Source organism: Dendrobates tinctorius, unplaced genomic scaffold (assembly GCF_039654945.1).
Source record: "Dendrobates tinctorius isolate UK_male_01 unplaced genomic scaffold, ASM3965494v1 ptg000020l, whole genome shotgun sequence".
In the NCBI taxonomy this organism is placed as follows: domain Eukaryota; kingdom Metazoa; phylum Chordata; class Amphibia; order Anura; family Dendrobatidae; genus Dendrobates; species Dendrobates tinctorius.
In genome coordinates, this window is record NW_027361688.1 from 27106825 (window position 1) to 27238019 (window position 131195).

General features: G+C 46.7%; 1 long non-coding RNA gene across 1 annotated transcript; it reads right to left on the reverse strand.

The window, feature by feature from the left end:
* Window positions 1-14312: 14312 nt before the first annotated feature.
* On the reverse strand, window positions 14313-112508 carry LOC141083569 (uncharacterized). Its single transcript, XR_012230751.1, has 3 exons — window positions 110139-112508; window positions 103845-103925; window positions 14313-14606 (listed from the first exon to the last, which is right to left on the reverse strand). It is a non-coding gene; the product is annotated as an uncharacterized lncRNA (long non-coding RNA).
* Between the last annotated feature and the right edge of the window lie 18687 nt (window positions 112509-131195).

The window sequence follows — 131195 nt, forward strand, 5'->3', positions numbered from 1 at the left end:
CGCTTTTATTTCAGCAGGCAAGCCGTCCCTGCCCTGCAAAAGCATGTGGAGGGAAAAGTTAAACATGCGCTACTAAACGCCGTCAGTAGCAAGGTCCACCTGACCACCGATGAGTGGACCAGTAACCATGGACAGGGGCGATACCTTTCCCTCACTGCCCATTGGGTCAATGTTGTGGAGCTGGGTACAAATCTTGAGAGTGGCGCTGTATGTGTTCTGCCAACCCCAAGGATTGCAGGAATCCAGTCTGTACACATTGACTCCTCCTCATACTCCATTTCCTCTGAATCAGCGCTGCAGGAGCCTGTTACGACCGATATGAGCACAGCCGTGGCTAAACGTCAACAGGCCGTGCTGAAGTTATTTTCTTTGGGGAATCGAAGCCACACAGCTCAGGAGCTCTGGAATGCCATCAAGCAGGAGAGCGACGTGTGGTTTGTGCCAGCGAATCTCCAGCCGGGCTTGGTAGTGTGTGACAATGGCCGAAATCTGGTGGCAGCTCTGGGCCTAGCCAACCTCACTCACATCCCATGTCTGGCACATGTGCTCAACTTGGTCATGCAGAGCTTTCTGAAGGACTATCTGGATCTTGATGCACTCGCATAGTGTGCTCACTTGCGGCGTTCCAGCATGGCAAGATCGCGCATTGCAGCTCTGCAGCACTGATTCCACCTTCCGGAACATTGCATCTTATGTGACCTACCCACCAGGTGGAATTCAACGTTCCATATGTTGGAGCGGTTGTGTGAGCAGCAGGCAGCAGTAATGGAGTACCAGCTGCATCAGGCGCAAACAAATCGCACTGCGCGCCGTTCACACTTCACCACCACTGAGTGGGCCTCTATGAAGGACATCTGCCACGTTTTGCGTGCCTTCGTTGATTACACGCGGATGGCGAGTGCAGATGATGCACTAGTCAGCATGACTGTCCCCCTTATCTGCCTGCTTTAAAAAACACTGCAAGCACTAAGGGAGGAGGTTTTGAAAGAGGTGGAGGATGAGGAGTCACAAATGTCATCTGCTTCTGGACAGTCTGCGCAACGTGGTTCCTCACAAAGGCCTAGGCAGAGGTCACTTTGTGAGGAGGTTGAGGAGGAGTCAATGGAGGAGGATGACATCTCTCCAGAGGAGGGAGGTACACAATGCTCTTGTAGTCAGTATGTAGAGCGAGGGTGGGGTGATGCAGAGCAGGCAGAGATCATGCCTCAAGCAGGGGACAGCGTTTCTTGGCCAGTTGGTAGTCTGCAGCACATGGTTGATTTCATGCTGCAGTGCCTGAGAAACGACCGCCGCATCGCCCACATTCTCAACACGGCTGATTATTGGGTGTACACCCTCCTAGATCCTTGCTACCGGGACAACTTACAAAGCCTCATAACACCGTTGAACCGGGAGCGTAAAATGAGGGAGTACCAAGACACACTGGTGCATTCCATCATGTTCTCCATTCCACCCGAGAGCAGTGCTGCTAGTGCTTTACAAAGCAGCTCTGTGCGTCGAGGCAGTGTAGGAAGCTCTGCACAAAGAGGGAGCAGAGGCAGCGCCTCAGCACAAGGCAAGACCACTATGGCCCAAATGTGGCAAAGTTTTGTGTGCACGCCACAAATGTCTACACCCTCACAGACGGCTCCAGCCAGTAGAAGGCAACGTTTCCGCCAGATGGTGACAGACTACATGTCTTGCCCTGTCAGTGTACTCCCAGACGGCTCTTCCCCCTTCAAGTTTTGGGTCTCAGCTGGATACATGGCCAGAGCTTAGCCAGTATGCATTGGAGGTGCTGGCTTGCCCTGCTGCTAGTGTATTATCAGAACGCGTCTTTAGTGCCGCAGGTGGTGTACTAACAGACCGTCGCACGCGACTATCCTCCGATAACGTTGACCGGCTTACTTTTCTGAAAATGAACAAGGCCTGGATCTCGCCGGAATTTGCCAAGCCTCTTCCAGAATAAATAATTGGTTAGCAACAGTGTCCAGGTCTCCTGTTGTGTTCATGTTTCTACCACCTGAACTGTAATCCCTGGGCTCCAACACCGCCAGTTGTTGCTCAGAAGTGCCATCTGCACAGAAAAAAACACTAGCTCCTGTGTTAGTGGGGTTCAGTAACGCCAGCAGCTCCCCTGCTGTGTGTCCGGCAATGTCCTGCTCCCTCCACATTCAAACTACATCAGATATTAAACTTGCTCCAAGTAGGCCTCAGCCTACACCATGATTGATCCTGGGCTCCAACACCACCAGTTGTTGCTCGGAAGTGCCGTCTGCACAGAGAAAAACACTAGCTCCTGTGTTAGTGGGGTTCAGTAACGTCAGCTGCTCCCCTGCTGTGTGTCCGGCAATATCTCCTGCTCCCTCCACATTCAAACTACATCAGATATTAAACTTGCTCCAAGTAGGCCCCAGCCTACTCCATGATTGATCCTGCGCTCCAACACCGCCAGTTGTTGCTCGGAAGTGCCGTCTGCACAGAGAAAAACACGAGCTTCTGTGTTAGTGGGGTTAAGTAATGCCAACTGCTCCCCTGCTGTGTGTCCGGCAATATCTCCTGCTCCCTCCACATTCAAACTACATCAGATATTAAACTTGCTCCAAGTAGGCCTCAGCCTACTCCATGATTGATCCTGGGCTCCAATAACACCAGTTGTTGCTCAGAAGTGCCGTCTGCACAGAAAAAAACACTAGCTCCTGTGTTAGTGGGGTTCAGTAACGCCAGCTGCTCCCCTGCTGTGTTTCCGGCAATGTCTCCTGCTCCCTCCACATTCAAACTACATCAGATATTAAACTTGCTCCAAGTAGGCCTCAGCCTACACCATGATTGATCCTGGGCTCCAACACTGCCAGTTGTTGCTCGGAAGTGCCGTATGCACAGAGAAAAACACTAGCTCCTGTGTTTTAGTGGGGTTCAGTAACGTCAGCTGCTCCCCTGCTGTGTGTCCGGCAATATCTCCTGCTCCCTCCACATTCATCCCAACATCAGATATTAAACTTGCTCCAATTAGGCCTTAACCTACTTCATGAATGACCCTTGGCTCCAACACCACCAGTTGTTGCTCGGAAGTGCCGTCTGCACAGAAAAAAACACTAGCTCCAGTGTTAGTGTGGTTCAGTTACGTCAGCTGATCCTCTACTGTGTGTCCGGCAATTTCGCCTGCTCTGTCCACATTCACACTACTCCAGATTTTAAACTTGCTCCAATTAGGCCTCTGACTACACTCTGTTTCTACTGTAATCCCTGGGCTCCAACACCACCAGTTGCTGCTCAGAAGTTTCTTTGGCACAGGTACTCCCTCCTACCCAGCCTGGTTCCAGCACGCCAGCTGTTTCCAGGTAGTGTCAACGTCACTTTGCCACCAATACGTTGTCCTATCGTGTTGCGGTCGGGTTAGCCGACTATATGGTGCCTGCAGTTTAGGTGCTTCCTATGTGGGCTGTTGGATCTGGCATTAAAGGCTGGTTCCGTAGTGCCAATAGGACAAGCACCCCCTGTAGGACTGTGGGTTTTGGTAACTGCGGCCGGCTCGTGGCCTTGCAACTTTGTTTTTCATGGGTACCTTCTGCTCCCCATCTGGGTTCCAGTACCGTCAGCTGGTCCTCGGTAGTGCCATTGACTCTTGTTCCTTCTGCTACCCATCCGTGTTCCAGCACCGTCAGCTGGTCCTCGGTAGTTCCATTGCCTCTTGTTCCTTCTGCTGCGCCTCCGGGTTCCAGCACCGTCAGCTGGTTCTCGGCAGTGCCTTTGGCTTAGGTGCCTCCATATCGGTATCCGAGCTCCAGCAACGTCTGCTGGTTCTGGTAGTGCTTTCTAGCACAGGTACCTCCTGCTTAGTCACCGGGTTCCAGTAACATCAGCTGGTCCTCGGTAGTTCCATTGCCTTTTGTTCCTTCTGCTACCCATCTGGGTTCCAGCACCGTCAGCTGGTCCTCGGTAGTTCCATTGCCTCTTGTTCCAGCTGCTGCCCCTCCGGGTTCCAGCACCGTCAGCTGGTTCTCGGCAGTGCCTTTGGCTTAGGTGCCTCCATCTCGGTATCCGAGTTCCAGCAACATCTGTTGGTCCTTGGTAGTGCTTTCTAGCACAGGTACCTCCTGCTTAGTCACCGGGTTCCATTAACGTCAGCTGGTCCTCGGTAGTTCCATTGCCTCTTGTTCCTTCTGCTACCCATCCGGGTTCCAGCACTGTCAGCCATTAAAATCACAAACCGACGTGTTAACGCCATAGAGCACGTGATTATCCCTAGAATTGAGCGCACCCTGTCTTACATTATTACTGAACTGGACAAGCGCGAGAGAAGAGTTTTACAGATTAAAAAAGATCCATTGCCTCTTGTTCCTTTTGCTACCCATCCGGGTTCCAGCACCGTCAGCTGGTCCTCGATAGTTCCATTGCCTTTTGTTCCTTCTGCTACCCATCCGGGTTCCAGCACCGTCAGCTGGTCCTCGGTAGTTCCATTGCCTCTTGTTCCAGCTGCTGCCCCTCCGGGTTCCAGCACCGTCAGCTGTTTCTCGGTAGTGCCATTGGCTTAGGTGCCTCCTTCTCGGTATCCGAGTTCCAGCAACGTCTGCTGGTCCTTGGTAGTGCTTTCTAGCACAGGTGCCTCCTGTTTAGTAACCGGGTTCCAGTACCATCAGCTGGTCCTCGGTAGTGCCATTGGCTCTTGTTCCTTCTGCTACCCATCCGTGTTCCAGTACCATAAGCTGGTACTCGGCAGTTCCTCAGCCTTCTTGTACCTTCTGCTACATTTCCAAGTTCAAACTTTTTGAAATGGTTTTTGGTAATCACTCTGGATCTCCCTGATGATGACCCTGAAGACCACCCCAAAGAATACCAAAAAGATGACCCTGAAGAACATGACCAAGTGGACAGAGAACATGAAGACAACCACCAAGATACAGAACAACAAGAGACAGAAGACCAAGAAGCAGAAGAACAAAAAGCAGAAGAACATTAAGCATAAGACTAAAAATCAGAGCAAAAGATATTATCTAAATTATAAGCAGAAGAAGACTAACCAGTGTATGGGGGTGAGTCCGTTCCTCCTCGTGGTGCCCCTGGAAAATGCCTGCTGCTGCAGGCCAAACTGAACACGGACAAATCCTGTTGTAAATCTTTTGTGACAGGCAGAACGGCTCGGCTGGTGTAATCTTCAAACTTTTATAGATAATAACTACAGGAATGCCTGTCACAAATAAGAATATGATGAAGAAGAAGAATAGGAAGAAGATGAAGAAGTAGAATATGAAGAAGAATAATAGTTGAATAAGACGAATATGAAGAATGTAAAAAAAAAGAATAATAGGAATAAGGTGAAGAAGAAGAAGATGAATAAGGTGAAGAAGAAGTTGATGAAAAACATGCTGCTGCTGCTGAGGATCATGAAGGAGAAAGTTTGAGAGAAGTAAAAAAGAATGTGAAGAGCATGGAAGTAGTGAAACATACATATCTGACAAAATATAAAAAAGGTTAAAATAGTCAATATCTTTGTAACTCCGAACGTCTTAAAAAAAAAAAATTAATTCCTGCTATTCCATTTGTTTGGGCTAAACCTCTATGCCTTTAATGTCTCCTCCACCTCCCCCAATACATTCTACATTATTATTAGTTGTTTTTCTTTATGTAGAATTAACCTACAAGGAAAGAAAGGGTTTTTTTTAATTCCGATATTTCTGTCCCATTGACTTGCATTGGTTTCCGGTATCGGAATTGGCGATATCCGATACTTTTTGGGTATCGGTCCGATCCAATCCGATCCGATATTTCACGATATCGGATGGTATCGCTCAACACTATATAGCGCCATTGATTCCATGGTGCTGTACATGAGAAGGGGTTACATACAAATTACAGATATCACTTACAGTAAACAAACTAACAATCACAGACTGATATAGAGGGGAGAGAGGACCCTGCCCTTGCGGGCTTACATGCTACAGGATGGTGGGGAAGGAGACAGTAGGTTGGGGGGTTGCAGCAGCTCCAGTGATGGTGAGGCAATAGTGGGGTCATTGCAGGTTGTAGGCTTTCTTGAAGAGGTGGGTTTTCAGGTTCTGTCTGAAGGATCCGAGTGTGGTTGATAGCTGGACGTGTTGGGGCAAAGAAATCCAGAGGATAGGGGATATTCGGGAGAAGTCTTGGAGGCGGTTGGGTGAGGAGCGAATAAGTGTTGAGGAGAGAAGGAGGTCTTGGGAGGATCGGAGATTACGTGAGGGAAGGTATCGGGAGATTAGTTCAGAGACATATGGAGGAGACAGGTAATAGATGGCCTTGTAGGTCAGTATTAGTCATTTGAACTGGATATGCTGAGGAAATGGGAGCCAGTGAAATTTGCAGAGGAGAGAAGCGGAGGAGTAGCGAGGAGAGAGATGAATTAGTCGGGCAGCAGAGGTAAGGATGGACTGCAGAGGATAGATAGATAGATAACAGATAGATGATAGATAGATAGATAGATAGATAGATGATAGATAGATAGGTAATAGATAGATGATTGATAGATAGATAGATATATAGATAGATAGATAGATAGATAGATAGATAGATAGATAGATACAAGATAAATAGCTAATAGATAGATGATAGATAATAGATATAGTTAACAGATAGACAGATGATAGATAGATAAATAGACAAAAGAAATACAATGTAGCAGCACTGAAAATACAGTAGTTAATAGTGGGAGTAAGGCTCTTGGACATATATTAAATTTGTCCAATACAATATAGTAAGAGAGAGGAGGCAGCACTCCAAATAACTGTGCAAAATATGGATTTTTATTGGCCGATTTGGACTATGTATAAAAGAGGTTAGTGTGAACTTGGAACTTTGCAACCATCTTTGCATGAAAAGTGCTGCTTTTATTTTTCTATATATCATCGTTAATTTATTTCAGTTCTGCAATACAAAAACTGAACTTCATATATTATATAGAGTCATTACACACAGAGTGATCTATTTCACGTGTTTATTTCTGTTAATGTTGATGATCATGGCTTACAGCCAATGACAACCCAAAAGTCATTATCTCAGTAAATTAGAATACCTTATAACACCAGCTTGAAGAATGATTTTAAAATCTGAAATGTTGGCCTACTGAAATGAATGTTCAGTAAATGCACTCAATACTTGGTCGGGGCTCCTTTTGCATCAATTACTGCATCAATGAGGCGTGTCATGGAGGCGATCAGCCTGTGGCACTGCTGAGGGGTTATGGAAGCCTAGGTTGCTTTGATAGCAGCCTTCAGCTCATCTGCGTTTTTGGGTCTGGTGTCTCTCATCTTCCTCTTGACAATACGCCATAGATTCTCTAAGGTGTTAAGGTCATGCGAGTTTGCTGGCCAATCAAGCACAGTGATACTGTTGTTTGTAAACCAGGTATTGGTGCTTTTGGCAGTGTGGACAGGGGCCAAGTCCTGCTGGAGAATTAAATTTTAATCTACAAAAAGCTTGTCGGCAGAGGGAAGCATGAAGTGCTCTAAAATTTTCCTGGTAGACGGCTGTGCTGACTTTGGTCTTGATAAAACACAGTGGACCTACACCAGCAGATGACATGGCTCCCCAAACCATCAGTGATTGTGGAAACTTCACACTAGACATCCAGCAGCTTGGATTGTGGCCTCTCCACTCCTCCTTGACTCTGGGACCTTGATTTCCATATGAAATGCAAAATTTACTTTCATCTGAAAACAACACCTTGGACCACTGACGACAGTCCTGATCTTTTTCTCCTTGGCCCAGGTAAGACTCTTCTGGCATTGTTGGCATTGTCTATTGGTCAAGAGTGGATTGACACAAGGAATGTGACACTTGTAGCCCATGTCCTGGATATGTCTGGGTGTGGTGGATCTTGAAGCAATGACTCCAGCAGCAGTCCACTCATTGTGAATCTCCCCCAAATTTTTGAATGGCCTTTTCTTAACAATCCTTTCAAGGCTGCGGTTATCCCAGTTGCTTGTGCACCTTTTTCTACCACACGTTTTCCTTCCACTCAACTTTCCATTAATATGCTTGGATACAGCACTCTGTAAACAGCCATCTTCTTTAGCAATAACCTTTTGTGGCTTACCCTCCTTGTGGAGTGTGTCAATAACAGCCTTCTGGACATCTGTCAAGTCCGCAGTCTTCCCCATGATTGTGGAGCCTACTGAAACAGACGAAGAGACCTTTTTAAATGCTTAGGAAGCCTTTGCAGGTGTTTTTTTTGCTAATTATTCTAATCTACTGAGATAATGACTTTTGGGTTTTCATTGGCTGTAAGCCATAATCATCAACATCAACAGAAATAAACACATGAAATAGATCACTCTGTGTGTAATGACTCTATATAATATATGAGTTTCACTTTTTGTATTGAAGAACTGAAATAAATTAACGTTTTGATGATATCCTAATTTTGTGAGAAGCACCTGTAGATGACAGATAAATAGAGTCAAAAGGCAGATATAAGGCTAGTTTCACATTTGCATTTAAGGCCGCAGCGTTGGCCTGCGCATGGCTGCGCCCCCTGCCATGCCTACACCAGTAGCTCTGCCTACGGGCGCATGACGCTGCATGCATCCTGCGTCCTATCTTTAGCACTGGGGACGCAGGCCATGCACAGGTATGCGTTTGGCGGCGCATGCGTCCTTTAGACGCTGCGCCGACCAGCGCCAAACGCAACAGGTTGAAATTTGGTGCGCTCGGCGCAGTGTCAAAAGGACGCATGCGCCGCCAAACGCATACCTGCGCACGACCTGCGTCCCCAGTGCTAAAGATAGGGGACGCAGGATGCATGCAGCGTCATGCACCCGCAGGCGGAGCTACTGGCAGAGACACGGCAGGGGGCGGGGCTTAGCGACGGCCGTGCGCAGGCCGTCGCTATGGCCTTAAACGCAAATGTGAAACTAGCCTAAGATATAACCAAACATTGAATCTTTCACATTTGGACGGCATTATTGCTATATAGAAAATACTTATAAAATGAAAGTACTTAGCGCACAGATTGACCAATTAATGAGAGCCCACCAGCCAGGTTCATGCCTCCCATTAGCCTAAGGTTGCTTTTAATTAGTGCTGTATCTTAGCTGCCCTTTAAATTTGTAGGCTTTTGCAGGCATGTTTGATAAATATTAGGTTTGAGGTCCCATCAAAGAACAGTTGCCTTGTCATTGCTGGTGGGCTCACATGAATTGGCTTCTTTGTATGCTAAGTATCTTCATTTTTATAGTGGATTCTAAATAGTAGTCATAGTCATGCTGTCCAATTTTCATGTATTCAAAGGGCCCAATGCATCAAAAGCTTTTATGCGAAAATTATGGAGTAAAAATGTTTGAAAACTAGCAAAGTTTTGGCGCAATTTGAGGCTGCACTAAAGTTTTGTGATTTTTTTTTTTTTGGCGATCCCATGCTATTTTTGCCCAGCTATTGCAACATGGGCAGAGCTGGGGAGGCATAGAAGTATAGTTACTGCTGTTTGTCAAATGTATTACTAGCGGTGTCTAACACAGGTGGGAACCATCCTGTACTAATATCCCACTTCCTGGGCCCCTTCCAGGTTTATATGTCACCCAACCTGGTATATATGTCCCCTACTCTGGTATATATGTCCTCCATCCTGGGTTCATCATGGTATATGGATCCCCAATCCTTGGTCCCTTCTTTGATATATACTGTATGTTCCCCATCCTGGGCTCCTTTCTGGTAAACATGTTCCTCGTTCTGCCACTGTTCTCTTACCTTCCTCTGGCCCCGCATCACCTGGTGTCTTCTTCTGTAGCTAGCACATTATTACTACTCCATACCTTCTACTTCCATCACAATCTCTGGGGGTCAGCCCTGGTTGGAGAGGGTTAAACATCTGCACTGCCATCACCATCTTCTCCCCCAGGGATCATCTGCAGTGCCGGCTATACTACAGTCGAACACTCCAACTGGTGTCACGAATCACTACAAAAACTTTATCCCTAATCAATACTCCCCTTTTACATGACCGCCTGGGGCCACGGACCGGGTCACCGCCACTGTGACACATCCCTTTAAGATGACCGGCCCGGTACCGAGTATCCCACGGCCTCTGGGGCGCATCAGAACACCAAATCATCACCGGATTTCAACCCTGTAAGATCAGTAGGAATCACCAGTTTGACTCTTGTAAAAGTCATTTTCAAAGCCAAGGAGAAAGTTGCGTTAACTTTACTTCATACAGATGAGAAAATAAAATCACTGTGGACTCCAAATTACACTAGAACAACAAAAAGGAAATCTAGCATCTATAATGCTTTTTTTTGCACTCTTACTTTTAACTCCTTCACAACCTTGGCATTTTCCGTTTTTGCATTTTCATTTTTTTTTCCCTCCCCTTCTTCCCAGAGCCATAACTTTTTTATTTTTCCATCAATATGGCCATGTGAGGGCTTCTTTTTGCGGGACGAGTTGTACTTTTTAGCACCACCATTGATTTTACCATATAGGGTACTGGAGAATGGGAGAAAAATCGAAGTGAGGTGAAATTGCAAAAAAAAAGTGCAATTCCACAATTGATTTTTTGTTTTTACAATGTTCACTAAATACTAAAACTGACCTGCCATTGAGACTCTTCAGGCCATTATACATTTGCAGATACCAAACATGAATAGGTTATTTTTTTATTTACGTGGTGAAAAAAAAATTGTTAAAAAAAGTCACCATTTTCTAAGGCCCGTAGCGTCTCCATTTTTTGGGATCAGGGGCTGGATTAGGGCTGATTTCTTGCGTGTGGAGCTAATGGTTTTATTTATAACATTTTGGAGTAGATACAATGTTTTGATCACCTGTTATTGCATTTTATTGGAGTGTTTCATCGACTAAAAACACTCTGGCGTTTTGATTTTTATTCTTGTTACGTTGTTTACCGATCAGATTAATTTACTTTATGCTTTGATAGATCGGACGATTCTGAATGTAGTGCTACCAAATATATTTGTTTAATTTTTTAAATTTTTTTTGTACTTTTCACTTGCTTCAATAGTCATTGAGCCAGTGTTCATAGCATATCAGCAATGACAAGCACGGAGGTCTTTCGTAAACCCCCGGTTGTCATGTCAACCCATCTGCTCCCCGCGATTATGTGATAGGGCCACCGATGCGTGAGGTTTGTGACGTGCTTTCAGCGCTATTGTGTTAAATGCTGCTGTCAGAGATTGACAGCAGCATTTAACATGTTAACAGCAGTGGGTGGATCACGATTCCACCCGCGGCTGTTAGGCACACATGCCAGCTGATCAAATCAGCTGTCATATGCCGTAAAAGATGCTGGCTCAGTGCTGAAGCCTGCAACCAATGCCGGGACTCAACCTATGACGTATCTATACGTCATAGGTTGGTAAAGGGTTTAAACTCTATCTGACCACAACCTTTTTTGCAGCATCTTTGAATTCCCAAAGTTTCAGCCCAAAAGCCATGCCTGCTAAAGCTTTACCAACCTACCATAGCGACTGATATCCAAATGCCAGCACCTTTGCTAGAAACTCCAAAGTAACCTCCAGATAACTTGCGTCACCTCCTGGGAAAGCTTTCCTGCTAAATTCAACCATATCCGCCAATACTTGTAGAGACTCTTCCAAATTCAATGGCCAACCTAGTTCTTAACTAACATTATGAATTCTACTTGACTAGGGAAGGGCCACAAGTGATCCGAGAGAGAGAAATAATTCACATATAGTAAATGTTTTGTACCACACCAAATATCAAATTGCAACCAAGGGGGACATATCGTTGGTGCAACCTATGTGGCCACGCAGGGGACCAAGAGGAAAAGTGGTCTATTTCCATCTCAAAAACAAGAGGAAATGTGCATTATCATGAGTGGTTGTGGTGCGAAGGGCCCATATACTGTTCTTGCACAGGGGCCTCTTCTGTCAGTGTCCCCCACCGCACACAACTCAATTCGAAGTGGTGCAACAAGGCAAGATCTGGCAACAAATTGGACCACAAAGGATTTTCTACCTGCGTAACTGCACGCCGATCCAAAAACTAATCCTATCCTTCATCACATAAAACCAATTCTTTATTGCTACCAAAACAGAAAACCAATAAAGCAAGATAAGACACTTAGTGAGGACCAATTGACTCCACCATTCACGCCAGGTTGTCCCACACTACTCTGAGCCAAGGTTGGCCTCACAGAACACAGAACCAGCTACATCGTAACCCAATAAGTAGACAAATCAAAATCAACGTTAGATACCTTGGGCAAGTGACACACAGGCCTACGATCGAAAGCATGCAAAAAGGTCTGTCACGCTGTGAAGTCCTCTTAACCCTAATAAAATGTTCCGGTCACAAAATTCCCCTGATCGTCAGAGAAAGACTTCTACAGGAAACTTACCTCTTCGTGCTAAAGTGATAAAAATCCATGGCTTTACAGAATATTTAGAGTGTGAGGATTTACAAATCTGTAGCCTACTTGTTTTTTCACAGGAATTTTTTTTCATTTTTAAATACATGTAGATGGGGTTCTTTTTGAAAAACACATCTACGTGTTCTGTAATTTGCCATGGATCGGTGGTGCCGAATCAGCAATACAAGTCCACAGTGTCTGAATTTGAAGAAGTTCTTCGGTCATAACTTATTGATTGCTGTGATTCCAGCTGCTGGGACGCAATTGGCAAAATAAGGAACTTTTATGCTCGTTACAATGCTCAAGCACCGCTCCATTCATCCCCAATTAGGCTTTTGCACTCCTGCTCCATTCTAACTGATATAATGGCCCCCATTGAGGAAAAAAGTTTTCCGTTGTGCCAATCAGTGCGTGTCCCTGTGGTCAGACCCCTACCGATCAATAAGATATCACCTACCTATGCTAACATGTTTTCACCAGACAACCTCTTTAAAAGGGGTTGTCCAGTGTTCGGACAACCCTTTCTCAATCCCTATGCATCTCCGGTGCTGTTCCAGTGGTGTTGGCACTGACTCTCCCAGGCATTGCATGACAATGTCACACGATCCCTGCAGCCAAAAAGTGCTGGCCTTTTCCTCTCTTCCACCAGACAAATCACATACATCCGGAGGAAGAGAGAGCTGCTGCTCTCTCACCGGAACAACGCCGGTTAGAGAGGTTAGTATACATAAGCCTTTTTATTTTAGAGATATTTTGCATGATTCCTATACTTACTGGTAAAAGCCACGATTCAGCTCGTATTGAGCTCATTCTCCTAGAGAAGAAAAGCCAGATGGATTTGCACATAACTTATTACTCAACATCATTACAAACCACCAGACGCGCATTCTTGTCAACATATCGAAACCTTTTTCGGGCAACTTTGCATCCGCAATTCTCACAATATCAGTTGCATAAAGATAAAACTGATAACATACAAACTACCTGAAAAGTGTTATATACTTTTTGCCCACTAGGGGGAGAGATTGCTACATCATAGTTTACTAGTTACAGCAGTTTCCTTGCCTGGCTAAAAATGAGTCTGCATAATAAAAAGGTCACATAGAAAAAAAGTCATAAAACTTATCCCAAATCACCTAAAGGTATTAATTCTGTTCTGTAACCGTCTATATAAAGGTAACCTTATAAAACGAAAAATGTAGCATAAGCAAAAGCGATAAAATGATAGTCATTGCAAAATTCCTAATATAATGAGCAGACTCCAGGAAAATGAGATATTAAATCTTCCCTAGATTACCATAACAGCTTGAAAATCAAGATGAGAAACAAACAAAAAAAATTAATAAAAATGTCCTGCAAGATGTAATCATCATCTTAAAGGGAATCTGTCACCGGCTTTTTGCTGTATAATCTGAGAACAGCAAATGGCCCTGTGATCCTTCCAAAATGACCAAATGTTAAATAAGACCATAGGGATAGGGTAGAAATGCAAGATTATAATTAGGACCTGTAAATTAGCACTTTTCTAAAATAAAGGGAACAGGGTTTGCACACCTCTACTTTTCAATGCAGTGACCGGTGGTCGGTGGGTTAGCAGTCCGCCAGTAAGTTCTGGCCCCTTATTTGGTACCCTGACAGCATGGAGGATGTCATTATTTCATATCGACATTTCCTGGCACACAATTTTTCTACCAAGGCACTGGATATAATAAAAATCACCCACTAACTGCAGTAACAGAAACATCTAACGATATCTAATGTGGTATGAGCGGTAGAGTCCTTCAACAGCTTGCCAAGGTCTTAGAACTTTCCAGCACAGGGTTATCACAGAAGGCTGTGCCACCCTAGTGTCAATATGTGAGCTTAATTGATGTTTTCCGCCTTCTGAGACTCTCGGGAAATGAATAAAAAAACCTAAAAGATTAAAATATCCTTTTCGTAAAGTGCAAATAGAACATAAAAAGGAAACATTGCATTTGCTGGAACAACGTTGCCTGCTCTTGTTTACTAAGATGTAATGCTTGTCATTAATGGTTGGACATTGAAGTAAAAAATTAGAAATATGAAAGGTTAATACAAGGTTCATTGATAGGAAATTAACCCGCTCTACCGATAGTAAAAGTACTGTGGTTGCAATTTTTTTCTTAAACTTCTTTCGGCTCGGTCTCGAGCCATGGCTACTTGATAGATGAACGCTCTGTAGGAAGATCGATCTTGTGCAAGCCTAGATAGGTCCACCAGGGTCACAGGCCCACAAAGCAGGAGAAGGCTATAAGAAGATAAAAAAGCATTGTCAAGTTAACCTTTCCTCAGTTCGAAATATAATTAAGAAAAATGCAGTTAACAGGAGGACAAGATAAAGTCTGAAAGACCAAGCAAATTTTCAGTGAGAGCTGCTAGTAGGATTGCTAGAGAGGCAAATCAGAACCCCCCTTGACTGAAAAAGACCTTCAGAAAGATTTAGAAGACTCTGGTGTTGTGGTACATTATTCTACTGTTCAGAGATACCTGCACAAATATGGCCTTCATGGAAGAGTCATTAGACGAAAAACTTCCCTGCTTCCTTACTAGTAATGGGCGAGCACTAAAATGCTCGGGTGCTCGTTGCTCGGGTCAAGCAAAGTGGAATACTCGGGTACTCGGACAGAACAACAAACCCCATGTAACTCTATGGGAGATCCGAGAATTTTTACTGTGATCCCCCCCGGGGGTCCTTTTAAGATCTAAAAACATCTGAAAAGGATTGAAACACTGCTCAAATGACACGGGGACATCATTGGGATCGCCCCTGGAAGATTTCCTGACTCCTAGTTCACAGCTTTAAACAATGTTGTCAGAGTTTCATGCCATTTTTACCGGTGAACCAAAAATCATACTAAAACGTATTTTGCTGGGAAATATGTCAAGGTACATCCTTTCCAGGTTAATTACTTGTATATAAGGCAAAATAATTAACCCCAGACCAAAATGTTCCTCCGCCACTTGGACTATGTTCAGACGCAGCGTTTTTGAAGCGTTTTTCAATTTTAACATTGCTTTCAACCAATACAAATGCATTCACTGGGAAATGTCATTGTAACATTTACTAACCCTAGCTAGCCATGTGGTGTGTGACATATAAGCAGACCCATCTTGTTTCATTTATGAAGGAGAGACTCTTAAAGTCACAGAGCCTATTTTTACCAGGGCATCAGGCGGCATTAATGTTCTTAAAGGGCCATTATTAAACAGTGGGTCTCCTAAACTGTTGTAGTCTATGCAGTGAGTGGATGGGCTGACAAGAATTACGACGCACCCCAATACCCCTTTCACGAGATGTCCAGGAGGGCCTCCATAAAATATGCTCCAGTGACTGCAAGGCGTGCCCTGCTACCAAGTCATATGCACCCCAATAAGCCTTGAACCCACATACTGGATGGGCACAGGAAAATCCACTTTACATTATTCATTTTGTACTCCCATTCTGTTTTCTTATGCATTGACAGCAAGGTCTGCCCTCAGAGACATATTTAGAGTTTATGCTGCCCTGGGCACTTTTAGTGCTGCCACCCCCATTGTTGAGTATGACTAAGGCTGGGGTCAGACATGCGATAAACTCGCACGAGTCTCGCATGTTAATACCCGGCAAGGCTGTAAGGGGGTGGTGCTGTTATGGACAATAAGAAACACGCTGCAACTTTAAGAGGCAGCACTCCCTTGTCTGGTGTGATGGAATGATCTGCTGCCCCTGTAAAGGACTGTGTTAATGAACTGCCCGAGGCTGAGGAGGGGAGCAGTTGAGCCTGTGAGAGCGTGAGCTGGAAGCTGCTGCTGAGAGCTGCTGTGCATGGAGCTGTGTAAAAAGGTCGCACAGCCTGAGACTTAGTGGACTTGCGAGATTGAAAAGACTCTTCTGTTGTTGCAAAGGTGGCTGTCCTGTGCCATTTTGAGAAGCCACGAAGAGACCGAGAAAGGGATTTACAGTTTCCAGGAGCACCTCCTGGACCCTGAAGCAAGGTGAAGAAAACGTTTAATGGATCTGCCTGGCAGAGGTGCGCACCACCGTTCAAGACTGTTGGGGGCCCTCGAGACTGGACCTGAGTCCCCAACATCATCATGAGTTTGTTCCCGTTTGTGGACATGTCAGGACATAGTGTAGGCTTCAACAGACACAACACGGCAGCCGTGTGGCCTGTTTAGTAGAGGCCAGGGAGGCTACACTTAGAGCAGCATCATTCTTTGTTTATTGTTTGGTTTTGCTTGTGTGATATATATTGATCCTCTAATAGTTGGAGCACCGTGATATTTAACGGCCCAGCTAAAGAATACAAACTCTTGTAAACTATCTTTTGCCATTGCATACCCCTGTTTGCACCTTCCTTATCCACTTAATTCCTTGCCTTCCAATAATTTTACCCTTTGTTGTTTGCACTTCATCTTGTGTACCATTGTCTCCCTGCACCGTGGTGGCTCCTCGGCCATCGCTTCAAGTGGCGCTGCGAGCAGGGTACTGTCACCAAGATAGAGGCAGCAGACAGAAATGGTGGGAATGCTAATAATAATAATAATCTTTATTTTTATATAGCACTAACATATTCCGCAGCGCTTTACAATTTGCACACATTATCATCACTGTCCCCGATGGGGCTGACAATCTAAATTCCCTATCAGTATGTCTTTGGATAGTGGGAGGAAACCGGAGTACCCGGAGAAAACCCACGCAAACATGCTAATGTTAATGGGGATGCTGTGTGCATTGGTGGAACCCCTTCAAGGACACTCCCTATGGGCACCATATTTACTTTAGTGTGCTACCAAAGTTTGACGGCAATAATATGCCACTGTCCGACTGGGTGTCCCGGCTGCAAAGCACCCTGAAGATTTATAACATCAGCCCAGACCTTGAAGTGGACATCGCTTTAAGTGCCCTAGAGGGAGAAGCCCATATAAACAACTGCCTACAATCAGAACTCACCCGTAGTCCTCTGAAGGAGTTAGTGAAGTTACTGGAAGAGACCTACGGTGAAACTGCTAGCGCAGGACACCTCCGCAACAAATGTTTCTCGAGGCTGCAGCGGGAAGATGAAGGAATTTCTCAATATGCGACAGCACTGCAAGAAGTGATAGCGGAGGTGCAGAGAAAGGAGTCGGATGGACTTGGCAGCATGGGCTCTAAAGACCGGATACTCTGGGAACAATTCATTCTGGGACTGCACAACAAATTCTTGAGGCGAACACTGTCAGAACGGGTGCGGGTTAGATCCGGCTCTCATATTTTGTCAAATCCTGGCAGAAACAGTGGCCCAAAGCAAGGTAGAAAGCTACGCATCTGGGGTGATGCATGTCCAGGGCGCTAATACCTTAGGGGACCCAAACCATCAGGAGGTGCTGGTCCAGGTGGGGCAAGATTAAAACGGTCCCTTGCCAACGTGCAAGAGAAACTGACCCAGATGGAGCGAAGAATGGGAGATCTGTCCACTGAACGTCCCTACTCGGCCGTGCCGGCCCCCTGTCGGCCCAGCAAATCGCCTGCAGTGAGAGAACTACAAGAGGCACGAGGAAAGGCTCGAGGTGCCCCCAGGTGAGGAGGAGGCATCCAATGCTGAGAATGTCGAGGACGGGGGCACCTTGCCAGAGACTGTCGGAAATACTCTCAAGACCAGCGGAAGCCACCGTTAAACTACCAACCCCCGCAGTAGTGCAGCACTCTGCAGGGGAGGCGAGGAGAGAGGCCGCTCCCTATCATAACGAACACTTGATTGCTGGGTGTCCCATCCTGCATGCTGAATTTGAGGGTGTTCCAGTGGACTGCTTGATAGATACCGGGTCACAAGTGACGGCGATCCCCAAAACGCAATTCAAGCAGCATTTTCAGGCCCTGGCCAAGCCAGAAAAAGAGACATTGATGAGGGTGTTTGCTGCCAATCAACAACCGATCACGGTCACAGGGGTCATGTGGATGAATATTCGAATCTGTGGGAAAGAAGTGGGGAGAAAAGGGATCCTGCTAGTCCCTGAGCCCATCAAAGAAGATGTACCTGTAGTTCTGGGATGAGTATCCTACGTGAACTCAATCAGATTATTTTTACCAAACAATGAACCGGTAATTGGAAAATTGGAAGAAGGCTACTACACATCAGCCTACTCAAGAAGCCCTTCAGCGACTGATCCATGTCTGTGAGATGCAGAAGAGTGTGCCATCTTATCAGATGGTAGAGGTCATCGGGGACCAGACTTGCCAAAAACTAGAGTGGCTGGAGCATGATGGAATACGTTCACCCTGGTATTCTAAGGGTGGTGGATGGTGAAGATGAGGAGGAGGAGGACACTAAATAGCCAAAATCAGGAAGCGTATACCCATGTTTGGTTGTGAAGAGGTGCATGGGAATACACCTCCCAAAAAGACACTACATTGTAGTTTATGTTTCGCTGTCATCATTTGGTGGTGTTGAGAAGTCTGGCCCAATCCAGCACTTGTTCATTTTTATAAGAGTCAGCCTGTTTGCATTTTCCGCTGACAGGCAAATGCGCTTATCTGTGATTATTCCACCAGCGGCACTAAAAACTCGCTCAGACAAAACGCTAGCGGCAGGGTAGGCCAGGACCTCCAAGGCGTAGAGAGCCAGTTCATGCCACTTGTCCAGCTTGGATACCCAATAATTAAAAGGCACAGAGGAATCACGGAGGATGTTGGTACGGTCAGCAAGGTACTCCCTCAGCATCTTATAAAACACTCCATTCCTTGTGACATTACCCTGCGCCTCAGGGCCAGAGCGATGGGAGGGTCTGAGAAAACTGTCCCAGAACTTTGCCAGTGTTCCCCTGCCTCTGCTGGATTGCAGTAGTGTCTTTCTCGCCTGTACTTCTGGGCTGTCCAATGAACTGTTATGTCTGCCGCCAGCGTTTTGAAATGGGAATTTTTTTAATAATTCTGCAACAATGACCCTCTGGTATTGCACCATTTTAGTACACCTGTCTGCCTCTGGAACAAGAGAATGAAAGTTCTCCTTGTAGTGTTGGTCTAAAAGTGTCACTACCCAGTAATGACTGTTAATCTATATTTTTACAATACGAAGGTCACGGGAAAGATAGCGCAACATAAAGTCAGCCATGTGTGCCAGACTTGTAACAGGCAAGGCTTCCGTGTCCTCACCAACAGGACAACTGACCAAGGTGTCCTCCTCCTTGTCCTCAGACCATCCACGCTGAACAGACGGTATGACAGTTGTGCTTGTAGTACTATCTATTGCGCATGAAAGTAGCTCCTGTTCTTCCTCCTCTTCCTCACTGTCAACCAATCCACGTTGGGATGATATGAGGCTGGGCTGTGTGTAATCACCCTGTATGGTTCCTTGCTCCATGTACTTGTGCTCCGCCTGCAATGCATCCTCTTTCATTGTAAGCAGAGAGCTTTTCAGAATGCAAATGAGCGGGATGGTGACGCTAATGATGGCGTCATCGCCGCTCACCATCATGGTGGACTCCTCAAAGTTTTGGAGGATGTTACATATGTCTGACATCCATGTCCACTCCTGAGGTCTTATGTGTGGAGTCAAACCTGAATAACGACGGCCTTGTTGATGCTGGTATTCAATAACTGCCCTCTTCTGCTCACAAATCCTTTCCAACATATGCAGTGGAGAGTTCCAACGTGTGGGGACAACACAACAGTCGATCGCTGCTGAAGCATGGCAAGGGCGGCTGAAGCTGTAGCTACAATAACTTTCTAAAACGGGCACACAGGTGGCGTACTTTCACAAGCAGATTCAGCAGCTCCGGGTAGCTTTTTAGAAAATGTTCAACAACGAGGTTAAGTACATGGGCCAGGCATGGTATATGTGTCAGTCCGCCTCGCCTCAGAGCCGCCACCAGGTTCCTACCATTGTCACACACAACCATGCCTGGCTGGAGGTTCAGCGGTGTCAGTCACACATCTGCCCGCTCTTTCAGAGCTGTCAACAACTCTTCAGCATTGTGTGGTTTGTCACCTAATCAAATTAGCTTCAGCATAGCCTGTTGCCGCTTGGCTTTGGCAGTGCTGCAATGTTTCCAGCTTGTAACTGATGTGCTCATTTCGGAGATGGAGTCTGAAGACGAGGAGGTGCAGGAGCTGTACACAGTGGGGGGCTACCCTGACTGACGTAGGGCCCGCAATCTATAGCGTCGGAAGGACGTGTTCCATCCCAAGGTCTGACGGGGTCCAGGCTTCCACTATATTAACCTAGTGTGCCGTCAGCAAGATGTACGATCCCTGGCCACAAGCACTTGTCCACGTGTCCGTGGTTAGATGTACTTTCCCAGTAACTGCATTGTTGAGGGCATGGGTAATGTTGTGGGACAAGTGCTTGTGTAATGCTGGGACGGCACAGCGTGAGAAATAGTGGCAGGTTGGGACCGAGTACCTTGGGACGGTTGCCGCTATCAGGTTGCGGAAAGCTTCCATCTCCACAAGCATAAAAGGCAACATTTCGAGCGCAAGCAGATGAGAAATGTGTGAATTTAGTACTGTGGCTTGTGGGGCGTTGGCTGCAAATTTCCGCCTACATTCCAATGACTGGGGTATGGACAACTGAAGGCTGCGCTGGGACAAGGACGTGGATGTACTCGATGATGGTGCTATTTCACCGTGGGCAATGGCAGGTGCAGGGCATGAGGCATCTTCACATGCACCGTGGACAGGGGATTGGCTTGCACGCACAACAGTGGAAGAAGCAGTGGTATCACCAGCAGACATTGTTCCTGGAGCCTGGGGTTGGGCCCACAAAGTCAGGTGCTTTGCTGCCATGTGCCTGATCATGCTGGTGGTGGTAAGGCTGGTAGTTTTGTTACCCCTGCTGATGCTGGCATGACAGGTGTTGCAAATGACCTGTTTGGGGTTATCGGCAGAATCTTAAAAAATAATCAGACTCGGGAAGACCTAACAGTTGGACTGGCAACTTCCGTCATGTTGGTGTTACGGGGAATGGTTGCCCGCCTTCTGTTTGCAGCCACAACACTGCTTCTTCCTGCCTGAATGGGTGCTATGCTTCCCTCCCCGTGTGCTGCTGTCCTCGCTCTACATGTCCTCTTGCCAGGTTGGGTCATCCACCACCTCATCTTCCACTTCCGCACCCTGGTCTGCCTCCTGACTTTCTGGCTATTGTGTCTCATCATTGTCCACCTCTTGTGATCATGGCTCAAATATTTGGGCATCGCTACATGGAATCTCATCTTGCCCCACTTCAAATGGACCAGGCGAGAGGAACGAATCTATAAATGGAAAACTTAACAGGTCTTCGGAGTGTCTGAGTGTGGGATCAGTTGTTTCTGGGCACTCAGCATTTTGGGAGGAAGGAAGATCAGGGTGAGGAATATGCAGTCCAGATTCACGACTGCTCAGACTATACCGTGTTGAAGACAGGGTGCTGGTGGTGGTGAATAAGTAACTGGAATTATTATCCGCTATCCAACCAACAACCTTTTCACACTGCTTGGGCTTCAATAGTGCTGTCTTGCTGCGGTCCACTAGGACTTCGGACACTAAGGTCCAGCGAGAAGATGTGGGTGTTTTTTGTGGCCCAATTTCAGCTTGCCCACGGCCTCGACCTCGGCATAAACCATCACGTCCACTTCCCCGTCCCTTGCCACGCGCCTTGCCCATTGTAAATGGACTAGAATATTATACATGTTCACTACAAATGGCTGAATTGGGAGCAAACTTGTATGTGATACGTGTGTGGGAAAACCACACTCTAAACTATCTAGACTGTAGTTAAAAAGGTTTTTTTTGCTATCAAATTGGTGTCAATAAGTACGGTAACAGACAGCAAAAACACTAGAATATGTAGGCCTAAAATGGCCAAAATTTTTGCACAGATAGATGAGGCCTGTCATTGAGATATCACACTGCCAAATATGTGGCCTGTTTTTTGTTTAAATTGCAAAATAGTGCTGTATATAACTAGAGTGACAGACAGGAAAACACTGGAATACCGGATTAAAATGGCCAAACTTGGACCATGCAGATATATGAGGCCTGGCACGGAGATACCACACTGCCAAATATGTGGCTTGTATTTTTTAAAATGCAAAATAGTGCTGTATATAACTAGAGTGACAGACAGCAAAAAAATGGAATTTAGGCCTAAAATACCCAAATTTTTAACACACAGATATATGAGACGTGTCACAGATATACCACACTGTAAAATATGTGGCCTGTATGTATTTTTTGGGGGGTTCAGCAAAATGGTGTCAAGAAATTGTGTAAGACACTCAAAAAAATTTCCACTCTACCATACCACATAAAAAATGAAAGATTTCTCTGCGCACTGAAAAGTGATGTTTGGGACCCCTTTAAAATGGCTGGATTTTTATGCTGTGCTAGGAAAAGGATCTGGCTGTATTGTGCATTGTCAAAAAGCACATGCAGAAAAAAAAAGGCTCTAGATTGCTTTACAATAAAATAATCTCTATTAATCTGGCAAAAAATTTTTCCTAGCCAATTAGACCTGGGGCTAGGTATATACGGTCAATATATGTTATAGATAGCAGCAGCACCAGCAGACAGGAAGGGAATGGACCCTCTTGATGTATGCAATAATATGTATATACATACAGTGCCTGCAGGCCTTGTACTGATATGTATAGAGTGATGTACACTACCCTGCCTGCCTAACACTGGAACCTATATACTCCAGAATTAGTCCTTAGAAGGACTGTTGGTTTAGCTGGATTTGAGTCGTTTACGAAGGTAGAACCCACACTGACTAATATATCCCCAAATCTAACCCTATCTCAGCAGCAGCTTTCCCTACACTATCTCAATCTGGAGCTGATTGCGCTGAGCAGGGCGGTGTCCGGTCTCTTATACCTCTGATGATGCCGTGCAGCCAGCCAATCACTGCATGACCACAACAAAGATGGCTGCGGCGTTTCATTGCCTAGCAGACAATCCCTGCATGCTGACTGGGTCTCTAAAGAACGGCAAAAATGCTGGGTGGAGATCCGAGTTCCCGCCGAGTAATCCTGGAAATGGTCGGTGCTCGCCGAGTACACTAAGTACAGTGATACTCGGGCGAGCACGTTCACTCATCACTACTTCCTAACAAAAAAAAATTTGGTTCTAAAATTGTGCTGCTGTAAAGTAAACATGTGGGAAATGTTACTTATTAAGTTTTTTGTGTGTCATATCTCTGTGATTTAAGGGCATAAAACTTCAAAGTTGGAAAATTGTGAAATTTTCAAAATTTTCGCCAAATTTCCACTTTTTCACAAATAAACGCAAGTCATATCAAAGACATTTTACCACTATCATGAAGTACAATATGTCACAAGAAAACAATGTCAGAATCACCGGGATCCATGGAAGCGTTCCAGAGTTATGACCTCATAAAGGGACAATGGTCAGAATTGTAAAAATTGGCCCGGTCATTAACGTGCAAACCACTAAAGGGGGTAAGATACAAAGATTATGACTTACAGTCGGAGCACATCACCGGTAAGTGTGGGAGCAGAAAAACAATATAAATGATCATATTCTTAGAAAAATACACAATGCATGCAGTCTTTTCCATTAGAAGCGAGACATTTGTGATTTACACCGACCTTAACAACACCCCATATATTCTGAGGTGCTAGAATACATTTTAGGTAAATTATACCTGTGGATTAAGTTTAGATCCCTTCTAAGTGCACATATTACATGTGTGGAGCATGTTTTGTATAATGTCTAATTTGTCTTGCCTCAGCTCCCTAAATTCATAGTTTCTAATGTTATAAAAGTTTGTGCGCAATTTTTAGGTAATTTTGCCGATCCTGTAAGTTTGCTCCTTGAGCGCTCGTTCTAGGTATGGCATGTATACTTCAGGTTATGCTTACAGGTAAGAAGATATGAATGATAGGTTAGAATTAGTCATCATGGTCTCTGTACCATTTTTCCAAAGCAGAAACATTTTATGAAGAATTTAATCATCCCGGTAGGGACAGACTGGGACTGAAATTCAGCCCTGGCATCTAAAAGCGCACAATCCCACACTGTCCCCACGAACAAAGCCCTGATAGGGATATCTATTAATAATATTACCCTGGAAGGAGGAAATCAAAATAAAACCCTTACACTCCCCTCTGGTGCCAGTGTTATTCCAGGGGTGTTTTTACTCACGTTCCCGGGGCTCATGTGATTTTGATACATTATACGAGCCATGCGGCAAATCAGTAGTGGCTTCACTCTCCCCATCTTCAGAGTAAGGCCAGGGTCAGACAAGCGAGAAACTCGCACGAGTCTCACATGTCAATACCCGGCAGCAAAGAAATACATGGGGCCGCACGCTCCTGTCCTAGTGCCGGCGGCAGTGCAGGGTGTTGACATGCGAGACTCGTCCGAGTTTCTCACATATCTGACCCCGACCTAATAAGTAGTCAAGAGAAAGTCAGGGCTGTGGCTGGCCGCTCACTTTCTCTCGATTACTCAGAATCGAGCTGCGGATGTGACTTCTTCCAGCAGTGAGAACAGGTCGGTAGACTGGCATTAGTAGTACAATGTCAGGCTGCCTTACTTGTTCTCCCCGTCACTGCTTTGATGTCCGACCTCCTGTCACTGCTGAACACTGCAAGTACCGGTGACAGGAGGAAACTGGAGCTCAGCTCAAAGTGCTGGGCTGCAACAAGATGGCGCCAGCTACATGTACAGTAATGCACTGGGCAGCTCAGGAGACGTGCAATGTTTGCAGCTGCGATAGCACCAAGCATAGAAGTAGAGATGGACGCCTGGGTCCCTTATAGCCCGGGGCTTTAGTATTTGTGGTGTGTAAGTGTCATTCTATGACACACATAAGAGAAAAAATGGCAGACCCCAGTGGATGAGTAAAAAAGAAATAAAAAAATGTTAATGCAATAAATGTTATTATGCTTTGAAAATTATCACAAAAATAAAAATGCTGATACAGAGCCGTACAGCTAAAGCGTTTAACCCCTTCCTGACATATGACGTACTATCCCGTCCATGAGCCCTGGGCCTTAATGCCCATGGACGGGATAGTACGTCATCGCAATCAGCTGCACTCACGGGGGAGCGCAGCTGATCGCGGCCGGTTGTCAGCTGATTATCACAGCTGACACCCGGCACTATGTGCCAGGAGCGGTTACGGACCGCTCCCAGCACATTAACCCCCGGCACACTGCGATCAAACATGATCGGTGTTCCGGTGGCATAAGGGAAGAATCACGCAGGCAGGGGGCACACTGCGTGCTTCCCTGAAACCCTCGGAACAACGTGTTGTTCTCACATTGTTCAGAGGGTCTCCTCCCTGCATGCCCCCGGATCCAAGATGGCCACAGTGGCCTTCCGGATCCTGCAGGGTGCTGGCTTCTCAGTGCTTGCTGAGATCAGGCACTGAGAAGCCGCCTGCAGTGCATGTCAGATCGCTGGTCTGACACAGTGCACTGCAAAATGTCAGATCAGCGATCTGACACTATATAGTAATGTTCCACACTGGGACAATGTAATAAAATAAAAAAAGTGTAAAAATTTTAAAAAAATTCACAACAAATTCTGTTTTTTGGTAAATAGTACACATATTTAATATCGCCGCGTCCGTAACGACCCGCCCTATAAAACTGTCTCACTAGTTAACCCCTTTAAAAAAAAAACAAGGCAAAAACCAATGCTTTATCATCATACCGCCGAACAAAAACTGGAATAACACGCAATCAAAAAGAAGGCTATAAATAAACATGGTACCGCTAAAAATGTCATCTTGTCCCGCAAAATACGAGCTGCCATAGAGCATCAGCAGCGAAAAAGTAAAAAAGTTATAGCTCGCAGAATAAAGCGATGCAAAAATAATTAATTTTAATATAAAATTGTTTTTATTGTATAAAAGCGCCAAGACATAAGAAAATTATATAAATGAGTTATCGCGGTACTGACCCGAAGAATAAAACCGTTTTATCAATTTTACCACACACGGAACGGTGTAAACGTCCCCCCCCAAAAGAAATCCATGAAATGCTGGTTTTTGTTCATTCTGCCTCCCAAAAATCAGAATAAAAAGAGATCAAAAATGTCACGTGCCCGAAAATGGTACCAATAAAAACGCCAACTCTTCCCACAAAAAATAAGACTTCACATGACTCGGTGGGTCACAATATGGAAAAATTATAGCTCTCAAAATGTGGTGATGCAAAAACTATTTTTGCAATAAAAAAGCGTCTTTTAGCTTGTGACAGCTGCCAAACATAAAAACCTGCCATAAACAGTAAATCAAACCCCCCTTTATCACCCCCTTAGTTTGGGAAATATAATAAAATTTAAAAAAAATGTATTTATTTCCGTTTTCCCATTAGGGTTAGGGCTTGGGTTAGGATTAGGGGTGTGTTGGGGTTAGGGTTGGAGTTAGAATTGGGGGGTTTCCACTGTTTGGGCACATCAGGTGCTCTCAAAACGCGACATGATGTCTGATCTCAATTCCAGCCAATTCTGGATTTAAAAATTCAAACGGTGCTACTTCCCTTCCATGCTCTGCCATGCGCCCAAACAGTGGTTTACCCCCACATATGGGGCATCAGCCTACTCAGGACAAATTGGACAAGAACTTTTGGGGTCCAATTTCTCCTGTTACCCTTGAGAAAATAAAAAATTGGGGACTAAAAGATAATGTTTGTGGAGAAAATGTGATTTTTTTATTTTCACCCCAGGCGTTACAAACTTCTGTGAAGTCCTTGAGGGTGCAAAGTGCTCACCAGACATCTAGATAAGTTCCTTTGGGGATCTAGTTTCCAAAATGGGGTCACTTGTGGGAGGTTTCTACTGTTTAGGCATATTAGGGGCTCTCCAAATGCGATATGACACCCGCAGACCATTCCATCAAAGTCTGCATTCCAAAACGTCATTACTTCCTTATCGAGCCCCAACATGTGCCCATACAGTAGTTTTCTCCCACAATGGGGTATCAGCGTACTCAGGACAAATTGGACAACAGCTTTTGGGGTCCAAATTCTCCTGTTATCCTTGGGAAAAAAAATTGGGGACTAAAAGATCATGTTTGTGGAAAAAATATGTTTTTTTATTTTCAAGCCCGGGCATTGTAAACTTCTGTGAAGCACTTGGGGGTTCAAAGTGCTCTCCACACATCTAGATAAGTTACTTGGGGGTCTTGTTTCTAAAATGCGTCACTTGTGGGGGTTTCCACTGTTCAGGCACATCAGGGGCTCTCCAAACGCGACATAGCATCCAATCTCAATTCCAGCCAATTCTGCGTTGAAAAAGTCAAACGGCATTACTTCCCTTCCAAGCTCTGCCATGCGCCCAAACAGTTGTTTACCCCCACATATGGGGTATCAGCGTACTCAGGACAAATTGCACAATAACTTTTGGGGTCCTGTTTCCCTTGGGAAAATAAAAATTGGGGTGAAAAGATCATTTTTGTGGAAAAAATATGATTTTTTAATTTTACGGCTGTACGTTATAAACTTCTGTGAAGCCCTTGGGGGTTTAATTTTCTCACCACACATCTAGATAAGTTCCTTGAGGGGGGTCTAGTTTCTAAAATGGTGTCAATTGTGGGGGGTTTCCACTGTTTAGGCACATCAGTGGCTCTCCAAACGCGACATGGCGTCCAATCTCAATTCCAGCCAAATTTCCATCGAAAAAGTCAAACTGCGCTCCTTCCCTTCTGAGCTCTGCCATACACCCAAACAGTGGTTTACCTGTATATATGGGGTATCAGCGTGCTCATGAGAAATTGCACAATGACTTTTGGGGTCCAATTTCTCCTGTTTCCCTTGGTAAAATAAAAAAAATTGGACCTGAAGTAATTTTTTTGTGAAAAAAAGTTAAATGTTCATTTTTTTTAAACATTCAAAAAATTCCTCTGAAGCACCTGAAGGGTTAATAAACTTCTTGAATGTGGTTTTGAGCACCTTGAGGGGTGCAGTTTTTAGGATGGTGTCACTTTTGGGTATTTTCTATCATATAGACCCCTCAAAGTGACTTCAAATGTGATGTGGTCAGTAAAAATAAAATGGTGTAAAAATGAGAAATCGCTGGTCAAATTTTAACCCTTATACAGTGGGGCAAAAAAGTATTTAGTCAGTCAGCAATAGTGCAAGTTCCACCACTTAAAAAGGTGAGAGGCGTCTGTAATTTACATCATAGGTAGACCTCAACTATGGGAGACAAACTGAGAAAAAAAAATCCAGAAAATCACATTGTCTGTTTTTTTTTCATTTGATTTGCATATTATGGTGGAAAATAAGTATTTGGTCAGAAACAAGCAAACAAGATTTCTGGCTCTCACAGACCTGTAACTTCTTCTTTAAGAGTCTCCTCTTTCCTCCACTCATTACCTGTAGTAATGGCACCTGTTTAAACTTGTTATCAGTATAAAAAGACACCTGTGCACACCCTCAAACAGTCTGACTCCAAACTCCACTATGGTGAAGACCAAAGAGCTGTCAAAGGACACCAGAAACAAAATTGTAGCCCTGCACCAGGCTGGGAAGACTGAATCTGCAATAGCCAACCAGCTTGGAGTGAAGAAATCAACTGTGGGAGCAATAATTAGAAAATGGAAGACATACAAGACCACTGATAATCTCCCTCGATCTGGTGCTCCACGCAAAATCCCACCCCGTGGGGTCAGAATGATCACAAGAACGGTGAGCAAAAATCCCAGAACCACGCGGGGGGACCTAGTGAATGAACTGCAGAGAGCTGGGACCAATGTAACAAGGCCTACCATAAGTAACACACTACGCCACCATGGACTCAGATCCTGCAGTGCCAGACGTGTCCCACTGCTTAAGCCTGTACATGTCCGGGCCCATCTGAAGTTTGCTAGAGAGCATTTGGATGATCCAGAGGAGTTTTGGGAGAATGTCCTATGGTCTGATGAAACCAAACTGGAACTGTTTGGTAGAAACACAACTTGTCGTGTTTGGAGGAAAAAGAATACTGAGTTGCATCCATCAAACACCATACCTACTGTAAAGCATGGTGGTGGAAACATCATGCTTTGGGGCTGTTTCTCTGCAAAGGGGCCAGGACGACTGATCCGGGTACATGAAAGAATGAATGGGGCCATGTATCGTGAGATTTTGAGTGCAAACCTCCTTCCATCAGCAAGGGCATTGCAGATGAAACGTGGCTGGGTCTTTCAACATGACAATGATCCAAAGCACACCGCCAGGGCAACGAAGGAGTGGCTTCGTAAGAAGCATTTCAAGGTCCTGGAGTGGCCTAGCCAGTCTCCAGATCTCAACCCTATAGAAAACCTTTGGAGGGAGTTGAAAGTCCGTGTTGCCAAGCGAAAAGCCAAAAACATCACTGCTCTAGAGGAGATCTGCATGGAGGAATGGGCCAACATACCAACAACAGTGTGTGGCAACCTTGTGAAGACTTACAGAAAACGTTTGACCTCTGTCATTGCCAACAAAGGATATATCACAAACTATTGAGATGAAATTTTGTTTCTGACCAAATACTTATTTTCCACCATAATATGCAAATCAAGTGAAAAAAAACAGACAATGTGATTTTCTGGATTTTTTTTTCTCAGTTTGTCTCCCATAGTTGAGGTCTACCTGTGATGTAAATTACAGACGCCTCTCATCTTTTTAAGTGGTGGAACTTGCACTATTGCTGACTGACTAAATACTTTTTTGCCCCACTGTAACTTCCTAACAAAAAAAATTGGTTCCAAAATTGTTTTGATGTAAAGTAAACATGTGGGAAATGTAACTTATTAAGTTTTTTGTGTGTCATATCTCTGTGATTTAAGGGCATAAAAATTCAAAGTTGGAAAATTGCGGAATTTTCGCCAAATTTCCATTTTTTTTTTACAAATTAACGCAAGTTATATGAATGAAATTTTACCACTATCATGAAGTACAATATGCTACGAGAAAAACATTATCAGAATCACCGGGATCCATGGAAGCGTTCCAGAGTTATTACCTCATAAAGGGACAGTGGTCAGAATTGTAAAAATTGGCCCGGTGTAACAGGCCAGATTAACCCCTCGCCCAAAATATACCGGGGTTAAAGTGGCCTAGGCCAGATTACACCCCGGGTAAATTCTGGCCTAGGCCAAAGTATACCTCGGGGTATAAATTGGCCTAGGCCAGTTTATACCCCTCTGGGCCAGAATATATCACCTCGGGTATATTCTGACCTAGGCCAAACTATGCCCCGGGTATAAATTGGGCTAGGCCAGATTATATCCCTCCGGGTCAGAATATACCCCAGTTGCTGTAGATCAGATTTTTCACACTTTTGAGAACCATCAAAAATGGGGCCCCAGGCAGTGCACGGTGTCCCAGGCAGCACACGGGGCCCCAAGGTAGCAAACAGGGGCAGAGACAGTGAACGGGTTCCCAGGCAGCACACAAGGGGCATAGACAGCACACGGGGCCCCAGGCAGCACAGGGGGCCCCAGGCAGCACACAGGGCCCCAGGTAGAGCACAGGAGCCACAAGCAGCACATGGGGGCCCCAGGCAGCTCACAGGGCCCCCCGCAGCACACAGCCCCAGACAGAGCACAGGGGCCCCAGGCAGTGCACAGGGCTCCAGGCAGCACACAGGGGCAGAGACAGTGAACAGGGTCCCAGGCAGCACACAGGGAGGCAGAGACAGAGTGCAGAGGGGGTAGAGACTGTCTCTGCCCCCCCGTGTGCTGTCTGGGACCCCTGTGCAATGTTTGGGACCCCCTGTGCGCTGCCTGGGGCTCCGTGTGTTGCTTGGGGACCCTGTACTCTGTCTGGGGCTCCGTGTGCTGCCGGTGGCCCCATGTGTTGCCTGGGGCCCTCATGTGCTGCCTGGGTCCCTGTGTGCTGTCTCTGCCCCTTGTGTGCTGCCTGGGGCCCCTGTACTCTGCCTGGGGGCCCTGTTTGCTCCCTGTGGCCCCTGTGCTCTGCCTTGGGCCCCGTGTTCTGCCTGTGGCCCCTATGCTCTGCCTGGGGTTTTGTGTGCTGCCTGGGGCCCTGTGCACTGCCTGGGGCCACGTTTTTGATGGTTCTCAAAAGTGTGAAAAATCTGATCTACAGCAGCTGGGGTATATTCTGAACCGGAGGGGTATAATCTGGCCTAGGCCAATTTATACCCCAGGTGTATTCTGGGCGGGGGGTTAATCTGGCCTGTTAACATGCAAACTACCATGGGGGTAAAGGGGTTAAAGGTAAAGTTCACATGTTGCATATTTGGTGCTAATTGTTCCACAGCGTACCTACCGCTAATTCGGCATGATAACAGTCACAGGACAGAGATATATTATTTTAGTTGGGAGCTTTTTGTCAAGAGAACCTTATAGTTCCCCATGTCTAATGAGGGATAGTATAGAGTATACTCCAAATGATGCACAGTGGCTTGGTCAAAATTACTGTCATTGTGTGAACAATTAAGCAAGCTGAAGACAAAATGATCTCACGGCACATTTCCTTTGCATTTTATGCAAACAAAATTCTATATATTTTCATCTTTTACATTTTAAAAATTGCAAAAAAAGGAAAATTTGCTAATGCTAAAATTTGGGCACCCTTGGGGAGATTTGTGTGCTCAGATAATTTTGCCCAAAGTTTCAGACCGTAATTAGCCTTTTAGATTTATGACTTCTTCACTGTCATTGTTAGGAAAGGCCTGTTGATGGAAATGTCCCAGCTTTATAAAGCCCGGCCTCCTCTAACCTTGTGCCAAATACACAGCTGCCATAGATTCTTCTGAGTAGCTGCCAAGTAGAGACGAGCAAATCTTTCACGGTTTGGTTCGGTTGTGGGGTCATTATATCAAGACGTCTGGACAGAGCAGTATTCATATGGATCACCCCAGTGAGATTATATGAGAAACAGAGTGTGACCTCTGAAATATCGTTATGGACTGAAGGGAAGTCAGCACCGCGGGACTGACAGATATAAAGGCCACATTTATAGGGGTAATCAGGACCAATCAGAAAGTCCTCTGATCCTTCAGTTCTCCAGTTATTCCCTGACTATTGCATTTACTACTTGCCCCTGAGGATGGGCGTATTCCTGTGTAATGCTTTATTCTCATTAGTGATCTAGAGACAAAACTAGTAATATTAAGAAACACATATAAATGGATGCAGCTGCTTGATCTTTAATGGTTACAGGTATGTGACAACATTCGTGTTCCGCTGCTCGTCATGTCACAGTGAGATCACCATTATGACATCATTCGTTTTCCGCTCCTCTGTGATGTCACAATGAGATCACCATTGTGACCTCACGGACTGAGGGGTTATACGGAGTGACACTGCAGGAAGAGGCTTTGTCTGGAAAGACTCACTGTGTGTTACACACTTAGCGATATTCCTCCGGGATAATCTGCTGTTTTGATTTCTTCTGATTGTGACTGAGCTAATAAGATTTGTACAAGGCGCTCCTATCAACATCCGCCGCCAGCATTCCGGGGCTTTGGCCCCTGGAGGTAAGTGTTTTCCCAGATATTTATCCAATATGGGGTTATTGTTAGTAAGTTACATGGTACATTTTTTGGAGGATTCTTCATGTGTCACTTGTAATCCCGGAGCCTTCTCCCATCATGTATTCCCTATTCCAGGCTCAAACAAATTGTAAGCTTGAATGGAGATCCCCTGTAAGCGATAAAGAAGTCACGTGTATCTCTGATCTTCATATGTGTGACTTCATCAATACTTTGGGGGAAAATAATTACAAATTTATGGTAATGTCATGATCCAGGTCGGGGTTTGCTTCTTGCTTTTCTTTCCCCGGCCTGGTCATGGAGGGGTTAACTTTTCCTGCCTCTCTTCCGTTCTTGGGTGGCTATGTATTGGTGCTGTTTTTTTGTAGCCTTTGTCAGTGATAGCTCTGGTCCTTGAATTGAGTTTCTCCAACTTGTTGGGAATTACTATTTTCCTGATCTGTTCAGTCTTAGAGTTCAGGCTCCCATACACATGAGACCAGTGACAGACCAATTCCCCAATATCAGCAGCTCTGCCGACAGTCCAAGTGTTGATCTTTTTGTTCCCAGCTAAATAAGCCGTCGCCAGAGGAATCTACCAGCGGCTTTCTTACATAGAACACAGGTGCGATCGGCAGACTTAGCGCTCCTGTGTATGGAGGAGTCAGGAGAAATATCTGCCGGCTGAACAGATCAGCTGAACCATGGGCCGACAGCTATGTGTTGTGTATGTGTCCCCTTACTCATAGGAATGATCCTAGGTCTGGTTACGTAAATGAGGTGCAAAGTATAATGTCTGTATTAGAAGCTCCAAATATCTGACATCTATTCTTTTCTTCCAATAGAATACTTCATTATGGTTATTCTACATCCTGCCGTCTACTTCTTCCTTGGATTCGTCTCCTGTGTCGTCTGTACCATCATCATCATCTGTGGGTAAGTCTTATACTGATTTGTGGGCTACACGGGAGTCTATAGAAGAAACATCCCATCTTTAGGTCATCACACGATTCAGGAAAGGGAATCATCTAGAGAAGATGTTTAGTGGGTCATAAACTGGCTCTGACCGGTCCGAGCACAATGGACTTTTCTGTATAATTGAAAAAAATGCTGATTGTCATAGATCACAAAAATGACTGCAGATCGGGAGAGACAAAATAGACGACGAAAAATAAATGTCTTCATAACATTCTGCAGAACACAGATAGACTTTACTTTACAATTTGCTACATGACTTCTGTTTTATCATTTTATAGACTTCTGATAGAGAAGAAATGCTGGAGAGAAGATACAGAGAATAGGGCTGATCCTTACGGTACGTACAGCCTCACTAATCTGACATTATCAGCGTCGGACTGGAGTACCTTGGGCCCACCAGAGAAAATCATTCTTGAGGCCCACTATGTAGCTACATAGAAATAAATACAAGACCACCAATTGTGTGGTAAAACACGCTAATATCAGGGTATAATACAAGGTAGTACATGTAGCAGGGTTTAGGGTAGCCCTCTCATAGAATATAATGTAGCCTCCCTCATAGAATATAATGTAGCCTCCCTCATAGAATATAATGTAGCCTCCCTCATAGAATATAATGCAGCCCCCCTCATAGAATATAATGCAGCCCCCTTCATAGAATATAATGCAGCCCAGCTCATAGAATATAATGTTGCACCCCACAAAATATAATGTAACCCCCTCATAAGGTATAATGCAATTCCTACCATAAAATATAATGTAGCACCCTCATAGGGTATACTGCAGCCCTCTCAAATAGAATAATGCGGCCCCCCAGAGTATACTGTAGCCCCCTCATAGGGCATAATGCTGCCCCATCATATAGTATGATGTAGTCCCCTGAGAGAATAATGCAGCCCCACCACAGAATATAATGCAGCCCCCATAGAGTATACTGTAGCCCTCCCAGAATATAATGTAGTTCCCTGACAGAATAATGCAGTCCCCCCACAGAAAACAATGTAGCCCCCACATAAAGAATACAGCCCCCTCAGAGCATAATTCAGCCCCTCTCCACCTCCATCATTGTCCTCATCGCCACCTCCATCATTGCCTTCTCCCGCACCACCCCCATCATTGCCCATTTCACCACCTCTATCTTTGCCTCCTTCCCCACCACCCTATCATTGCCAATCTCCAATACACACATCTCCAATACACACACATAGCACTACTCTCTCTCATACTCACACACAAAGCACCACACCGCATACACACAAACACACACGCATGCACACAGACACACAGCACACTCACCTCTCTGCAAGTTCCCCGCAGCACATCCCAGCAGCCACTTTTTTGCCGGCAGCTTTCTGTCTGAAACAGCTGCATGCTGAATGATGACATCCAGCTGCTTTGTCTCAGACAGGAAGCAGGATGCCGGGATGTGTGCGGGGAACTTGCGGAGAGGTGAGTGTGCTGTGTGTCTGCGTGCGTGTGTGTATGTGGTGCAGTGCGGTGCGATGCTTTGTGTGTGAGTGTGAGAGAGTGGAGCAGTGGTGGTGGGGTTTTACATGCAGGCAGTGTTAACTGCAGCCTGCGGCTAGCGCTGCTTACTATTAAAGTAAAATGGTATTCACTCCTCTCCACGCCCATGGGGGCATGGGTTGACGTGAATATTCATTTCTCTTTAGCAGCAGGGACAGGTTCCTGTCTCCAGCTGCTGCCCCGCAGGCTCAGGGCGGCCCCCTTCACTCAGGGGCCCTAAAGCCGCTGGCTGGGTGCCCCTTGACGAGTGGGGGCCCTAGGCAGCTGCTGGCCAGTATGCCAGCAGGTGTCAGTGCATGAGACCACCGGAGAATCGCAGTCCGCATTTTAAAGCTGAATAATTACTCTAGTCATATTCTGATTAGCTTCTTTCAATACATGAAATCTGTTTCAGAGTACGGTCACACTAGGCGTTTTTTTTCGGCAGCAAAACTTGATCTCTTGGCAGGAAAGAAGCTGCAGAAACAAAATCTGTTTTCCTTGTTTTGTTTCTTGCATTTTGTAGCGTTTTTGATGCTTTTTTGTGTGTTTTTTGCAGCGGTTTTGGCGTGCTCGATTTATCTCTTGTGCATGCTGAAACATATTGAAGCTTTTATTTTATCAATGCTAATGTCAATGTTCTGTGTTACAGATGATCCAGGTGATTATGCTCCTCATGGACTGACGGCCACAAAGACAGATGTCGTCAGAAACACTGATAACTCTTCATCTGGCCCTGGTTATACGGCCATCGATATAGACCCAGATGAGAATGTGATCGTCTCCTCTGATGGTAAGTTCTCAGATTTTCATATGTTTAACAGAAAAAAAACTGCCTAGTTAAAATAAAAAATCTCTAAAAGGAACATGTTGGTGAATAACCCCATACATCAAGGGCAGACATATCATTGATGCAACCACAGGGGCCCAAGAGGTAAGGGGGGCCATTACCACCTACAAAGTAGGTGAAATTTTGCATTATGATGAGCTATTGGACTGTAAAGGGCCTTTATACTATTCTTGCACAGGGGCCCTTTTTGGTTTGTGTCCGCCAGTGTCATACATGAATGATACCCGGAGGATTTGGCCATTCTATTTTTCGTAATTAATAGTACCATTTAGAGATGATAATACCTTTGTCATTTTAATATTTGTAACAAACGTATAGAAGCTTTTATTTTAATGATGCTGATGTCAATGTTCTATGTTTCAGAAGAACAAGAGGATGACAACTCTAACGTCAGTGACGATGCTCCTCATGGACCAATGGCCGAAAAGAGAGATGTGTTTACAAACACCGATAACTCTACATCTGGCCCTGGTTATGTGGTCATCGATATAGATCCAGATGAGAATATGATCATCTCCACTTACAGTAAGTTTTCATGTATTTATGATTTTTTTTAGCAGAAAACATCTGCCTAATATAAATAGTCTCTGAAAGAAGCATGTAGGTGATTCCACCCTATACACAGAGGTAGATCTTGTGGTTTGCTCCCCTATTTTTATACTGTACTGTATCGTCAGCCTTTTTCCTTTGATCACACTCATCTTCATGATGCCCTACGCATGTCCGCCAAACAAAAAAAACTATTTGATTTTCTAATTTTTTTTAAGAGACTATGATACTTTTAGATAGTCTCTTTTCACCCATATTCTAAAAAAAAATAACGGCTGTGTGAGGCCATTATAGCGGGATCTCTTGGCAGTGCAGGATTTATATTGATTACCCCAATGAGCTTATATGTGAAACAGAGTGTGACCACTGATATATGGTAATGGACTTAAAGGGGAAGTCAGCACCACGGGACCTACTGATATAAAGGCCACGCTATCTGTGTAATCAGGACTGATCAGAAAATCCTCTGATCCTTTAGTTCTCCAGTTGTTCCCTGCTTATTGCATTTACTTCTTGCTGCCTGGTGATAGTCATCTTTCAGCATGAATCCTGTCAGCGTCGGACTGGAGCACCTTGGGCCCACCAGAGAAAATTATTCTTGGGGCCCACTATGCAGCTACATAGCAATAAATACAAGACCACCAATATCACGCTAAACACGCTAATATCAGGATATAATGTAAGGTAGTAGATGTCTTAATTATGTAGCAGGGTTTGGGGTAGCTCTCTCATAGAATATAATGTAGCCTCCCTCATAGAATATAAAGTAGCCTCCCACATGGAATATAATGCAGCCCCCCTCATAGAATATAATGCAGCCCCCTCTCATAGAATATAATGCAGTCCACCTCATAGAATATTATGCAGCACCCCACAAAATATAATGCAACCCCCTCATAAGGTATAATGCAGTTCCTACCATAGAATATAATGTAGCCCCCTCATAGGGTATACTGCAGCCCCTCTCATATAGTATAATACAGCACCACCACAAAATATAATACAGCCCCCTCATAGGGCATAATGCTGCCCTCTCATATAGTATGATGTAGTTCCCTGAGAGAATAATGCAGTCCCCCACAGAATTTATATTGTAGCCTCCTCATAAAGAATAATGCAGCCCCCTCACAGAGTATAATGCACCTCCATCATTATTCTCCCCCTCCACCCCCATCATTGCCCATTCCACCACCTCAATCATTGCCTCCTCCCGCACAACGACCATTGTCCTTTCCAGCACTACCATCATTGTCCTTTACACCACAACCATCATTGTTTTCTCCCCCACAACACCCATTATTGACAATTTCAACACCTCCGTCATTGCCTCCCCCCACCACCATCATTGAGTATACTGTATCCCCAGAATATAATGTAGTCCCCTTAGAGAATAATGCAGTCCCCCCACAGAATATAATGTAGCCCCCACATAAAGAATAATACAGCCCCCCTCAGAGTATAGTGCAGCCCCTCTCCACCTCCTTCATTGTTCTCCCCCTCCACTCCCATCATTGTCCTCATCGCCACCTCCATCATTGCCTTATCCTCACCACCCCATCATTGCCCATTTCACCACCTCCATCATTGCCTTCTTCCCACCACCCCCATGATCCTTCCCCACCACCCTATCATTGCCAATCTCCAATACACACACAGCACCACTCTCACTCATACACACACAGCACACCACTCTCTCATACTCAAACACAAAGCACTGCACCGAATTACACACAAACACACACACATGCACGCAGACAGACACACGGCACACTCACCTCTCCACAAGTTCCCCGCAGCACATCCCGACAGCCACTTTCTCACCGGCAGTTTTCTGTCTGAAACAGCCGCACGCTGAATGATGACATCATCCAGCTGCGTTGTCTCACACAGGAAGTGCCAGGCAGAAAGCAGGATGCCAGGATATGTGCGGGGAACTTGCGGAGACGTTAGTGTGCTGTGTGTCTGTCTGCATGCATGTGTGTATGTGGTGCAGTGCGGTGTGATGCTTTATGTGTGTGTGAGAGAGTGGATCGGTGGTGGTGGGGCTTTACATGCGGGCAGTGTTAGCTGCAGCCTGCTGCTAATACTGCCTGCCTGTTAAAGTAAAATGGTATTCACTCCTCTCCACACCCATGGGGGCATGGGGAGACGTGAATATTCATTTCTCTTTATCAGCAGGGACAGGTTCCTATCTCCAGCTGCTACTCCGCAGGCACAAGGCGGTCCCCCTTCACTCAGGGGCACCATAACCACTCGCTGGGGTCCCCTGGAGCAGTGGAGGCCCTAGGCAGCTCCTGGTCAGTATGCCAGCAGGTGTCAGTGCCTGGGCCCACCTGAGAATCCTCCGGTTCTCCGGTGAACCAGTACGGCCCTGAATCTTGTGTAATCAGTGATTTAGAGACAAAACTAGTAGTATTAAGAAACACATAAAAATGGATGAAGCTGCTTTATTATTAGTGGCTAAAGGTATCTCAGGTACATCGTGACATCACCTGTGTGGACATACGATGCTCCCTGCCATGAGGTCACAACTGTGATATCGTTGGGGATCAATATTGTGTAAGAGAAAAAAAGTCACGTGCGTCTCTGATTTCCATATCTGTGATTTCATCAGTACTACGGGAGTAACAATTACAAATTTATTATAATTGGGGATTTTCTTCAACTCTGGACCCATGGCTGAAAAGAGAGTTAAACAACATCTCTAAGTCTGACCCCAGTTATGTAAATATCAGTATCGACCTAGATGAGGATGTGATCATCTCCTCTGACAGTAAGTTCTAGGCTTTTATAACATATATTTAATAGAAAAAAAAACAGTATAATAAAAAAACTCAAAGTAGATAGCTGGTTGTTTGATGCTTCTATTTTCATACTTTACAATTTAGCGGATATAATCTGTCACCAGGTTTCTGCTACCTCATCTGAGAGCAGCCTGATGTAGGCAAAGAGAAGCTGAATCCAACAATTTATAACTTGGATTACTGGGTGCAGCCATTCTCACACAATCAGAGCTTTTAGATTTAGCAATGAAGCAGAGTTGAGAAATCTTCCCCCGCCCACACCAGGCTCCGTCCATAGACAGTGAGCTGCTTATCACAGGAGGGGGCGTTGCCGGGCCAGGAGGCATGTGCTCCTGAGTCCCAGCAATACTAAGCTCCTGGTGCTAAAGCAACCATTAAAGGTAAACAACAGGATAGAGCTTGATAAGGGAGGCATCATTCAAATCTGTGTTTTCACCCCTACAGCAGGCTGTCTCCAGCTTACATAGCAAAAACCTACCGACAGATTACCTTTAATATTGATTATCAAACTCAGAAGCTTTGACTGTAAAAATGTTAATTTCAATGTTACACCTTACAGGAGAAAACTGGGATGAAATAATTATTGGACGCAATGTCGAAAACAAAGATGTCCTCGAAAACAACAAAATTTCTATTTTTGGTCCCGGATATGTAATCATCAATAAGCACCCAAATGAGGATGTGACCATCTCTGACAGTAAGTTCTCAGGCTTTTCTAACATATGCTTAATAGAAAAACAGCAGCCTAATAAAAAATCTCTACAAGGAGATAAATGGTTGTTTGATCCTTCTGTTTCCATACTTCACAATTTAGCGATTTTAAAACCAGTAATATTGATATATTGATATTCTTTAACAAAGAAGCTTTTATTTTAGTAATGCTAATTTGAGTGTTACACCTTACAGGAGAATATTTGGATAAAACAAATATTGAAATGAGGAAGATGCTCATGGACCCACTGCCGAAAACAGAGATGTCCTCGAAAACACCGACATCTCCACGCCTGGACCCCATTATGTAATCGTCACCGTGACGATTTAGACTGTGCTCGTCGCCTCGGACAGTAAGTTCCTTTTTTTCCATGTTGATAAGAAGAATGCTTACTACCATAAATATAATCTGTTCTAATCTGCATAACTTGCATAAACTAAAAATCTGCCATCCTAAGCAATATATTATTGAACTGCAGTTCAAGCAATTTCTTAAAATTTCCTGGCCCTCAATCTCAGAGCGACAGAGTAGAATCAATGTCCATTAATGAACAACTAATTATTTATACACTATCATTTACAAAACAAGAGGGCAGAGGACTTATTCCGCCTCCTCCTCTGACTCCTCCTTTGTCTACTCCTCCGCCTCCTCAAAATTTTGAGAAACATCTTGTCCTGGACAAAGACAGAGAGAAATATAAAGTCGTCATGAAGTTTGTTTTTCAGGAACTTCTGGCCTATGCCAACAAAAACCGAATGTAAGGTTTTAGGCTGCGTGCACACGCTGCGGATTCCGCTGCGTTTCCGCAGCGGTTTTGGCCGCTGCGGACACGCAGCAGTTTTAGCTGCGGTGTACAGTACCATTCATTTGAATGGGAAAAAAAAAACGCTGTGCCGACGCTGCGGAAAAAACCGCGCGGATTTGCTGCGGTTTTGAATCCGCAGAAAGAATTGCATGTCAATTCTTTCTGCGGAAACCGCTGCGGGTTCCTATCTCCACCATTGTGGAGATAGTGAATCCGCAGGACCAAACCGCAGGCAAAACCGCAGATAATCCGCAGGTCTTTGGACCTGCGGATTATCTGCGGTTTTTGCAAAATCCGTGCGGATTAATCCGCAGCGGAATCCGCAGCGTGTGCACGCAGCCTTAGAGCTTTATAAATATATTTTACTAGATTAAGGCCCGATGCTATCGCATCGGGAGGATAGTGACACACCTCTTGCCATGTTAACCCTCAACACACACCTCCTCAACACACACTCCTCTCACCTTTCACCATCTCCACTCACGTCCCCCCCATCTTTCACTCCACATACGACCCTTTCTCTCACTCCGTCTCTCATACTCACGCCGTCATCGCCGCTGCTCCACGATCCCCGACATCTTCTTCCGCCGGCGCTATCCTGGATCCAGACGTTGTCCACGCCGGCGACATGTTCTGGCGTGGACAATGTCGGGATCCAAAATGGTGTCGGCGAAATCTTGTGAGATTTTTCCGACGCCATTTTGGATCCCGACTTCATCCACGTCAGCGACATGTTCTTGCGGCGAAGCCATCTTGAGTATTGCCGGATTTCACGATACTCAGGATGGCGTCGCCACAAGAACATGTTGCTGGCATGGACAACGTCTGGATCCAGGATGGCGCCGGCGGAAGATGTCGGGGATGGTGGAGCAGCGACGATGACTGCGTGAGAATGAGAGACGGAGTGAGAGAAAGGGTCGTATGTGGAGTGAAAGTGAGTGGACGTGAGTGGAGATGGTGAAAGGTGAGAGGAGTGTGGGTTGAGGAGTGGTGTGTTGAGGTTAACATGGCAAGAGGTGTTCTGTGACGTCACCAGTTACAACTGGATGGAAGTTGTTACAACCCGGAAGCTGCTTAGCGCATTATTTTTTATGATCTATGTTATGTATTAGTTTTAACAGGAAATAGGCTAAATAATTAGGAATTGGGCACCAATGGCCTAAATATCGATGCGTTACTTTTTTTTATGCAAGCTATATCAGAAGTCTGTGAGCCAAGAATTGCTGGACTGCAGGAGAAAGGGAGTTGTCATTCTCAAATCACAAATACAATAAAGAATAATATAAATTATCTTTAATAAATCACAATACATAACAATATTGGATGAGTATATGACTACAAATAAAAAACACAAACTACAGTGGGTGGTCATGGCAAGAACAAACAGATGAATATTTAATCACGATCACATTTTATACATAGCAATACTGACTTAAAGTGCAAATGTAAAAAATCAAAAGAGCTGATGGCAGAAGAAAAAGTGCTCTATATCCAATGTACTACCAGATGCCATAAGCAAATACTTGTACTAATAACTAAGCCTTAGTAATACAGAAAACCAATAATAAAAACTCAAGTCAGTACCAAGTACAATTAAGCATGCTATAATTCCAAAACTGCCACTCCACCACTTAACCCTGACACTTGTTTCACCGTCAATCACAGCTTTTTTATGGGGCTATAGGAATGACATACTGATAGGGAATTTAGATTGTGAGCCTTCAGGGACAGCGATGCTAATGTGTGCAAAACTGTAAAGCGCTGCGGAATTTGTTAGCGCTATATAAAAATAAAGATTATTATAAAGATTATTAATGAGGTGCAGTGCTGTATATACCATGAGGGAGGGATTGCTAGTAAGCTGTGGTCTAAACACAGAAGATCCTAAAATAATAGGCAGGGTGCTATTATTCATATAACAGCACTGATAGGATGCAGAACATACCTGAACATAGACATTAAATAATACCCATTATGTATTATATAATACAGTATTATAATCTATAGTTAAAGGATGACAAGTAAATGTCTTCTGTCGCCCCTGTCATTATAATCTGTCTGCTTGTACATGTATTAATCTTTACTGTTTTGCTAATTTTGTGACATTTATATTGCAGGTGAGGCAGAGTACGGTCTCGCTGTGAACCCACAATGAACATGGGATCCAGCTGGAGACAACAACTTTACATCAGCAAAAAGAGGCAGATTCCAGGCTTAGTCTCTGTTCTCCACCACTGGATACGACATTACTGGACTTTCTGCAGCTAGACGCACTCACTGAACAAGTGGGTTTCCTACTGCACAACAAGGCAGATTCCGGGCTCGGTCTCTGTTCTCCACTATTGGATATGACATTACTGGACTTTCCGCAGCTAGACGCACTCACTGAACAAGTGGGTGTGTCCTACTGCACAACAAGGCAGATTCCAGGCTTGGTCTCTGTTCTCCACCACTGGATACGACATTACTGGACTTTCTGCAGCTAGACGCACTCACTGAACAAGTTGGTTTCCTACTGCACAACGAGGCAGATTCCGGGCTCGGTCTCTGTTCTCCACCATTGAATATGACATTACTGGATTTTCCGCAGCTAGACGCACTCACTGAACAAGTGGGTTTCCTACTGCACAACAAGGCAGATTCCGGGCTCGGTCTCTGTTCTCATCAATGAACATCTACAGCTTAAGGGAAGTGCAGACTTTCAACCATGGTGCCCTAGAGGTTTCCTCCACTGGAGGTTTTTCCTCTCCTGAGTGCTGAAGGTCCACTCTTCGTGAATCAAGTGCCCCTCATCATCATTATTATTACACAAAAGCGGGACTAACTCCTAGCCGCGGTCTACGGACCAAACATTGGGCATGGGCAGGGCCTTGGGGGCAGATCCCAAGTGCGCTCAACCATGTGAAATAGCTTACGCTCAGGAACATTGAGGGATAGCGCTATCGGATAGCTCTACCCGTTCATTTCCTTTAGAAATAGAACTATGGGATAGCTCTACCCGTTCACTTTCTTCATGGATAGCGCTATCGGGTAGCTCTAGCCAAACAGTATTAACGATAGAGCTTTTTCATACACAAGGTAGGAGTGGCAAGAGAGGTACACCAGGTATTTATGTTTGCTGTTAGTCTGCACATACGCCAGTCTGGTGCGTGGTTATACCCCTTTGCAAGGTCAGTCTGAAGCATGGTTACACCCTATTGCGTGGTTCATAATCACAGCGCGCACCCAGCTTGAATGTAGTTAATAAAGAAGTCAGTAAAAAATATGTAGCAGTGTATCTGAGCTTCTATGGATCTTTACAATACATCAGAATATATACAATAATATGAGGTGGGAATATTTTATGTAGTAGTTAAACACATGGCAGATTATATTTGTGTTTTCTAACAAACTTATCTAATACAAATTTAATGTTGCTCTTTAATCGTGCCCATCATCTTTGTCCTGTTTTATAATGGAGATGGGACTTCCAGCTTGACCAGGACTTTAACATCAATGTATATGTTACCGTCTTGACGCACATGATGACATAAGAATGTTATGACTTGCATTACCCAAGGTATAGTTTGTTAGGGCTGGCGGAACACACCAAATTATAAAGTAGTAGTAGGTGCGTTCGCAGCCCGGGGTCCTCCGTGCAGAGGTGGTACACTGCTGCTAGAAAATGACAGAAGAATAGAGCGGCGTAAAAACAGTCACACGTGGGTTACATCACCCAATGTGAACAGGAGCGGACTCTGTTAATTCACAGAGCCGCGCAGTCGCTGAACGTGGATGCCGGAGTCTGTTTAACTCACAGAGCCCAGCCAAAGAGCGCACAGCAAGCGGCCACAGAACTCACAGCAAGCGGCCACAGAACTCTACCCCAAGGACACGGGGTTAGAGTCCTTCTAGGCCCACTGAGCGTGTAGTATCGCTGCCACGAGCGCCGCTATAGACGCTGGCTATGGAGTGTGGAGCCCGGGCACTGAGGTGTGCCGAGTCACTGATGACTAATGCCTGACTCAAACTCTGACCTACCTACGCCTAAGCCTGGGCGCTAGCAGGCTAGGCTGCACAACACATGCGTACCAAGGGTAGGGGTTTCATAATGAGTCAGTCACCAGAGACATTCATACGTGCATACACCACTCACTCCTTATAGTCTGAACATACAGTCTATCCTAGCACATGGCCGAGCGGCCATGCGAACCTTTTATAGCCACGAGCGTCTGGGACCTTCCTGGCTTCTCGGATGGGCCAATCAGAACACGAGCAGGACTTGAGCACGTGACCTTCGATCTCCAATGGGAGATCACTCCACGGGCATGCTCAGTGGTCCGACATGAGGACTTAGTCCCTGGAGAATCTCGCTGCTGAGCAGCATGCATTGCCATAGCTGTGCCAGAGGTGGCAGCAGCAAGCAAACCCATGGAGCTGGTCTGGGCAGAGCGCCGGGACCGACGAGTTTGCTGTGCAACCTCCTCTGCGGCTGGAGAGGAATGGGAGACCGCCGGAAGTAAGGCTCGGGATTCCCGCTGTGCAGCGACAGGAACCCGACGCCTAACATAGTTATTGTCTCTGAGGAGGCATGCCACTGGCAATTGGCACTGTAACGGTATGGCTCACAGAGGCCAGACTGAGCTGGATGTTCCAAACCAGGGTGAAATAGACAGACGATGGTTGCAACAAGAGATAGCAAAATAAACTTTTGCCATCTATGGTTCAACAAAATGGTGGAACTCACCATATTGCTCTATTTACAAGGAGAAAATTGAAAAAAAAAAAATCTGTATTCTGGTGAATATGAATTTTTGCAGAATAGGAGTTGAATTGTCTCATCTCTATTAAATAATCTTTAACCTCTCTCTGAAATCTGACATACTATCCTGTTCATGTGCCCTGGGCCTGTCTGACCATGGACGGGATAGTATGTCATCGCCGCGCACACGGGTGGTGTGTGGCTTATCGCGGCTGGGTTTCAACTGATTCTCACAGCTGAGACCCGGCACTAAGTGCCAGGAGGGGTCACAGACCGCTCCCGGCTAGTGATGAACGAGCACTAAAATGCTTGGGTGCTCGTTGCTAGGGTCGAGCAAATTGGAATACTTGGGTACTCAGACAGAACAATGAGCCCAATGTAAGTCTATGGGAGACCGAAGAATTTTTACCGTGATCCCCCCCGGGGGTCCTTTTAAGGTCTACAAACGTCTGAAAATTATGGAAGCACTGCTCAAATGACACGGGGACATCATGGGGATCGCCTCTGGAAGCATTTCTGACTCCTTGTTCACAGTTTTAAACAATGTTGTCAGAGTTTCATGAAATTTTTACCGGCGCACCACATACAAAAACGAAACCAAAACGGATTTTGCTGGGAAAAATGTTAAGGTACATCCTTTCCAGGATAATGACTTGTCTACAAAGCAAAATAATTAACCCCAGACCAAAATGTTCCTCCCCCACTTGGGCTATGTTCAGACACAGGGTTTTTCACCTTTAACATTGCTTTCAACCAAAACAAATGCATCTACTTGGAAATGTCATTGTAACATTTAACAACCCTAGCTGGCCATGTGGTGTGTGACACATAAGCAGACACATGTTGTTTCATTTATGAAGGAGGGACTCTTAAAGTCACAGAGCCTTATTTTAACCGGGGTATCAGGCGGCATTAATCTTCTTAAAGGGCCATTATTAAACAGTGGGTCTCCTTAACTGTTATTGCCTATGCAGTGAGTGGATGGGCTGCCAAGAATTATGACGCACCACAATACCCCTTTCACAAGAGGTACTGGAGGGATTCCAGAAAAAATGTTGCACTGAATACAAGGCCTGGCTTTCCCCAAAGTTACATGCACCGCAATAAGCTTTTCAAGCCACATACTGGATGGTCACCGGAAACTACACTTCATATTATTCATTTCATAATCCCAAACTCTTTTCTTAGGCATTGACTGAAAAGCCTGCCCTGCTACTGTGGCGCCCTGTGTCTTTGCCACCACAAAAGGGTTAAATATGTATTGTTTTGTGTTTTTTAAGCAATGGGAGTTATGCTTTCTCTGCTAGAGACCACAACACACACACATAATTGACCTCACTCCCTTACTTGTCTGAAGCTTAGAGATTTGCAGACATGCCCTAATTGGGAGGGGGAGGGGCCGAGTTGTTGTTTTCAGGGTGAAGAAGGAGGAAGAACATCTTGGAAGCCATGATTAGACATGTGCTCAATCCAGGAGTGAGAGCTAAGAAGCATCAGGGTGTCAGCCCCTAGACCATCCATGCTTTCAGAGCAGGGTGGTAAGCTGAGAGACTGTGTGGGATTATACAACCAACAGCATCTTGTTTTTCCATGGGAAAACTGCAGCAAACTAGGATCAGTAAAGGATAGTGCAAGTGGGAACTTGAGCTGCTCACACACAGGATCCATGCTGCAAGTTGCCAAAGGAGAAATACACAGTGAGTAGAGGCGATACTGCAAGTTCCAAACTCTGGGAAGCCTTGGTCCCAGAAGGAATTAGAATAGCAGGAAGTTACACTGAGTCACAGCAGAGAGGATAACTCCCATTCTCCAGAGAAGACTGTAATCTGGTGAGAGTTGTAATTACTCCTCTGAACTGCACCTGAACTACAGTAAATTATAAAGTGACTTTCCTTGTCTCCTGCCTTATTACTCCGTACCTTCCACTTTCATCACAATCTCTGGGGGTCTGCCCTGGTTGGAGAGGGTTTAACATCTGCACTGCCATCACCATCTACTCCCCCAGGGATCATCTGCAGTGCCGGCTATACTACAGTCGAACACTCCAACTGGCGTCACGAATCACTACATAAACGTTATCCCCATTCCATTCTTCCCCTTTTACAAGACCGTCTGGGGCCACGGACTGGGTCAATGCCACAGTGTCATTTCCCATTGAAGTTAATGGGCCCGGTACAGAGTATCCCACAGCCCCTCGGGCGCGTCACTGCCAAGTCATATGCACCCCAATATGCCTTTTAACCCACATACTGGATGGGCACAGGGAAATCCACTTCACATTTTTCAGTTGGTCATGCCATACTGTTTCCTTATGCATTGACAGCAAGGCCTGCCCTGCTGCCAAGTCATCTGCACCCCAATATGCCTTTGATCCCAGGTACTGGAAGGGCACAGAAAATCCACTTCAAATTATTCATTTTGTACTGCCATACTTTTTTCTTATGCATCGACTGCAAGGCCTGCGCTGCTGCCAAGTCATCTGCAACCCAATAAGCCTTTGAACCCAGGTACTGGATGGCCACAGGAAAAAACACTACACATTATTCATTTTGTACTCCCATTCTGTGTTCTTATGCATTGACTACAAGGCCTGCCCTGCTACCAAGTGATATGTACCCAAATAACCACAATCCCCTCTTGTAAGAAACATGGAGGAGGGCCTCTTAACCAAAAATGTTCCATTAAAAAGGAGCGGGTCTCCTACACTTGTAAAGCCCATATGGGCTGGCAAACATTTCTCCTGTGGGGTACAACTCAACCTTCTTCAGAACCAGTATTTTACACACAGCATACCACCGACCCTTGTAAATAATTCGACACTGGCTGTAGCAGCATGGAACACGTTAACCCTGTTGATCTAGTGGCGGTGGATGATGAGACGTGGAGGAAGGCTTGATTAAAAAATAGGCCCAATTTCCAAGAGCGGGTCTCATAGACTTGTAATGCCCACACACTTAGTGTATGGGCTGTCAAACATTTCCCCTGTGGGGTATACCTCAACCTTTTTCAGAACAAGTATTTTACGTACAGCATACCCACCGACCCTTGTTAATAATTCGACACTGACTGTAGCTGCATGGAACACGTTAACCCTTTTGATCTAGTGGTGGTGGATTATGAGACGTGGAGGAAGGCCTGATTAAAAATAGGCTCAATTTCTAGGAGCGGGTCTCCCAGACTTGGAATGCCCATACCCTTAGTGTATGGGCTGGCAAACATTTCCCCTTGGGGGTGTACATATTTCTTGTATTTTGGAGACGGGCATCATAACACCATTGACAAAAATAGAGTGGCTGGAGCATGACGGAATATGTTCACCCTGGTGTTAATAATAATAATAATAATCTGCCAACATATTCCGCAGCGCTTTACAGTTTAATAACTCCAAACATAAGTCGTAAGTAACAAGGTTAACAATACAATAATTAAATCAAAATAAGGAGACCCTGCTTGTGAGAGCTTACAATCTACAATGATGGTGTTCGAGTGGTGGTGGACGGTGAGGGTGAGGATAAGGAGGAGGACACCAAATAGCCAAAATCAGGAAGCGTATACCCATGTTTGATTGTGAAGAGGTGCATGGGAATACACCTCCCTAAAAAAGACACTACATTGGAGTTTATATTTCACTGTCATCATTTGGTGGTGTTGAGAAGTCAGGCCCAATCCATCCCTTGTTCATTTTTATAAGTCAGCCTGTCTGCATTTTCCGTTGAAAGGCGAATGCGCTTATCTGTGATAATTCCACCAGCGGCACTAAAAACCCGCTCTGACAAAACGCTAGAGGCAGGGCAGGCCAGGACCTCCAAGGCATAGAGAGCCAGTTCATGCCACGTGAAAACACGTTCATGCCACGTAAAATACGTGAGAGCCAGTTCAGCTTAGATACCCAATAATTAAAATGCACAGAGGAATCACGGAGGACGTTGGTACGGTCAGCAAGGTACTCTCTCAGCATCTTAGAAAACATTGCATTCCTTGTGAGATTACCCCGCACCTCAGTGCCAGGGCGATGGGAGGGTCTTAAAAAGCTATCCCAGAACTTTGACAGTGTTCCCTTGCCTCTGCTGGATTGGAGTTGTGTCTCTCTTGCCTGTCCTCCTTGGTTGGCCAACAAACTGTTATCTCTGCTGCCAGCGTTTTGAGATGGGAATTTTTTGAATAATTCTGCAACAATGGCCCTCTGGTACTGCACCATTTTGGTAAACCTGTCTGCCTCTGGAACAAGAGAATAAAAGTGTCACTAGCCAGTAATGACTGTTACCCAATATTATGACAATACGAGGGTCACGGGAAAGGCAGCACAACATAAAGTCAGGAATTCGTACCTGACTGGTAACAGGCAAGCCTTCCGTGTCCTCACCAAGAGGACGATTGATCAAGGTGTCCTCCTCTTCTTCTTCCCTGTCCTCAGGCCATCCATGCTGAACAGACGGTATGACTAGGGATGAGCGACTTTGCCTTTTTTCGGGTCGAGTCGGGTTTCATGAAACCCGACTTTCTCAAAAGTCGGGTCGAACGAAATCGGCCGATTATAGTGAAAAGTCGAAGGCCAACTGAAACACGAAACCCAATGCAAGTCAATGGGGAAGAAAAGTCGGCAGTGAGTGGAGGACAGGAAACACACCTACAGTGCCCATTTTAATGCCAAAAACATCAATTCTTATTACTTAAGCTTGTCAACCTTAATTTACTTTATAATAATAGTTAGGCACTGAAAACTGGGGGTTATTTGGCTAAAGTTGTGGGGGGGTGTGATGAAGGAGCAGCAGCCATCTTAGATATGGGGCCTCATGTCTGAGCTTGGCATCCATTTTGGTCTGAGTTCAAGAATTACATGCAGCTAACTGCTCCTATACCCCCCAGGTGCTGTATGCATAGTGAATAAAGCAGGATTTAGTGTTCCAATGCTAATTAGCAAGGCCGATAAGTATGATAATGAGATAAGGCCCAAAACAGAACTTCAAAGCTTAGGCAAGGAGCCACACCAGCATGAGGCAGGGAAATGCCTGAGGGCTTTAATTAGAATGTACCTGTCAGCCAGACACAGGAATACCCATCCATTGTGTTTACCAGTCTGTTATGAGCTCATTTTCTGCTCCACCAGCTGGGAGTTCTCCTTCCGTTCTCCTTCTGGTGGTGACAGGAGGTAGTGAGGTTGGTTTAATTGGTAATGGTCTGCCACCAGACGAGGAGGATAATGATTGGATCTCTGGAGTATCAGACTGGATATAAGACAGCCGACGCCCTATCCTGGTGCTGGTGATTCAGTCTGCTTCTCAGGTCTTGGACTTCAGCTGTGCTCCAGTCTTCTCAAGTTAACTTTGTTTTTGCTAATGTTCACACTTGCTCTTGTTGGTCAACTCAGTTTTTGTGTGGTCAGCCAGCCCGGCTGGGCTGTGCTGAATTTTCACTCTTATTTATCTGTATTTGCCAATTTGGCTTTTTGTCCTTTGTTAGATTGGCCTCTTTTTTGCTCTGTCTCAGAATATTTCAGAGTGCTGATATAGTGGGAGAAGTCTAGTGACTTCAGGGTTTTGTTATCAGAAGTGTTGGACATTATTTTGGGTAGGGTTTTTTAGCAGATTGCAGACAGTTTCTTTCCTTTCCTGTCCTTTCAAGTTAGTTTGACCCCATCGTTTGCTCAGCCTATTTTTCTGCCTTTGTTTGTGTTTTCATCTTGCTTCACTGTCAATACATATGGGGGGCTGTCTTTCCTTTGGGGTCTGCTCTGGGGAAGTTAGTTTTCCTCTTTTCTTACTTTAGGCTTATTTAGCTCTCCGGTTGTGATGAGGCGTCCAGGACCATCGTAGACAGGCTCCACGACTACTGCTAGTTGTGTGTTAAGATCAGGGATCTGAAATCTGCATAGTTACCAACCTCTCTGGTTTTCTGAGTCTTAGCGTGTGTTGCATTTTTTCTCCTCGGTGACCCATTCATAGCAGAATCACCAGCCATACCGCAGATTCTAGGGTACTCAAAAGCAGGAAAAAATTGTTTAGAAAAAAAAAGGGAGAAATAAATAATTGTAAATTATTTCTTGCCTTGAAGCCTAACTCATTGGGGAGCTCCGTGCAGCAGGTTAAAATTGTCATCTCCTTGCTGCGCGGCGATCCCCAGGATTGGGCTTTTTCTCTGACACCTGAAAATCCTATTCTGACTAATGTGGAGGCATTTTTTCAAGCCTTGGGGTTGTTGTATGATGAACCTAATGCTGTTGATCAAGCTGAGAGAACCCTGTTGGCATTAAACCAGGGTCAGGATCCTGCAGAGTTATATTGTCAAAAATTCCGAAAGTGGGCGGTCCTTACTACATGGAATGATAGTGCACTGGCAGCTCTCTTTCGGAAAGGTTTATCAGAAAACATAAAAGATGTTATGTTGGGATTTCCTGTTCCCTCTAGTCTGGATAATTCTATGTCATTAGCCATTCAAGTTGATCGGCGTTTACGTGAACGTAAAACTACATGGGAGGCACTGCCACCTTTTGAACAAATGTCTGAACCTATGCAATGTGATGGGGTGTTGTCTAGGGCGCAACGTCAGGAGTTTAGAAGGCATAATAAGCTGTGTTTTTTCTGTGGAGACGCCTCTCATACTATTTCTGTCTGCCCTAAATGAGAGAAACGTTTTGCACACACATTTGCTGTGGGCAGTGTACAACCTAAGTTCCTTTGGCAATTACTTTGATCTGCTCCTTGTCCACGTTTTCCACTAAGGCTTTTGTGGATTCAGGAGCAGCTTTGAATCTGATGGATTTGGACTTTGCTAAACGTTGTGGTTTGTCCATGATGCCTCTGCAGACGCCTATTCTTTTGAGGGGTATTGATGCCACTCCTTTGGCAGAGAATAAACCTCAGTTTTGGACCCAGGTGATAATGCAAGTTGCCCCAAACCACCAAGAAAATTGTAAATTTTTGGTGCTGCATAATTTGCATGATACAATTGTTCTGGGTTTCCCCTGGTTGCAAACTCATAACCCAGTTTTGGATTGGAAATCTGTGTCTGTGGTGAGTTGGGGTTGTCAGTGTGTTCTTAGGGACACTCCTGTTTTCTCCACCTCTCCTCAGTCTCATGATATTCCTGATTATCTGGCTGATTTCTCTGATGTATTTAGTGAGAGTAAGTCTGCATCTTTACCTCCTCATAGGAGTTATGACTGTGCAATTGAGTTGATGCCTGGGTGTAAATTTCCCAAGGGTCGGCTTTTCAACTTATCTGTACCCAAACATGATGCTATGCGATCCTATATTAAGGAGTCATTGGAGAAGGGTCGTATTAGGCCATCCTCGTCACCTTTAGGCGCTGTTTTTTTTGTGGCCAAGAAAGATGGTTCATTAAGACCGTGTATCGATTATCGTTCCCTTAACAAGATGACGGTTAAATATCAGTACCCGTTACCTCTGATGTCTGATTTATTCTCCAGAGTTAAAAGTGCCTGCTGGTTTACTAAGCTTGACCTCAGGGGGGGCGTATAATCTTATTCGCATCAAGCACGGGGATGAAGGGAAGACAGCGTTTAATACTCCGGAGGGACATTTTGAGTACCTGGTGATGCCTTTTGGGCTCTCTAATGCCCCTTCTGTCTTCCAGTTCTTTATGAATGATATTTTTCGAGACTTTGTAGATACGTTTTTGATCATCTATCTGGATGATATTTTGATCTTTTCTAGTGATTGGGATTCCCATGTGGAACATGTCCGGACTGTGTTCCGGATTTTGAGGGAGAATTCCCTGTTTGTTAAGGGATCGAAATGCCACTTTGGTGTACAGAGGATTTCATTTTTGGGATTTATCTTGTCTCCATCGACTATTGAAATGGACCCGGCCAAGGTACAGGCAATTTATGATTGGGTTCAGCCTACTTCTTTGAAGGCTCTCCAGAAGTTTTTGGGTTTTGCTAATTTCTATCGTAAACTTATAGGTAATTTTTCTAGTATTGTCAAACCACTGACTGATCTGACCAAGAAGGGAGCTGATGTGCTGAATTGGTCTCCTGAGGCTGTCTCAGCATTTCTGGAGCTTAAGCGGAGATTTACTTCAGCTCCAGTTCTACGGCAACCTGATGTCTCACTTCCATTTCAAGTGGAGGTAGACGCTTCTGAGATTGGTGCAGGAGCTGTTTTGTCCCAAAAAGACCCTGTGACTTCTAAGATGAATCCCTGTGCCTTCTTTTCTCGAAAGTTCTCCCCATCTGAACGCAACTATGACGTGGGGAATCGGGAATTGTTGGCCATGAAATGGGCATTTGAGGAGTGGAGACATTGGTTGGAGGGAGCTAGACATCAATTTGTGGTCCTCACCAATCACAAGAATCTGATTTATCTGGAGTCGGCTAAACGCTTGAATCCTAGACAGGCTAGATGGGCCTTGTTTTTCACGCGTTTTAATTTTGTGGTCTCTTTTCTTCTGGGCACTAAGAATGTTAAGGCAGACGCTCTTTCTATGAGTTTCTTTGCTGATTCTCTTAATGTGACTGAGCCTACTACTATCCTAGGTGAGGGGGTAGTTCTTTCTGCCATTTCGCCTGATTTGAGACGCGCCCTGGAGGAATTTCAGGAGGATAAACCTGAGCGTTGCCCTATGGGAAGATTGTATGTTCCTGACCAGTGGAGAAAGAGAGTGATGTCTGAAGTCCATTGCTCCGCATTGGCTGGTCATCCAGGTATTTTTAGTACCAGAGATTTGGTGAGTCGGTCGTTTTGGTGGCCTGCCTTATCTCGTGATGTCAGGAATTTTGTACAGTCCTGCGGGACTTGTTCTCGGTCTAAACCCTGTTCTCGTTCTAGTGGATTGCTGATGCCCCTCCTGGTGCCCAAGAGGTCATGGACCCATATCTCAATGGATTTTATTTCTGATCTTCCTGTGTCTCAGAGAATGACTGTTATCTGGGTGATTTGTGAAGATGGTCCATCTTGTACCACTCCCAAAGTTGCCATCTTCCGCTGAGTTGGTACCCTTGTTTTTACAACAGGTGGTTCGGTTACACGGGATTCCTGAGAACATTGTGTCCGATAGAGGGGTCCAGTTTGTTTCCAAATTTTGGAAAGCCTTTTGTTCCAATCTGGGAATTCAGTTATCCTTCTCCGCGTTTCATCCCCAGACCAATGGGCAGACTGAGAGAACAAACCAGACCCTGGAGTCTTATTTAAGATGTTTTATATCTGCTGATCAAGATGATTGGGTCTCATTTTTGCCTTTGGCCGAATTTGCGCTGAACAATAGAGCTAGTTCTGCCACTTTGATGTCACCCTTTTTCTGTAATTATGGGTTTCATCCTCGATTCTCTTCAGGACAAGTGGAATCTTCGTTCTGCCCAGGTGTGGACACTGTGGTTGTGAGAATGCAGCAGATATGGGACCAAGTGGTGGATAAGTTGTCACTCTCTCAGGAAAGGCCCAGCGTTTTTCTAACCGGCATAGGAGCGTTGGTCCCCGGTTTAAAGTGGGTGATATGGCTTGGTTGTCGTCTAAGAATATTCCTATGAAGGTTGCATCTCCAAAATTTAAGCAAAGATTTATTGGACCTTATAAGATTTTGGAGATTCTTAATCCTGTTTCTTTTCGATTGGCTCTTCCAGTTACGTTCAAAATCCATACCGTATTTCACAAATCACTGTTGAAGAGGTTTGTTGAGCCAGTAGTTCCTGTGGCGGCACCTCCTGACCCTGTTTTGGTTAAAGGCAATGTGGAATATGAGGTAGAGAAAATATTGGATTCTCGTTTGGTCAGACGGAGACTCCAGTATTTGGTCAAATGGAAGGGTTATGGCCAGGAGGATAATTCTTGGGTCTCTGCCTCAGATATTCATGACAATAAATTGGTTCGTGCTTTTCACCGGGCCATCGTAATCGGCCTGGTGGCGTGGATGAGGGTTCGGTGACCCCTCCTCAAGGGGGGGTACTGTTATGAGCTCATTTTCTGCTCCACCAGCTGGGAGTTCTCCTTCCGTTCTCCCTCTGGTGGTGACAGGAGGTAGTGAGGTTGGTTTAATTGATAATGGTCTGCCACCAGACGAGGAGGATAATGATTGGATCTCTGGAGTATCAGACTGGATATAAGACAGCCGACGCCCTATCCTGGTGCTGGTGATTCAGTCTGCTTCTCAGGTCTTGGACTTCAGCTGTGCTCCAGTCTTCTCAAGTTAACTTTGTTTTTGCTAATGTTCACACTTGCTCTTGTTGGTCAACTCAGTTTTTGTGTGGTCAGCCAGCCCGGCTGGGCTGTGCTGAATTTCCACTCTTATTTATCTGTATTTGCCAATTTGCCTTTTTGTCCTTTATTAGATTGGCCTCTTTTTTGCTCTGTCTCAGAGTATTTCAGAGTGCTGATATAGTGGGAGAAGTCTAGTGACTTCAGGGTTAATTTTGTCATCAGAAGTGTTGGACATTATTTTGGGTAGGGTTTTTTGGCAGATTGCAGACAGTTTCTTTCCTTTCCTGTCCTTTCAAGTTAGTTTGGCCCCATCGTTTGCTCAGCCTATTTTTCTGCCTTTGTTTGTGTTTTCATCTTGCTTCACCGTCAATACATGTGGGGGGCTGTCTTTCCTTTGGGGTCTGCTCTGGGGAAGTTAGTTTTCCTCTTTTCTTACTTTAGGCTTATTTAGCTCTCCGGTTGTGAGGAGGCATCCAGGACCATCGTAGGCACGCTCCACGACTACAGCTAGTTTTGTGTTAAGATCAGGGATCTGCAATCTGCATAGTTACCAACCTCTCTGGTTTTCTGAGACTTAGCGTGTGTTGCTTTTTTTCTCCTCGGTGACACATTCATAACACCAGTCGCTTCGGCTCCATCCTAGGATCATGGATTATGAACTCATCTTTCGAGTTATGGACACATGAAAATATCTGAGTGACCCTGAGGGAATCGCGCATCTGGCAGTGTGACTCCCGAGTCGGTGAGGGCGCTGGTTCCTGAGATATAGAGATTGGCCCTCCACAGTGACCCAATGGGGCCATGTTTGCCCTCCACACGACAGGCAAAACAAACCGCATTCACTGGTACCTCTCATGTTCTGATCCGATCCTGCTGTAGAAAGTTACCCCCTTTCTTAGATATTGTGAATAAGTTCTGCAGAGAGCTAAAGGGTGGAGATTATTAGCCCACCCTCTGACACAGGGGGAGGAACCTAGCATGTTTAAGGACTAGCAGCCCCTGGCAGAGTCATTCACAAAGAAGAACCAGACTGTTGTGAGTTCAATGTCCCCTTCATCACTGAGGCCCGAGGAACTCCCTCTTCTGGTAAGGAGAGGTAGTGAGTCTGATTATCAGACACCTGAGATTAATGATGATGACTGGCTGAGTGGAGTCACAGACTGGATATAAGGCTGCATACGCCCATTCTCCCTGCGGGTGATTTCTCTGTGGTATCCTTGGAGTCCAGTCTGAATTCCTGCTCTGCTAAAGCTAAGTTTTCTTCCTTGCTTTTTGCATTTGTGCTTTGCTTTGTTTTTTCTGGATTTCAGCCATTCCCTGCTGGGGTGAGCTGAACTCCTTAGCTCTGTCTCCTGAAAATACCAGAGTGCTGATTTAGTTTTGAAGCTTAGTTGCTTCAGGGTCTTTTTCCATTTCAGCTTGCTGGCCTATGTTTTTGATAGGGTTTTTTGCCGATTGCAGACAGCAGCTTTCCTTTCCTGTTTAGATTAGATTGGGCCCCAACGTTTGCTCAGCCTATCTTTCTATCTGTGTCAGTGTTTTTTCATCTTGCTTCACCGTCATTATATGTTGGGGGCTGCCTTTTACTTTAGGGGTCTGCTCTGGGGCAGTTTAGATTTCCCTTTCTATCTTTAGGCTATATAGTTCTCCGGCTGTGTTTGAGGGGTCTAGGGCACCGTAGGTACCCCCCACGGCTACTGCTAGTTGTGTTGATAGGTTCAGGGGTCTGCAATCGGATAGTTGCCAGCTCCTCTGGTTTTCTGGACGTAGCTTCTATTTTTGTGTCTGCCTCCTATGGTTACTCAATCATAACAGAATCACCCGCCTGACCGCAGATCCTAGGGTACTCAATAGCAGGAAAGAATTGCAAAAAAAAAAAAAAAGTGTGTATATTTTTTCCTCTATATCTCTGAGGCCGTAGGGGGAATTTTTTTTTCTCTCAATGGAGATAAAGCAATTGTCTGATCATGTGGAGCAGCTCGCTGCGGAAGTGCGGGGAATTTCCGCCTACCTTGCTCATTCACATGCTGCTGAACCAAAGATTCCTACACCTGATGTATTTTGTGGTGATCGGTCTAAATTTTTGAATTTCAAAAATAATTGTAAATTATTTTTTGCCTTGAAGCCTAACTCGTCAGGGAGCTCCGCGCAGCAGGTTAAAATTGTCATCTCTTTGCTGCGTGGCGATCCCCAGGATTGGGCGTTTTCTTTGAAACCAGATGATCCTATTCTGACTAATGTGAACGCATTTTTTCAAGCCTTGGGCTTGTTGTATGATGAACCTAATGCCATTGATCAGGCTGAAAAGACCCTGCTGGCATTGAATCAGGGTCGAGATTCTGCAGAATTGTACTGTCAAAAATTCCGAAAGTGGGCGGTACTTACTACTTGGAATGATAATGCCTTGGCTGCTCTCTTTCGGAAGGGTTTGTCAGAAGCCGTAAAAGATACTATGGTGGGATTTCCTGTTCCCTCTGGTCTTGACGATTCTATGTCATTAGCCATTCAGTTTGATCGGCGTTTGCGCGAACGCAAAACTGCACGAGAGGTGTTGCCACCTGTTGAACAAATGACTGAACCTATGCAATGTGATAGAGTTTTCTCCAGAGAGCAGCGTCAGGAGTTCAGAAGGCGTAATAAGTTGTGCTTTTTCTGTGGAGATGCCTCGCATATTATTTCTGTCTGTCCTAAACGAGAGAAACGCTTTGCACACACGTTTTCTGTTGGTGGTGTTCAACCTAAGTTTATTCTGGCTATTACTCTGATCTGCTCCCTGTCCACATTTTCCGCCAAGGCATTTGTGGATTCGGGAGCAGCTATAAACCTAATGGACTTGGATTTTGCTAAATGTTGTGGATTTCCTATGACACCTCTGCGGACGCCTATCCCTTTGAGGGGGATTGATGCTACTCTTTTGGCTAAAGATAAACCTCAGTTTTGGACCCAGGTGGTGATGCGGGTCGCCCCAGACCATCAGGAAAATTGCAGATTTTTGGTGTTGCATAATCTGCATGATACCATTGTTCTGGGGTTTCCCTGGTTACAAATCCATAATCCAGTTCTGGATTGGAAATCTTTGTCTGTGGTGAGTTGGGGTTGTCGGTATGCCCTTAGTGATGCTCCTGTTTTCTCCACCTCTCCTCAGTCACATGATGTTCCTGACTATTTGGCTGACTTTTATGATGTATTTAGTGAGAATGAGTCTGCGTCTTTGCCTCCTCATAGGAGTTATGACTGTGCTATTGAGCTGAACCCGGGGTGTAAATTCCACAAAGGTCGGCTTTTCAATTTATCTGTACCCGAGCACGAGGCTATGCGATCCTATATTAAGGAGGCATTGGAGAAGGGTCATATTAGACCATCCTCTTCACCCTTAGGTGCTGGGTTTTTTTTTGTAGCCAAAAAGGATGGATCATTAAGACCTTGTATTGATTATCGTGCCCTCAACAAGATTACTGTTAAATATCAGTATCCGTTACCCCTGATTTCGGATCTATTCTCTAGAGTTAAAGGTGCTTGCTGGTTTACCAAGCTTGACCTCAGGGGGGCGTATAATCTTATTCGCATTAAGCATGGGGATGATTGGAAGACAGCGTTTAATACTCCGGAGGGACATTTTGAGTACCTGGTGATGCCTTTTGGGTTCACTATTGCCCCTTCTGTCTTCCAGTGCTTCAAGAACGATATTTTCTGAGATTTTGTGGATAAATTTTTGATTATCTATCTGGATGATATTTTGATCTTCTCCAAGGATTGGGATTCTCATGTGTAACATGTTCGGACTGTGTTCCGGATCTTGAGGGAGAATTCCCTGTATGTCAAGGGATCTAAATGCCTTTTTGGGGTACAGAGGATTTCATTTTTGGGATTTATTTTGTCTCCGTCAACTATTGAAATGGATCCAGTCAAGGTACAGGCCATTTATGATTGGGTTCAGCCCACATCTTTGAAGGCCCTCCAGAAGTTTTTGGGTTTTGCTAATTTTTATCGGAAATTTATAGCAAAATTTTCTAGTATTGCCAAGCCATTGACTGATTTGACTAAGAAGGGTGCTGATGTGTTAAATTGGTCTCCGGAGGCTGTTTCTTCCTTTCAGGAGTTGAAGCGAAGATTCACCTCCGCCCCGGTTTTGCGGCAACCTGATGTCTCACTTCCGTTCCAGGTAGAGGAGGATGCTTCTGAGATTGGTGCAGGAGCTGTTTTGTCCCAAAAGGATCCTGTAACATCTAAAATGAATCCCTGCGCTTTCTTTTCCCGAAAGTTCTCTCCATCTGAACGTAACTACGACGTGGGGAATTGGGAACTGTTGGCCATGAAATGGGCATTTGAGGAGTGGAGACATTGGTTGGAGGGAGCTAAGCATCAAGTCGTGGTCCTCACCGACCACAAGAATTTGATTTATCTAGAGTCGGCTAAGCGCTTGAACCCTAGACAGGCTAGGTGGGCCTTGTTTTTTACACGTTTTGATTTTGTGGTTTCTTTTCTTCCTGGAACTAAGAATGTCAAGGCAGACGCACTCTCTAGGAGTTTATTTGCTGATTCTCCTGTGGTGACCAAACCTGCTACCATCTTAGGCGAAGGGGTAGTTCTTTCTGCCATCTCGCCCGATTTGAGACGTGCTCTGGAAGAATTCCAGAGAGACAAGCCTGAGCGTTGTCCCAGTGGAAAGTTGTATGTTCCTGACCAGTGGAAGAAGAGAGTGATGTCTGAAGTTCATTGCTCTGCTTTGGCTGGTCATCCAGGTATTTTTGGTACTAGAGATCTTGTGAGTCGGTCTTTTTGGTGGCCCTCCTTGTCTCGTGATGTCAGGAATTTTGTGCAGTCTTGTGGGACGTGCTCCCGGTCTAAATCATGCTCCCGCTCTAGCGGGTTGTTGATGCCTTTGCCTGTCCCCAAGAGGCCATGGACCCATATTTCAATGGATTTCATCTCCGATATGCCTGTCTCTCAAAGGATGACTGTTATTTGGGTGATTTGTGATAGGTTCTCTAAGATGGTTCATCTTGTACCACTCCCTAAGTTGCCGTCTTCCTCTGAGTTGGTGCCCCTGTTTTTGCAACAGGTGGTTCGCTTGCACGGGATTCCTGAGAACATTGTGTCTGACAGAGAAGTTCAGTTTGTGTCTAGATTTTGGAGAACTTTCTGTTCCAAGCTGGGAATTCAGTTGTCCTTCTCCTCTGCCTTTCACCCTCAGACCAATGGGCAGACAGAGAGAACAAACCAGACCTTGGAGTCATATTTGAGATGTTTTATTTCCGCTGATCAGGATGATTGGGTTTCATTTTTACCCTTGGCCGAATTTGCTTTAAATAACAGAGCTAGTTCTGCCACTTTGATGTCACCTTTTTTTTGTAACTTTGGGTTTCATCCTCGATTTTCTTCAGGGCCGGTGGAGCCGTCTGCCTGCCCAGGGGTTGACACTGTGGTGGAGAGAATGCACCAGATCTGGGACCAAGTGGTGGATAAGTTATCTCTCTCCCAGGAAAAGGCCCAGCGGTTTTCCAACCGACATAGGACCATTGGTCCCCAGTTTAAGGTTGGTGATTTGGTGTGGTTATCATCAAAAAATATTGCTATGAAGGTGGCTTCTCCTAAGTTTAAGCCTAGATTTATTGGACTTTACAAGATTTTGGAGATTATTAATCCGGTCTCTTTTCGTTTGGCTCTTCCTGTCACATTTAAAATCCATAATGTGTTTCATAAGTCCTTGTTGAAGAGATTTGTTGAACCTGTTGTTCCGGGAGTGGCACCTCCAGACCCTGTATTGGTTGAAGGTAACATTGAATATGAGGTAGAGAAAGTACTGGATTCTCGTCTGGCTAGACGGAGACTCCAGTATTTGGTTAAGTGGAAGGGTTATGGTCAGGAGGATAATTCCTGGGTCTCTGCCTCTGATGTTCATGCTAAAAGATTGGTGCGTGCCTTTCATCAGGCACACCCTGATCGCCCTGGTGGCGTGGTTGAGGGTTCGGTGACCCCTCCTCAAGGGGGAGGTACTGTTGTGAGTTCATTGTCCCCTTCATCACTGAGGCCCGAGGAACTACCTCTTCTGGTAAGGAGAGGTAGTGAGTCTGATTATCAGACACCTGAGATTAATGATGATGACTGGCTGAGTGGAGTCACAGACTGGATATAAGGCTGCATACGCCCATTCTCCCTGCGGGTGATTTCTCTGTGGTATCCTTGGAGTCCAGTCTGAATTCCTGCTCTGCTAAAGCTAAGTTTTCTTCCTTGCTTTTTGCATTTGTGCTTTGCTTTGTTTTTTCTGGATTTCAGCCATTCCCTGCTGGGGTGAGCTGAACTCGTTAGCTCTGTCTCCTGAAAATACCAGAGTGCTGATTTAGTTTTGAAGCTTAGTTGCTTCAGGGTCTTTTTCCATTTCAGCTTGCTGGCCTATGTTTTTGATAGGGTTTTTTGCCGATTGCAGACAGCAGCTTTCCTTTCCTTTCCTGTTTAGATTAGATTGGGCCCCAACATTTGCTCAGCCTATCTTTCTATCTGTGTCAGTGTTTTTTCATCTTGCTTCACCGTCATTATATGTTGGGGGCTGCCTTTTACTTTAGGGGTCTGCTCTGGGGCAGTTTAGATTTCCCTTTCTATCTTTAGGCTATATAGTTCTCCGGCTGTGTTCGAGGGGTCTAGGGCACCGTAGGTACCCCCCACGGCTACTGCTAGTTGTGTTGATAGGTTCAGGGGTCTGCAATCAGATAGTTGCCAGCTCCTCTGGTTTTCTGGACGTAGCTTCTATTTTTGTGTCTGCCTCCTACGGTCACTCAATCATAACACCAGACGATGATGATCTAAGAAGGAACTGGGGACAGACCTGCCAAGGGGGAGCAGCGGCCCATGCTTTGGGGGTCTGTCCGGCAACTAAGATTCTTGTACCTGTGGACTGCAGAGCTCCCTGGCACCCACATGCACCCTACAATACAATCTGGTAAATTGACCTCCAGCTTAATATCTCTAAGTCTTGTACCCTTATTGTTATATTTTTTCCCTGACTGCAAATCTACTGTATATTTCTGTTATTATCTATAAAATTAATCTTGGGCTGATGCTTTTACTCTGATCACGAATCTTAGAATACCCAGCGGGTAACAGGACATCCTCCCCGGCGGCCATTTGCTCTAGGTGCAGTTCTCTTACTGACCTGAGAGACAAAGGGGGCGCCGGAGAGCTGTGCCTGTGTAGTTACGTCACAGTGGTGACGTGGGAGGAACGGGTCCGCGTGTGTGTTCCTCCACAGGGGGTAGGGCTGGCTCCAGATTTTCGTAGGCCCAGGGCCAAAGAGTGTCAATGGGCTCCTTTAACACATGCCACAATTCATGATCCTCTGATACGGCAGAGAAATAGCGGTATAGTACAATGAAAAATACTTCACTTCTTACATCTCATGACTGATATCCATTTTAAATTCTCCATTAGCTCCAAAAACGGACAGTATATTACTCCATACAGTATTATGGCCAACGCATAGTGCGCTATACAGAGTAATGAGGCCCATATATTTCTCCATACAGAATCATTAGTCCCATATAATGTTTGAAACAGTATATGATGAGCTCCACATAATGCTACAGTATATGTTGGTCCCCATGGATGAAGCTCCACTGTGTTATGGGCCCAAATAATGTTCCATATATAATGGGCCCCATTTCTAATGCTCCAGTGCATAATGGGCCCTGTAAATGCTGCTCCAGTGTCTGATGTCCATTTTGGAATGCTCCAGTGTATGGTGGGCCTCATATATCATTCTCTAGAGTATAGTGCTCCCCAAAAATAGCTGTCCCAACATTGAAAACAATTAAAAAAGTATCCTCGCTAGGGAATCCCTGTACTAGTCTGAACTCCTCGTCGTCCCCATCTTCCATCTCACTGCACTCGGACTATTTAGGCAGAGGGCGTACAGACGTGATGTCATCGCGCTCTCTGACCAGAATGTCACTGTCAGGAAACGCTGAAGACGTCACGGCGGTGGAGCAGGGAGAGGTAAGTATTTCAACTTTGCAAGTGCTGTGATCCTGAGCAAGCGGGGGGGGCCCACTCGTTGGCGATGGCACTTGCACAGGGCCCCTCATAGTACGCCGGTGTGTCTGACGGCGGTGTGCACCCCCACTGTCAGAGACACTTGATTGAACTATGAGGGACCTTGTGCCACTGCCGTTGCCAAACAGTGTGCCCACCCACCTGTCCAGGGCAACGGCACTCGCACGGATGCGTGCGCCAGGTGGTCATCCCGGCCCTGTGGGAGGCAGCCCAGTTAGGGAGGTGGAAAAAAGGGCATATGTTGATGTTGGACATTCAGCAGCTGCAAATGGAGTAATTGGAGAAGTCCGCGGAAGAGGAGGATAAAAGCAAGCCATTTTTCTGGCAACCTACGTGTCAGCAGGGGAGGGTGGGACAAAATCCTTTGAAACCCATGCATGGTTCATTTTAATGAAGGTTAGATCATCAACATTTTGGGTCGACAGACGGGTCCTTTTTTCTGTCAGGATTGATCCAGCAGCACTGAAGACTCGTTCAGATAACACACTAGCAGCAGGGCAAGCGAGCTCCTGTAAGGCATATTGTGCCAATACAAGCCAGGTGTCAAGTTTACTGGCCCAATAGTCAAAGGGGAATGACCGGTGAGGGAGAACATCGATATGGGAAAAGTAGTTTGTTGCCACAGTTGACAACTGCTGTCTCCTGTCACTTTTGATCGATGCAGTATTACCAGTCGTGTGAGCGGTACTTGAAAAATCAGTCCACAATATGGTCATGAAACCCGTGTCCAACGCCACTTCGGCTGTGTGCACCACCAACACCTCTTTCATGTTGCCCCCTACGGCTTGTTGGAAAAACATCACCGCCGCTGTGTGCTGGGAATGCCTCAAACAAACGGTTTACCAGAGTTGCTTGTTTGTTAGCCAATATTAGGTCTAGGTTCTCCTGTGGCATGATATTTTGGAATTTGCCTTTATAGCGTGGATCCAGGATGCTGGCCAACCAGTAGTCGTCATCGTTCATCATTTTGGCAATGCGGGGGTCCCTTTTTAGGATCTGCAAGGCATAATCACACATGTGGGCCAATGTTCCAGGTGTCAATGATGCACTGCGAGTGCTGGGTGGAGGAGCACTTTCTGGCAAATCCACATCCCTCCAGTCACGCACAAATCCTGTATCTGACCTTGCCACACCAACATTTTTTCTTGCACCCGGAGATGCATCCTCCTCCCCAAAATAATCATCCCCATCATCATCCTCCTCCTCTTCCTCTTCTTCCTCCACCTCATCCAGGAGACTTCCCTGAGCAGACAATGGCTGACTGTTATCAAGGCTTCCCTCCTCCTGTTCCTCCTCGGCTGCAGATGCCTGCTCCTTAATGTGCGTCAAAGTTTGCATGAGCAGATGCATAAGTGGGATGCTCATGCTTATGATGGCGTCGTCTGCACTTACCAACCGTGTGCATTCCTCAAAACACTGAAGGACTTTACAGAGGTCTTTCAGCTTCGACCACTGCACACCAGACAACTCCATGTCTGCCTGCAAACTGCCTGCCCGTGTATCCTCCCACAAATGAATTAAAGCCTGCCTCTGTTCGCACAGCCTCTGAACCACGTGCGAGCACAGTCTTCGCACCTTATGGAGCAGGGGTGTTAACTCCGGATAATTATTGAGGAAGCACAGCATCACCAGGTTCAAGGTGTGAGCCAGGCAAGGTATGTGTCTGAGATTTGAAAGGGCCATGGCTGCCACAAAATTCTGGCCGTTATCACTAACTACCTGGCCTGCATCAAGATGTAGACTGCCCAGCCATGACTCAGTTTGTCACTGCAAGTAGTCGGCCAGTACCTCCCCGGTGTCTGTTGTCTCTCAAACACATCATCTTCAACACAGCCTGCTGACGCTTACCTCTAGCTGTTCGATAGTGGGACACCTCGTGTGCAACACTGGCAGCTGCGGATGGAGTGCTCGTGCGACTGCACTCTGTGGATGAGCTTTCGCTTCTGGAGGAGGAGGGTCGAACGCCTACAGCCAACTGTTTCCTATACCGTGGGCTAGGCAGCACTGTCCCACCGCCGCTGTCCCCTGTGGACCCTGCATCCACCACATTAACCCAGTGAGCAGTGATGGCCACGTAACGGTCCTGGCAATGCCTACTGGACCATGCATCTGTTGTGAGGTGCACCTTTCCACTCACTGATTGCTTGAGTGCATGGACAATGCGGTCTTTCACATGCACGTGGAGGGCTGGGATGGTTTTTTGCGAAAAGAAGTGCCGACTGGGTAGGTCATAGCGTGGTACTGCGTAGGCCATGAGCTCGCAGAAAGCTTTGCTTTCAACCAACCGGTAGAGCATCATCTCTAACGTGATTAGTTTGGCAATGTGGGCGTTCAAAGCCAGTGTACGCGGATGAGAGGATGAGTACTTTCTTGTCCTACTCAGAGTCTCTGGTAGGGGGAGCTGGACTTGAGAGCTGCATATGGTGGAACTAGCGGTGGACATAGTTGGTGATGGTGGTGTTGCTGATGACCTAGATTCAGTCTTTCATAGCAATAACATTGTGATTCCATGACTGCTTTGCCCTTGCGACGACACCTTGACATTTGCTGCTGGTGGTGTGCTAACCGGTGGGCTTACAGTGGGGGAAGCGATGTAGTATTGCTGACTACCTTCATTCGGAGCAGGTGCCCAAGTGGTACGTGAGGTTTGGTAGTCCGTCCACGCTTGCAAGTGCATGGTGGTTAAATGTCTAAGCATGCAACTGGTATTCAAATTTCTCAGATTTTTCCCTTGGCTAAAGGTCTTTGCGCACTTCTTACAGATAACCTTTGCCTGATCATTAGGATTTTGTTCAAAAAAGTGCCACACTGCAGTCTTCCTACTATGGAAAAAAGTATAGGAGTAACCCCGGCACACTAATAACATGAAAGTAAAGTCTTCTCAACGACAGTCTTTAATTGTTGTGATTTTATTGATTGTGAAAAAAAAGGGTGGTGTTACAATCCAAAAAAGGGTGGTGTTACAATCCAACGTTTCAGCTCTACATCTCGAGCTTTCATCAGGGATATGACTAGATCCTTGGTTTTGAGGTGTGTGTATAAGTGGTATAGGTTTGCCTTTGTAATCCAGCTGCTGGAACGGTACCTATAGTAACCACGATGTGTAGGGTCAGCACGTGACTCCCGTCCTTGTGTCCTAAAACTAGTCAGGTGTGGAGGAGGCCGGAAGACACTGATGAAGGAAGCAGTAAGCCTCCGAAACGCGTAGGATTGGTCCAAATTTCTGTCAATCTTTTTCAAGCCGATCACGTGCTCTGACACGTGACTGTGACGTCACGCAAGGTCCTGTACCTTGCCGGCTCCAAACAGCGTCCTCCGCTTCTCGCCCTTCTGTCAACGGGTGGAGTATCAGCGGTGAACAGGGGGATTGCTACCGGCCGGAGCATCCCCCGTTAGCACTTTGGACATCATTAACGGTAACCCTCTTGCAATATTTACCCAGATCTTTTCGTGATCATTATTATTTTTTCTATCCACGCCGCTTCACTATTGGATTATAAGGAAATCAAGCGGGGGAGTACAATAGGTATGTGCGCTATTTGAATTGAGACTAAAAAAGTTTTGTTTTTTGTTTTTTTTTTTTTTGCCAATTCCAGGTGCATTTATGTGTGCCTAATTTTACATACTAATATGTGGGGGAGCGGTTTGGTTTTTTAGTTTATCTGCTTCCTCCTTATTTTATTGTTCATTTTGTGTTATTTAGTTGCACTACTGATGTGGTTTTTGAGATCATAAAAGGAATTTATCTACACAAATATATATACTTTTATATTGCATGTTTATTTTTGAAGAGAGACAATATTGTGGGTATTACTAGCGCAAATATATATTTTTAAGTAATGTTTCACAGATAGAGCTGCAAGCAAAACACAAATACAAAAACGCTGTGTCTGTTTTAACTTCACAGGAACACAGCGAGACAGACGTGGGATAGGGTCACAGGAGTCACAAAAAGTGACGGAACTGACTCTGTCTAGACCTACCGTTTAAACGTCTGACGCAGTGGCGCTGCTACCGCGAACGCACACTGGGCTGCAACTGCAGTGGCGGCACTGAGCCGCAGGAAAAGCGCTGCAAGTACGCTGGCGCAATGCAGGGCGCAGGCTGCTGCAACAGGAGAGGCTTGAGCGCGCTGGCGCTAGCACTGCTGGTACTGAATCCCACACACTCACACAGACGTATTATCAGAGGGAAGGGGTTTCTTAATGAGTCAGTCACCAGTCCAAGCATCCATCACCATACACACAGCAGCAGTATGAAAATACTAGCGCATGGCATAGCGGCCATGCGCACTTTTTATAGCATACGGGACCTGCTGGAAATCTCCAGAGCCCCGCGCATAACCAATCAAATCAGGAGCAGGACCTGAGCACCTGACTCCTGAATTCCAATGAGAGCTAGTCCTGTGAGCATGCCCAGAAGCAGGGAAAAAGGACTTAGCCTCTGGAGACAAATGTGAGAATCTGGGTTGCTGCATAAGCATAGACTGACCCAGATTCCTAACACATGGTATGTGAAAAGAGCTCCATGGAGTAATCGGTAGTGTGGCGTGCCACATCCTTCAATTTTGGTAGGGGTGAAGGACACAAGGAAAGGTGTTGTTACTGACCAGGAGCCTCCAATGACGACTCAGTGCTTTTATTTTTTGAAACTTCAGAAGAAGAGGCGAGAGAGCTGGAGGCTGTGTCAGCAATGTAAGCCAAAACTTGTTCCTGAAGCTTCGGCTTTAAAAGTGGTTTACCTACTCCCAGAAAAGAGAGCCTTCGAGGCCTTGTGGAGCCAGACGATGACGCAGGCTCAACACCTCCTGCCTTAGGTGCTATTGTGCTTTTGCCACTACCAACAGATGCTACACCACCACCACCATCGGGACCAGCTGGCAACCCCCGCCCACTTCCATGGCGTCTTCCACCATACTTGCTCATTTTTGTGAAAATGTACCCAAAATACCACCAGCTATATGGTACTGTAAAACAAGGTAGAAGGTGTATCTACTATTGGTGAGAATTTGAATCTCACTAGAGATTTGAGGACGCTGAACTATTGTCTCTGGCCCAGTAGAGTTTACACCTCAATGTAACAGACTGAAATTGGAAGGTGTATGACAAGGTGGAGGGTGTCTATAGGATTGGTGAGATTTTGAATCTCACTAAAGATTTGAGGATGCAGAACTATTGTCTCTGGCCCAGTAGAGATTACACCTCAATGTAACAGGCTGAAATTGGATGGTGTATGACAAGGTGGAGAGTGTCTATAGGATTGGTGAGATTTTGGATCTCACTAGGGATTTGAGGACGCTGACAATGATGCTCTCAGTCCAAGTATGGACACAGGCAGCCTAATAAGCAGGACTGCTGCACAGTGCACACACAAAAGGGTGGAAAAATGAACCCTTGGTAACTGTGAAGAAAAGAGGAAGAAAAGTATTTTTGCTTTTAAAAAAGCAGTTTGCACAGCAGTGTGCAAACAGCAATGCAGCTATCAGGGAGCCTTATAAGGCAGCCTAATAACCAACAGAGCTGATGCACAAAAATAGAGCCTCCCCTGTCACTGCACACAAAGTGTTGTGTTGTAAGTGGAAATCACTAACAGCAGAAGCAGTTTTTTGGTTCTTCTTCCCTACCTAACACTCTCCCTACAGAATCAGCAGCAGCAGCTATGCTAAGATCAGCATAAGTAAGATGGCGGTCGGCATTCACGTCCTTTTATAGCCCCTGTGACGCCACACAAAGCCAGTCACTTGCATGACCTTCTCAAAGATGGTGGTGACCGATGCCTATGTCATCGCCTTGCCCACAGTGTGCGTCCTCCATCATTGGCTGAAAAAGGGCGCTGGAAGCATCTTTTGAAACGCGACTTTGGCTCTCTGGTCGCTGACCTCGTGGCCGACCTTACGCTATGGTCGGGTTTCGTTTCATGAAACCCGACTTCAGCGAAAGTCGGCGACTTTTGAATATGACCGACCCGTTTTGCTCAACTCCAGGTATGACAGTTGTGGTTGTAGACCCATCTATAGCGCATGAAAGTAGCTCCTGTTCTTCCTCCTCATTGCCAACCAATCCACGTTAGGATGACATGAGGCTGGGCTGTAATCACCCTGTATAGTTCCTTGATCCATGTCCTCATGCTCCACCTGCAATGCATCCTCCTTGTGAGCAGAGAGCATTTCAGAATGCAGATGAGTGGGATGGTGACACTAATTATGGCGTCATCGCCGCTACCATCTTGGTGCACTCCTCAAAGTTGTGGAGGATGTTACATATGTCTGACATCCATGTCCACTCCTGAGGTCTTATGTGTGGAGTCAAACCTGGAAAACGACGGCCTTGTTGATTATGGTATTCAACAACTGCCCACTTCTGCTCACAAATCCTTTCCAACATATGCAGTGTAGGGTTCCAACGCGTGGGGACATCACACACCAGTCGGTGAGCCTGAATCTGCAATTGCTGCTGAAGCACGGCAAGGGCGGCTGAAGCTGTAGCTGACTTTCTAAAATGGGCACACAAGCGGCATACTTTCACAAGCAGATCCAGCAGCTCTGGGTAGCTTTTTAGAAATCGTTGAACAACAAAGTTAAGCACATGGGCCAGGCTTGGTACCTGTGTCAGTTTGCCTCACCTCAGAGCCGCCACCAGGTTCCTGCCATTGTCACACACAACCATGCCTGGCTGGAGATTCAAAGGTGTCAGCCACACATCTTCCTCCTCTTTCAAAGCTGTCAACAACTCTTCAGCATTGTTTGGTTTGTCACCTAAGCAAATTAGCTTGGCTTTGGCAGTGCTGACAGCTTCTGACTGATGTGCTCATTTCAGAGCTGGAGGCTGAAAACGAGGAGGTGTAAGAGCTGTACACAGTGGAGGCAACCCTGACTGACGTAGGGCCCGCAATCCTTGGCTTCGGGAGAACATGTTCCATCCCAAGGTCTGACTGGTTCCCGGCTTCCACTATGTTATCCCAGTGTGCCGTCAGCGAGATGTACCGTCCCTGGCCACAAGCACTTTTCCATGTGTCAGTGGTTATGTGTACTTTCCCAGTGACTGCATTGTTGTGGAACACGTGCTTGTGTAATGCCGGGACGGCACAGCAGGAGAAATAGTAGCGGCTGGGGACCGAGTACATTGGGATGGCCGCCGCCATCAGGTTGTGGAAAGCTTCCATCTCTACGAGCCTAAAAGGCAACATTTTGAGCGCAAGCAGACAAGACATTTGAGAATTGAGTACTGTGGCCTGTGGGGTGTTGGCTTCGTATTTCCGCTTACGTTCCAATGACTGGGGTATGGACAACTGAAGGCTGCACTGGGACAAGGATGTGGACGTGCTTGATGATGGTGCTATTTAACTGTGGGCAACGGCAGGTGCAGGGCAGTTGGCATCTTCGCATGCAACGTGGACAGGGGATTGGCTTGCACGCACAACAGTGGAAGAAGCTGTGGTGTCACCCACAGACACTATTCTTGCAGCATGGGTTTGGGCCCACAAAGTTGGATGTTTTGCTGCCATTTGCCTGATCATGCTGGTGGTGGATAGGCAGGTAGTTTTGCCACCCCTGCTGATACTGGCATGACAGGTGTTGCAAATGGCCTGTTTGGGGTTATCGTCAGTCTTTAAAAAATAACCAAACTCTGGAAGACCTAACAGTTGGACTGGCAACTTCCGTCAGGTTGGTGGTATGGGGAACGGTTGCACGCCTTCTGTCTGCAGCCACCACACTGCTTTTTCTTGCCTGAAGCGGTGTGTTGCCTACCTCTCCTTGTGTGCTGCTGTCCTCGCTCTGCATGTCCTCCTGCCAGGTTGGGTCTGTAATTATATCATCCACCACCTCATGGACTTCTCCACCCTGGTCCTCCTCCTGACTTTCCGGCAATTGTGTCTCATCGTCCAACTCTTGTGACTGTGGCTGCTCGAATATTTGTGCATCGCTACATGGAATATCATCTTACCCCGCTTCAAGTGGACCGGGCGAGAGGCATGAATCTCCAAATGGAAAAATGAATAGCGCTTCGGAGTGTCTGAGTGTGGGATCAGTTGTCTCTGAGCACTCAGCATGGTGGGAGGAAGGAGGATCAGGGTGAGGAATATGCGGTCCAGATTTATGGCTACTCAGACTTTACCGTGTGGAAGACAGGGTGCTGGTGGTGGTGAATAAGTAACTGGAAGTATTATTCGCTTATCAAACCAACAACCTTTTCACACTGCTCAGGCTTCAATAGTGCTGTTTTGCTGAGGTCCCCTAGGACTTCGGACACTAAGGCCCAGCGAAAAGATGTGGGTGTTTTTGGTGGCCCAATTTCAGCTTGCCCATGGCCTCGGCCTGCACCATCACATCCACTTCCCCGTCCCTTGCCACGCTCCTTGCTCATTGTAAATGGACCAGAATATTATACACGCTCACTACAAATGGCTGATTTGGGAAGCAAATTGTATGTGATACGTGTGCTGGAAAATCACACTTTTACCTATATGGACTGTAGGTAAAAATGTTTTTTGCATTATCAGATTTGTGTCAATAAGTACTTTTGTGAGTTCATTTTCTCCTTCATTATTGATGCCCGAGGAACTCCCTCTTCTAGTAAGGAGAGGTAGTGAGTCTGATTATCAGACACCTGAGATTAATGATGATGACTGGCTGAGTGGAGTCACAGACTGGATATAAGGCTGCATACGCCCATTCTCCCTGCGGGTGATTTCTCTGTGGTATCCTTGGAGTCCAGTTTGAATTCCTGCTCTGCTAAAGCTAAGTTTTCTTCCTTGCTTTTTGCATTTGTGCCTTGCTTTGTTTTTTCTGGATTTCAGCCATTCCCTGCTGGGGTGAGCTGGACTCCTTAGCTCTGTCTCCTGAAAATACCAGAGTGCTGATTTAGTTTTGAAGCTTAGTTGCTTCAGGGTCTTTTTCCATTTCAGCTTGCTGGCTTATGTTTTTGATAGGGTTTTTTGCCGATTGCGGACAGCAGCTTTCCTTTCCTTTCCTGTTTAGATTAGATTGGGCATCAATGTTTGGTCAGCCTATCTTTCTATCTGTGTCAGTGTTTTTTCATCTTGCTTCACCGTCATTATATGTTGGGGGCTGCCTTTTACTTTGGGGTCTGCTCTGGGGCAGTTTAGATTTCCCTTTCTATCTTTAGGCTATATATTTCTCCGGCTGTGTCGAGGGGTCTAGGGCACCGTAGGTACCCCCCACGGCTACTGCTAGTTGTGTTGATAGGTTCAGGGGTCTGCAATCGGATAGTTGCCAGCTCCTCTGGTTTTCTGGACGTAGCTTCTATTTTTGTGTCTGCCTCCTACGGTCACTCAATCATAACAGAATCACCCGCATGACCGCAGATCCTAGGGTACTCAATAGCAGGAAGGAATTGCAAAAAAAAAAAAAAAGTGCGTATATTTTTTCCTCTATATCTCTGAGGCCGTAGGGGGAATTTTTTTTTCTCTCAATGGAGATAAAGCAATTCTCTGATCGTGTGGAGCAGCTCGCTGCGGAAGTGCGGGGAATTTCCGCCTACCTTGCTCATTCACATGCTGCTGAACCAAAGATTCCTACACCTGATGTATTTTGTGGTGATCGGTCTAAATTTTTGAATTTCAAAGATAATTGTAAATTATTTTTTGCCTTGAAGCCTAACTCGTCAGGGAGCTCCGCGCAGCAGGTTAAAATTGTCATCTCTTTGCTGCGTGGCGATCCCCAGGATTGGGCGTTTTCTTTGAAACCAGATGATCCTATTCTGACTAATGTGAACGCATTTTTTCAAGCCTTGGGCTTGTTGTATGACGAACCTAATGCCATTGATCAGGCTGAAAAGACCCTGCTGGCATTGAATCAGGGTCGAGATTCTGCAGAATTGTACTGTCAAAAATTCCGAAAGTGGGCAGTACTTACTACTTGGAATGATAATGCCTTGGCTGCTCTCTTTCGGAAGGGTTTGTCAGAAGCCGTAAAAGATACTATGGTGGGATTTCCTGTTCCCTCTGGTCTTGACGATTCTATGTCATTAGCCATTCAGGTTGATCGGCGTTTGCGCGAACGCAAGACTGCACGAGAGGTGTTGCCACCTGTTGAACAAATGACTGAACCTAGGCAATATGATAGAGTTTTCTCCAGAGAGCAGCGTCAGGAGTTCAGAAGGCGTAATAAGTTGTGTTTTTTCTGTGGAGATGCCTCGCATATTATTTCTGTCTGTCCTAAACGAGAGAAACGCTTTGCACACACGTTTGCTGTTGGTGGTGTTCAACCTAAATTTCTTCTGGCTATTACTCTGATCTGCTCCCTGTCCACATTTTCCGCCAAGGCATTTGTGGATTCGGGAGCAGCTCTAAACCTAATGGACTTGGATTTTGCTAAACGTTGTGGATTTCCTATGACACCTCTACGGACGCCTATCCCTTTGAGGGGGATTGATGCTACTCCTTTGGCTAAAGATAAACCTTAGTTTTGGACCCAGGTGGTAATGCGGGTCGCCCCAGACCATCAGGAAAATTGCAGATTTTTGGTGTTGCATAATCTGAATGATACCATTGTTCTGGGGTTTCCCTGGTTACAAATCCATAATCCAGTTCTGGATTGGAAATCTTTGTCTGTGGTGAGTTGGGGTTGTCGGTGTGCCCTTAGTGATGCTCCTATTTTCTCCACCTCTCCCCAGTCACATGATGTTCCTGACTATTTGGCTGACTTTTATGATGTATTTAGTGAGAATGAGTCTGCATCTTTGCCTCCTCATAGGAGTTATGACTGTGCTATTGAGCTGAACCCGGGGTGTAAATTCCCCAAGGGTCGGCTTTTCAATTTATCTGTACCCGAGTACGAGGCTATGCGATACTATATTAAGGAGGCATTGGAGAAGGGTCATATTAGACCATCCTCTTCACCCTTAGGTGCTGGGTTTTTTTTTATAGCAAAAAAGGATGGATCATTAAGACCTTGTATTGATTATCGTGCCCTCAACAAGATTACTGTCAAATATCAGTATCCGTTACCCCTGATTTCGGATCTATTCTCTAGAGTTAAAGGTGCTTGCTGGTTTACCAAGCTTGACCTCAGGGGGGCGTATAATCTTATTCGCATTAAGCATGGGGATGAATGGAAGACGGCGTTTAATACTCCGGAGGGACATTTTGAGTACCTGGTGATGCCTTTTGGGTTCACTATTGCCCCTTCTGTCTTCCAGTGCTTCATGAACGATATTTTCCGAGATTTTGTGGATAAATTTTTGATTATCTATCTGGATGATATTTTGATCTTCTCCAAGGATTGGGATTCTCATGTGGAACATGTTCGGACTGTGTTCCGGATCTTGAGGGAGAATTCCCTGTATGTCAAGGGATCTAAATGCCTTTTTGGGGTACAGAGGATTTCATTTTTGGGATTTATTTTGTCTCCGTCAACTATTGAAATGGATCCAGCCAAGGTACAGGCCATTTATGATTGGGTTCAGCCCACTTCTTTGAAGGCCCTCCAGAAGTTTTTGGGTTTTGCTAATTTTTATCGGACATTTATAGCAAAATTTTCTAGTATTGCCAAGCCATTGACTGATCTGACTAAGAAGGGTGCTGATGTGTTAAATTGGTCTCCGGAGGCTGTTTCTTCCTTTCAGGAGTTGAAGCGAAGATTCACCTCCGCCCCGGTTTTGCGGCAACCTGATGTCTCACTTCCGTTCCAGGTAGAGGTGGATGCTTCTGAGATTGGTGCAGGAGCTGTTTTGTCCCAAAAGGATCCTGTAACATCTAAAATGAATCCCTGTGCTTTCTTTTCCCGAAAGTTCTCTCCATCTGAACGTAACTATGATGTGGGGAATTGGGAACTGTTGGCCATGAAATGGGCATTTGAGGAGTGGAGACATTGGTTGGAGGGAGCTAAGCATCAAGTCGTGGTCCTCACCGACCACAAGAATTTGATTTATCTAGAGTCGGCTAAGCTCTTGAACCCTAGACAGGCTAGGTGGGCCTTGTTTTTTACACGTTTTGATTTTGCGGTTTCTTTTCTTCCTGGAACTAAGAATGTCAAGGCAGACGCACTCTCTAGGAGATTCTTTGCTGATTCTCCTGTGGTGACGAAACCTGCTACCATCTTAGGCGAAGGGGTAGTTCTTTCTGTCATCTCGCCCGATTTGAGACGTGCTCTGGAAGAGTTCCAGAGAGACAAGCCTGAGCGTTGTCCCAGTGGAAAGTTGTATGTTCCTGACCAGTGGAAGAAGAGAGTGATGTCTGAAGTTCATTGCTCTGATTTGGCTGGTCATCCAGGTATTTTTGGTACTAGAGATCTTGTGAGTCGGTCTTTTTGGTGGCCCTCCTTGTCTCGTTATGTCAGGAATTTTGTGCAGTCCTGTGGGACGTGCTCCCGGTCTAAATCATGCTCCCGCTCTAGTGGGTTGTTGATGCCTTTGCCTGTCCCCAAGAGGCCATGGACCCATATTTCAATGGATTTCATCTCTGATATGCCTGTCACTCAAAGGATGACTGTTATTTGGGTGATTTGTGATAGGTTCTCTAAGATGGTTCATCTTGTACCACTCCCTAAGTTGCTGTCTTCCTCTGAGTTGGTGCCCCTGTTTTTGCAACAGGTGGTTCGCTTGCACGGGATTCCTGAGAACATTGTGTCTGACAGAGGAGTTCAGTTTGTGTCTAGATTTTGGAGAACTTTCTGTTCCAAGCTGGGAATTCAGTTGTCCTTCTCCTCTGCCTTTCACCCTCAGACCAATGGGCAGATAGAGAGAACAAACCAGACCTTGGAGTCATATTTGAGATGTTTTATTTCCGCTGATCAGGATGATTGGGTTTCATTTTTACCCTTGGCCGAATTTGCTTTAAATAACAGAGCTAGTTCTGCCACTTTGATGTCACCTTTTTTTTGTAACTTTGGGTTTCATCCTCGATTTTCTTCAGGGCAGGTGGACCCGTCTGCCTGCCCAGGGGTTGACACTGTGGTGGAGAGAATGCACCAGATCTGGGACCAAGTGGTGGATAAGTTATCTCTCTCCCAGGAAAAGGCCCAGCGGTTTTCCAACCGACATAGGACCATTGGTCCCCAGTTTAAGGTTGGTGATTTGGTGTGGTTATCATCAAAAAATATTGCTATGAAGGTGGCTTCTCCTAAATTTAAGCCTAGATTTATTGGACCTTACAAGATTTTGGAGATTATTAATCCGGTCTCTTTTCGTTTGGCTCTTCCTGTCACATTTAAAATCCATAATGTGTTTCATAAGTCCTTGTTGAAGAGATTTGTTGAACCTGTTGTTCCGGGAGTGGCACCTCCAGACCCTGTATTGGTTGAAGGTAACATTGAATATGAGGTAGAGAAAGTACTGGATTCTCGTCTGGTTAGACGGAGACTCCAGTATTTGGTTAAGTGGAAGGGTTATGGTCAGGAGGATAATTCCTGGGTCTCTGCCTCTGATGTTCATGCTAAAAGACTGGTGCGTGCCTTTCATTAGGCACACCCTGATCGCCCTGGTGGCGTGGTTGAGGCTTCGGTGACCCCTCCTCAAGGGGGAGGTACTGTTGTGAGTTCATTTTCTCCTACATCATTGATGCCCGAGGAACTCCCTCTTCTAGTAAGGAGAGGTAGTGAGTCTGATTATCAGACACCTGAGATTAATGATGATGACTGGCTGAGTGGAGTCACAGACTGGATATAAGGCTGCATACGCCCATTCTCCCTGCGGGTGATTTCTCTGTGGTATCCTTGGAGTCCAGTTTGAATTCCTGCTCTGCTAAAGCTAAGTTTTCTTCCTTGCTTTTTGCATTTGTGCCTTGCTTTGTTTTTTCTGGATTTCGGCCATTCCCTGCTGGGGTGAGCTGAACTCCTTAGCTCTGTCTCCTGAAAATACCAGAGTGCTGATTTAGTTTTGAAGCTTAGTTGCTTCAGGGTCTTTTTCCATTTCAGCTTGCTGGCTTATGTTTTTGATAGGGTTTTTTGCCGATTGCAGACAGCAGCTTTCCTTTCCTTTCCTGTTTAGATTAGATTGGGCCCCAACGTTTGCTCAGCCTATCTTTCTATCTGTGTCAGTGTTTTTTCATCTTGCTTCACCGTCATTATATGTTGGGGGCTGCCTTTTACTTTGGGGTCTGCTCTGGGGCAGTTTAGATTTCCCTTTCTATCTTTAGGCTATATAGTTCTCCGGCTGTGTCGAGGGGTCTAGGGCACCGTAGGTACCCCCCACGGCTACTGCTAGTTGTGTTGATAGGTTCAGGGGTCTGCAATCGGATAGTTGCCAGCTCCTCTGGTTTTCTGGACGTAGCTTCTATTTTTGTGTCTGCCTCCTACGGTCACTCAATCATAACAAAGTACGTTAACAGACAGCAAAAAAATACAATATGTAGGCCTAAAATGGCCAAATTATTGGCACAGATAAATGAGGCCTGTTAGGGAGATACCACAACAACAAATGTGTGGCTTGTATTTTTTTTATTTTTTGACTAAATAGTGCTGTATATAAGTACAGTGACACACAGGACAAAAAAAGGAAAACCAGGCTAAACTGGCCAAAATTTGAGCACGCACAGATATGAGCTGGCACGGAGATACCACACCAACAAATGTGTGGCATGTATTTATTGCATTTTTGGCTAAATAGTGCTGTATATAAGTACAGTGACACACAGGACAAAAATGGAAAACCAGCCTAAACTGGCCAAACTTTGAGCATGCACAGATATAAGCTGGCACGGAGATACTGGAGCACCTGCCAGGGCAGTAGGGTACTCAGTACCGGGCTGGTGTCTTAAAGGGATGTGTCACAGAGGCAGCAGTGACCCAGTCCATGGCCCTGGGCATCCAATAAAAGGGGTTTATTTACAGGGGATGAAATAAAGAGTTTTCGTAATAAGTGTTCGTTACGCCACCCATGGTATCTGATCAGAATTGACCAGCGCTGCAGTGCAGATCCTCTGAGACTGATGATGTGATGCAGCAAAGTTGGAATAGCTCTCCACATGCAGAGCTGTTGTCCCAGGGCAGTTGTAGTAGATGTTAAGGGAGATGATGATGTAGTGTGAGGTAAAGGTTGTAGCAGTGCTGAGTGGGTGAGCGGGAAGAATTCAGAGGACACAACAGAGTGCAGTTTCTTTTACCTTTTATTGTGCTTTTTAGGTACAGTCCAGGGCTCAAGTTGCAATTGGTACAGGAGTTGGTCAGCCTGGAAGCAATTTGGGAATCTCTCTATACAGAAGGGTTGTGAGGTCTCCTTTCTAGCGCTATTCTGAAGTACTTGCAGTTCTAAACTGCACACAAGTTCCTCTTTCTGTCCGTTGCTTAGAACTCCAGTCGCATGACAGGCAGCTGTAGCCTACTTTTCTCTGGCTCACACATGTTGCTGCTGTGTCATCGAGTCTCAGTTGGGAACAGAGCATTTACAGCCTCTATTCCTCCAGTTTCTGCTGTGGGACCTTTAGTATCCACACAACCTCGGACTCCAGCGTCCGGTCTCTGCGCTTGAGCTGGGGATGAGCTCTCCTTTAGCTCCAATCCCTTCAGCTCTCTATTCCTCCATCCTCTCTCTTCCCTGTCCACACTTCAACCCTCTAACTTCCCACCCCTGACCACAGACAGCAGCTCCTCTTCTGTTCTGTTCAGAGCTCCCTCTGCTGGCCAGGAGGGGGAACAGTGTTGTGTGCTGGAACTATATGATAAAGAAATCCTTCCTTACTCCCAGGCATGACATCACTATCCCTTAGAGGGAGGTAAGGTCACTGTGGCAACCGTACTCCTGGGGGCTCCACAATACCACACTGACAAATGTGTGGCCTGTATTTTTTGCTTTTTTGGCTAAACAGTGCTGTATATAAGTACAGTGACAGACAGCAAAAAAAAAAATTGAATTTAGGGCAAAAAAGGACAAACCTTTTAGCAGACGGATGGATGAGGTGTGTCACAGATATACCGCACTGTAAAATATGTGGCTCTATTAAGCTTGGCCTAAAAAATTTTCCAAGCCAATTACACCTGGGGCTAGGTATATACGGTCAATATATGCTATAGGTAGCAGCAGCAGCACCAGCAGACAGGAAGGGAATGGACCCTCTTGATGTATGCAATGATATGTATATACAACACACATACAGTGCCTGCAGGCCTTGCACTGATATGTATAGAGCGACATACTCTACCCTGCCTGCCTAACACTGGAACCTATATACTCCAGAATTAGTCCTTAGAAGGACTGTTGGTTTAGCTGGATTTGAGTTTTTTATGAAGGTAGAACCCACACTGACTAATAAATCCCCAAATCTGACCCTATCTCGGCAGCAGCTCTCCCTACACTTTCTCAATCTGGAGCTGAAAGCGCCGAGCAGAGTGGCGTCTGGTCTCTTATACCCCTGATGATGCTGTGCGGCCAGCCAATCACTGCAAGACCACAACAAAGATGGCTGCGGCGTTTCATTGCCTGGCAGACAATCCCTGCATCGTGATTGGGTCTCTAAAGTCCGCCAAAAAAGCTGGGTGGAGACCTGAGTTCCTGCCGAGTAATTCCGTAAATGCTCGGTGTTCGCCGAGTACACCGAGTACCGTGATACTCGGTTGAGTAACGAGTAGTGGCGAGCACGTTCGCTCATCACTACTTCTGGCACTTTAACCCCAGAAATGCTGCAATCGAACATGATCACAGCATTCTGGGAGAAGGCAGAGGGCTAACAGCCCCTCTGCCTTTGGATCAGAGACCCAGCAGTGTGACGCAGGGTCCCGATCGTTGCCAAGGAGACCTGATGTCGTCATGACGACACCCGGGTCTCCAGAGCTGAGAAACTTCCTGTCATGCGCACCTATAAAACTGTCCCACTACTTAACCCCTTTAGTGAACACCATAAAATAAAAACAAGGCAAAAAACAATGCTTTATCATCATACCTTCTTCTCCACTCACTTCCTCAAGCTCAAGGTGGACAAATCTGAACTCATCATTTTTCCTCCATCTCACAGATCTTCCTTACCAGACCTATCTATAACAGTTAATGACATCATGCTTTCCCCAGTACCGGCAGTCCGCTGCCTCGGAGTAACCCTTGACTCTGCCCTGTCCTTCAAACAGCACATCCAAGCTCTTTCTACCTCCTGTCGCCTCCAGCTCAAAAAAATATTTCCAGAATCCGTCCTTTCCTCAACCCTCAATCTACTAAAATGCTTGTGCATGCCCTCATCATCTCCCGCCTCGACTACTGCAACATCTTTTTCTGTGGTCTCCCTGCTAACACCCTCGCACCTCTCCAGTCCATCCTTAACTCTGCTGCCTGAATAATTCATCTTTCTCCTCGCTACTCCTCCGCTTCTCCCCTCTGCAAATCTCTTCACTGGCTCCCATTCCCTCAGTGTATCCAGTTCAAATCACTAATACTGACCTACAAGCCATCTATAACCTGTCTCCCCCATATGTCTCTGAACTAATCTCCCGATACCTTCCCTCACGTAATCTCCGGTTCTCCCAAGACCTCCTTCTCTCCTCCACACTTATTCGCTCCTCACCCAACCGCCTCCAAGACTTCCCCCGAATTGCCCCTATCCTCTGGAATTCTTTGCCCCAACAAGTCCGACTATCAACCACATTTGGATCCTTCAAAACATCATCTTGTCCCGCAAAAAAAGCTGCCATATAGCTCCATCCCCAGAAAAATAAAAAAGTTATAGCTCTCAGAGTAAAGCGATGCAAAACTAATTATTTTTTCTATAAAATAGGTTTTATTGTATAAAAGCGCCAAAACATAAAAAAAGATATAAATGATGTATCGCTGTAATCGTACTGACCCGAAGAATAAAACTGCCTTATCAATTTTAACACACGCGGAACGGTATAAACTCCCCCCCCCAAAAGAAATTCATGAATTGCTGGATTTTGTTCATTCTGCCTCCCAAAAATCGGAATAAAAAGCGATCAAAAAAGTCATGTGCCCGATAACGGTACCAATAAAAACATCAACTCGTCCCGCAAAATACAAGACCTCACATGACTCTGTAGGCCAAAATATGGAAAAATTATAGCTCTCAAAATATGGTGATGCAAAAACTATTTTTTGCAATAAAAAGCATATTTTAGTGTGTGACAGCTGCCAAACAAAAAAACCCGCTCTAAGGCCTCTTTCACACGTCCTGATATTTCTGGTACCGGAGATGTCAGTGTCCGTGTGTGCAATACTTGCGGCACACGTGTGCCGCATCAGTAGCACAGTTACGGGTGCCAGGGAAGAAGTGTTACAGTAAGCGCTGTTCCTCGACGCCGGGTGCTGAACACGGCTCTCATCATTCTCCCCTGCTCTGCCGGCGATCGGCACAAGCATGGGAGAATGATGAGAGCCGTGTTCATCACCCAGTGCCGGGAACGACGCTTACTGTAACTCTTCTTCCCCGGCGCCAATGCATTTCACATGGATAACATCCATGTGTTATGTGTATGCACGTGTGCTGGATGTTTTGTGGCCCGTGCTGACATTAATAAACTGACATATCAGCGTGTTTTTCCCACGGACACACAACCCATGGAAACACACTGACATGTGCACAGACCCATTCACTTGAATAGACAAATAGCGTTTCGTTCCTTCCGTGTCTCTCCACATGGCTAAGTAGCACTGTACATCTACGTATGGGGTATTGCCACGTTCAATAGAAATTGTGGGACAATCTTTGTTGCCATTTTTACCCACTTCTTGTGTGAAAATGTAAAATTTTTGACTAAAACAAAATTTTGGTGGTGAAAATGTAGTTATTATGTCCTCACTGCCCAATGGTATAAAATTCTGTGACACACCCATGGTGTCAATATGATCACTGCACCCCAGATGAATTCATTGAAAGGTGTAGTTCATAAAATGGGGTCACATTTTGGGGATTCTGTTGTTTTGGCACCTCATGGGCTCTCCCAGTGGGTCATGACACCTGTGCAAACCATAACAGTAAAATCTGGTGCTCCTTCCGTTCTGAACTCTGCCATGTGCCCAAACAGTGGTTTACCCCCACATGTGAGGTATAAGCATACTCACGACAAATTGTAAAATAACGTTTGGGGTCAAATGTCAACTTTACCCTTGGGAAAATAAAAAAATTAGGGGGAAAAAGATCATTTTTGTGGAAAAAAACATGATTTTTTATTTTTACGGCTCTACGTTATAAACTTCTGTGAAGCATTTGGGGATTTAAAGTGCTCACCACTAGAGTTGAGCGACTTTTGTTTTTTTAGGGTCGCGTTTCGTTTCGTGAAACCCGACTTTTCCAAAAGTCGGGTCGAGCAAGATCGTCCGATTATAGGGAAAAGTCGGGGTCGTCCCGAAACACGAAACCCAATGTAAGTCAATGGGGAATAAAAGTCGGCAGTGAGAGGAGGACAGGAAACACACCAACAGTGCCCATTTGAATGCCAAAAGCATCAATTCTTCTTACTTAAGCTTGTCAACCTTAATTAACTTCATAATACAAGTTACGCACTGAAAAATGGGGGTTATTTGGCTACAGTTTTGGGGGGGAGGGCTGGCTCCAGGTTTTCATGTGCCCTGGGCGAAAGAGCGCCCCTTTAACACATACCACAACTCATCATGCTCCGATACGGCAGAGAAATAGCGGTATAGTACAATGAAAAATACTTCACTTTTTACAGCTCATGACGAGGCCCATCTATTTCTCCATACAGAATCATTGGTCCCATATAATGTTTGAAACAGTATATGATGAGCTCCACATAATGCTACAGTATATGTTGGTCCCCATGGATGAAGCTCCACTGTCTTATGGGCCCAAATAATGCTCCAAACATAATGGGCCCCATTTCTAATGCTCTAGTGTATAATGGGCCCTGTAAATGCTGCTCCAGTGTCTGATGTTCACCTTTGGAATGTTCCAGTGTATGGTGGGCCCCATCTATCATTCTCCAGAGTATAGTGCTCCCCAAAAATTGCTGTCCCAACATTGAAAACAATGAAATAAGTCTCCTCGCTAGGGAATCCCTGTACTAGTCTGGACTCCTCGTCGTTCCCATCTTCCATCTCACTGCACAGTATTTCAACCTTGCAAGTGCTGTGATCCTGAGCAAGCAGGGGGGGCCCACTCGTTGGCGACGGCACTGGCACAGGGCCCCTGATAGTACGGTGGTGTGTCTGATGGCGGGTGGGCCGAACCTGCACTTTCATCTGCAGCTTCCTCTTTGTCACCGTGTAAGATGGAACTGTATATGGGAAGGGTAACCTGAGTTTCATCAGGGTCAGATTCAGGCCGTGTAGCGTGCGAGGGGAATGTAGTGGTCTGGGTCAATGTACCAGCAGATTCATCGAGCAGTGGCTGGGCATCAGTGCACTTGTGTCGCCCCCAGGAGTACGGTCGCCACAGTGGCATTACCTTCCTCCTAGGGAGTGTGATGTCATGCTTGGGAGCAACGAAGGATCTCTCTAGCAGGTTAACTGATTGGGCGGCGTTATTCCCATGAGTCATGACCCTCCAAACAGCGTTCATGAAGGCAAAGTGTTTGTTTTACGTGGGCAGTATGGTTGCAAAGCTGAACCTTAAAGGAATGTCCAGAAGGGCACCACCAGGAGTGGAGCCTACGGTTTAATTCGACTCCACCTGGGAAACCTCAACCATGCAAGCTACAGAACAGATGCACACATTGCAAGCTTAATTCCGTTAACGAACGAGACTCCGTCATGCCCCGCGGTCCGAGTCCGGCTTGCTAGAGGGACACGTGAAGCTCTGGCACATGAGATTGGCCAATAACTGGTGTGTCATGCCCTTACATGTCCGTGGCTGCATGTGCGCTACACTGTAAAGGCCAGCGTTTGTCGCTTACAGGTGCAGATAACCCGCTGAACAACGTTAGTGATGGGGATCTGTGATTACAATTATTACCCACGAACGATGATTTCCCAGTAAGTGCAGGTCAACCGCAGTTCCGGAATTAGGCCTAACCGTCATTCCTGAAAAAATGAAAAACTTACGTGTGCAAACCACAGGTGCTGTAGCTTGCTTAACAGCTCGCCAGCCGTTCTCAGGCCCAGTATGGATTACACGTGATTGCACAAAGATGAGAAAGGGTACCGTATCCCCGGGTAACATGTATGGATAGCATAGTGTACACAAAGCTGAACCTTAAAGGAATGTCCAGAAGGGCACCACCAGGAGTGGAGCCTACGGTTTAATTCGACTCCACCTGGGAAACCTCAACCATGCAAGCTACAGAACAGATGCACACATTGCAAGCTTAATTCCGTTAACGAACGAGACTCCGTCATGCCCCGCGGTCCGAGTCCGGCTTGCTAGAGGGACACGTGAGGCTCTGGCACATGAGATTGGCCAATAACTGGTGTGTCATGCCCTTACATGTCCGTGGCTGCATGTGCGCTACACTGTAAAGGCCAGCGTTTGTCGCTTACAGGTGCAGATAACCCGCTGAACAACGTTAGTGATGGGGATCTGTGATTACAATTATTACCCACGAACGATGATTTCCCAGTAAGTGCAGGTCAACCGCAGTTCCGGAATTAGGCCTAACCGTCATTCCTGAAAAAATGAAAAACTTACGTGTGCAAACCACAGGTGCTGTAGCTTGCTTAACAGCTCGCCAGCCGTTCTCAGGCCCAGTATGGATTACACGTGATTGCACAAAGATGAGAAAGGGTACCGTATCCCCGGATAACATGTATGGATAGCATAGTGTACACAAAGCTGAACCTTAAAGGAATGTCCAGAAGGGCACCACCAGGAGTGGAGCCTACGGTTTAATTCGACTCCACCTGGGAAACCTCAACCATGCAAGCTACAGAACAGATGCACACATTGCAAGCTTAATTCCGTTAACGAACGAGACTCCGTCATGCCCCGCGGTCCGAGTCCGGCTTGCTAGAGGGACACGTGAGGCTCTGGCACATGAGATTGGCCAATAACTGGTGTGTCATGCCCTTACATGTCCGTGGCTGCATGTGCGCTACACTGTAAAGGCCAGCGTTTGTCGCTTACAGGTGCAGATAACCCGCTGAACAACGTTAGTGATGGGGATCTGTGATTACAATTATTACCCACGAACGATGATTTCCCAGTAAGTGCAGGTCAACCGCAGTTCCGGAATTAGGCCTAACCGTCATTCCTGAAAAAATGAAAAACTTACGTGTGCAAACCACAGGTGCTGTAGCTTGCTTAACAGCTCGCCAGCCGTTCTCAGGCCCAGTATGGATTACACGTGATTGCACAAAGATGAGAAAGGGTACCGTATCCCCGGATAACATGTATGGATAGCATAGTGTACACAAAGCTGAACCTTAAAGGAATGTCCAGAAGGGCACCACCAGGAGTGGAGCCTACGGTTTAATTCGACTCCACCTGGGAAACCTCAACCATGCAAGCTACAGAACAGATGCACACATTGCAAGCTTAATTCCGTTAACGAACGAGACTCCGTCATGCCCCGCGGTCCGAGTCCGGCTTGCTAGAGGGACACGTGAGGCTCTGGCACATGAGATTGGCCAATAACTGGTGTGTCATGCCCTTACATGTCCGTGGCTGCATGTGCGCTACACTGTAAAGGCCAGCGTTTGTCGTTTACAGGTGCAGATAACCCGCTGAACAACGTTAGTGATGGGGATCTGTGATTACAATTATTACCCACGAACGATGATTTCCCAGTAAGTGCAGGTCAACCGCAGTTCCGGAATTAGGCCTAACCGTCATTCCTGAAAAAATGAAAAACTTACGTGTGCAAACCACAGGTGCTGTAGCTTGCTTAACAGCTCGCCAGCCGTTCTCAGGCCCAGTATGGATTACACGTGATTGCACAAAGATGAGAAAGGGTACCGTATCCCCGGATAACATGTATGGATAGCATAGTGTACACATTCAAAATATATGTCTATACATCAGGAGGCAGGCTCAGACGGTGTTAGGCCCAGTATGGATTGCACGTGATTGCACAAAGGTGAGAAAGGGTTCCGTATCCCCAGATAACATGTATGGATAGCGTACACATTCAAAATATATGTCTATACATCAGGAGGCAGGCTCAGACGGTGTTAGGCCCAGTATGGATTGCACGTGATTGCACAAAGGTGAGAAAGGGTTCCGTATCCCCAGATAACATGTATGGATAGCGTACACATTCAAAATATATGTCTATACATCAGGAGGCAGGCCCAGACGGTGTCAGGCCCAGTATGGATTGCACGTGATTGCACAAAGGTGAGAAAGGGTTCCGTATCCCCAGATAACATGTATGCATAGCGTACACATTCAAAATATATGTCTATACATCAGGAGGCAGGCTCAGACGGTGTCAGGCCCAGTATGGATTGCACGTGATTGCACAAAGGTGAGAAAGGGTTCCGTATCCCCAGATAACATGTATGGATAGCGTACACATTCAAAATATATGTCTATACATCAGGAGGCAGGCTCAGACGGTGTCAGGCCCAGTATGGATTGCACGTGATTGCACAAAGGTGAGAAAGGGTTCCGTATCCCCAGATAACATGTATGGATAGCGTACACATTCAAAATATATGTCTATACATCAGGAGGCAGGCTCAGATGGTGTCAGGCCCAGTATGGATTGCACGTGATTGCACAAAGGTGAGAAAGGGTTCCGTATCCCCAGATAACATGTATGAATAGCGTACACATTCAAAATATATGTCTATACATCAGGAGGCAGGCTCAGACGGTGTTAGGCCCAGTATGGATTGCACGTGATTGCACAAAGGTGAGAAAGGGTACCGTATCCCCAGATAACATGTATGGATAGCGTACACATTCAAAATATATGTCTATACATCAGGAGGCAGGCTCAGACGGTGTTAGGCCCAGTATGGATTTGACGGCCCAGACTACACAGCGGAGGAGCAGGGAGAGGTAAAGATTGCAAATGCTGGGGCCCTGCCCAAGCAAGGGGGGCCCACTCGTGGGCGTCGGTACTGGCACTGGGCCCCTCATAGTACGGCGGTGTGTCTGACGGCGGGTGTGCACCACCACCGTCAGAGACACTTGATTGCACTATGAGGGACCCTGTGCCAGTGCCCGCGCCCAAGAGTCGGCCTACCCACCTGTCCAGGGCAACGGCACTCGCACGGTGTCGTGCGCTAGGTGGTGACCCCGGCCATGGGGGGGGGAGGCAGCACAGTTAGGGAGTTTTAGAAAGTGGCATATGTTGATGTTGGACATTCAGCTGATGCAAAAGGTGAAATAGGTCAAGTCCCAGGAAGAGGTGGACCAAAGCAAGCCATTTTTCTGTCACCCTATGTGTCATCAGGGGAAGGTGGGACAAAATCCTTGGAAACCCATGCGTGGTTCATTTTAATGAAGGTTAGATCATCCACATTTTGGGTTGACAGACGGGTCCTTTTTTCTGTCAGGATTGATCCAGCTGCACTGAAGACTCTTTCCGATAGCACACTTGCAGCTGGGCAAGCGAGCTCCTGTAAGGCATATTGTGCCAATTCAGGCCAGGTGTCCAGTTTAGCGACCCAATAGTCAAAGGGGAATGACCTGTGTGGGAGAACATCGATATGGGAGGAAAAGTAGTTTGTAACCATAGTTGACAACTGCTGTCTCCTGTCACTTTCCATCGATGCAGTATTACCAGTTGTGTGAGCGGTACTTGAAAAATCAGTCCACAACATTGTCATGAAACCCCTGTCTCCAACGCCACTTCTGCTGTGTGCACCACGAACACCTCTGCCAAGCTGACCCCGGCCCGTACGGCTCGTGTGAGAACCATCACCGCTGCTGTGTGCTGGGAATGCCTCAAGCAACCGATTTACCAGAGTTGCTTGTTTATTAGCCAATATTAGGTCAAGGTTCTCCTGTGGCATGATGTTTTGTAATTTGCCTTTATAGCGTGGATCCAGGATGCTGGCCAACCAGTAGTCGTCATCGTTCATCATTTTGGCAATGCGGGGGTCCCTTTTTAGGATCTGCAAGGCATAATCTGACATGTGGGCCAATGTTCCCGGTGTCAATGATGCACTGCGAGTGCTGGTTGGAGGAGCACTTTCTGGCAAATCCACATCCCTCCAGTCACGCACAAACCCTGTACCAGACCTTGCCACGCCAACATTTTCACTTGCCACACGAGATGCATCCTCCTCCCCTAAGTAATCATCCCCATCATCCTCCTCCTCCTCTTCTTCCTCCACCTCGTCCAGGAGAGGTCCCTGAGCAGACAATGGCTGAATGTCATCAAGGATTCCCTCCTCCTCTTCCTCCTCATCAACATTGGCTGCAGAAGTCTGCTCCTTAAGGTGCGTCAAAGTTTGCATGAGCAGACGCATAAGTGGGATGCTCATGCTTAGGATGGCGTCGTCTGCACTTACCAGCCGTGTGCATTCCGCAAAACACTGAAGGACTTTACAGAGGTCTTTCAGCTTCGACCACTGCACACCGGTCAACTCCATGTCTGCTCTCAAAGTGCCTGGCCGTGTATCCTCCCACAAATGCATTATGGCCTGCCTCTGCTCGCACAGCCGCTCCACCATGTGCAGGGTGGAGTTCCACCTTGTTGCAATGTCGATAATGAGGCGGTGGTTGGGAAGGTGGAGCAATCGCTGCAGCTTCTGCATACGAACGGAGTGTACAGGCGACCGGCGGATGTGCACGCACAGTCTTCGCACCTTCTGGAGCAGGGCTGTTAACTCTGGATAATTTTTGAGGAAGCACTGCACCACCAGGTTCAAGTGTGAGCCAAGCAAGGTATGTGGCTGAGTTTTGAAAGAGCTATGGCTGCCACAAAATTACGCCCGTTATCACTAAGTACCTTGCCTGCCTCAAGATGTACACTGCCCAGCCATGACTCAGTTTGTCGCTGAAAGTACTCGGCCAGCACCTCGGCGGTGTGTCTGTCGCCCAAACACATCATCTGCAACACAGTCTGCTGACGCTTTCCACTAGCTGCTCGATAGGGGGACACCTCGTGTGCAACAGTGGCAGCTGCAGATGGAGTGCTCGTACGACTGCGCTCTGTGGACGAGCTTTCGCTTCTGGAGGAGGAGGAGGAGGGTCGAACGCCTACAGCCAACTGTTTCCTATACCGTGGGCTAGGCAGCACTGTCCCACCACCGCTGTCCCCTGTGGACCCTGCATCCACCACATTAACCCAGTGCGCAGTGATGGACACGTAACGGCCCTGGCCATGCCGACTGGACCATGCATCAGTTGTGAGGTGCACCTTTCCGCTCACTGACTGCTTGAGTGCATGGACAATGCGGTCTTTCACATGATGGTGGAGGGCTGGGATGGCTTTGCGAGAGAAGAAGTGGCGACTGGGTAGGTCATAGCATGGTACTGCATAGGCCATGAGTTCGCGGAAAGCTGCGCTTTCCACCAACCGAAAGGGCATCATCTCAAACGAGATTAGTTTGGCAATGTGGGCGTTCAAACCCAGTGTACGCGGATGAGAGACTGAGTACTTTCTTGACCTACTCTTAGTGTCTGGGAGGGTGAGCTGGACTTGAGAGCTGCATATGGTGGAAGTAGCGGTGGACAGGGCGGACTGAGAGAGGGTTGATGATGGTGATGGAGTTGGTGTTCTTTCTGATGGCCTAGAATCAGTCTTTCGTTGATATAACAGTGGGATTCCCTGACTGCTGTGGCCTTGCAACGACACCTCAACATTTGCTGCTGTGCTAACCGGTGGGCTTACAGTGGGGGAAACAATGTAGCATTGCTGACTACCTTCGTTGTGATCAGTTGCACATGTGGCACTTGAGGTTTGGTGTTGTGTCCACGCTTGCAAGTGCATGCTGGTTAAATGTCTAAGCATGCAACTGGTATTCAAATTTTTCAGATTTTTCCCTCGGCTAAAGGTCTTTGCGCACTTCTTACAGATAACCTTGGCCTGATCATGAGGATTTTGTTCAAAAAAGTGCCACACTGCACTCTTCCTACTTTGGCAGACATTTTGCGGCCTAGCACGCTGTGATCTTTTGACCCTCTGGACAAGCTGTCCAGCAACTCTTTTGATTTTTGGAACCTGTCTTTGGAGTGCTCCGGGCCTGCCGGATAACAGCTGTTGCGATGTCGATGTCTGCTGTGGATGCTCCTCATCTGAGCTATTGGAAGCAGCACCCTCTTCCCCCAATGGATGCCAATCTGGGTCAACAACTGGGTCATCCATCACCTCCTCTTCAATGTCATGTGCACCTTCCTCTGTGTCACCGTGTATGGTGGTATAGTGTGCGGGAAGGGGCACCTGAGTCTCATCAGGGTCAGAATCTGGCTCTGTACACTGCGAGGACAATGTAGTGCTCTGAGTGAATGTACCAGCAGAATCATCCATCAGCGGCTGTGCATCAGTGCACTCCATGTCAGATTCATCTTGGCCTGGGTAATTCACCATTTCACTTGATAATCCAGGCATGGTATGTGAAAACAGCTCCATGGAGTAATCAGTAGTATGGCCTGCGTCATCCTTCAATCTTGGTTGGGGTGAAGGACACAAGGAAAGGTGTGGTTCATGAACATGAGCCTCCAATGACGACTCAGTGCTTTTACTTTTTACAACTGAAGAAGAGGAGGCGATAGAGCTGGAGGCTGAGTCAGCAATGTAAGACAAAACTTTTTCCTGATGCTCTGGCTTTAAAAGCGGTTTGCCAACTCCTAGAAAACTAAGCCTTCGAAGCCTTATGGAGCCAGACGATGACGCAGGCTCAACACCTCCTGCATTCGGTCCTATTTTGCTCTTGCCACTACCATCAGATCCACCACCAACACCATCATTACCAGCTGCCAACCCCCGCCCAATTCCACGGCCTCTTCCACCAGCCTTCCTCATTTTTGGTAAAAATGTAGACAAAATCCAACAAACTATATAGTAATGTAAAACAAGGTACAAGGTGTCTATAGGACAGGGGAGATTTTGAATTTCTGCTCACACTAGTGGACACTGGACACTTTTGGATTGTGTGAGGCCCAATGAATATCTGAGCGCTATGTGACAGGCTCGATGGCACAGCTGTGACCAATGTGACTAGAGGATAAGTGAGATTTTGAATTTCAGCAGACACTTGTGGACACTGGACACTTTTGGATTGTGTGAGGCCCAAAGAATATCTGAGCGCTATGTGACAGGCTCGATGGCACAGCTGTGACCAAAGTGACTAGAGGATAAGTGAGATTTTGAATTTCAGCAGACACTTGTGGACACTGGACACTTTTGGATTGCGTGAGGCCCAATGAATATCTGAGCGCTATGTGACAGGCTCGATGGCACAGCTGTGACCAAAGTGACTAGAGGATAAGTGAGATTTTGAATTTCAGCAGACACTTGTGGACACTGGACACTTTTGGATTGTGTGAGGCCCAATGAATATCTGAGCGCTATGTGACAGGCTCGATGGCACAGCTGTGACCAAAGTGACTAGAGGATAAGTGAGATTTTGAATTTCAGCAGACACTTGTGGACACTGGACACTTTTGGATTGTGTCAGGCCCAATGAATATCTGAGCGCTATGTGACAGGCTCGATGGCACAGCTGTGACCAAAGTGACTAGAGGATAAGTGAGATTTTGAATTTCAGCAGACACTTGTGGACACTGGACACTTTTGGATTGTGTGAGGCCCAATGAATATCTGAGCGCTATGTGACAGGCTCGATGGCACAGCTGTGACCAAAGTGACTAGAGGATAAATGAGATTTTGAATTTCAGCAGACACTTGTGGACACTGGACACTTTTGGATTGTGTGAGGCCCAATGAATATCTGAGCGCTATGTGACAGGCTCGATGGCACAGCTGTGACCAAAGTGACTAGAGGATAAGTGAGATTTTGAATTTCAGCAGACACTTGTGGACACTGGACACTTTTGGATTGTGTGAGGCCCAATGAATATCTGAGCGCTATGTGACAGGCTCGATGGCACAGCTGTGACCAAAGTGACTAGAGGATAAGTGAGATTTTGAATTTCAGCAGACACTTGTGGACACTGGACACTTTTGGATTGTGTGAGGCCCACTGATATCTGAGCGCTATGTCACAGGCTCGATGGCACAGCTGTGACAAAAGTGACTAGAGGATAAGGGAGATTTTGAATTTCTGCAGACACTTGTGGACACTGGACACTTTTGGATTGTGTGAGGCCCACTGATATCTGAGCGCTATGTCACAGGCTCGATGGCACAGCTGTGACAAAAGTGACTCGAGGATAAGGGAGATTGGATTGCTTTTAAAAAAGCAGTTTGCAGAGCAGTGGGTAAACAGCAATGCCAGCCTGTCAGGAAGCCTTAAAAGGCAGCCCAACAACCAACACCACTGATACACCACAATATAGCCTCCCCTTGCACTGCACACACAGTGACTGGTGTGTTGTGCAGGCCAAATCGCTAGCAGCAGAAGCAGTTTTTTTGTCTTCTTCCCTGCCTAACGCTCTCCCTACAGAATCAGCAGCAACCTCTCCCTATACTGAGATCGGCAGAAGTAAGATGGCGGTCGGCGTGCACGCCCTTTTATACCCCCTGTGACGCCCACCAAAGCAAGCCAATCACTTGCATGCCCTTCTGAAAGATGGTGGTGACCCGTGCCTATGTCATCACGTTGCCCACAGTGTCCGTGGATCCTGATTGGCTGAAAAAGAGCGCAAAACAAACTTTTGAAACGCGACTTTGGCGCGTAAGTCGCCGACCTCGTGGCCGACCTCATCCTAGGGTCGGGTTTCGTTTCATGAAACCCGACTTTGCCAAAAGTCGGCGACTTTTGAAATTTTTCGACCCGTTTCGCTCATCCCTACTCACCACACATCTAGATAAGTTCACTGGGGGTCTAGTTTCCAAAATGGGGTCACTTGTGAGGGATTTCCAATGTTTAGGCACATCAGGGGCTCTCCAAATGCAACATGATGCCTGCAGACCAAAGTCTTCATTCCAAAATGTCACTTCTTCCCTTCCGAGCCCCGTCATGTGCCCATACATTAGTTTTCTCCCACATATGGAATATCAGCATACTGAGGAAAAAATGCACAATAACTTTTGGGGTCCTATTTCTCCTGTTACCCTTGGGAAAATAAAAAATTAGAGACTAAAAGATCATGTTTGTGGAAAAAATATGATTGTTTTATTTTCACGCCCGGGTGTTATAAACTTCTGTGAAACACCTGGGGGTTCAAAGTGCTCACCACACATCTTGATAAGTTCCCTGGGTGGTCTAGTTTCCAAAATGGGGTCACTTGAGAGGGGTTTCCACTGTTTAGGCACGACATGGCATCCGATCTCAATTCCAGCCACTTTTACGTTGAAAAAGTCAAACGTCGCTCCTTCCCTTCCGAGCTCTGGTTAATAAACTTCTTGATTGCGGTTTTGAGCACCGTGAGAGGTACATTTTTAGAATGGTGTCACTTTTTAAGTGTTTTCTATCATATAGACCCTCAGAGTGACTTCAAATGTGATGTGGTCCCTAAAATTAAATGGTGTTGTAAAAATGAGAAATCGCTGTTTACCTTTTAACCCTTATAACTTCCTAATAGTGATAAGCGAGCACTAAAATGCTCGGGTCAAGCAAATTGGAATACTCGGGTTCTCAGACAGAACAACAAGCCCAATGTAAGTCTATGGGAGATCCGAGCATTTTTACCGCGATCCCCCCCGGGGGTCCTTTGAAAGTCATGGGAAAACTGCTCAAGTGACACGGGAACATCATGGGGATCGCCACTGGAAGCATTTCTGACTCCTAGGTCACAGCTCAAAACAATGTTGTCAGAGTTTCATGCCCTTTTTACAGACGCACGAAAAAACCTACAAAAACGAAACCAAAATGGACCAAAATTGGCCTGGGAAAGAGCCTGTAATCTGCCTCCCGAGCGAGAAAATATATTACACCTTCCAGTGGGGACTCATCGCAACCCGACGGGTTGGAAGTAATTGTTCAGCCTGTTGTAGGCGGAGGAGTGGACCAAGAAGTCATGATAGCTCGTACGATAGCTGCGGTCCAGCGAGGACATGTCCCCATAAGAGCTTTGAATGTGGGCCCTGGGGAGGTCACCTTGTCACGAGGGTCAGATCTGGCCCTGGTATAGCTACATAAGAGTGTAGTGGTGAGACAGAAGGAGATGTCTTCTTTATCACCGATAGAAGGTGCGGGGTGGACCCTAGCAGTTGCTGTGGGAGCCGAAGAGACGCCATCCCCGGAGTGGAGTGGACGGGTCATCCTAGATCAAAAGGAAGTGGATGTGAAGGCTCTAGGCCCTGAGCATGTGCAAGAGATAGAAGCTATGCTGCGGGAAAATCAGGCCACATTTGCCCATCACGCCGAAGATTTCGGCTGTACTGAAGCCATCACGCGCGAGATATCGACCTAGGAAGCTCGTCCAATTCGAGAACGATACCAGCAGATCCTGCCCAAGATGTACCAAGAGATGAAGACATTACTGAAGCATATACTGGATTCAGGAATAGTGTAGAGTAGTCAGAGCCCTTGGGCCGCCCGGTGGTGCTCATCAAGAAAAAGGATGGGACCATCCGGTTCTGTGTAAATTACAGGAAACGCAATGCCTGCACTGTGCAAGACTGATATCCGTTACCCCGCATCGAAGAATCCTTGACAGTGTTGGGGAAAGCCAAGTACTTCTCCACCTTGGACCTAGCAAGTGAATACCGGCAAGTAGCCGTGGCAGAGAAAGACAAAGCAAAAACCGCCTTTATCCTCCCTATGGGATTCTTTGAGTTTAACCGGATGCCCTTCGGGCTCTGCAATGCTCCGGGCACGTTTCAACGGCTGATGGAAAAGTGTTTGGGAGACTTAAATTTTGAAACTACCCTGATCTATCTGGATGACATCATTGTTTTTTCTGCCTCGTTCGAAGAGCACCTTGCCCGGCTTGGACAGGTACTCGGAAGACTGCGGGCTCATAACCTGAAGGGGAAGCCAAAGAAATGCCACCTCTTCAAGAGGGATATCGAGTACCTTGGCCACATAGTGTCACAAGATGGAGTTCTACCCTCACCAGAAAAAGTGGCTGCTATCCAGAAGTGGCCAGTCCCTCGAACAGAGAGAGAACCCCCAGGCCTTTCTTGGGCTCGCCAGGTACTACCACCAGTTTGTCACAGACTTCGCGAAGGTGGCGGGTCCTGTTATGAATGGGTCACTGAGGAGAAAGCAGGCCTGAGCTGAGCCACAGAACACCAGAGAGGTTGGTAACTCAGCGGATCCTATCCACACAACTAGCAGTAGCCGTGGAGCGTGCCTATGATGCCCTAGATGCCTCAGCACAGCCGGAGAGCTAACTAAGCCTAAAGCAAGAAAGGGGAAATCTAAACTGCCCCAGAGCAGACCGCAAAGGAATAGATAGCCCCCAAACATATATTGTCGGTGAGACAAGATGAAAACACAAACGCAGGTAGGAAAATAGTCTGAGCAAATGAAGGGGCCCACACTGACTAGACAGGACAGGAAAGGATAGATACTGTCTGCAATCACGCACAAAAAACCCTGCAAAATGTCCAACACGACTGACGCAAAAAACCCTGAAGTCACACGACGTTGCCTCCCACTATATCAGTACTCTGGTAGATTCTGAAAGCAAAGCAACAGAGACCAACATACCAGGAGGAAAAAACAAACTGGCACAAGCAACAACATATGGCGGTGATGCAGCACAGCCCCAGCCGGAGCTGGCCGACCCGTACAAAGCAGGAATAGACAGAACCTGAACAAATGCAAACATAAAAGCAAATTAATCACTTAGCTGGACAATGCAGGGAAAGAGCTGGATACGTCAGACCACAGGAGGCAAGGCAGCAAAAATCACCAGCCGAGGGCATCGGCTGTCTTAAATCCCATTCTGAAGCCTCAGATCTCCAATCGTTGTCCTCATTATCAGGTGGTAAGCCTCTGTCAATCAAATCAGCTCCACTACCTCCATTAACCACCAGAGGGAGCCCAGAAAGAGAATTAACAACAGGGTCCTCTGAACGAGCTGCTGAGGAGGACTGCTGGTGTGCCGAAAAACCAGTGCCTCCCTTGGTCCCAGAGACAGGATGAGGCCTTCCAGGCCATAAAGAATGCCCTTACTTCAGCCCCGATTTTGGCCTACGCAGATTTCGATCAACCGTTCCTGTTCTACACAGACAGTAGCCTTCATGGGCTCGGTGCAGTACTCTCTCAGATACAGGATGGATATGAGAGAGTCATCGGGTATGCCAGTAGGTCCCTGCAGGACAGCAAAAGAAACCCCCACAATTACAGCTCCTTCTGGTTAGAGCTCCTGGCCCTAGTGTGGGCCATGACAGAGAAGTTAGCAGGCTTCCGGACAGGGACCAAGAATCAAGTTCGAACAGACAATAATCCCCTGGCCCACCTAGAGAATGCTAAATTGGGGCCTTAGAACAACGGTGGGTGGCTCACCTAGCCAAGTTTGACTTTACCATCCGTTATCGCTCTGCTACCGAAAACATAAATGCTGACGGGCTGTCAAGAGTGACTGTGGAGACTCCAGTGGGGATCTCGATGAACAACTTGAAGAGGAAAAAAAACCAGACTTTTGTAAGTTTAAGCCCCCAGTGGTTGCGGCCCAGTCAAGTAGGGAGGCCTACGCATTACCCCGGTCCCTGGGGAGAACCAATGAGGAATGGGGACATGTTCAGGATGAAGATGAAGGGCTGAGACAGACGCAATGGTGGGTAACTTGGAAGTGGAAGCCTAGCAAACAAGAAAGAGATGATCTGGATGCTGAGATGAAGTGTCTTACACCAGTGGGATAGACTGGAAGTGCGAGAATCAGTGTTATATCGTAAGAGACAATAGCCAAAAGATATGGAAGCAATGTGGCAGGTGGTCATCCCAGGAAAAATGGCTCAAGTAGCTAAAGAAGCCCACGAATTTGGAGCTCACTTCGGGCCCACAAAGACCTACCAATGGTTACAGCGGTATGTATACTACCCCCGGTTGTAGTCTGTGGTGGAAGAGTTTTGCTGGCAATGTCGAGTATGTGACCTTATCAAGAGTACCAAACAAAGGGCACCCATCCAGACCATACAAACTAAGGAACCGCTAGAAGTCTTGATGATCGACTATCTCCTTGTGGGACACTCGGCCCGGGGGCTACAGAACTGTTTGGTGATGACCAATCATTTCTCCAAGTTCGCAGTAGTCACCCCGACTAGAGATCAGACTGCTGAGTTGGCGATGCGGGCCATCTGTCAAGACTTCATCCAGGTGTATGAGTGCCCAAAGCACATCCACTCTGACCAAGGCACATGTTTCCAAGGCAAGGTGATGGAAGAACTGTAAATTATGTATGGCATCAAGCGGTCCCAGACCACCCCTTACCATCCTCAAGGCAATGGAGCATGTGAACACTTCAACCAAACCCTACTTCAAATGCTGAGAATGTTGGAGGAGGATAAGAAGTCATGTTGGAAAGACTACCTGACAGGGTTGGTCTGGACCTACAACAATCGGGTCCACTCCACCACAGGTTACACCCCATATATACTGCTGGTTGGAAGAGCTGGACGAGAAATCATTGAGCTGAATTTGGAACAGCCAGAGAAGCTGATGGAGCGAACTGTCACTTCATGGATGAAAGAGCATCGGCAACAATTACAAATGATATGGCGGTTGGCGGGTCAGCAGTTGCAGGAAAAAAACCACACGGGCCGTAAACCGACTCAAGAGATACCGCTCCAACCCGGGGACCGAGTATTAGTCAGAGAGAAACGCCCCAAGGGAAAACTAAGTGAGAGATGGGAAGTACATCCTTACAGAGTAATCGAGAGAGTGTATGGTGACGGCCCGATCTACAAGGTGCAGATTGAAAGTGGGGTGTCCGCCCCTAGGGTACTTCACAGAAATATGCTGCGGCCCTGCCGGTCTGAGGTCTGTTCTGCGCCATTGCCGTCTGAAGGCGCTACTCCTCTTCCTGAATCTTTCTTGCCTGATCGTGAAATCGATGATGAGTGGTGGACCGTCCCTGACACAGCGGAGGGTTCTCAGCCGTACAGAGATGGTAATCCCATGGATGTACCACTACCACCACATGAGGACGAGACCCGACAAGAGCTCACTACGACTCGTGCAGCAAGTGTTCCTCTGGAAGATAGTCAAGCCTTGCCTGATAGCCAAGAACTTCAGAGATCCCAGAGGTCTACTGCAGGGGTTCCACCAGTCTGATACGTAGAACAGTGTACTCTGTCTGTTTTTCTGACTTTGTTCCCTCCTCTATAGGTGCTGTTTCCACATTGCACGTTCCTTCATTGCACCTTGACCTTGATGCTGTTATGGCTGAGGATGACCATCAATAAGTAGGAAGGCATGTAAGGGGGTGGTGCTGTTATGGACAGTAAGAAACACGCTGCAACTTTAAGAGACAGCACCCCCTTGTCTGGTGAGATGAAATGATTTGCTCCCCCCTGTAAAGGACTATGTTACTGAACTGCCCAAGGCTGAGGAGGGGAGGAGATGAGCCTGTGAGAGCGTGTGAGCTGGAAGCTGCTGCTGAGAGCTGCTGTGCATGGAGCTGTGTAAAAAGGTCACACAGTCTGAGACTAAGTGGACTTGTGATATTGAACAGACTCTTCAGGTGTAGCAAAGGTGGCTGTCCTGTGCTATTTTGAGAAGCCACGAAGAGATCGAGAATGGGATTTAGTTTCCAGAAGCACCTCCAGGACTCTGAAGCAAGGACAAGACCACATTTCACTTATCTGCCAGACAGACGTGTGCACCACCGTTCAAGACTGTTGGGGCCCCCCCGGGACTGGACCTGAGTCCCCAACATCACCGTGAGTTTGTTATCAGGGCCTAGTGTAGGCTTCAACAAACAGAACACGGCAGCCGTGTGGCCTTTTTAGTAGGGGCCAGGGAGACTACACTTACAGCAGCATCATTCTTTGTTTATTGTTTGGTTTTGCCTGTATGATATATATTGATCCTGTAATAGCTGGAGCACCGTGCTATTTGACGGCCCAGCTAAAGAATACAAACTCTTATAAACCATCTTTTGCCATTGCATACCACTTGCTTATCCACTTCATTCCTTGCCTTCCAAAAAATTTACCCTTTGTTGTTTGCACCTCATCTTGTGTACCGTAGTCTCCCTGCACCGTGGTGGTTCCCCGGCCATCGCTTCACTGCCACCGGCACTCGGGACCGGAGCATGCAGCTGCCAGCTGCAAAGAAATACATGGAGCCACACGCTCCTGTCAGAGTTCCGGCGGCAGTACCGGGTATTGACATGCGAAACTCGTGCAAGTTTCTCGCATGTCTGACCCCGGCCTAATGCAGACACTGTCGGCAGTGACTTAGGCTACTTTCACGTCAGCAATTTTTGCCATTCGTGGCAGATCCGGCAGTTTCTCCGCATATGCCGCGTAATGGATCACTTACAGCAACACTGCGCTCGGCCTCATTCATCCCTATAGGACTTGTGGACATGTGCGGCACTTGCGGTTTTACCGCGATCCGGCAAATGCGTTACTTGCAGCAACAACAAAAAACCCGCTGCTAGCAGTGTTTTTCTGTCTCACTGCAAATGCAAAACCACAAGTCACAGGGGCTGGCTGGCAAATTTTAGCCTGGGGGGCAAGCACGATGCAGTGGCCAATAATGAAGAGATAAAAGAAGGATTTTCCAGCTTCCAAAAAAAATTCCAATTTACTGTGGATAAAACAACATGAAAAAATAGACAGCAGCTCACATGGTGTGAGATAAGGCTACGCGTTTCAACAGAATACTGTTCTTTCTCAAAGCTGCTCAATGCTGAGAATAGCGTGATTAAATACTTGCTGCAACCAATGAACACGGTGCAGCACTCACACGGTGAATAATTAGTGAATCACAAAAGACATCAATACAAATGCATACAAATTTACACATCATAACAAGGAAAAATGTTAAAATTTCGTATCTCTGAACACATCACTGACATTGTTTCTTCCACTAGTGGGAATCGCTCGATGTCATTTGCATCTAAGCACTTTATTAATCATCATCATCATAGAGACACAGCGTTTCTTCAGGTTTTTGGCATTGAGAGACTGAATATACAGACAAGAGGAGGAGATAATAGAAGACGGCTCATGATGCGTGAAGCATACTGGATATTTTGTCTTAATACCTGTTATCCTAACGGTCTGAATGCAAGAAAGGAGACAATGTTCCATTACTAGATCTGTTTGTATATTCTATAAGGAAAAAGGAGTTTTTTTCTTTTTTTTCTTTCATCTTTACTCACTTATTGTATTTAATATGCATTTTTCCTTGTTATGATGTGTAAATTTGTATGCATTTGTATTGATGTCTTTTGTGATTTTATGTGATTCACTAATTATTCACCATGTGATTGCTGCACCGTGTTCATTGGTTGCAGCAAGTATTTAATCACGCTATTCTCAGCATTGAGCAGCTTTGAGAAAGAACAGTGTTCTGTTCGAAACGCGTAGCCTTATCTCACACCATGTGAGCTGCTGTCTATTTTTTCATGTTGCTTTAGCTACAATAAATTGGAATTTTTTTTGGAAGCTGGAAAATCCTTCTTTCATCTCTTCATTATTATCCATGACGAATCTATGGCTTCCGTGCTTCCCCGCTCCACAGGCTATTAAGGAAAGCTTGTGTTTTTTTTTTCTTCTTTGGCACAATGCAGTGGCCCACTGTGACGCGGGCCGCGGCCCATCTTAAGGCTTGGGTCTCCTGTAGTAGCACTTGAGTATAGCTCATGTGCGGCAGAGGTACACCTTCTAACAACCCATTTCATAAAAATGGTTGAGGAACAATAAATACTTATCAATAGAAAAAAGGCTCTGTTAGTGTATAACCACTGAAAACATAAGTAAGGCTAGTTTCACACTAGCGTTTCTGCCTGCAGCGCATGGCGCCGCTAAGCCCCGCCCCCTGCCGCGCCCCCTCCGGTCATCTCCGCCTAGTGTCGCACAGCGCTGCATGCGATCTGCACACCCTATCTTTAGCATAGGGTGCGTTAGTAGGATTTTGCTTGCGCTGCGCCCTTTTGACGGTGCACCGATGCGCGCTGAACGCACCATGTTGCATTTTGGTGCGCTCGGAGCACCGTCAAAAGGGCGCAGCGCACTCAAAATCCTACTAGCGCACGGCCAGCGCACCCTATGCTAAAGATAGGGTGTGCAGATCACATGCAGCGCTGTGCGACACTAGGCGGAGATGACGGAAGGGGGCGGGGCTTAGCGGCGCCGTGTGCTGCGGGCAGAAACGCTAGTGTGAAACTAGCCTTAGTGCTCAATTAACAAATGTATTTCTCTCATTTGCTTCATATCAGCGTGTCAGCCAGGGGTCCACAGCATACCATAAATTGATATCAGCACAAGTCCTGCCATGCTGCCTGCAGGCCCAGCTCTCTGAACCCTCGGCACGCTATACCACCACCGTCACTACATGGTAATACTATAATAATTTTACTAAATTATCGCTAGTGGTTGTAGTAGTGCCTATACAACCAGCTGATATCTCAGCCCCATATTTTCAGCGCTGTGATATATATATATACAGTATATATTTATAAAAAAAAAAAATTAAGAGACCACCACATCAAATCCCGGTCATGGCCGGCCCATTCTCCAGACCTGATCCCCATTGAAAACCTCTGGAATGTAATCAAGAGGAAGATGGATAGTCACAAGCCATCAAACAAAGAAGAACTGCTTACACTATTGTACCAGGAGTGACATAAGGTCACCCAAAAGCAGAGTGAGAGACTGGTGGACAGCAGCCAAGACACATGAAAGCTGTGATTAACAATCATGGCTATTCCACAAAATATTGATTTCTGAACTCTTCCTGAGTTAAAACATTAATATTGTTGTTTCTAAATGATTATGAGCTTGGATTTCTTTGCATTATTTGAGGTCTGCAAGCACTGAATTATTTTTTCTAGTTTTGACCATTTCTCATTTTCAGAAAAAAAATACAAAATTTATTGCTTGGAAATTCAGAGACATGTTGTCAGTAGTTTAAAGAATAAGGCTGTGTGCACACGTACCTTTTTTTGAGTTTTCGTGGTGTTTCTTAGTGCGCGATTTTGCCGTGAAAACGCAAAAAAAAAAGCATCCCATGCAATCCTATGGCATTCTGCACATGCTGTGCTAATGCTGCGTATTTTTCTGCGGCGGAATGGCATTGCGGAAAAATACGCAGCATGCTCATTCTTTGTGCAGAATCGCGGGAATTCCGCACACATAGGAATGCATTGTTCCACTTACTTTCCGCATGTGGCTAAGGCCATCATTCGCAAAGTAAGCGGAAAATGTGCGGATGGTACCCAGGGTGTGGAGGAGAGGAGATTCTCCTCCAGGCTCCGGGTACCATATCCCTGTAAAAATACAAATGAAAATAAAAAATGGTGAAATTCTCACCTTCCGGAGTCACTCGCAGCGTCACCAGGTCTCAGCGATGCTCCCGGCAAGTCAAGTTCCCAGCGATGCCTTGCGACAATGACCTTACTGTAGCAGTCTCGCAAGACTGCGACGTCATCAAAGGTCATTGTCGCAAGGCATCACTGGGAACTGGACTTGCCGGGAGCATCGCTGAGACCTGGTGACGTTGCGTGGGACTCCGGAAGGTGAGAAAAACACCATTTTTTTTATTATTTTTAACTTTATATCTTTTTAATACTGATGCTGCATAGGCAGCCTGAATAGTAAGAAGTCGGTCAAACTTGTCAAACACTATGTTTGACGAGTGTGACCAACCTGTCAATCAGTTTTCCAAGCGAAGCTACAGATCGCTTGGAGAACGCTAGTTAAAACGCGGGAAATACACATGCGGAATTCTAGCGTATTTCCCACGGCAGGGAGTTGCGGAATTCCCGCAGAAATTTCCGCAGCAATTCCGCAACGTGTGCACATTGCCTAAAACAGCAATTTACATTTTACTCAAAAATATACCTATAAAGAGAAAAATCAGACAAACTGAACATTTTAAAGTGGTCTTTTGATTTTTGCCAGAGCTGTATATACTGTATATATATGCTTTACAATCAGCTATAGTGTCCTATGCGCTACAGTACCGAAGCACCCTCAGGGATAGCACCCAGTTGTCAAATAGGGATAATATTGGGCTTGGACACCACTTACCACAGGGCGCAGGCACTAGGCAGCAGGGACTGGCGTAGGAGTGGGACTCAGACTGGCCTGTGGGCTGTGGCACACTGTAACCTAGAGGGTCACATCCACATTACAGAGGGTCACATTCATATTACAGAGGTTCAAATCCACATTGCAGAGGATCACATCCACATTATAGAGAACATCTGGGCAAAGTGCGACCCGGGGGCCACATCTGTGTGTGAAACAGCTGACACGATGAAATGACGTCATCGCGCCAGCTGTTTACTCCGGAGAGTCCGCGCACCGGAGGCAGGAAGAGAAGCACACTGACAGGGAACGGGACGAGGTGAGTATGTGGTGGTTTTTTTCCTTATGTGTAAGGGCCATTTTGGTGGGCATGGGGAGGCTATGGGGGTGACGACATGGTGGTGCACACCTGGAGTGGGTGACGACATGGTGCTGCACACCTGGAGTGAGTGACGACATGGTGCTGCACACCTGGGGTGGGTGACGACATGGTGCTGCACACCTGGGGTGGGTGACGACATGGTGCTGCACACCTGGAGTGGGTGACGACATGGTGCTGCACACCTGGGGTGGGTGACGACATGGTGCTGCACACCTGGAGTGGGTGACGACATGGTGCTGCACACCTGGAGTGGGTGACGACATGGTGCTGCACACCTGGAGTGGGTGACGACATGGTGCTGCACACCTGGAGTGGGTGACGACATGGTGCTGCACACCTGGGGTGGGTGACGACATGGTGCTGCACACCTGGGGTGGGTGACGACATGGTGCTGCACACCTGGAGTGGGTGACGTCATGGTGCTGCACACCTGGGATGGGTGACGACATGGTGCTGCACACCTGGTGTGGGTGACGACATGGTGCTGCACACCTGGAGTGGGTGACGATATGGTGCTGCACACCTGGGGTGGGTGACGACATGGTGCTGCACACCTGGGGTGGGTGACGACATGGTGCTGCACACCTGGGGTGGGTGACGACATGGTGCTGCACACCTCGGGTGACATGAGGGGGTGATATGGTGCTGCTGCACATGTCGTATATGGGGAGGCTATGTGGGCCTCATGCAGTATATGGGGAGGCTGTGTGGCGCTCATGCAGTATATAGGGAGGCTGTTTGGGCCTCATGCAGTATATAGCGAGGCTGTGGGCTCCTCATGCAGTATATAGAGAGGCTGTGGGCTCCTCATGCAGTATATAGAGAGGCTGTGGGCTCCTCATGCAGTATATAGGGAGGCTGTGTGGCGCTCATGCAGTATATAGGGAGGCTGGGTGGCGCTCATGCAGTATATAGGGAGGCTATGTGGGTCTCATGCAGTTTATGGGGAGGCTGTGTGGGGCTCATGCTGTGTATAGGGAGGCTGTGTGGGTTTCATGGAGTATATGGGGAGGCTGTGTGGCGCTCATGCAGTATATGGGGTGGCTGTGTGGGTTTCATGGAGTATATGGGGAGGCTGTGTGGGGCTCATGCAGTATATGGGGAGGCTGTGTGGGGCTCATGCAGTATATGGGGAGGCTATGTGGGGATCATGCTGTGTATAGGGAGGCTGTGTGGGGCTCATGCTGTATATAGGGAGGCTGTGTGGGCCTCATGCAGTATATAGGGAGGCTGTGCGGGGTTCATGCAGTATATAGGGAGGCAGTGTGTGTCTCATGCAGTATATGGAGAGGCTGTGGGCTCCTCATACACTATATAGAGAGGCTGTGTGGGCCTCATGCAGTATATGGGGAGGCTGTGTGGTGCTCATGCAGTATATAGGGAGGCTGTGGGGGCCTCATGCAGTATATAGAGAGGCTGTGAGCTCCTCATGCAGTATATAGAGAGGCTGTGTGGCGCTCATGCAGTATATGGGGAGGCTGTGTGGGTCTCATGCAGTATATGGGGAGGCTGTGTGGGGCTCATGCAGTATATGGGGAGGCTGTGTTGGGCTCATGCAGTATATGGGGAGGCTATGTGGGGCTCATGCTGTGTATAGGGAGGCTGTGTGGGGTTCATGCTGTATATAGGTAGGCTGTGTGGGCCTCATGCAGTATATAGGGAGGCTGTGCGGGGTTCATGCAGTATATAGGGAGGCTGTGTGGGCCTCATGCAGTATATGGGGAGGCTGTGTGGCGCTCATGCAGTATATAGGGAGGCTGTGGGGGCCTCAAGCAGTATATAGGGAGGCTGTGGGCTCCTCATGCAGTATATAGAGAGGCTGTGAGCTCCTCATGCAGTATATAGAGATGCTGTGTGGCGCTCATGCAGTATATGGGGAGGCTGTGTGGGTCTCATGCAGTATATGGGGAGGCTGTGTGGGGCTCATGCAGTGTATAGGGAGGATGTGTGGGGCTCATGCACAGTATATGGGGAGGCTGTGTGGGGCTCATGCAGTATATGGGGAGGCTGTGTGGGGCTCATGCAGTATATGGGGAGGCTGTGTGGGGCTCATGCAGTATATGGGGAGGCTGTGTGGGCTCATGCAGTATATAGGGAGGCTGCGTGGGTCTCATGCAGTATATGGGGACGCTGTGTGGGTCTCATGCAGTATATGGGGAGGCTGTGTGGGTCTCATGCAGTATATGGGGAGGCTGTGTGGGGCTCATGCTGTATATAGGGAGGCTGTGTGGGTCTCATGCAGTATATAGGGAGGCAGTGTGGGGCTCAAGCAGTATATGGGGAGGTTGTGTGGGGCTCATGCAGTATATGGGGAGGCTGTTGTTTTGGGCTCATGCAGTATATGGGGAGGCTGTGTGGGGATCAAGCAGTATATGGGGAGGCTGTGTGGGGCTCATGCTGTGTATAGGGAGGCTGTGTGGGGCTCATGCAGTATATGGGGAGGCTGTGTGGCGCTCATGCAGTATATGGGGAGGCTGTTTGGGTCTCATGCAGTATATGGGGAGGCTGTGTGGGTCTCATACAGTATATGGGGAGGCAGTCTGGGGCTCATGCAGTATATGGGGAGGCTGTGTGGGGCTCATGCTGTGTATAGGGAGGCTGTGTGGGGCTCATGAAGCATATGGGGAGGCTGTGTGGGGCTCATGCAGTATATAGGGAGGCTGTGTGGGGCTCATGCTGTATATAGGGAGGCTGTGTGGGGCTCATGCAGCATATGGGGAGGCTGGGTCTCATGCAGTATATAGGGAGGCTGTGTGGGGCTCATGTTGTATATAGGGAGGATGTGTGGGCCTCATGCAGTATATAGGGAGGCTGTGCGGGGCTCATGCAGTATATAGGGAGGCTGTGAGGGGCTCATGCAGTATATGGGAAGGCTGTGTGGGGCTCATGCAGTATATGGGGAGGCTGTGTGGGGCTCATGCAGTATATGGGGAGGCTGTGTGGGGCTCAAGCAGTATATGGGGAGGCTGTGTGGGGCTCATGCTGTGTATAGGGAGGCTGTGTGGGGATCATGCAGTATATGGGGAGGCTGTGTGGCGCTCATGCAGTATATGGGGAGGCTGTTTGGGTCTCATGCAGTATATGGGGAGGCTGTGTGGGTCTCATACAGTATATGGGGAGGCTGTGTGGGGCTCATGCAGTACAAGGGGAGGCTGTGTGGGGCTCATGCAGTATATGGGGAGGCTGTGTGGGGCTCATGCAGTATATGGGGAGGCTGTGTGGGGCTCATGCAGTATATGGGGAGGCTGTGTGGGGCTCATGCAGTATATGGGGAGGCTGTGTGGGCTCATGCAGTATATAGGGAGGCTGCGTGGGTCTCATGCAGTATATGGGGACGCTGTGTGGGTCTCATGCAGTATATGGGGAGGCTGTGTGGGTCTCATGCAGTATATGGGGAGGCTGTGTGGGGCTCATGCTGTATATAGGGAGGCTGTGTGGGTCTCATGCAGTATATAGGGAGGCAGTGTGGGGCTCAAGCAGTATATGGGGAGGTTGTGTGGGGCTCATGCAGTATATGGGGAGGCTGTTGTTTTGGGCTCATGCAGTATATGGGGAGGCTGTGTGGGGATCAAGCAGTATATGGGGAGGCTGTGTGGGGCTCATGCTGTGTATAGGGAGGCTGTGTGGGGCTCATGCAGTATATGGGGAGGCTGTGTGGCGCTCATGCAGTATATGGGGAGGCTGTTTGGGTCTCATGCAGTATATGGGGAGGCTGTGTGGGTCTCATACAGTATATGGGGAGGCAGTCTGGGGCTCATGCAGTATATGGGGAGGCTGTGTGGGGCTCATGCTGTGTATAGGGAGGCTGTGTGGGGCTCATGAAGCATATGGGGAGGCTGTGTGGGGCTCATGCAGTATATAGGGAGGCTGTGTGGGTCTCATGCAGTATATGGGGAGGCTGTGTGGGTCTCATACAGTATATGGGAGGCTGTGTGGGGCTCATGCAGTACAAGGGGAGGCTGTGTGGGGCTCATGCAGTATATGGGGAGGCTGTGTGGGGCTCATGCAGTATATGGGGAGGCTGTGTGGGGCTCATGCAGTATATGGGGAGGCTGTGTGGGGCTCATGCAGTATATGAGGAGGCTGTGTGGGTCTCATGCTGTGTATAGGGAGGCTGTGTGGGGCTCATGCAGTATAGGGGGAGGCTGTGTGGGGCTCATGCAGTATATGGGGAGGCTGTGTGGGGCTCATGCAGTATATGGGGAGGCTGTGTGGGGTTCATGCTGTGTATAGGGACGTTGTGAGGGTCTCATGCAGTATATGGGGAGGCTGTGTGGCGCTCATGCAGTATATGGGGAGGCTGTGTGGCGCTCATGCAGTATATGGGGAGGCTGTGTGGGGCTCATGTAGTATATGGGAAGGCTGTGTGGGGCTCATGCAGTATATTGGGAGGCTGTGTGGGTCTCATTCAGTATATGGGGAGGCTGTGTGGGGCTCATGCAGTATATGGGGAGGCTGTGTGGGGCTCATGCCGTATATGGGGAGGCTGTGTGGGGCTCATGCAGTATATGGGGAGGCTGTGTGGGGCTCATGATGTGTATAGGGAGGCTGTGTGGGGCTCATGCAGTATATGGGGAGGCTGTGTGGGGCTCATGCAGTATATGGGGAGGCTGTGTGGGGCTCATGCAGTATATAAGGAGGCTGTGTGGGGCTCATGCAGTATATGTTGAGGCTGTGTGGGGCTCATGCTGTGTATAGGGAGGCTGTGTGGGTCTCATGCAGTATATGGGGACGCTGTGTGGAGCTCATGCAGTATATGGGGAGGCTGTGTGTCGCTCATGCAGTATATGGGGAGGCTGTGTGGGGCTCATGCTGTATATAGGGAGGCTGTGTGGGGCTCATGCCGCATATAAGGGGCTGTTGGGGGCGCTCATGCAATATACTGAAAGGGCTGTGCTCGGGTTCAAACGATATATAGGGGGGTGTCGGCATTCTTAATTCTGCTAAATATACAATTCTAATACACTTAAAATTAATAAAATTATCAATAATATAATAATTATAAAATATCAATATTAATATTGAGAAGAATTAATTTTGGCCTATTGTTTTGGCCCTCCATGACAGTCATGGTCTTTCATGTGGCTTCTCAGGAAAATTAATTGCCCATCCCTGTTATAGAGGGTCACATCCACATTACAGTGGGTCACATCCACAATACAGAGGGTCACATCCACTTTATAGAGGGTCACATCCACAATATAGAGGGTCACATCCACATTGTAGAGTCACATCCACATTGTAAAGGGTCACATGTGGATGTGGTCCTCTAAAATGTGAATGTGGCCCCCAAAATGTGGATATGACCCTCTAAAATGTGGATGTGACTCTCTGTAATGGGGATGTGACCCTCTGTAATGGGGATGTGACCCTCTAAAATGTGGAGAGAGAAAGAACAAAGAGAAAGTAAGAACAGAGAAAGAGAGGAAAGAAAGAACAGAGACAAAGAAAGAGGGGAAAGAACGAGAACAGTGAGAGAAAGGAAGAACAGAGAGAGAAAGAAAGATTAGAGAAAGAAAGAAAAAGGGGAAAGAAAGCACAGAGCGAAAGAAAGAACAGATAGAGAAAGGAAGAGAAGAACAGAGAGAAAGAAAGAACAGAGAAAGAAAGGAAGAGAAGAAAGAAATAACAGAGAGAAAGAAAGAACAGAGAGAAAGAAAAAAAAGAAAGATTAGAGAGAAAGAACAGAGAGAAAGAAACAGAGAGAAAGAAACAGAGAGAAAGAAAGATTAGACAGAGAAAGAAAGACTAGACAGAGAAAGAGGGGAAAGAAAGAACAGAGAGAAAGAAAGAACAAAGAGAGAAAGAAAAAAAGAAAGATTAGAGAGAGAAAGAAAGAACAGAGAAAAAGAAACAGAGAAAAAGATTCTATAAAGATACTATAGCAGCCCGGCCTCCATTGTAGTGCCCACCTGAGCCTCCCGGTGCAGGACACATCATGATCCGCTCACATGGCCGGCATTCCTGATTCCAAGACGATCCCGCTGTCCGCGCTGTCAGAGAACACAGTGATGGATCTGAAGCATTCCCTGAAGTGCCTCTATGGTTCCGCCACAATCTCCTCCCAAAATTACCTAATTTCCTGTCAGCTTCTAGCACGTCATTTCCAGTGGAACGTCACGTGCAAATTTTAAAGCGCTCCTCGGGGCTCCGCCTTGTACTCCTGTGTCCGTGGGAAAAGTAAGCTCCCAGCCGGGGCAGACTCTCTCTCAAAATCGGGACTGTCCAACTGGATCTGGGACAGTTGGGAGGTATAAATGCTCCCCACCATACACCTTGTACATGCATGGCTCCGCACACCTCATACACACAAGGTTCCGCTTTCTATGGTTCGCACACACACGGCTCCACTCAGTACACACATGGCTTCGCTCCGTAAACCTCATACACATGCGTGTTATGAGCTCATTTTCTCCTTCACCTCTGATGTCCGATGAACTCCCTCTGCTGGTGAAGGGAGGTAGTAAAAATGATCTGGATGGGAGAGACCTGTCTTCAGATCAGGTGGAGTGTGATTGGACATCCGGAATCTCTGAGTGGATATAAGGCTGCCGACGCCCTGCTGGGTTGCTGGTGATACTTCTCTGCTCAGAGCTCTGGCCTCCAGTTTATTCCAATCTTCTAAGAGCTAAGCTTGCTCTTCTGTTGTTTCATGAGATTTTGTCTGGTTTACTTAGTGCCTGTGTTCAGCCAGCCCTGGCTAGGACTGGCTGGACTCCATTTTTGTCTCTGATCAATTGCTCTTTTTTTTGCTCTGTTTGCAGAATATACCTGAGGGCTGATATAGGTATTTGGAAGTCTAGTGACTGCAGGGCCTTTTTTCTATCAGACGTGTTGGCATTATTTTTGGTAGGGTGTTTGCGTGATTGCAGACAGCAGCTTTTCTGTCCTGTCCTATCTAGTTAGTAAGTGCCCCATCGTTTGCTCAGCCTGTCTTTCTATCTGTGTTTGTGTTTTCTTCTGTTTTCACCGTCAATACATGTTGGGGGCTGCCTATTGCTTTGGGGTCTGCTCTGGGGCAGTTTAGATTTCCCCTTCCTTCTTTAGGTTTATTTAGCTCTCCGGCTGTGATCGAGGGGTCTAGGACCACCGTAGGAACCCCCCACGGCTACTGTTAGTTGTGGTGTATAGGATCAGGGGTCTGCAATCCACTAGCTACCAACCTCTCAGTTTTCTGGACTCAGCTTGTATTTTTGTTTTCCTCCTCCGGTGACTCAATCATAACAGAATCACAAGCCAAACTGCACATTCTAGGGTACTCAATAGCAGGAAAGAATTGTAAAAAAAAAAAAAAGTGTCATAATTTTTTTTGTATATTTTTTCCTCTTTTTCTCTGGGGCCGTAGGAGGAATTTTTCTTAATGGAGATTAAGCAATTGTCTGATCGTGTGGAGCAGCTGACTGCTGAAGTGCAGGGAATTTCCACCTATCTTTCTCATTCACACACTGCTGAACCAAAGATTCCTACTCCTGATGTGTTTTTTGGGGATCGGACTAAATTTTTGAATTTTAAGAATAATTGTAAATTATTTTTTGCCTTGAAGCCTAACTCATCAGGGAGCTCTGCGCAGCAGGTTAAAATGGTCATCTCTTTGCTGCGCAGCGATTCCCAGGATTGGGCGTTTTCTTTGACACCTGATGATCCTATTCTGGCTAATGTGGATGCATGTTTTCAAGCCTTGGGGTTGTTGTATGATGAACCTAATGCTATTTATCAAGCTGAGAAAGCCCTGTTGGCATTGAGCCAGGGTCAGGATTCTGCAGAGTTATACTGTCAAAAATTCCGAAAGTGGGCGGTCCTTACTACCTTGAATGATGGTGCCTTGGCAGCTCTCTTTCGGAGGGGTTTGTCAGAAACCGTAAAGGATACTATGGTGGGATTTCCTGTTCCCTCTGGTCTTGACGATTCTATGTCATTAGCCATTCAGGTTGATCGGCGTCTGCGTGAACGTAGAGGTACACGAGAAATGTTGCCTGTTTAACAAATGTCTGAACCTATGCAATGTGATAGTTTTTTCTAGGGCGCAACGTCAGGAGTTCAGAAGGCGTAATAAGCTGTGTTTTTTCTGTGGAGATGCCTCTCATATGATTTCTGTCTGCCCTAAACGAGAAAAACGTTTTGCACACACATTTGCTGTGGGTGGTGTTCAACCTAAGTTTCTTCTGGCAATTACTCTGATCTGCTCACTGTCCACATTTTCCGCCAAGGCTTTTGTGGATTCGGGAGCGGCTCTGAACCTGATGGACTTGGATTTTGCTAAACGTTGTGGGTTTCCTATGACACTTCTGCGGACGCCTATCCCTTTGAGGGGTATTGATGCTACTCCTTTGGCGAAAAATAAACCTCAGTTTTGGACTCAGGTGGTAATGCGGGTCGCCCCAGACCATCAGGAGAATTGCAGATTTTTGCATAATTTGCATGATACCATTGTTCTGGGATTTCCCTGGTTGCAAATTAATAATCCAGTTTTGGATTGGAAATCTGTGTCTGTGGTGAGTTGGGGTTGTCGGTGTGCTATTGGTGACGCTCCTGTCTTCTCCACCTCTCCCCAGTCGCATAATGTTCCTGACTATTTGGCTGATTTTTATGATGTATTTAGTGAGAATAAGTCTGCGTCGTTACCTCCTCATAGGAGTTATGACTGTGCAATTGAGTTGAGCCCTGGGTGTAAATTTCCCAAGGGTCGACTTTTCAATTTATCTGTACCCGAGCACGAGGCTATGCGATCTTATGTTAAGGAGTCGTTGGAGAAGGGTCATATTAGACCATCCTCTTCACCCTTGGGTGCTGGTTTTTTTTTCGTGGCCAAGAAATATGGTTCATTAAGGCCTTGTATTGACTATCGTTCCCTCAACAAAATTACTGTTAAATATCAGTATCCGTTACCCCTGATATCTGATCTATTCTCCAGAGTTAAAGGTGCTTGCTGGTTTACCAAGCTTGACCTCAGGGGGGCGTATAATCTTATTCGCATTAAGCAGGAGGATGAATGGAAGACGGCGTTTAATACTCCGGAGGGACATTTTGAGTACCTGGTGATGCCTTTTTGGGCTCACTAATGCCCCTTCTGTCTTCCAGTGCTTCATGAATGATATTTTCCGGGACTTTGTGGATACATTTCTGATCATCTATCTGGATGATATTTTGATCTTTTCCAGGGATTGGGACTCTCATGTGGAACATGTTCGTACTGTGTTTCGGATTTTGAGGGAGAATTACCTGTATGTTAAGGGATCGAAATGCCTTTTTGGAGTACAGAGGATTTCATTTTTGGGGTTTATTTTGTCTCCGTCAACTATTGAAATGGACCCGGCCAAGGTACAGGCCATTTATGATTGGGTTCAACCCACTTCTTTGAAGGCCCTCCAGAAGTTTTTGGGTTTTGCTAATTTTTATCGCAAATTTATAGCTAATTTTTCTGGTATTGCCAAACCATTGACTGATTTGACTAAGAAGGGTGCTGATGTACTGAATTGGTCTCCAGAGACTGTTTCTTCCTTTCAAGAGCTGAAGCGGAGGTTCACTTCTGCTCCGGTTTTGCGGCAACATGATGTCTCACTCCCGTTTCAGGTAGAGGTGGACGCTTCTGAGATTGGTGCAGGAGCTGTTTTGTCCCAAAAGGATCCTGTGACATCTAAAATGAATCCCTGTGCTTTCTTTTCCCGAAAGTTCTCCCCATCTGAACGCAACTATGATGTGGGGAATCGGGAACTGTTAGCCATGAAATGGGCATTTGAGGAGTGGAGACATTGGTAGGAGGGAGCTAAACATCAAGTCGTGGTCCTTACTGACCACAAAAATGTGATTTATCTTGAGTCGGCCAAACGCTTGAATCCTAGACAGGCTAGGTGGGCCTTGTTTTTCACACGTTTTGATTTTGTGGTCTCTTTTCTTCCGGGCACTAAGAATGTCAAGGCAGACTCCCTCTCTAGGAGTTTCTTTGCTGACTCTCCTATTGTGACCAAGCCTGCTACCATCTTAGGTGAGGGGGTAGTTCTTTCTGCCATCTCGCCCGATTTGAGACGTGCTCTGGAAGAGTTTCAGGAGGACAAACCTGAGCGTTGTACCATTGGAAAATTGTATGTTCCTGACCAGTGGAGGAAGAGAGTGATGTCTGAAGTTCATTGCTCCGCATTGGCTGGTCATCCGGGTATTTTTGGTACTAGAGATTTGGTGAGTCGGTCTTTTTGGTGGCCCGCCTTGTCTCATGATGTCAGGAATTTTGTGCAGTCCTGCGGGACTTGCTCCCGGTTGAAACCTTGCTCTCGTTCTCGTGGGTTGTTGATGCCTTTGCCGGTGCCCAGGAGGCCATGGACCCATATTTCTATGGATTTTATTTCTGATATGCCTGTCTCTCAGAGAATGACTGTTATTTGGGTGATTTGCGATAGACTCTCTAAGATGGTCCATCTTGTACCACTCCCTAAGTTGCCATCTTCCTCAGAGTTGGTGCCCATGTTTTTGCAGCAAGTGGTTCGCTTGCATGGGATTCCTGAGAATATTGTGTCTGACAGAGGAGTTCAGTTTGTTTCTAGATTTTGGAGGACTTCTTGTTCCAAGCTGGGAATTCAGTTGTCCTTCTCCTCTGCGTTTCACCCTCAGACCAATGGGCAGACGAAGAGAACAAACCAGACTTTGGAGTCTTATTTCTGCTGATCAGGACGATTGGGTTTCATTTTTGCCCTTGGCCGAATTTGCTTTAAATAATAGAGCTAGTTCTGCCACTTTGATGTCACCTTTTTTTTGTAACTTTGGGTTTCATCCTCGATTTTCTTCAGGGCAGGTGGAGCCTTCTGCCTGCCCAGGTGTTGACACTGTGGTGGAGAGAATGCACCAGATCTGGGACCAAGTGGTGGATAAGTTGTCTCTCTCCCAGGAAAAGGCCCAGCGGTTTTCCAACCGGCATAGGACCATTGGTCCCCGGTTTAAGGTGGGTGATATGGTTTGGTTGTCATCAAAGAATATCTCTATGAAGGTGGCTTCTCCAAAGTTTAAACCTAGATTTATTGGACCTTACAAGATTTTGGAGATTCTTAATCCGGTCTCTTTTCGATTGTCTCTTCCTGTTACATTTAAGATCCATAACGTGTTTCATAAGTCTCTGTTGAAGAGGTTTGTTGAGCCAGTGGCTCCTGTGGTGGCACCTCCTGACCCTGTATTGGTTGATGGTAATATGGAATACGAGGTTGAGAAGATACTGGATTCTCGTGTGGCTAGACAGAGACTCCAGTATTTGGTTAAGTGGAAGGGTTATGGCCAGGAGGATAATTCTTGGGTCTCTGCATCCGATATTCATGCCGAAAGATTGGTTCGTGCTTTTCATTGGGCCTATCCTGATTGCCCTGGTGGCGTGGATGAGGGTTCGGTGACCCCTCCTCAAGGGGGTACTGTTATGAGCTCATTTTCTCCTTCACCTCTGATGTCCGATGAACTCCCTCTGCTGGTGAAGGGAGGTAGTAAAAATGATCTGGATGAGAGAGACCTGTCATCAGATCAGGTGGAGTGTGATTGGACATCCGGAATCTCTGAGTGGATATAAGGCTGCCGACGCCCTGCTGGGTTGCTGGTGATACTTCTCTGCTCAGAGCTCTGGCCTCCAGTTTATTCCAGTCTTCTAAGAGCTAAGTTTGCTCTTCTGTTGTTTCATGAGATTTTGTCTGGTTTACTTAGTGCCTGTGTTCAGCCAGCCCTGGCTAGGACTGACTGGACTCCATTTTTGTCTCTGATCAATTGCTCTTTTTTTTTGCTGTGTTTGCAGAATATACCTGAGGGCTGATATAGGTATTTGGAAGTCTAGTGACTTCAGGGCCTTTTTTCTATCAGACGTGTTGGCATTATTTTTGGTAGGGTTTTTGCGTGATTGCAGACAGCAGCTTTTCTGTCCTGTCCTATCTAGTTAGTAAGGGCCCCATCGTTTGCTCAGCCTGTCTTTCTATCTATGTTTGTGTTTTCTTCTGTTTTCACTGTCAATACATGTTGGGGGCTGCCTATTGCTTTGGGGTCTGCTCTGGGGCAGTTTAGATTTCCCCTTTCTTTCTTTAGGTTTATTTAGCTCTCCGGCTGTGATCGAGGGGTCTAGGACCACCGTAGGAACCCCCCACGGCTACTGTTAGTTGTGGTGCATAGGATCAGGGGTCTGCAATCCGCTAGCTACCAACCTCTCAGTTTTCTGGACTTAGCTTGTATTTTTGTTTTCCTCCTCCGGTGACTCAATAACACATGCGGCTCTGCTCAGTAAACCTTGTACACATGCGGCCACGCTCTGTACACACACGGCTCCACCCTGTACACACACAGCTCTGCTCCGCACACCCTGTGCACACATAGCTCCACTACGTACACACACAGCTCTGCTCCGCACACATATGGCTCAGTTCCGTACACCCCAGTACACGCACGGCTCCACTCCGTACACCCCGTACACACGCGGCTCCACTACGTACACACACAGCTCTGCAGACACACGGCTCCGCTCCGTACACCCTGTGCGCACACGGCTCCACTCCGTACACACCGTACATACTCGGCTCAGCTCCGTACACACAGGGCTCCGCTCAATACACTTCGTACAAACGCGGCTCCGCTCTGTACACACATGGCTCCGCTCCGTACACCCTGTGCACACACGGCTCCGCTCCGTACACGCCGTACATACGCGGCTCAGCTCCGCACACACCGGGCTCCGCTCCGTACACCTCGTACACACGCGGCTCCGCTCCGTACACCTCGTACACACGCGGCCCCGCTCCGTACACCTCGTACACACGCGGCCCCGCTTCGTACACCTCGTACACACGCGGCCCCGCTTCGTACACCTCGTACACACGCGGCCCCGCTCCGTACACCTCGTACACACGCGGCCCCGCTCCGTACACCTCGTACACACGCGGCCCCGCTCCGTACACCTCGTACACACGCGGCCCCGCTCCGTACACCTCGTACACACGCGGCTCCGCTCCGTACACCTCGTACACACGCGGCTCCGCTCCGTACACCTCGTACACACGCGGCCCCGCTCCGTACACCTCGTACACACGCGGCCCCGCTCCGTACACCTCGTACACACGCGGCCCCGCTCCGTACACCTCGTACACACGCGGCCCCGCTCCGTACACCTCGTACACACGCGGCCCCGCTCCGTACACCTCGTACACACGCGGCTCCGCTCCGTACACCTCGTACACACGCGGCTCCGCTCCGTACACCTCGTACACACGCGGCTCCGCTCCGTACACCTCGTACACACACGGCTCCGCTCCGTACACCTCGTACACACGCGGCCCCGCACCGTACACCTCGTACACACGCGGCTCCGCTCCGTACACCTCGTACACACGCGGCCCCGCACCGTACACCTCGTACACACGCGGCTCCGCTCCGTCCACCTCGTACACACGCGGCTCCGCTCCGTCCACCTCGTACACACGCGGCTCCGCTCCGTCCACCTCGTACACACGCGGCTCCGCTCCGTCCACCTCGTACACACGCGGCTCCGCTCCGTACACCTCGTACACACGCGGCTCTGCTCCGTACACCTCGTACACACGCGGCTCTGCTACATCCACACTGTAAACCCCTCCTGACCCCACTCTTCCTCATACAAATCACTGTTCACCCAGCTTTCCCCTATACAAATTATTATACACCTACAAATACCGCCACTCCATGACAAGACCACCCAGGGCTGGGCTGGGGGGCAGAGAGGCATTTGCCCCCCCACGAGGCCGGTTAATTAGCACCAGACAGGGCCTCGCCGCTTGCTCGCCAGCCCCGCAGCCACAGCGTGTACATACATGACAGAAAACAACATGGCCGCGGCAGTGGAGCGGAGAGTGAGCGGCCAACCACACACAGAGCAGACACAGCGCGGAGCGGGCGGGCGGGGCTCAGTCACGGCACTAACTGCAGGCTGAGACCGCGTTGCCGTGGCAGCCGGCGGCGCGCTGGGATTGGGGCAATGGCATAGCTCAAATGCTCAAATCTCTTCTGTGTGCACAGGACCTGTGATGAGGTCACAGGAGGGGAGGAGTCAGGGGTCACATGATCAGGGGCCTCAGTGTAACTGTATGCAGGACTCTACTGTGCTGGTTGTCATTGTGCTGTATGAGGGGAAGTGGTGTATGTGTGAGGTAGGTACTGCTTTGTATGGAGGAAAGCTGGGTGGACACTGGTTTTATGGAGGAAAGCTGAGTGGATACCAATTTGTATGGGGGAAAGCTGGGTGGATACTGTTTTGTATGAAGGAAAGCTGCGTGAATACTGATCTGTAAGGGGGAAACTGCTTTACATTGTATTTGTTCTGGGGGGAAAGCTGGGTGAATAGTGATTTGTATGGCAAAAAGTTGGTGCATACTTATCTGTATGGTGGAAAACTGAGTGGATACTGATTTGTATGGGAAAAGCTGGGTGGATACTGTTTTGTATGTAGGAAAGCTGAGTGGATACCAATTTGTATGCGGGAAATTGGGTGGATACTGATTTGTATGGAGGAAAGCTGAGTGAATACTAATTTGTAGGGGGGAAACTGCCTTACATTGTCTTTGTTCTGGGGGGAAAGCTGGGTGAATAGTGATTTGTATGGCGGAAAGTTGGGTGCATACTGATGTCTATGGGGGAAAGCTGGGTGGATATTGATTTGTATGGAGGAAAGCTGAGTGGATACTTATATGTATTGGGGAAAGCTCAGTGGATACTGTTTTGTATGTAGGAAAGCTGAGTGAATAATGATTTGTAAGGGGGAAACTGCTTTACATTGTATTTGTTCTTGGGGGGAAGCTGGGTGAATAGTGATTTGTATGGGGGAAACCTGGGTGGATACTGGTTTGTATGGGGGGGGGGGGAAGCTGGGTGAACACTATTTTGCATGGAGGAAAGCTGAGTGGATACCAATTTGTTTGGGGGAAAACTGGGTGGATACTGGTTTGCAAGGAGGAAAGCTGAGTGAATAATGATTTGTAAACTGCCTTACATTGTATTTGTTCTGGGGAGAAATCTGGGTGAATAGTTTTTTGTATGCCGGAAAGTTGGGTGCATACTGATTTGTATGGGTGAAAGCTTGGATACTGTTTTGTAAGGAGGAAATCTGAGTGAATACCAATTTGTATGTGGGAAATCTGGGTGGATACTGGTTTGTATGAGGAAAGCTGGGTGGATTCTGTTTTGTATGAAGGAAAGCTGAGTGAATACTGATTTGTAAGGAGGAAACTGCCTTACATTGTATTTGGTCTGGGGGGAAAGCTGGGTGAATAGTGATTTGTATGGAGGAAAGCTGAGTGAATACTGATCTGTATGGGGGAAAGCTGGGTGGATACTGTTTTGTATGGCGAAAAGCTGAGTGAATACTGATTTGTAAGGGGGAAACTGCCTTACATTGTATTTGTCCTGGGGGGAAAGCTGGGTGAACAGTTATTTGTATGGTGGAAAGTTGGGTGCATACTAATTTGTATGGGGGAAAGCTGGGTGGATACTGTTTTGTATGGAGGAAAGCTGAGTGGATGCCAATTTTTATGGGGGAAAACTGGGTGAATACTGGATTGTATGGGGGGAAAACTGGGTGAATACTGTTTTGTATAGACGAAAGCTGAGTGTATAGCAATTTGTATGGAGGAAACCTGAGTGAATACTGATTTGTATGAGGGAAAGCTGGGAGAATACTGTTTTATATGGAGGAAAGCTGAGTGAATACTGATTTGTAAGAGGGAAACTGCTTTACATTGTATTTGTTCTAGGGTGAAAGAAGGGTGAATAGTGATTTGTATAGCGGAAAGTTGGATGCATGCTGATTTGTATGGGGGAAAGCTGGTTGGATACTGTTTTGTATGGAGGAAAGCTGAGTGGATACCAATTTGTATGGGGGAAAGCTGGTTGGATACTGTTTTGTATGGAGGAAAGCTGAGTGGATACCAATTTGTATGGGGGAAAGCTGGGTGGATACTGTTTTTTATGGAGGAAAGCGAAGTGGATAGCAATTTGTATGAAGGAAAGCTGGGTGGATACTGTTTTGTATGGAGGAAAGCTGAGTGAATACTGATTTGTATGGGGAAAAACTGGGTGGATACTGTTTTGTATGGAGGAAAGCTGAGTGAATAATCATTTGTAAGGGGGAATCTTCCTTACATTGAATTATTTCTGGGGGGAAAGCTGAGTGAATAGTGATTTGAATTCTGGAAAGCTGGGTGGATACCAATTTGTATGGGGAAAAGCTAGGTGGATGCTCTTTTGTATGAAGGAAAGCTGAGTGGATACCAATTTGTATAGAGGAAAGCTGGGTGGATACTGGTTTGTATGGAGGAAAGCTGAGTGGATAACAATTTGTATGGAGGAAAGCTGAGTGGATACCAATTTGTATAGGGGAAAGCTGGGTGGATACTGTTTTGTATGGAGGAAAGCTGAGTGGATACCAACTTGTATAGGGGAAAGCTGGGTGGATACTGTTTTGTATGGAGGAAAGCTGAGTGGATAACAATTTGTATGGAGGAAAGCTAAGTGAATACTGATTTGTAAGGGGGAAGCTTCCTTACAGTGTATTTGTTCGGGGGGAAAGCTGGGTGAATAGTGATTTGTATGGCAAAAAGTTGGGTGCATTCTGATCTGTATGGGGTAAACCTGGGTGGATATTGTTTTGTATGGAGGAAAGCTGAGTGGATAACAATTTATATTTGGGAAAGCTGGGTGGATACTGTTTTGTATGGAGGAAAGCTGAGTGGATACCAATTTGTATGGAGGAAAGCTGAGTGAATACTGATTTGTAGGGGAGAAACTGCCTTGTATTTGTTTTGGGGGGAAAGCTGGGTGAATAGTGATTTGTATGGCAAAAAGTTAGGTGCATGCTGATTTGTATGGGGGAAAAGCTGAGTTGATACTGTTTTTTATGGAGGAAAGCTGTGAGGATACCAATTTGTATGGAGAAAAGCTGAGTGATTACTGATTTGTAAGGCTATGTGCACACGGTGTGGATTCTGCTACGGATCCGCAGCGTTTCTGGCCCTGCGGATCCGCAGTACCATTCTTTGCAATGGTAAAACCAAAAACGCTGTGCACATGCTGCAGATTTTTCCGCGCAGATTTCCTGCGGGTTACAATCCGCAGCATGTCAATTCTTTGTGTGGATTCCGCTGCGGTTTCACACCTTCACCATTGTAAGGTGATAAACCGCAGGCTAATCCGCAGGTAAACCGCAGGTATTTTGACCTGCGGATTTTCCCAAATCCGCAGCACCTAAAACTACGTGTGCACATAGCCTAAGGGGCAACTGCTTTACATTTTATTTGTTCTGGGTGAAAGCTGGGTGAAAAGTGATTTGTATAGCGGAAAGTAGGGTGCATACTAATTTGTATGGGGGAAAGCTGGGTGGATACCAATTTGTATGGAGGAAAGCTGAGAGGATAACAATTTGTATGGGGAAAGCTGGGTGGATAATGATTTGTATGGGAGAAGCTGGGTGAGTACTGTTTTGTATGGAGGACAGCTGAGTGGATACCAATTTGTATGGCGGAAAGCTGGGTGGATACTGTTTTATATGGAGGAAAGCTGAGTGGATACCAATTTGTGGGGGGGGGGAGCTGAGTGGATACTGATTTGTATGGAGGAAAGCTGAGTGAATACTGATTTGTAAGGGGGAAACTGCCTTACATTGTATTTGGTCTGGGGGGAAAGCTGGGTGAATAGTGGTTTGTATGGAGGAAAGCTGTGTGGATACTGTTTTGCATGGAGGAAAGCTGAGTGGATACCAATTTGTATGGGGAAAGCTGGGTGGATACTGTTTTGTGTGGAGGAAAACTGAGTGGACACCAATTTGTTTGGAGGAAAGCTGAGTGAATACTGATTTGTATGGGGGAAACTGCCTTACATTGTAATGGTTCTGGGGGAAAGCTGGGTTAATAGTGATTTGTATGACGGAAAGTTAGGTGCATGCTGATTTGTATGGGGGAATGCAGGGTGGATACTGTTTTGTATGGGGAAAAAGCTGTGTGGATACTAATTTGTATGGGGGAAAGCTGGGTGGATACTGTTTTGTATGGAGGAAAGCTGAGTGGATACCAATTTGTATGGGGGAAAACTGGGTGAATACTGTTTTGTCTGGAGGAAAGCTGAGTGAATACTGATTTGTAAAGGGGAATCTGCCTTACATTGTATTTGTTCTGGGGGGGAAAGCTAGGTGAATCGTGATTTGTATGGCAGTAAGTTGGGTGCATACTGATTTGTATGGTGGAAAGCTGCGTGTATACTCTTTTGTATGAAGGAAAGCTGAGTGGATAGCAATTTGTATGGGGTTAAGCTGGGTGAAAACAGTTTTGTATGGAAGAAAGCTAAGTGAATACTGATTTGTATGTGGAAAGCTGGGTGGATACCAATTTGTATGGGGGAAAACTGGGTGGATACTGTTCTGTTTGGAGGAAAGCTGCGTGAATACTGATTTGTAAGGGGGAAACTGCCTTACATTGTATTTGGTCTGGGGGGAAAGCTGGGTGAAAAGTGATTTGTATGGAGGAAAGCTGAGTGAATACTGATCTGTATGGGGGAAAGCTGGGTGGATACTGTTTTGCATGGAGGAAAGCTGAGTGGATAACAATTTGTATGGGGAAAGCTGAGTGGATACCAATTTGTATGGAGGAAAACTGGGTGGATACTGATTTGTATGGGAATAGCTGGGTGGATACTTACTGTTTTGTACGTTGGAAAGCTGAGTGGATACCAATTTGTATGCGGGAAAACTGAGTGGATAATGATTTGTATGGAGGAAAGTTGAGTGAATACTGATTTGTAAGAGGGAAACTGCCTTACATTGTATTTGATCTGGGGAGAAAGCTGGGTGAATAGTGATTTGTATGGCGCAAGGTGGACGCATAGTGATTTCTATGGGGGAAAGCTGGGTAGATGATCTTTTGTATGAAGAAAAGCTTGGTTAATACAGTTTGTATGGAGGAAAGCTGAAAGGAAACCAATTTGTATGGGGGAAAGCTGGGTGGATACTGATTTGTATGGAGGGAAGCTTGGTGAATACTCTTTTGTATGGAAGAGAGCTGAGTGGATACCAATTTCTATGGAGGAAAGCTGAGTGAATACTGATTTGTAAGAGGGAAACTGCCTTACATTGAATTTGATCTGGGGAGAAAGCTGGGTGAATAGTGATTTGTATGGCGCAAGGTGGACGCATAGTGATTTCTATGGGGGAAAGCTGGGTAGATGATCTTTTGTATGAAGAAAAGCTTGGCTAATACAGTTTGTATGGAGGAAAGCTGAAAGGAAACCAATTTGTATGGGGGAAAGCTGGGTGGATACTGATTTGTATGGAGAGAAGCTTGGTGAATACTCTTTTGTATGGAAGAGAGCTGAGTGGATACCAATTTCTATGGAGGAAAGCTGAGTGAATACTGATTTGTAAGAGGGAAACTGCTTTACATTGTATTTGTTCTGGGGTGAAAGAAGGGTGAATAGTGATTTGTATAGTGGAAAGTTGGATGCATGCTGATTTGTATGGGGGAAACCTGGGTGGATACTGTTTTGTATGGAGGAAAGCTGAGTGGATACCAATTTGTATAGAGGAAAACTGGGTGGATACTGTTTTGTATGGAGGAAAGCTGAGTGAATACTGATTTGTAGGGGGGAAACTGCCTTACATTGTATTTGTTCTGTGGGAAAGCTGGGTGAATAGTGATTTGTATGGCAGAAAGTTGGGTTCAAACTGATTTGTGTGTGGGAAAGCTGGGAGGATACCTATTTGTATGGGGGAAAGCTGCATGGATTCTGTTTTGTATGGAGAAAAGCTGAGTGGATGCCAATTTGTATGGGGAACAACTGAGTGGATACTGTTTTGTATGGAGAAAAGCTGAGTGAATACTGATTTGTAAGGGGGGAACTGCCTTACATTGTATTTGTCCTGGGGGGAGAGCTGGGTGAACAGTTAACTATTTGTATGGTGGAAAGTTGGGTGCATACTAATTTGTATGTGGGAAAGCTGGGTGGATACTGTTTTGTATGGAGGAAAGCTGAGTGGATGCCAATTTTTATGGGAGAAAACTGGGTGGTTACTGGATTGTATGGGGGAAAACTGGGTGAATACTGTTTTGTATAGAGGAAAGCTGAGTGTATAGCAATTTGTATGGAGGAAACCTGAGTGAATACTGATTTGTATGAGGGAAAGCTGGGAGAATACTGTTTTATATGGAGGAAAGCTGAGTGAATACTGATTTGTAAGAGGGAAACTGCTTTACATTGTATTTGTTCTGGGGTGAAAGAAGGGTGAATAGTGATTTGTATAGCGGAAAGTTGGATGCATGCTGATTTGTATGGGGGAAAGCTGGTTGGATACTGTTTTGTATGGAGGAAAGCTGAGTGGATACCAATTTGTATGGGGGAAAGCTGGGTGGATATTGTTTTGTATGGAGGCTAGCTGAGTGGATACCAATTTGTACGGGGGAAAGCTGCGTGGATACTGGTTTTTATGGGGGAAAGCTGGGTGAATACTGTTTTGTATGGAGGAAAGCTGAGTGGATACCAATTTGTATGGAGGAAGTCTAAGTGGGCCATGCCCCCAACCACACCCATTTCACAACTAGTCACACCCATGTCCACTCCCAACCTCACCCATTTAGCACTGCTGATCACACTGACTGGCATTGAGGGCACACTGACTGGTACTGAGGAAAACAGAGAAAGAACAGAGAGTGAAAGAAAGGAGAGAGAAAAAAGAAAGAAGAGGTTGAGAAATAAAGAAAGAATAGAGAGAGAAAGAAGAGGGGAAAGAAAGAACAGAGAGAGAACAAAGAGAAAGAAGGAGAACAGAGAGAGCAAGGAAGAACAGAGAGAAAAATGAAGGGAAAGAAAGAACAGAGAGATAAAGAAAGAGGGGAAAGAAAGAGAACAGAGAGAGAAAGAAAGACAGAAAGAGGGGACAGAAAAAAGAACAGAGAGTGAAAGAAGGGAAAGAAAAAAGAAAACAGAGAAAGAAAGAGAACACAGAAAATGAGAAAGAAAGAGGGGACAGAAAAAAAGAACAGGGAGAGCAAAAGAAAGAAAGAGGGGAAAGAGAAAGAAAGAGGGGAAAAAAAAACAGAAAAAAGAAAGATTAGAGAGAGAAAGAAACAGAAACAAAGAAAGATTAGAGAGGGAAAGAAAGAACAGAGAAATAAATAGAGAGAAAGAAAGAAGGAAAGAAAGATTCTATAAAGATACTATAGCAGCCCGGCTCCCATTGTAGTGCCCACCTGAGCCTCCCATGCAAGACATATCATGATCCGCTCACATGGTCGGCATCCCCGATTTCAAGGCGATCCTGCTGTCCGCGCTGTCGGAGGAGGACATGGTGATGGATTTGAAGCATTCCCTGAAGTGCCTCCATGGTTTCGTCACAATTTCCTCATGAAATTACCTAATTTCCGGTCAGCTTTCAGCACATCACTTCCGGGGGACCGTCATGTGCGTGTTTTAAAGTGCTCCTCGAGGTTCTGCTGTGTACTACTGTGTGTGCGGGAAAAGTAAGCTCCCGGCCAGGACAGCGGGGCAGACTTTTAAAATCGGGACTGTCCTGCTGGATCTAGGATGGTTGGGAGGTATGAATGCTCCCCACCAAACACCTTGTACACGCACGGCTCCGCACACCTCATACATACACGGTTCCGCTTTGTATGCCTCATACACACATGGCTCCACTCCGTACACCTCGCATACACACGGCTCCACTCAGTACATACATGGCTCCATTCTGTAAACCTCGTACACACATGGCTCTGCTCTGCTCCGTACACACACGGCTCAGCGCCTTACATTTCGTACACACAGGGCTCAGTTTCGTACACACATGGTTCCGCTCCGTATACCTTGTACACACGGCTCCTCTCCACACACCCCATACACACGTGTTGTGATTGAGTCACCGGAGGAGGAAAACAAAATATAAGCTAAGTCCAGAAAAACCGAGAGGTTAGTAACTAGCGGATTGCAGACCCCTGATCCTAAACACACAACTAACAGTAGCCGTGGGGGGTTCCTACGGTGGTCCTAGACCACTCGATCACAGCCGGAGGACTAAATAAACCTAAAGAAAGAAAGGGGAAATCTAAACTTCCCCAGAGCAGACCCCAAAGCAATAGGCAGCCCCCAACATGTATTGACGGTGAAAACAGAAGAAAACACAAACACAGATAGAAAGACAGGCTGAGCAAACGATGGGGCCCGTACTAACTGAATAGGACAGGACAGAAAAGTTGCTGTCTGCAATCACGCAAAAACACTGCCAAAAAATAATGCCAACCGTCTGATAAGAAAAAGACCCTGAAGTCACTAGACTTCCAAATACCTATATCAGCTCTCAGGTAATTCCTGCAAACAGAGCAAAAAGGGCAATTGATCAGAGACCAAAAATGGAGTCCAGCCAGTCCTAGTCAGGGCTGGCTGAAAACAGGCACTAAGTAAACCAGACAAAATCTCATGAAACAACAGAAGAGCAAACTTAGCTTTTAGAAGACTGGAACAAACTGGAGGCCAGAGCTCTGAACAGAGAAGTATCACCAGCAACCCAGCAGGGCGTCGGCAGTCTTATATCCACTCAGAAACTCCGGATGTCCAATCACACTCCACCTGATCTGATGACAAGTCTCTCCCAGCCTGATCAGTTTTAATACCTCCTTTCACCAGCAGAGGGAGTTCATCGGACATCAGAGGTGAAGGAGAAAATGTGCTCATAACACACACGGCTCCGCTCAGTACACGTATACACACGGCTCCGCTCCGCACACTCCGTACACACTGCTCCGCTCCGCATACCCCATACACACACACACAGCTCCACTCTGCACACCTCGTACACACGCGGCTCCGCTCCGCACACTTCATACACACACGATTCTGCTCTGTACACCAAGTACACACACGGCTCCGCTGCGTACACCTTGTACACACACAGCTCCACTCCGTACACCTCGTACATGCATATCTCTGCTCCGTACACCTCATACACACACGGCTCCACTCAGTACACCTCTTACACGCATATCTCTGCTCTGTACACCTCGTACACGCATATCTGCTCCGTACACCTCATACACACACGGCTCCGCTCCGTACATCCCATACACATGGCTCCGCTCGGTACACCTCGTACACGCATATTTCTGCTCTGTACACCCCATACACATACAGCTCTGCTCCGTACACCCCATACACACATATCTCCGCTCCGTACACCTCCTACACACGCGGCTCCACTCCGTACACCTCGTACACACAGGACTCCGCTCCATACACCTCATACACACATGGCTCCGCTCTGTACACCTCGTACACACACGACTCCGCTCCTTACACCTCGTACACACACGGCTCCACGCCGTACACCTCGTACGCACGGCTCCGCTCTGTACACCTCGTACACACGGCTCCGCTCCATACACCTCATACACACATGACTCCGCACCGTACACCTCGTACACACATGACTCCGCACCGTACACCTCGTACACACACGCTCCGCTCCGTACATCTCGTACACACACACGGCTCCGCTCCATACACCTCGTACACATACAGGTCCGCACACCTCGTACACACACGGCTCCGCACACCTCGTACACACACGGCTCTGCTCCGTACACCTCGCACACACGGCTCCGCTCTGTACACCTTGTACACACACTGCTCTGCTACATCCACCCTGTAAACCCCTCCTGACCCCACACGTAAACTTTACCTCATCCAGCACCATTACAACCAGCACAGCAGAGTCCTGCAGACACAGAGGCCCATGATCATGTGACCCCCTGACTCCTCCTCTCTTGTGATCTCATCACAGGTCCTGTGCACACAGCCACAGAACAGCCTAGCGAAGTCATTGCAGGCTGCGGCGGCTCTCTGGGAGGGTGAGAATGGGGTCGGTGCATGGGGGGGGCGTGCGGCTTATCAGTGCAGTGCGGGAAAAATAGAGTCCCGGGTGGGACGCGGGGGGTAGGGGTCAAAAACGGGACTGTCCCGTGAGAATCGGGGTGGTTGGGAGGTATGGCAGCACCTGCTAACCGGAGCGCGGGAGACTAATGTGGATGGAGCCGAGGACGGGAGCAGGCTGCTGAACTCTGCCCTCACTGCCATGGACAGACGGAGCTCCATCTTCATTCGGGTAGTGGAAGGGAAGAACTTACCGGCCAAGGACATGTATGTAGCTGCGGTGCCCACAGAAGCATGGAGCGGCTGGGGAACATGGGCAGTGGAGGAGCGGGCTGTGTCTGGGGTCAGGCTGCAAAGTTCAGTAGCGACTGAGGAGGGTGGGTGAGCGGGCCAAACCCCGGACTGAAAATAAAAACAAACCTTGCTCAGGTGCTGCCCCCCCCACATCCTGGCTCCCTAGGCACGTGCCTAGTGGCAAATATGTCTCTGCCTGCCCTGCTGCCAACTCATGTGCACCCCAATAAGCCTTTGAACTCACATACTGGATGGGCACAGGAAAATCCTCTAGACATTATTCATTTTGTACTCCCGTACTGTTTTCTTATGTATTATGCCCTGCCAGCAAATCATATGCACCTCAATAAGCCCAATCCCTCGTTGAAAGAAACATGGAGGCGGGCCTCTTAACAAAAAATGTCCCATTAAAAAGGAGCGTGTCTCCTAGACTTGTAATGCCCATACACTACGTGTGTTGGCTGGCAAACATTTAGCCCTGTGAGGTACACCTCAACCTTTTCCATAACAAGTATTTAACGCCCAGCAAAAACACCAACCCTTGTTAGGATTTTGACACTGGCTGTAGCAGCACGGAACACTTTAACCCTGGTCATCTAGTGGCGGAGAATGAGGAGACATTGATGAAGGCCTCAGTAAAAACTAGGCCCAATGTAAAGGATCGGCTCTCCTAGACTTGTAATGCCCATACACGCAGTGCCTGGGCTGACAAACATTTCCCCATGGGGGGTACATTATTTGAAAATCTACTATAGGCATCAGAGACACCCTTGGCAAAATTTGAGTGACTTTTGCATCATGGAATACATTCACCCGGGTGTTCTACTGGATGATGAGGATAAGGAGGAGGATAACACCAAACAGACCAAATCATGAAGCGGATAGATACCCATGTGTGGTTATGAAAAGGTTCATGAGAATACTCCACAAAAAAGACTATGTATTTGAGGTTATGTTTCGCTGCTTTCACTTGGTGGTGTACATAAGTCTGTCCCAATCCAGGCCTTGTTCATTTTTATAAGAGTCAGCCGGTCAGCATTGTCAGATGACAGTCGGATGCACTTATCTGTTGGAATTCCACCAGCGGCATTAAAAACCTGCTCTGACAGAACGCTAGCAGCAGGGCAGGCCAGGACCTCCAAGGCGTAGAGAGCCAGTTCATGCCACGTGTCCAGCTTGGATACCCAATAATTAAAAGGCACAGAGGACTCTCAGGGGACATTTGTACGGTCGGCAAGGAACTCCCTCAGCATATTCCCAAACATTGCACTTCTTGTGCCAGCACCCCTTGCCTTTGTGCCGGCACGATGGGAGGGTCTGAGAAAACTGTCCCAGAATTTTGCCATTGTTCCCCTGCCTGAGCTGGATTGTACTTCTGTCTCTTTTTCTTGGACTACTTGGCTGTACAACAAACTCTGACGTCTGCTGCCAGCGTTCTCACATAGGAATTTTTTCAGTATTTTCGTTACAAGGGCCCTCTGGTACAGCAACATATTTGTACACCTCTCTGCCTCTGGAAGAGATTGAAAGTTCTCCTTGTAGCGTGTGTCTAGTCGTGCAACCAACCAGTAATGAGTGTCACTGAAAATTTTTATAATGTGAGGGTCACGGGAAACGTAGCACAACATAAAGTCAGCCAAATGCACCCCAGACTGCTAACAGGCAACACTTCCGTGTCCTCACCAACAGGACGACTGACCATGCTGTCCTCCTCCCTGTCCTCAGACCATCCCCGGTGAACAGACGGTATGACAGCTGTGCTTGTAGTACCGTCTATAGCGCATGAAAGTAGCTCCTGTTCTTCCTCCTCCTCATTGTCTACCAATCCACGTTGCGACAACATGAGGCTGGGCTGAGTGTAATCACCCTGTTTGGTTCCTTGCTCCATGTCCTCGTGCTCTGCCTGCAATGCATCATCTTTAATTGTGAGCAGAGAGGTTTTCAGAATGCTGAGAAGCGGGATGGTGATGCTAATTATGGCGTCATCGCCGCTCACCATCTTGGTGCAGTCCTCAAAGTTCTGGAGGATGGTACATATGTCTGACATCCATGTCCACTTCTGAGGTCTTATGTGTGGAGTCTGAATTGAATATCGATGGCCTTGTTGAATCTGGTACTCAACAACTCCCCTCTTCTGCTCACAATCCTTCCCAACATATGCAGTGTAGAGTTCCAATTCTTTGGGACATCACACACCAGTCGGTGAGCCGAAAGCTGCAAACGCTGATGAAGCACGGCAAGGGCGGCTGAAGCTGTAGCTGACTTTCTAAAATGGGCAGACAGATGGTGTGCTTTCACTAGCAGATCCAGCAGCTCCAGGTAGCTTTTGAGAAAACATTGAACCACGAGGTTAAGTGGAGCACCCCCAGGGTTGTGGGTTTACTCACTCGGTACCAGGACAGTCTCTTAAAGGGGAGGTGTCGCGGCAGCGGTGACCCGGTCTGTGGCACTGGGCGCCCATGTAAAATAGGTGGACTGAAGCTGAATAAAGTTTATAGGTAGATAGTTCGTGACGCTACCTGTGGTATCTGGTCAGAAGGGGGGACCAGCGCTGCAATGCAGATCCTCTGGGACAGATGGTGTGGTGCATGAGATGTGCAAGATGTAATAGCTCTCCACAGGCAGAGCTGTAGTCCCAGGGCAGCAGTAGTAGATTTTGAGGTAGATTATGTGGTGTTAGGCACAGAGATGTAGCAGTGCTGAGTAGGTTGGCGCAGGAAGAAGGCAATGACACAGCTGAATGCAGTTCCGAAACTTTACTCACGTTTCTGGCATAGACAAATGCCCGCTTCAGTGCC